General features: G+C 52.3%; 5 protein-coding genes and 1 non-coding gene across 9 annotated transcripts; 1 reads left to right on the plus strand and 5 right to left on the minus strand.

Annotated features, from left to right (window-relative positions):
• Window positions 1–7,485: 7,485 nt before the first annotated feature.
• Window positions 7,486–9,507, minus strand: LOC135269515 (heterogeneous nuclear ribonucleoprotein A3-like). Its single transcript, XM_064363738.1, has one exon. It carries the CDS (start codon window positions 9,505–9,507, stop codon window positions 8,371–8,373), a length of 1,137 nt encoding a protein of 378 aa, XP_064219808.1. The 3' UTR covers window positions 7,486–8,370.
• A 15,097-nt stretch (window positions 9,508–24,604) lies between these two features.
• PINK1 (PTEN induced kinase 1) lies at window positions 24,605–42,596 on the plus strand. The gene is made up of 8 exons (XM_064363383.1): window positions 24,605–24,991; window positions 28,735–29,022; window positions 30,732–30,832; window positions 35,842–36,024; window positions 37,036–37,199; window positions 39,815–39,942; window positions 40,606–40,842; window positions 42,294–42,596. Exons 1-8 carry the CDS (start codon window positions 24,605–24,607, stop codon window positions 42,549–42,551), a joined length of 1,746 nt encoding a protein of 581 aa, XP_064219453.1. The 3' UTR covers window positions 42,552–42,596.
• On the minus strand, window positions 38,295–38,402 carry LOC135269533 (U6 spliceosomal RNA). The gene has a single exon (XR_010337796.1). It is a non-coding gene; the product is annotated as a U6 spliceosomal RNA (small nuclear RNA).
• Window positions 42,597–44,210: 1,614 nt separating the features above from the next.
• On the minus strand, window positions 44,211–54,950 carry DDOST (dolichyl-diphosphooligosaccharide--protein glycosyltransferase non-catalytic subunit). Its single transcript, XM_012439909.3, has 11 exons — window positions 54,741–54,950; window positions 54,424–54,534; window positions 48,481–48,567; window positions 48,074–48,177; window positions 47,839–47,933; window positions 47,048–47,141; window positions 46,659–46,807; window positions 45,732–45,879; window positions 44,945–45,065; window positions 44,713–44,819; window positions 44,211–44,620 (listed from the first exon to the last, which is right to left on the minus strand). The coding sequence occupies exons 1-11, from the start codon at window positions 54,892–54,894 to the stop codon at window positions 44,471–44,473; spliced, it is 1,320 nt and encodes a 439-aa protein (XP_012295332.2). The 5' UTR covers window positions 54,895–54,950; the 3' UTR covers window positions 44,211–44,470.
• A 2,803-nt stretch (window positions 54,951–57,753) lies between these two features.
• On the minus strand, window positions 57,754–97,349 carry KIF17 (kinesin family member 17). Its single transcript, XM_064363704.1, is given in 16 exon segments — window positions 57,754–58,008; window positions 59,283–59,400; window positions 62,525–62,571; window positions 62,574–62,594; window positions 64,242–64,500; window positions 66,590–66,821; window positions 69,501–69,712; window positions 71,260–71,834; window positions 73,862–74,009; window positions 77,419–77,528; window positions 83,831–84,283; window positions 90,179–90,368; window positions 93,809–93,910; window positions 95,199–95,345; window positions 97,121–97,247; window positions 97,249–97,349. Coding segments are annotated over 16 exon segments (3,021 nt in total). The 3' UTR covers window positions 57,754–57,829.
• Window positions 97,350–99,402: 2,053 nt separating this feature from the next.
• SH2D5 (SH2 domain containing 5) lies at window positions 99,403–108,284 on the minus strand. Of its 4 annotated transcripts, none has more exons than XM_012439992.3 (9): window positions 107,490–108,284; window positions 107,068–107,148; window positions 106,532–106,606; window positions 105,469–105,615; window positions 103,952–104,203; window positions 103,640–103,808; window positions 103,211–103,319; window positions 102,359–102,518; window positions 99,403–101,601 (listed from the first exon to the last, which is right to left on the minus strand). In XM_012439992.3, exons 4-9 carry the CDS (start codon window positions 105,604–105,606, stop codon window positions 101,398–101,400), a joined length of 1,032 nt encoding a protein of 343 aa, XP_012295415.2. In that variant the 5' UTR covers window positions 105,607–105,615; window positions 106,532–106,606; window positions 107,068–107,148; window positions 107,490–108,284; the 3' UTR covers window positions 99,403–101,397. The 4 variants fall into 4 exon arrangements, with proteins under 4 accessions (XP_012295415.2, XP_012295412.2, XP_012295414.2 ...); XM_012439989.3 differs by having other exon boundaries at window positions 107,468–108,284; XM_012439991.2 differs by lacking the exon at window positions 107,068–107,148 and having other exon boundaries at window positions 107,468–108,284.
• Between the last annotated feature and the right edge of the window lie 3,908 nt (window positions 108,285–112,192).

Raw genomic sequence — 112,192 nt, forward strand, 5'->3', positions numbered from 1 at the left:
CAGAGTGAGACTGTAGGTCTGATTCCAAGCATTGTTTTCCCAATTCCCCCATAGCTGATATCTCAATTTACTGATTATCTTTTATATGTCAAATATGCTAAATACTACAGAGAAAAACAGCCTCTCCCCTTGAGGAACTCCCAGCCTGACAGAAAGAGAGAGGTGTACACAGGTCTAACTAACGCACAGGAGCGCACACTGTGATCCAGGAGAACCAAGTGTAAGGTGTCGGGAGTGTGAGGACAGGGAGGGACTGTTTCTTTCATTGGTGCACTGGTTATCTCTCTCTCTCTCTCTGACACACACACACACACACACACACACACACAGACACACACAATTCGGAAGGTCAGGACTGAATAAGGAAGGAGCCAGGGTGGGTCCTCCAGAGGGGATGACAGCTCCAGGAGTCCTCCCAGGAGGACTTGACCTTGGGGCTGGCTTATTGGGTGGGATAAGAATACAGCTTAGGTTTCCTTTTCCCAGGGCAAGTGAGTACTTGGGGCACCCAAGTGGACATCGCCCTTCCCTGGAAGTCCTTTCTACCCTGATCCAGTGTTGCCACCTGATGAGACTGGCTCTGCCACAGCACACTCAGACTTACCTGCTGCCATCTCGGGAGCATCCCAGCCATTCCAGCTTGGCTATATGACGCACAACTCCACACTGCCTTTATTTCTTTCGCACAACTCCACACTGCCTTTCTTTCTTTCGCATAACTCCACACTGCCTTTATTTCTTTCGTTTTTTCGTTTTGTTTTGTTTTGTTTTTTTGAGACGGAGTCTCACTCTGTCACCCAGGCTGAAGTGCAGTGGCACAATCTCTGCATACTGCAACCTTTGCCACCTGGGTTCGAGTGATTCTCCTGCCTCAGCCTCCCGAGTAGCTGAAATTACAGGTGCCTGCCACCACACCTGGCTAATTTTTGTAGTTTTAGTAGAGACGGGGTTTCACCATCTTGGCCAGTCTGGTCTTGAACTCTCGACCTCATGATGCACCTGCCTCGGCCTCCCAAAGAGGCGTGAACCACCACGCCTGGCCTGCGTTTCTTTAGAGATGGTTTTGGTGGCCAAGCACAGTGGCTCACACCTGTAATCCCAACACTGTAGGAGGCTGAGGTAGGAGGATCTCTTGAGGTCAGAAATTCAAGACCAGCCAAGTAAACGTAGCAAGATTCTGCCTCTACAAATAATAAAATAAAACAAAATAAATTAGCTTGGCCTTATGGTGCAAGCCTATGGTCCCAGCTACTCAGGAGGCTGAAACAGACAGATGTCTTGAGCCCAGGAGTTCGGGGCCACAGTGGGCCATGACTGCGCCACTGCATTCTAGTCGGAGCAACACAGTAAAATCTTATCTCTAAAACAACAACAGGTTGGGCACGGTGGCTCACACTTACAATCCTAACACTTTGGGAGGCTGAGGCAGGTGGATCACTCCTGACTTTAGGTCAGGAGTTCAAGACCAGCCTCTCCAACATGGCAAAAGCCTGTCTCTACTAATTCAGCCGGGCATGGTGGTGCATGCCTATAATTCCAACTACTTGGGAGGCTGAGGCAGGAGAATTGCTTGAACTCAGGAGGTGGAGGTTACGGTGAGCTGAGATTGCGCCACTGCACTTCAGCCTGGGTGACAGAGTGAGACTGTCTCAAAATAAACAAATAAATAAATAAAACCAAAAGAAATGGTTTTGGGGCCCGTCAGCATATTCCTCTGTTCTCAGCAAAGGCGGGTGGAGAAATGTAAAAAAAGAGGAAGCTGGAGGGAAATCTGGCCATCAGTTATTAATCTGCTTCTTGGAAATATGAATGATTGACATTTTCTTCTTTGTACATATCTTTTTAAATTTCCAAAACATTTTTAAAGAACTATTAACAATGATATATAAGAAAGAAAAAAGGGTATAACATAATGGTTAAACATTTGCACTTTGGGTTGAACAGCCTCCAAACTTTGTGACTTTGGGCAAGTTATTTCATTATTCTGAGACTCACTTTCCTCATCTGCAGAATGGGGATGATAGTATCCAGTCCCTAGGATTGTGGCAAGGATTGAATGAAATAATGCAATTTTAAAGGCCCAGTGTTGGCCAGGCACAGTGGTTCACCCCTGTTATCCCAGTACTTTTGGAGGCCAATGTAGGTGGATCACCTGAGGTCAGGAGTTCAAGACCAGCCTGGCCAACATGGTGAAGCCCTGTCTCTACTACAAATACAAAAAATTAGCTGGGTGTGGTGGCGGGTGCCTGTAATCCCAGCTTCTTAGAAGGCTGAGGCAGAAGAATCACTTCAACCCAGGAGGTGGAGGTTGCAGTGAGCTGGAGTGCCACTGCACTCCAGCCTAGGCAATAAGAGCGAAACTCCATCTCAAAAAAAAAAATAAAATAAAAGCCCAGTGTTTGACCCTCAGCAAATTCTCAGTAAATCTTCGCTGTTAACCTTCATCAAGGGTGACAAATTTTGGTCCTTTGAGGATGGATTTGATATTTGCAGACAAGCAGCAGAGTTTTACAGCCAATGTATTCTTTTCTTTTTTTTTAAATGGAGTCTCCCTCTGTTGCCCGGGCAGGAGTGCAGTGCCGCAATCTCGGCTGACTACAACCTCTGCCTCCAGGGTTCAAATGATTCTCCTGTCTCAGACTCCTGAGTAGCTGGGATTACAAGTGCCTGCCAGCATGCCCGTCTTCACCATGTTGGTCAGGCTGGTCTCGAACTCCTGACCTCAAGTGATCTTCCTGCCCCAGCCTCCCAAAGTGCTGGGATTACAGGCATGAGCCACCACGTCCAGCTCATTCTTTGCACAATTATTTATCTGTGCTTACTGCTGAGACCAGTTCCCAGGGACCCAGCAGTAAGTGAGGCAAGGTTCTTGCCCTCACAGAGTTCCTAATGTATCAGTGGGAAAAAGGGATCTGCATGATTATAGTTCTTTATGACAAGTGGCCCCCAAGGTGAAGAAAGAGCCCTGGCAGCAAGCAGCAGAAAGAATAGAACTTGGTCAGGTGCAGTGGCTCATGCCTGTAATTCCAGCACTTTAGGAGGCTGAAGCAGGCGGATCACTTGAGTCCAAGAGCTCAAGACCTGCCTGGGCAACATGATGAAACCCCATCTCTACAAAAAAAATTTCTTTAATTAGGCCAGGTGTGGTGCCTCACGCCTGTAATCCCAGCACTTTGGGAGGCTGAGGGGGACAGATCATGAGGTCAGGAGTTTGAGACCAGCCTGACCAACATGGTGATACTCCATCTCTACTAAAAATACAAAAATTAGCCGGGTGTGGTGGCACATGCCTGTAATACCAGCTTCTCAGGAGACTAACATGGGAAGATCACTTGAGCCTGTGAGGTGGAGGTTGCAGTGAGCCAAGATCACACCACTGTACTCCTATCTGGGCAACAGAGCCAGACCCTGTTGAGGAAGGAGACCCTTAATCACCCTTTATCCTCTTAAGCTTCTAAGACCACTTCCCCCAGCCTTCTGCACTGCATTCAATAGGAAAGGTAAAACCTAGCAGACTGGGTGTCACCCTTAATTGCACCCCTATAGATAGCAGGCATGGTATGGAGGAATCTTTCTGGAAGGCATTCTTTTTGCTTAAACATGATCAGATCTCCACCTAAGTCACGTACCACGCACCTACTTCATGGATCAAGACCTTTTCACATGTAATTTCTAAGATCATGAGCCTTTAAAAGGGGACAGGAGCTGGGCACGGTGGCGCGCACCTGTAGTCCCAGCTACTCGGGAGGCTGAGGTGGGAGGACTGCCTGAGCCCAGGAGTTCTGGGCTGTAGTGCGCTATGCCAATCGGGTGTCCTCACTAAGTTCGGCATCAATATGGTGACCTCCCAGGAGTAAGGGACCACCAGGTTGCCTAAGGAGGGGTGAACTGGCCAAGGTCGGAAACGGAGCAGGTCAAAACTCCCATGCTGATCAGCAGTGGGATTGCCCCTGTGAATAGCCACTGCACTCCAGCCTGGGCAACATAGCGAGACCCCGTCTCTAAAAAAAAAATAAAGGAGGGGCACAGGATTTTCTAGTTGGGGAGCTTGGCTGTCAAGGTATTTTCACCGGCCGTAGCTTCTGGCCGAATAAATCACCACTGCCTTCCCAGTTCAGTGTTCAAGAGGTTTGTTTGCAGTCTTTCCTACTTCACTATCTCAAAAAAAAAAAAAGAAAGAAAGAAAAAGAAAAGTAGAACTTGCCTTCCTGCAGGACCACCTGGAGGAGAGGATGTTTTAGTCAGAGCAGAGACGCATCATCCAGTAAGGGAAGGGGGTTTGAAGAAGGGTAAATATGAGATTGACCTGAGGACTAAGCTCAGTGTCCTTACACTTCATGGAAACAGTCTATGGGAGGAGATTCTCAAAGGAACCCAGAGATTCTTTGACAATGGCGTCTTGGAAGAACAATACCCATTTGCATGTAGAGAGACAATAAAAGCATTTTCACTTTGCAGTCCCATTGTGCAGAATGCAGTGCGGAGGACATGTGTTTTCGGAGTGGTGTGTATTCTATTCTCCAGCACTGTCTATGTTTTTTAGGACCCTAAAGCACAGTCCCAGATTCTCGTGGAAATTAATAGAAGAGTGTATATTTCTGCTGCTCTGGCCAGCTGCTGCTAATTGCTCTTGGAAACCACACGACTCTTTAGGGTTTCCTTTTGGCAGGGAGGAGAGCACAGCTATAACTGACAGACATTCGGGGTCCTTTGGGTCTCTGAGTATGAAATGAAGCCAGAGGACACCGTTCAAGAATAAACAGTGAATGGCCTAATAAGTCTCTCATCTGTTTAGCATTTTGTATATGGTGGTATGAGCATGGGAACAGATGTGGAAGGAACACCCAATCTGTAAACACAGTTTTTGATGGGTAAGAACACCCAATCTGTAAACACAGTTTCTGACGGGTACAGGAAAGAGGAGTTAAGAAGATTAAATGTTTAGGTTGGGCATGGTGGCTCATGCCTGTAATCCCAACACTGGGAAGCTGAGGCTGGCGGATCACCTAAGGTCAGGAGTTCAAGATCAGCCTGGCCAATATGGCAAAACCCTGCCTTTACTAAAAAATACAAAATTTAGCTGGGCATTGCGACATACACCTATAATCCCAGCTACTCAGGAGGCTGAGACTGGAGAATTACCTGAACCCAGGAGGTGGAGGTTGCAGTGAGCCAAAATCGTGCCACTGCACTCCAGCCTGGGCCACAGAGCAAGACTCCGTCTCAAAAAAATAAAAAGAAGAAGATTAAAATTTTAAAACTCTGTGACTAAATGGAAAACAATATGGCATAATAGTGACATTAGTTATCTATTGCTGTATAGCAAATTACTCAAGTATTTACTGGCTAAGAACAACAAATTTTATCATCTTGCAGTTTCTGCAGGGCAGAGTTCTGGGCTGAGCCAGGTCCTATGACTCAAGGTCTCTTACAAAGTGGCAATGAACGTATCAGGCAGGGCTGCAATCTCATCTGAAGACCTGACCGGGGCTGGATCCATTTAAAAGCTCACTCACACAGTTACTGGCAAGATTCAGTTCACTGTGGGCTGTTGCTGTTACTATCCAGTTCCTTGCTATATGGGCCTCTCCAAACAGCAGTTTACAACTTGGCAGTTTACTTCTCTTAGAACAGACAAGCCAGACAGAAACCAGAGTCATTGCAATGTCATGAAAGTAACATTCCATCACTTTTGACAAATTTAGTCCATAGAAGCAAGTCATTAACATCCAGCCCACAATCCAGAGGAGGGGATAATATATATGGCACAAGTGCCAGGAGGTGGGTATTCTAAAGGTGTAAAAATTCAAAATGTACATGAACAAAGAAAAGAAAATAAAACAATAAAGTAGATAAGCATGGTGGAAGGGTCAGAAGATGCAGGCCTGGTTAGCCCTGTTAAGGAGTTTGACCTTATTCCAAAGGGCAGCCATCAGTTTCAGGTGGGGGGTCACATAGTCAGCTGTGTACCTTAAATATCTCAGCTTGCTAAATCAAGAACTAGTAGAGGCTGGGTGCAGTGGCTCATACCTGTAATCCCAGCATTTTGGGAGGCTGAGGCAGGAGGATCACTTGAGGCCAGGAGTTCAAGATCATCCTGGGCAATGTGATGAGATGCTGTCTTACAAAAAATTTTAAAATTAGGTGGATGTGGTGGTATAACTACCAATGGGTTCTTCCTGCCCACTGCACAAACAAAGATCATGGCATTGCAGTGAAGAAAGAGTTTAATAGACATGAGGCCAGCCATGGCACTTGGGAGACAGAATCATTACTCAAGTCAATCTCATCAAAGGCTCCCAGGTTAGGAGTTTTTCAAAGGCAGTTTGGGGGAAGGAGTGGGGGTGGCTCGGTAATGGGTGCTTGCTGCTGATTGGTTAGGTCAGAGATAAATTCATAGGGAGTTGAAGCCTCTTCTTGAACTGGGTTGCTCCTGTGTGGTGTCACAGGAACAATGGAGCCATTGACTGGGGCGTCCAGGTGGAGCCACAGGTGTCAGACATGCAAAAAACTTGAAAAGGCATCTCAAAAGGTCAATCTACAATAGTGATGTTTTTGCAGGAGTAATCAGGGAAGTTGCATATCTGTGACCTCTAGAATAATGTCTGGCAATCCTTTATGTCTACACCTTAGCAAAGTTCAGGCTCCTCTTCCCCCAGCCTGGTGGCCTTTCATTAGCTTTACAAAGGCAGTTGCATTTTGGGGAAGGGCTACTATCATTTAAACTATAAATGAAATGACTTTCAGAGTTAGCTGGGCCTAAGCACAGGAATAATTAAGGCAACTTGAAAGCTAAAGGCAAGAGTAGGGAGGTTGGCTATAGCAGGTCTCTCCTACTGCTATAATTTTCTCACTGCTATAATTTTTGCAAAGGTGCTTTCAGTGGCTCACACCTGTAGTCCTAGCTACCTGGGAGGTTGAGGCAGGAGGCACGCTTGAACCCAGGAGTTGGAGGCTGTGAGCTGATCTCCCCATTGCACTCCAGACTGGGCAACAGAACAAGACCTTGTCTAGGAAGAAGAGGGAGGGAGGGAGGGAGAAGGAAAGGTAGAGATATGAAGAAAGCCATAAAAAAAAAAATAGCTAAAAGGGTAAAAAATCATTGTCTCTAGGCTGGAGCATTAGGTTTAGGGAGAGTTGAGACACAAGATTGTTGCTTTTCATTATAAGCCTATCTACACAAACTCTTTTTTTGTTTTTTTTTTAATAATGCACAATTTTTATTCTCTTACTCTGAAAACTTATATATATATTATATATATATATATATATATATATATATAAATTTAAACCAAGGAAAGTAACTGATGATTTATGGGCCTCTTGTGCTTTAAAAAAGAAAAAAAAAAAGTACCCACTAATTTGCTCAGATATAGCAGACTTAATGGTCCTATATTTTGAAAAGTTTTTAAGAATGGTTTCTAATGTAGGAGAGGGAAAACATCCACTGCCCCTTTTCTGAATTTAAATGGAGGGCAGTAAACATTCTTTACACCCAAAACCTATGGCAGCAGTTCAAATTTGACCAAGGTAAACGTAGAACGGAGATGTTCTAAACACAGCTAGGACTCAGCAAGTCTAACACACTAAAATCATATGATTACATTTTGAAAGAAAATGCACAAAAACCAAATAGAAATTTTGAGATTTTTTTCATTTGAAGGTAATCTTAATGCTATTAAATTCACAAATGCTAATTTAAATACCCAATCCTATTTACCTAAAACACACATTGCAAACACACATATATCTATTCTCTCCACTTGTCAGTGCCCATTCATATTATGGTTTGGAAATGGGGAGAATAGATTCCCCTTAAACTGCAAGTCAGCAGGTGTTTCTTTACAGTTAACTTTAGCAAAATTCATACAAAATAGTAATTAACAATGATCTTCTTTACTTGTTAACTCACAAGGAAACACCTTCAAAACTGCATTTTGTTAGTTTCTGTAATAAAATGTAGAAAAACTGAACTACACAAATATTGAAAAGTTAAAAATTCCTTAATTTTTTATTCCTGGTACCACTACCACAATTTACAGGGCAATATACCTGATGTAATGAAAAGAAAAAGAAAAAGAAAAAGCTACAACAGATAAAAGACCTCAGGAATGTACATCTAATTGACACTACACTGCATTAATCAATAGCTGCACTTTTTGCAAACTGTGGCTATGACAGTCCTGAACAAGAAGGGTTTCCTGTTTAAGCTGCAGTAACTTTTCGGACTATGGATCATCGCTCCTTCTGTGGCAGATTTTTACAGTTCCTCTAATGCATTTGGGATGACTGTCTCAAAGTAACCTGCAGCTTTCCTGACAGCTCCTCGCTCTCTCTCCTGCTAAGAACTGTAGCCCTTTTCTGCTGCTTTTAGAACCTTCTGCTACCATATCCACCACTTCCACCACCAGATCCATAACCACCACCATAGGGACTGCCCGAGCTTTTTCCACCAAAACTGCCCCCTTTCATGGGTCCATAATTTGATTGCTGTTGTCCACTATAATTTCCAAAATCATTATAGTTCCCACCACCAGCATAGTTACCACCGCCAAAATTTCCTCCTTCATTGTAACCATCATATCCTCCGCCACTGCCACCATATCCACCACCTTGGTTTCCATATCCTGGTCCACCACCACCATAGCCCCCTCTACTACTATAACCAGGACCACCGCCATAGTTGCCACCATCACCAAATCCGTTATATCCACCATCACCTCCTCCATAACTACCTCTGCTGCCACCACCTCCACCACCATAACCTCCTCTTCCACCAAAGTTTCCACCACGGCCAAAATCACCTCCACCACCTCCAAAGTTTCCTCCACGACCCATAAAATTGCCAGATCCACCTCCGCGACCTCTCTGTGATCCAGCAGACTGCATCTCTTGTTTAGAAAGGGCCTTTTTCACTTCACAATTATGCCCATTAATAGTATGGTATTTCTGAACAACAATTTTATCAACTGTATCATGATCATCGAAAGTTACAAAAGCAAATCCTCTCTTTTTTCCACTCTGCCTGTCTTCCATAACTTCTATGGTTTCAATCTTGCCATATTTTTCAAAGTAGTCTCTCAAATTATACTCTTCCGTATCTTCTTTAATACCACCAACAAAAATTTTCTTCACTGTTAGGTGGGCACCAGGCTTTACAGAATCCTCTCTAGAAACAGCTCTCTTTGGTTCCACTACACGCCCATCAACCTTGTGTGGTCGAGCACACATTGCTGCATCCACCTCTTCAACACAAGAGTAAGTCACAAAACCAAAGCCCCTGGAACGTTTGGTTTGGGGATCTCTCATTACCACACAATCTGTAAGTGTGCCCCACTTCTCAAAATGTTCTCTTAAACTATCATCTGTAGTTTCAAAGCTCAGACCACCAATAAACAGTTTTCTCAACTGCTCTGGTTCCTTTGGATCATGGCCCTCCTCCCCCCGGCAGCGACGGCGACGGCCGGAGTCGGGCTGGGGGCGACCGGGCGGCGGTTTTACCTCCATTTTAAGACCGGACTCGCCTCTTCCAACTCGAGTTCAATATCTGCATAAACTCTTAGTGAAGCAGGAGCAGCCACGAGAAACAGACTTCTTGAACACCGAACTGAGAAGGAAGGGGTGATTTATTCGGCTGGGAGCAAGGCAACATAGCTGCCTAACAGCCAAGCTCCTCTAACAAAGGAAATATCTGCCTTTATATAGGCTTACAACTCTAGATATTACACATGACATGGTCTTGGGTTTACAGCTTTCGAAATTACATGTGAAAGTCTTGGGCTTACAACTCTAGAATTTACATGTGAAAGGGTCTTGGGCCCTGGAGTAGGTGTGGGGTATAGTGACTTAGGTGGGGGTTTGATCCTATTTAAGTAAAAACAGTGCCTTCCAGAAAGATTCCTCCACACTGTGCCTGTGATCTACAGGAGGGTGATTAAGGTGGTGCCTGGTCTGCCAGCCTTTACTTCTCCTGTTGAAATGCAGTGTGGAAGTCAAGGCGGGGGTGGTCTTAGATGCTTAAGGTTGACTAAGGGTCTCCTCCCTCATTAGTATTTTTTAAACCATGTATTCATATTACTTTTATTTAAAATAATTCTTACTTTAAATAAAAACAACAACAACATTGGCAGAGCTCACACCTGTAATCCCAGCACTTTGGCCGATTGCTTGAGCCCAGGAGTTTGAGTCCAGCCTGAGCAACATAGTGAGACCCCATCTCTTTCTCCCCCGCTCCTAGAGAACTTGGAATTATTATTTTTTTTTTAAGACAGAGTCTCGCTCTGTCGCCTAGGCTGGAGTGCAGTGGCGTGATCTTGGCTCAACACAACCTCCACCTCCCAGGTTCAAGCAATTCTCCTGCCTCAGCCTCCCAAGTAGCTGGGACTACAGGTGTGCACCACCACGCCTGACTAACTTTTGTATTTTTAGTAGAGATAGGGTTTCACTATGTTGCCCCCATCTCCAAAAAAAAAGCAGAAAGTGGATAAAAAGGAAATTCATTTGGAAATGATGTGGTGCACATTCTACAGTATAAATGCAGTAGTTGATTCTGTTGGGGTTGTGAGTTCTTAATACTCCTGTTTCCTTCCAGCCTTTCTCTGCCCCTCCCCTCACTCCTGCTTGGAAGAAAGAGTGACTCATGATTGGTGAGTTTCAAAGTGTCACCCAGCCCCTTCCTCTCACCTTCCGCTTGGCCATGAGCCTCCCACTAAGAGCTTGAATTCCCAGATGGCTCTTAAACAAGGGCTGGGGACCCAACAGGCCCCATGCTAGGTGCTGGTGGATATGAGACTTAAACATCACGATCTCTGTTCTTACAGAACTCACATTTTAGTGGGAGAGACAAAGAAGGGACATCTAACCCAGTCCAGAGAAGATCAAAGAAGGCTTCCTGGAGGACATGATCTCAAGTATGAATGGGGACTCTTTCAGAACAGTAAATCAAGCCAGAGAAGTCACCATGATGGTGAGACAACTGGAAGTAATTGAGTGATGCTGGACCATAAAAGCCAGGCGGGGGACAGTAAGAATGATGCCAGAACTAAATAGTGAGGAATGTTGTGTGCCAGGCTGAGGAGCCAGGACTTTATCCCAAGGGCAGTGGGCAAGGGTACAGAGCCTATGAAGGTTTTATACACAGTAGGCAACATGGCCATATTTGTAATTTGAACACTCACTGCAGGACAGCAAATATATTGGATATATAAGGAACCACAGATTGCCTGGGTTTCTCAACAGTACAATCTCTCCCTGCTCCATCATCACTATGTTTTCATCCATCTTTCCCAGACGACATAGGGATGCTTCCTTCCAATGAAATCTCACTTTCTGCCCACTGTGGTCTTCTTCTAACCTCCAAAAACTACAGCCCAGGAGTTTCAAGTAGCAGGATTTTGATCTGGCTGCAGCTTTGCTCTGTCAACAGTTTTAGCAAAGCCTCCTTCCACCTCTGCAGGCAATTTAGAGATAGCATTTCTGAAATGGTCTGTGGATAAAGGATGTTGCTGCTCTGGGAAAATGTGTCTGCCTCCTGCCAGGAGGAGACAAAGAACACTGAAACCGTGCCAAAGGATGCTGTCCAGAAAGGGAAGGTCAAACAGCCCTTGACATTCTTTGTTGACATCGTGTCTCCATTTTTACACTCAAACCAGCTTCCCCACCCCCATGTTATTTGGCTGGGGGGAAAGTTAAATAATGCTTTTTAAGAATACTATGTGCTTTACCAAAACTCCACAGTCCTTGCCCACCAGGAGGGAAGGTGCACAGTGAAATATAAACCAAAAATAAAATTCTAAGCCTCACAACCATCTGAATAGACTCCCCCTCTCAACCAAGGGCATTCCAAAGTTAACCTGAAAAACTGATTCAGACCATGATAGGAAGGGGGATTAAGATATGCCTCATTATTCCCTCCTTCCTTTTAAAATTCAGGCCCAGCTGACCAGCATTAACATCAATACAGACCTTAAGACTGACAGACTCTAAGTCTGATAAGAAACATATACAACCTATTCTCTCTGAAGCCTGCTACCTGGAGGCTTCATCTACATGATAAAACCTTGGTCTCCAAAACCGCTTATCTAACCAGACACTTCTTTCTACTGATGCTGAAGCAGGAGGGGTTGCAAACAAACCTCTCGAACACTGAACTGGGAAGGAAGTGGTGATTTATTCAGCCAGGAGCTGCCGCAGGTGAAAATACCTTAACAGCCAAGCTCCTCGACAAAGAAAATCCTTGCCCTTTTAAAGGCTTGCAATTCTAGAAATCACATGTGAAAGGGTCTTGATCCATGAAGTAGGCATGGGGTATGTGACCAGGTGGGGGTCTGATTGTGTTTAAGCAAAAACAATGCCTTCTGGAAAGATTCCTCCATACCACACCTGCGATCTACAGGAATGTGATTAAGGGCGGTGCCTGGGTCTGCCAGCCTTTACGTCTCCTATTGAAATGCAATGTGGAAATCTAGGGGGAAGGGCTCTTAGAAGCTTAAGGGGATGAAGGGTCTCCTTCCTTGTTCCCCCTTTGAGAATCTCATCTATAACATTAGTGAGACTTCTCACTCTCATCCTCGTTTTCCTGATCCTCTATTTTAGCTATTAACTTAGTAGGGCTGTTCCATCGCCCTGTTAAGAGTTTAATTTCAAAAGCTGTACACATAGGGGGTTCTGATGGATCACAGCAGACATCGGGTTTTCTATTCCCTGGACTACACACCTTTTACTGAGTACCATTATATAAACAGGTTCCCTTCTGTGTCCCTGCACATTCATAATAACTGTAGAACAAAAGAATGGCAGTAACTTTCCATCCTACCTCAGTAACCTGGTGCACACACTGAGAACATTCTTCAAAATTAGTTAATGTCCCTATTGTATAAGTCCAAATTTTAAAAATAAGTCCCACAATGAGTCTCCTCATGCTTCGGCCATGCGTGGACCAGCCAGCTTCTGGGATGTGGCTGGAGCAAGGCTTGCTGCCCTTCTTAAGGTGACTCTGGGTCTGGTCTAGCTTCCCAAGTTGCTGCAGGTTTTGCACTACTGTGCTGGATCTAGGCTGGGATTCCCTCTACATTTATGGATTTCCTCTACATATCACGGTCTGGGGTCCTTTCCACTGTGACTTCAGAGGGACTAAATTCCAGTCCTTTAACCACACATGATCACCTGGTGAGAAAGGGTGAACTGGGGAGAATATAAGCTTACAGGGCCTCTTTCATTTACCCAGGTTGAAATGTCCTGAGTAATTTTTCCTAGAGCTTCTAGCTCTCGTCCTAGCTCAATTTCTCCCCATACCTGAGGAGTTCCCAGGAGAGCCCGCAGAATGGGGCGGGGCCTATGATATAAGACTTCATAGGGAGAATATCGGGAGTACATTTAACTTTGAACAACACCAAGGGAAGTGCCTGCACCCACTTTAATCCTGTTTCCTGACAAATTTTCCCTAAGCTATTCTTTTTTTTTTTGAGACGGAGTTTCGCTGTTGTTACCCAGGCTGGAGTGCAATGGCGCGATCTCGGCTCACCACAACCTCCGCCTCCTGGGTTCAGGCAATTCTCCTGCCTCAGCCTCCTGCCTAAGCTATTCTTAATAGTCCGGTTCATCCTCTCCCACTTTCCGGAACTCTGTGGTCGGTAGCGCTGTGCTTCCATCTGGTAGCTGGATCCAACCCTCTTTAATTATTTGCCCCCCTTCTGCCTGGAGAAAGTCTTTTGGTATTTATTAGAGTCACAGCTGCGTGGGGTGCTTTGGTATTTAAGTTTTGCTCCAGAGTTAGCTTATCAGCCTCTTGTGCTAGCAGAGCACTTGCTGCCAAGGCCCTTAAACATGGGGGGCCAACCCTTGGAAACTCTGTCCAGCTGCTTGGAGAGATAAGCTACAGGCCTGGGCCAAGGTCCCACTGTTTGCGTTAGAACTCCAACTGCCATTTTATTCTCTTTCTGACACATGCAACGTGAAGGGCTCTGTTAAATCAGGTAACCTCAGAGCCGGGGCTGACCTAAGTTTCTCTTTCAGTTCCTGAAAGGCCTGCTGCTGCTGAGATCCCAATTCAAAGGGTTCCTTGTCTCCCCCACTAGTGACTCCATAAAGGGGTTTGGCCAGTACCATGAAGTTTGGGATCCACAGTCTACAGAAACCCACAGCTCCCAGGAACTCTCTCACCTGCCTTCGAGTCTCGGGTCCTGGCACGTTGCAAATGACTTGTTTCCTCTCTGCTCCTAAGCTGCGCTCTCCCTACTGGGTGGTGAACCCCAGACATTGCACTTGCTGTCAGCAAATCTGGGCTTTCTTTTTAGACACTTTATACCCATAGTCCTCCAGGTGCCAAAGTAAGGCATCTGTTCCTTTAGCACACCCAACTGCTGTGGGGTGTCCCGGTAAAAGGCCAGCATATTGAAGCAACATGCAGCCTAAGTCCTTAGCAGGAAATTTCTGGAAGTCATGGGCTAGTGCCTCCCGAGAGATGGTAGGAGAGTTCTTGAACCCCTGGGGTAGCCGGGTCCAGGTGTACTGGGTGGTCACACCTGTTTCTGGATTTTCCCATTGAAAAGCAAACAGTCTCTGACCCTCCGAGGTCAGTCGAATGCTAAAGAAAGCATCCTTTAAGTCCAAGCGCATGAACCAGCTGTTCTCTGCTGGCAATAATCCCAACGGCATGTACAGGTTTGGTGCAGTTGGGTGCAAAGTCACTGTTGCCTGATTAACCAAATGCAAGTCCTGCACTGGCCTGTAGTCTTTGATCCCTGGTTTAGGAACAGGCAAGTGGCAGGGTGTTCCACGGAGACTGGCAAGGAACTATAATTCCATAGTCCTTTAAGTGTTTTAGGTGGGCCTGATGCTTTCTAGGGCCTTCTGGGGAACTGGCGATTACTTTTGCCTAACCAGCTGAACCCCAGACTTGACTTCAATGAGCACAGGGGCCTGGTTGATTGCCAGTCCTGGCAGATTGTCCTCTTCCCAGACCTTAGGCCATTGTTTTGCTAGTGCAGGTTCTGTCTCTTGGTCTGGTTCAGTTAAAAAGAGCCTCCACTCTTCTTCACAAGGAACCCTGAGGGCCATGATGACTCCAGTTTTAGGCAGTGCCAGCCATTAAGTGTCACTCTTGGTAAAGGTGATGGTTGCCCATAGCTTACTGAGCAGATCCCTTCCTAGCATGGTCAAAGGGCAATCAGGCATGTATAGGAACTGGTGAATCACCTCATACTCCCTGCACCTCACAAGTCCAAGGCAAACAGAAAAACTGTTTCTCTGACACCCCAGTAGCTCCAACAATATCAGTTGCTTCCTTTGATAGGAGGGTTACAAGGCTGTCATCCGGACCATGGGCTCTTTGGGGGGCAATTGAGCCCAACCGCCTTCAGTCCAGTGGCCCTTCCATTAGATTGAACACAGCTCTTTCACTTTCATCAGCAGCCTTGTGCTTAAGACTGCCTTGTTTTCCTGTCAGCTGGGGGCACCCGTCCTTCCAGTGTCTCACTTCCTTACAGTAAGCACACTGGTCACACTGCAGGCGCGGGTGATTAGACTGGGTAGCCTTCCAGGAGCCCCCGTTTCCAGGGGCGCTCCTCTAATAGTGGCAGCTGTCAAGTCGGTGCTTTGTCGAGCCTGACACTCATTTTCTCTATGACTTTCTCTACGGCTTATTTCGTCTCTGTTCACAAACACCTGGTTAGCTATTTCTAATAACTGTGAAGTATTCATGCCTGCAAATCCTGCCTGCTTCTGTAACTTTCTCCCAATGTCTTCTGTACACTGACTGACTAATGCCATATTTACCATGCACTGGTTTTCAGAGCTCTCAGGATTGAAATGAGTATGCATGCAATAGGCTTCATACAGCCTCTCATAGAACTGTGCCAGGCTTTCCTCTTTCCCTTGAATGACCTTAGAGACTTTATTAATGTTTGTAGCCCTTTGGGCTCCCTTCTTCAATCCTTCCAGTAAGGCCTCTCTGTACTGGACTAGCCTCTGCATGCCCCCAGGGGTGTTTGGATCCCACTGGGGGTCAGTCCTTGGTAACTGGACCCTGACATACCTTTGGGGGTTCTGGTAATCTGCTGGAACATGCTCCTTCAATCATTTGGAAGCAGCTTGGAGTACTCTCCGCCTTTCATCAGTGTTAAAATGATACATAAGTAGCTGGTGGCAGTCAGCCCAAGTGGGCTTATGAGTTTGGACAATAGTTTGCAGTAGGTCACTGAGACCTTGTGGCTTCTCGGTATAAGATGCATGTTACTTTCCCAGTTGATAAGATCAGCTGAGGTGAATGGCAGGTACGTGAAAACCTTTCCAACATGTAGCCATCCTCATCTATTCCTGTATATCTCTGCTGTCTCAAAGGCATCTGCACCCCTGCCTTGGGTCACAGATGGACTGCTATAGGAGGAGTTTCCCCTGGGAAGCAGGTGGCTATGGGAGGACTCCCTCTGCATTCTCTCTTGTCTACCCTGGGTGGTTTAGGGGTGTCCAATCGGGCGGGGGTGCTGAGGTTTCAGGCCCAGGGGCGAAGAGTCCTTCCTCCAGACCAGGGGGAGGGGGTATCATCTGCAAAAGCTCTTCTGCCACTGGATCTGCCAGGACCTTAGGAGTCTGCATCCCTCGGCGGGGGCAGCGGGGTTTCTCCCTAGCTGTCTGCCCCTTTCTATCAGTACAGTTGCTGCCTGTCCTCTTAACCACTGGGGAGGGTTTAGAACTAGCTGCAGCCACGAATCTATGTACAGAAATTGATCAGGGTGTCCTGGCTCGCATGTAATAAGCTTATGCCATACTTTGGAGACAAGACACCTGTCTAGGCTCCCCTGTGAGGGCCAATCCACCCCAAATGCTGGCCAGTCTACCTCACATAGAGTCCTCAGCTTTCCTGGTGTCATAGTTACTCTATAATCCCCACTAAATCCCTTCTTGAAATTTTTCAGCATATTCCCCAGAGTAGGCTTGCTGTGAGTGTGACTCATGTTTTTGCACAGAGAAACAGTACTCAAAAGCAGTGGAGTTTTACTCCACCCTCAGTTTCTCCCGTCCTGCACGACACGACACACTCTTTCATTTTTGCTTCAGGCCAGTAGGCTCGTCTCCCTTTTGGGGAGTGTTTCAGACACCACTTGGCTTTGGAAGTTCGTTACTCCCCGCACAATACCTCGATTGCGAGGGCACCTCCTTCCAGCCATATGTGGATCGTCCCTAATCACAGCCAGCCCCACAATTCGCTCAGAGCTTAGGGCCCTCTCTAACTCACCTGCCACTCCCACATTTCATGGCCGGTGAGTCCAACTGGACTCCTCCAATCACTCATACAATCGCATTCCTCCTTCCACCCAAATTGAAACCAAAAGCAAGACTTCCAAGGATAGTTACAGAGAGGGTAAGAGAGAGAGCCGAGTTCAGGAGTGCCAAATCCGGCACACGTGGGTGATCAGGCCACGCTTTCACCTAAAGGAGGTGGGCAAGTTTCTCAGGATCGATCTTACCATCTCTCTGTCATCCGGACACTCCAGGCACCCATTCCTTCTCTGTGTTCAGCCACTCGGGGGATCCACACTGCGGGGGCTTTCCTGCTTTGCTCTGGCAAGGCTTTCCACCAGTGCCAATACCTGCCCAGGAGCACTCTCAGGAATTGCGTCGCCCCAGCTGACTGGAGTCCCCTGAAGGGATACTCCGCAGGGCAAGGCAAAACTGCCTGAAAGGCTGTCTCCACTGTCCGCCAACCGAAACTCGCTTCCTGGTTCAGGGAACCAAATAATGAAGCAGGAGGGGTTGCAAACAAACCTCTCGAACACTGAACTGGGAAAGAAGTGGTGATTTATTCAGCCAGGAGCTGCCGCAGGTGAAAATACCTTAACAGCCAAGCTCCTCGACAAAGAAAATCCTTGCCCTTTTAAAGGCTTGCAATTCTAGAAATCACATGTGAAAGGGTCTTGATCCATGAAGTAGGCATCGGGTACGTGACTAGGTGGGGATTTGATCGTGTTTAAAAAAAAACAATGCCTTCTGGAAAGATTCCTCCATATCACGCCTGCGACCTACAGGAGCGCGACTAAGGGTGGTGCCCAGGTCTGCCAGCCTTTACTTCTCATATTGAAATGCAATGTAGATGTCTAAAGGGAAGGGTTCGTAGAAGTTTAAGAGGATTAAGGGTTGCCTTCCTCAATGCCAGGTCTTTGGATAATAACTCTTTCCACCAATTGCCAATCAGAAAATCTCTGAATCCACCTATGACCTGAAAGCCCCCATTTTCAGTTGTTCCACCTTTCTGGACCCATCCAATGTACATCTTACATATATTGATTGATGTCATGTCTCCCTAAAATGTATAAAACCAAGTTGTAGTCTGACCACCTTGGGCACATATGCTCAGAGTCTCCTGAGGGCTGTGTCACAGGCCATTGGTCACTCATATTTGGCTCAGAATAAACCTCTTCAAATACTTTACCAAGTTTGACTCTTTTCATTGACAGAAGATACAAGGATGCCCGTGGAACACAGTGTAGATCAGAAAAAAAAATCATGTAGCCTCTCCAACGAGTCCCCAACTCCATTGTCCTCTAATTCTGTGGCTGAGCATATCAAAGCCTACCTGGTACAGAGTTGATGTTCTGTAAATGAATGAGACTTTCACATAGAATATCAAATCTGCAGTATAAACAGATATGCAGCAGAAAACCATATACCATCATGTAACCCATAAATATATACACATACCATGTACCCATAAAGCATTTTTTAAAACCAACCAAACAAGAACCATATATAATTGTATTAGTCTGTTTTCACACTGCTGATAAAGACATAACTGAGACTGGGAAGAAAAAGAGGTTTAATTGGACTTACAGTTCCACATGGCTGGGGAGGCCTCAAAATCATGGTGGGAGATGGAAGGCACTTCTTACATCGTGGCAGCAAGAGAAAATGAGGAAGATGCAAAAGCAGAAACCCCTGATAAAACCATCAGATTGCCGGGCATGATGGCTCACACCTGTAATCCCAGAACTTTCGGAGGCTGAGGCAGGCGGATCACCTGAGGTCAGGAGTTCAAACCAGCCTGACCAACATGGAGAAACCCCATCTCTACTAAAAATACAAAATTAGCCAGGCATCGTGGCACATGCCTCTAATCCCAAATACTCGGGAGGCCGAGGCAGGAGAATCACGTGAACCTGGGAGTCGGAGGTTGTGGTGAGCTGAGATCGTGTTATTGTACTCCAGCCTGGGCAACAAGAGCAAAACTCTGTAAAAAAAAAAAAAAAAGTTAGATCTCGTGAGACTTATTAACTAAATGATCTCCCACTGAGTCCCTCCCACAACACGTGGGAATTATGGGGGTACAATTCAAGATGAGATTTGAATGGGGACACAAAGCCAAGCCATATCAATCATATATCCAATTTCAACTTTTTGGAATACCATAATCCCAAAGCTGTGCTGGGAGGATCACTTGAGGCCAGGAGTTTGAGACCAGCCTGGGCAACATAGCGAGACCCCCATCTCTACAAAAAAAATTTTTGAATTAGCTGGACAGGGTGATGTGAGCTGTAGTTCCAGCTGTTTGGGAAGCTGAGGCAGGAGGGTTGCTTGAGCCCAGGAGTTCAAGACTCCAATGAGCCATAATCATACCACTGCACTCTAGCCTGGATGACAGAGCAAGGCCTTGTCTCATAAATAAATAAATGGGAGATATTATGGGAGAATCTCAAGATAATTCCTTGAGGCCTGAGACCCATGGCACCAAAACAAAAAGAATTTTTCTTTCTCAGAATGATAGACAGCAATGAATGGAATCAGGACCATTGTCCCTGTGCCCCTACCACAGTAGGGCTGTACGCGGTATCTCTGTCTTGAGAGATGAGAATGTGGAACCCCTGCAATCTCTGCTGGAAGCCTCTCTCTTCCAAAATCCACTTGCTTGTCCATTCCACACAGATGTCTGCCAACGAATCAAGCTTCATGCTGTGCTTGATTCAGACCTGTCAGAAGCAACTTAGATTTTTCTACAGATGGAGAAGTGAAGAAGTCCAGCTTATGATGGAAGGTTAATTAACATCAGTCTGGAGATTTCATTTCCAGCTGATGGATTACATATCACAGGTCCAGTGAGTTCAACTGCAGCTCAGGGGAACAAATACAAAGACTTAAGACAAACGCACTCTTTAACTCAAGACGACCAATACAACGTCTTATAATCTGTGTAGTCATCATAAGCTTCATACTAAAAGGTTATGTTCCTGGGAAATTAAAGAAAATCCTTGTAGTTGAAACATTAAATATCTCAGAGAACCTCTTGTTCTTTCTCTATACACATTAAAAAAGGAGCTATAATGGTAATGTTGACCAAAAATGCCAAATTCTGCAAAATATTTTATTATTTATTTTTTTTTTTTTTGAGACAGAGTCTCGCCCTGTCACCAGGCTGGAGTGCTGTGGCGCGATCTCGGCTCACTGCAACCTCCACCTCCTGGGTTCAAGAAATTCTTCTGCCTCAGCCTCCTGAGTAGCTGGGATTATAGGCACCCACCACCACGACTGGCTAATCAAATTCTGTAAAATGTTTAAAGAGGTTTATTCTGAGCCAGTATGCCTGATCATGGCTCAGAGTACAGTCTCAAGATGTCCTGAGAAAGGACACCCAAGGTGGTTGGGTGACAGCTTGGTTTTCTACATTTTAGGGAGACAGAAGTTACAGGCAAAAATATAAATCAATACATGGAAGGTATACGTTGGTTCAGCCTGGAAAGGTGGACTGTCTTGAAGCAGTGGGTGCTCACAGGTTCTAGGTGGAGTCAAAGATTTTCTGACTGGCAGTTGGTTGAAAGAATTAAGCTTTGTCTGAAGAGTTGAAGTCAGTAGAAAGAAATGCTTGAGTTAACTTCTTGGTATATAGATGAAGCCTTTAAGTAGGAGGCTTCAGACAGCATAGATGGTAAATGTCTCTTAAAAGGTGTCAGATTCTTAGTTAACACTCTCCTAGATCCTGAAAAGACCTAGAAAGGGAAGGAGATTCTCTACAGATGCAAACTTCCCCCACAAAAGATGGTTTTGTAGGACCATTTCAAAATATGTCAAGGAAATTTATATTTTGGGGTAAAATATTTCTATTTCCTCCAGGGTATGCTGTCTGTCATATGATGCTATACTGAAACCACCTTTGCAAAAATTATAACTGAGAAAATTACAACAGTGAAAAGGATCTGACTTAACTGACCCCATCTGGCTTTTAACCTCCAAGATGTCCTTATTTAGTCCTGGGTGTAAGCTGAACTAACTTTGGGAAGAACTTACAGTTTAAAGTTTAAACAAAGACAGTAACAGTCCTTTCCCAAAACAAACACCCTTTCTTCCTGGGCATTAGACTGCCTTTGCAGGAGCAAAAAATTAGCCACATGATTGGAAATTATGGTTTAGGAGTCATGCAGCTGGAGGCTGCAAGATTTTGAACCTCCCCAAATTGCCCCTCAGGATAGTGTTACTATTGTAATACCTTATATCAGTACTTCAGATATTTTGCAGACCCTGTACTCAATGGATCCATCCGCTGGCACCACCCAGATCGATGAACTGGCTCATCTGATCTTGCAGCCCCTCCCCAGGTTCTAGGTGGAGTCAAAGATTTTCTGACTTGCAATTGGTTGAAAGAGTTAAGCTTTGTCTGAAGAATCGAAGTCAGTAGAAAGAAATGCTTCAGTGACGATAAAGGGGGTTGCAGAAGCCAAGATTCTTGTGCTGACTCAGCACAAGAGGACAGCTTCAATTCCCTATGATTTCATCTCTGACTCAGCCAATTAGCACTCCCCACTTTCTGACCCCCTACCCACCAAATTATCCATAAAAACCACCATTACTGAGTTTTCAGGGAGACTGATTTGAGTAATAATAAAAACTCTGGTTTTCTATACAGCTGGCTCTCCACGAATTAAACCTATTCTCTATTGCAGTTTCCTTGTCTTGATAAATCAGGTCTGTCTAGGCAATGAACAAGGAGAACCCCCCATTGGACAGTTACAAAAGCAGCGTCAGGTTGGAACTGACCAGCATTAATAGTCAATAGTGCACATAAGACTGACAAAACAGACTCTCTATTGTCCTGGGTGTAAGCTGAACTAACTCTCTAGCAACAGAGAATCTGTTTCATCAGTCTTATGTGCACTATTGACAATTAATGCTGGTCAGTTGTGCTTAAATTCCAAAAGGGAGGGAGCTTAAGGGGGCGTGTCCGACTTCCCTTCTTGTCATGGTCTGAAATTTAGTTTTTTAGGTTTTCTTTGGCCCAAAGGGGATCCATTTAGTCAGTTGGGGAGCTTAGGACCTTATTTTTGGTTAACAGTAATGAGACACAACAGATGAGTAGATTTCTTTTATTTTATTTTATTTTAAAGACAGAGTCTCACTCTGTCACCCAGGCTGGAGTGGAGTGGCACATTCACAGCCCACTGCAGCCTCAACCTCCTGGACTCAAGCAATCCTCCTGCCTCAGATTCCCAAGTAGCTGGGACCTCAGGTACATGCCACCATAACCAGCGGGGTCTTTTAAATTATTATCTGTAGAGATGGGGTCCCCCTATGTTGCCCAGGCTGGTCTTAAACTACTGGCCTCAAGAGATCCTCCTGCCTCAGCCTCCCCAAGTGCTGGAGTGAACCACTACAAACCTGGCTTCAGATGAGTAGATTTAAACTTTAAATCTACTCATCTGTGCCCCAACTAAGTTTCCATGAGTGAGGCTGTAGTCACTGGAGTGTAAGATTTCTCCAACTTTCTTTTCCTTATCATTCTTCAAATGACAACTTCAGTGGAGCATTTAAAATAGTAATTTAAAATTCCCTAAGGTCGATCCAAAAAAGTTAAAGAAAATATCTGATATTCATGTGCCTCTATATAAATGGGAAATTCATCTGTGTCTCTCCCAAATAAACATGATTGGATATCATAAGATCCATAAAATTCTTCCCTTAAGGAAGACTATAAGAGAAACCAGAACACACACACACACATGCACACATGCACACACACGCACTCATGCACACATGCACACACGTGCACATACACGCACACACACATGCATGCACAGATGCACTCGTGCACACACACACACACGTGTGCACACACATGCACGCACACACAAGCACGCACACACACACATATGCACACGCACACTGTGCAAGCTAAAGCAATCCCATCTTGGATGCTAATCCACCAAGTTGATGTGTTTCGTTGGTTTTTATTTTTTTTTTTTTGAGACTGTCTCACTCTGTCACCCAGGCTGGAGTGCAGTGGTGTCATCTTGGCTCACTACAATCTCCACTTCCTGGGTTCAAGAAATTCTCCTGACTCAGCCACCTGAGTAGCTGGGATTACAGGCATGTGCCACCATGTCCAGCTAATTTTTGTACTTTTAGTAATGATGGTGTTTTGCCACATTGGCCAGGCTGGTCATGAACTCATGGCCTCAAGTGATCCACCTGCCTCAGCCTCCCAAAGTGCTGGGATTACAAGCGTGAGCCACCACACCCAGCCAACCAAGCTGACTTCTGATTAAATAGCTTTCAGGGAAGGCCTCTAAGATTTTCAGTTTATCTATTGTTCCCTGTGTAAAAGCAGGTGCTTACCAGAAATCCTGCCCTTAGACAGATTCACATGGCATTCTTCCCTTTCCCTGGGGGACTGACTTCAGCTGTCCTTCACATTACTTTCCTATAATATATAGGTCTGGGGTCTTGGGGGTAATGGCAGGGGATTCGCCGTCTTGCCTCCCTGCCTCTGAAGCCAGAGACTATGGCTTCAGTTCATAAATCCCTTTCTCCTTAAATATGAAGCGAAAGTACATGCAGATAGGAGCTGTTGCTGAAGGAGGGATTATTTGTCTGAAGAGTTCTGTCCCCCAGGCTTACTTGGCTATGGGGTGGACCCCTGGCTAGAGGACAAGTGGACAACTGTGTGTGTGAGTGTGTGCGCATATGTTCTGTAGTTAGCAGCCATATGCCATTAAGAAATGGTGTGGCTTTGGGCAAGTTGCTTAGTATCTTGGGACCTCAGCTCACTCATTCACAAATTGTGTCCGTTGAGTGAGATTTCTCCTGGGGTCTTCAAAAGCCCAGGGACTGTGGACACAAACAGCAGCTTAAGGCCATTGAGAAGGACAAGCACTCACCAGTTAGGACAACGTGAACCTTAGCCTCAGCTCTGCTAGGTACCTGCACATGACCTCGAAAGCTGCCCCTTACTATACCTCGGTTTTCTCATCTATAAAAATGGTATTTTTATCTTGTTGGTGGGGCTGTTAAGTAAATTAAAAGACGTAAAGGGCCTAGCACGATGGTTGGCAATAAATATCAGTTTCTCTTTTCCACTTCTCCATTTCGCCCAGCACCAGTGATGTTCACATTTAGGACCTATCTGAAAAGGCCCTCCCAAAGCGCAAAGGGGAAAGTCACTGCTCGAGGAGCCGATGCGAGTATAGTGCCCTCGCGCGCCGAGTCGGGGAACTGTCGCGGGGGCCGGCCCTACCCACGAGCGCCCGCGCCTGCGCCTGCGCAGAGGCACTGCCCCAAGTTTGTTGTGACCGGCGGGCGGACGCCAGCGGTGGCGGTGGCGGCGGGGGCACCGGGCCGCGGCACCACCATGGCTGTGCGACAGGCCCTGGGCTGCGGCCTGCAGTTGGGTCGAGCGCTGCTGCTGCGCTTCACGGGCAAGCCGGGCCGGGCCTACGGCTGGGGGCGGCCGGGCCCGGCGGCGGGCTGGGTCCGCGGGGAGCGTCCGGGCTGGGCCGCGGGACCCGGCGCGGAGCCTCGCAGGGTCGGGCTCAGGCTCCCCAACCGCTTCCACTTCTTCCGTCAGTCTGTGGCCGGGCTGGCGGCCCGGCTGCAGCGGCAGTTCGTGGTGCGGGCCCGGGGCGGCGCGGGCCCTTGCGGCCGGGCAGTCTTTCTGGCCTTCGGGCTAGGGGTGGGCCTCATCGAGGAGAGGCAGGCGGAGAGCCGGCGGGCGGCCTCGGCCTGTCAGGAGATCCAGGTGAGCTGAGCCAGGTCCTAAAATCGGGCGGGGTACAGAGCTAAGCGCTGGGGGCGGGGCTCCGTGTGGAGGCGGGGCTCTGAGCCTGTCGTGGGCCGGGGCTTCGGCCGGAGCGGGGCGGGGCGAGGGTTATTAAAGCTCATATATTTATTTCGCCATTACTTATCGGCTGCTATAAAGCCAACACCTCCCATTTGTTTTATTTTTTTGTTTGTTTGTTTTTGAGATTGAGCCTTGCTCTGTCGCCCAGGCTAGAGTGCAGTGGCGCGATCTCGGCTCACTGCAACCTCCGCCTTCCAGGTTCAAGCAATTCTCTTGCCTCAGCCTCCCAAGTAGCTGGGATTGCAGGTGCCCGCCACCGCACCCGGCTAATTTTTGTGTTTTTAGTAGAGACAGGGTTTCACCATGTTGGCCAGGCTAGTCTGGAACTCCTGACCTCGTGATCCACCTGCCTCGGCCTCCCAAAGTGCTGGGATTACAGGCGTGAGCCACCGCGCCCTGCGTCCTCCCATTTGTTTTAATGTTTCCCTTCCTCAAATGGAGTAATGTGGCCGATTACAGCTCCAGTCGCAGCACAGCAAAAGGCTTTGTGTACATTTTCTAAAATTTACTGACAACTAAACCATAACATTCCAATCCCTTTGAGGTAGTTGTCGTCTCTAATTTTTGGAGGAGGAAAGTCCTCAGGTGAAGGGACTTGATCGAAGTCACATGGCTAATAAAAGGCAGTACCTTTAACCGCTGAGTCAGGCTGCCTCCACGGTTTAACCAAAGGATTAGTAGTGACAGAGCTGAAACTGCAGTAGGACGAGAAACATCAGACCTAACGTTTTAGTTACTTGTCTGTGTAGAGTTTTCCCTGCTGACTGGATACACAGGGGTTCTTACTTTTCTTTTCTTTTTTTTTTTTTTTTTTTTTTTTTTGCGACGAAGTCTTGCTCTATAACTCCAGCCAGGCTGGAGTGCAATGGCGCCATCTCAGCTCACCACAACCTCCTCCTCTGGTTTCAAGCAATTCTCCTGCCTCAGCCTCCCAAGTAGCTGGGATTACAGGTGTGCACTACCATGCCTGGCTAATTTTTGTATTATTAGTAGAGACGGGGTTTCACCATGTTGGCCAGGCTGGTCTTGGACTCCTGACCTCAAGTGATCCACCTGCCTCGGCCCAGATTACAGGCGTGAGCTACCATACCCAGCCTCTTAGGCTTTTTTAATGCTTAAAATAGCACAAGACTTCTGTTTCTGCCCAACCAAAGTCTGTATTAGTCAAGGTTCTCTAAACAGAACCAATAGGATGTGTCTGTTTAGAGAGGCAGATTTATTTTGAGGACATGGCTCCCTATGGAGACTGGCAAGTCTAAAAGCACAGAGTAGGCGGGCAGGCTGGAGAGCCAGGGAGGAGCCAGGGGTGCAGTTCAGGTCTGAAGCCTGGCAGCTACCAGAATTCCATCTTCTTCCAGGGAGGCCACTCTTTTTCCTGGGGGTGTAGAGCCACTCACTAAATTAGCACAGTACCTGCATTTTACAGGTTAGGACTGAGGTGGTGGAAGAGGGAGTGACTTGCCCAAGGACACAGTGATTGGGGTCAAGCACCGGCTCCTGGGTTTTCTGGTTGCCAGCCCAGTTCCTATTGCTCATCACCACTGTCTCATGTTTGAGCTCTGGCCAGTTTGGGGTGACAGGTGCTATCTGGCCTAGTCCCCAGCCCCTGACCTTGTCTTTTGCCACAGCTTAACTGGCAGAAGCTAAGGATGGGAAATTTGACTAATCCTGCTTAAAATTAAAGAGGCTTTTTTAACTGAGGAGATTGATTATCCTAAACTTAGAATTCACACACCCTCTTCGCACACTTCATCCTCCTATGCCTGCAGATGTTATTAGTTATCAATTAATTTCACATTAAAACACATTTTTTTCCACTGGCTGCTTTTACTGGAATTAGTTTCACATTTAAAAAATTCTGAAGCCAGGTATGGTGACTCATGCCTGTAATCCTACTGGCGCTTTGGGAGGCCAAGGTGAGAGAATCTCTCGAGCTCAGGAGCTGAAGACCAGCTGGGGCAACCTAGTGAGACCTTGTTCCTACAAAATGTTAAAAAATTAGCTGGGCATGGCGGCACATGCCTATAGCCCCAGCTACTTGGGAGGCCGAGGTGGGAGGATTGCTTGAGCCCAGGAGTTTGAGGCTGCAGTGAGCTATAGTTGCACCACTGTACTCCAGCCTGGGCAACTAGCAGGAGTGTGCTAGTAACAAGCTCTAAAAATTTGTATTATAAAAAATATATATAATGTGTGTATATTATACATAATGTGTATATATAATATGTATACTATATATAATATATAATATGGTATACATAATGTGTATGTATATATATACTACATATATATGTATACTAGATACAATATGTACACATTACGTATACCATATATATACACATACATTATGTATGCCATATTATATAGTATACATATTATACATATGTAATATACACACACACACATGTTGCTTCTGCTCCATGGAGTTTATAAACTAGTTGGCAAGGGAAGATGGACTTGCATTTTTTTTAAAAGTTCAAAGTTCTAGTGCAAGGTGAAATTACATACAGATACCAAGTGCTTTAGGAACCCTCTAGAAGGAAAGTCGCCATGGGCTGGGTCATCAGGGCTGGTTACAGAGGAAGAAGGAGCTTGAGTTGGGCTTGATGGCTGAGCAGGAATGAGCCAGACAGAGCAATACTATAGACACGGGCTGGAAGGATGGTGTGAGCAGCATTCAAAGAGAGGTGTCCAGAGGATGAGTGCAGGCAGTGTGCAGACCAGCCTGGCAGGCACTAGAACACAGATAATGTCCTGGGCAATCTGGTGAACAGCCGAGTGACACATGAAAGCAGTGCATTTTGATGTGGCTCAGAGCAGGGAAGGATGACACTGGCAGTGGGATGGTCTGGAGATGGTGCCTGGTAGGCCATGACCAAGGGGCGTTTGCAGAGCTGTGCCTGGCACCCACGGGTGACTAACCTTGGCAAGGAGAGCTCAGCAGATCAGACCATTTGAGAGGGAAAGTGGAGCCTGGGTGACTGGAGGAGTGACGTCACCACTGCCTGAAGCAGGAGAAGACCCAGATTTTTGTCACATGGCCTCTTTCCCAGTACAGCACCGCCCCCAGCACCTGCCCCTCCATCCATTTCTGTCTGAACTCTTGTACTCTTGATACCTTTCTGGACAGAGTAGCCCTATCGGCGCCCTGAGAGGCAGAGACAGGAAGACAGAACTGAATCCCTCTGCTCTGGGGATGTGCCTGATCTCACCCCCTTGTCTGCAAGGTCCTCTGAGATCCCTGTGGATCACACGCTCCTGCTAGCTGCCCAGGAGCCGTCAGCCAAGGTCTTTGCAGAGCGAGCTGTCTCCATAATCAGACACCTCCAGAACTCTGCTGGAGAGTGAAGGCAGCAAGGAGGCGTGCACCAGCTACAAAACTCAGGGTTCCTGACCTCTCAGATCATTGAGTGTTGTGATCACAGTGAAGCAGCAGAGTTTGAGGACAATCATTCTGAAGAATGAGAGAGAAGATGGCCTGGACCCAGGCTGAGCAGTGGACCCTGTTGGGTTGTGTTTTTCTGGTTTATTCATCTGGTTGATGCAGACCATGCCTCGCTGCACCCCTCTCTGCCTCCTCTTTTTCCCTTTCCTTGGGCCTTCCTAGGCTCCCTGGCTCACAGTGCCTTCTTTTTTCCTCACAGGCAATTTTTACCCAGAAAAGCAAGCTAGGGCCTGACCCGTTGGACACGAGACGCTGGCAGGGCTTTCGGCTGGAGGAGTATCTGATAGGGCAGTCCATTGGCAAGGGCTGCAGTGCCGCTGTGTATGAAGCCACCACGCCTACACTGTCCCAGAACTTGGAGGTGACCAAGAGCACCAGGCTGCTTCCAGGGAGAGGCCCAGGTACCAGTGCACCCAGAGAAGAGCAAGAGCGAGCTCCAGGGGCCCCTGCCTTCCCCTTGGCCATCAAGATGATGTGGAACATCTCGGTAAGCACCAGGCCTTTTGTCTGTAAAGGAGGCATTCTCAAAATGCCCATCTTAGTGGGCCTGGTGGGGATTTTTTCCAGGAAATAGATAGGAAAAGATAGATTCTCTACAGGAAAGGTGCCTGTATAGTCAGGCTGCCTCCCTCTGTTACACAGAATGTATCAAATTGTATTCTGCCCACAGATCACCCAGGGATCAAGTTCAAAGGTAGATTCTGGCCAGGCATGGTGGATCATGCCTGTAATCCCAGCACTTTGGGAGGCCGATTGCTTGAGCTCAGGAGTTCAAGACCAGCCTGGGCAACATGATAAAACCACCATCTCTATGAAAATTAGAAAACTTAGCCAGGTGTGATGGCTTGCACCTGTAGTCTTAGCTACTTGGGTGGCTGAAGTGGGAGGATCACTTGAGCCCAGGAGGCAGAGGCTGCAGTAAGCCGAGATTGTGGCACTGCACTCCAGCCTGGGTAACAGAGTGAGGCCCTGTCTCAAAAAAAACTCCAAAGGTAGATTCTGATTCAGCAGGTCAGGGGTGGGGCCTGAGATTCTGCCTTCCCAACAAGCTCCCAGGTGATACCAATGCCACTGCTCCGTCAGCCACACTTTGAGTACCAGGTGCCTACACCATTGGTTTCCACCCTGACTGGTTAGTTCGCCATCCCCTCCTTCCTGTGACCTGCCTCACTGGAGAGGGGAACTGGATCTCTTTCCTCTAAGTTCACCCTTCAAGCCCACCTCCAGCTCAGAGGCTTGCCTGTCAACTCCTTGCTGTCCACTCTTGGAGGGACTCAAGGCTTTGGGAAATTGGATATTTTTCCCCCATGAAAACACTTTCTGTCCACTTAAAGTAATTTATTTACCTTGCCATTGCTAGGTGGGTTTAGAAAATGTGTCAAGACCCGATGCTCTGTCTCCTGCCCATCCTTGGGCCCATGCATTCAAGGCTGAGGTGGGAAGTGGCCACAGCAGTTCATGCTGAACACTAGAGAATGCAGTTTCTTGTTCTGATTTGGGGAATGAAGCAGTCGCACTCCAAGCTGGGTTAATGGCTAACAAGTAGCCAAATCCTTTGCCTGTGAAGCATCCAGTCTTAGCATCAAAACATGCACTGGTTGGGGCATAACAGCTGTTGCATTCACAGAAGCTACAAGATTGCTGATTCTTACAGGATCTTCTTGATACAGGCTTCATACATCCTGGGAGCACTTCCTAATACAATGAGGATAGTAAGGTGCTTTCCGCACTCTTCGGTTTTCGTCTGTTTGTTTTGGGGGGCGGAGGAAGGCTGTTCATGATTCAGTACAAGTTCACCCAGGGTGGAGCATGCCAGGCTCTGGCCTGGCTGCTGAAGAGAGCCTGCAGAATGAGTTAGTGATCCAGTGGCCAATTTTGAGCTGGTAGGAACCAGAGGCACTGATGGCAGGAAACAGCACCCCATACCCTGATCACCTTGACATCTCCTCCAGCCCTGGCACCCAGCCTGCAAGAGTTTGAGGAGTGTGAAGTATCTTCTGAGTTGGCATGGATGGCACCTCTGTCTCCCAGGAGTAACTAGTCTCAGCCTGCCCCTGGGGAAAGGTCATCTTATCTCGAAGGTTAGAGCCAATTCTAGGCAGTAGCTGCCCTGCTCCAGGTTACAGGCAGGGCTTACAAGGAGCGTGCCGTTCTGCTCTGGCCTGTGTAACCCTGGGTTCCTGGTGGGTGTTCCAGGCAGGTTCCTCCAGTGAAGCCATCTTGAACACAATGAGCCAGGAGCTGGTCCCAGCGAGCCGAGTGGCCTTGGCCGGGGAGTATGGAGCAGTTGCTTACAGGTAAGTGCCTTCTGCCTGCCAGACTGACTGGGACTTCTTTGAGAGCAACTTCATCCATCACTTGTGTCCGCAGCACTTGGTACAGTGTCTGACATGACAGTAGATATTAAAGGCTTAATGTTGATGATGGATTTTCAGTTAGTGGATAATTTCACTTGGGAAAGATTGCAGGTAATCTGACCCCAAATGATGATGCACATGTGTAATTCACATTGGAGCAGGGGAGAGAAGTCCAACCAAAAATGCCCAATTCACAACGTTACGTGATTGATCAGGGTTCTCTGATTCCTCCTAAGAAATACACGAGCAAAGCGCCACCTATCGGAATAAACTGAACTCTGTCCCCACAGGAGGAACACTCATTTCACTAATAGTTATGTGCGCTGATGGTGCTAAGAGATTTTAAAAAAACAAAAAGTGACAACCGGGCATGGGGGCTCATGCCTGTGATCCCAGCACTTTGGGAGACTGAGACAGGCAGATCACCTGAGGTCAGGAGTTACAGACCAGCCTGACCAACATGGAGAAACCCCATCTCTACTAAAAATACAGAATTAGCCAGGCGTGGTGGCTCATGCCTGTAATCCCAGCTACTCAGGAGGCTGAAGCAGGAGAATCACTTGAACCTGGGAGGCAGAGGTTGCGGTGAGCCAAGATTGCACCACTACACTCCAGCCTGTGCAACAAGAGCAAAACTCCATCTCAAAGAAAAAAAACTGGTCTGTTGGCCCAGAGTTCTAACTGTGGCAGCAAAAGGCCCAGGGTTTAAGTGTTAGAATAGAGTATGCTCAGGGGCTGAGGGAGCCCAGGGGAGGTGTGTGCTGCAGAGGAGGGGGTACTTAGAAAGGCTTCTCAAAGGGATAGTTTGTGCTGCCTTGTGAAGGATGAATCGGCATTGCCTAGGCAGAGTAGGGAAGAGGCATTCCCAGCAGAGGGAAGAGCAAGTGAACAGCAGCTGCACTTCCAGGTCAGAAAAGCCTGTGTCCACAGGTGGTGAGGACTGATGTGCAGACTATGACAGAGGAGGTACTGTGCCCAGCTTAATATTTACAGCCTGGCTCCTGTAATCCCAGCACTTTGGGAGGCCGAGGCAGGCAAATCACTTGAGCCCAGGAGTTCAAGAGCAGCCTGGGCAATGTGATGAAACCCCACCTCTACAAAAAATATAAAAAATTTTAGCCGGCCATGGTGGCACGTGTCTGTGGTCCCAGCTACTCAGGAGGCTGAGGTGGGAGGATTGTTTGAGCCCAGGGAATTTGAGGCTGCAGTGAGCCAAGATCACGCCACTGCACTCCAGCCTGGGTGACAGAGTGAGACCCTGTCTCGGAAATATATGTATATATATTTGTAGCCTACCAAGAAGAGGTGAGTCTGCTGCATTTTTGGTGATTTACTGGAGGGCTGGTTTAGAGATCTTCATTCTGTCAGAAGCAAGAAGGCAGAAGTAGGAGCTTAAGGGAATGGATGTAGAAAACCCCTTCCATGGTTTGGACTCCAGTGTGGCTGGGAGTCCCTGCAGGCTGGTGGAGGCCACTGCTCAGGTGGCTTCCTCTTCTCCTGAAGCCTTTGTGGAGAAAGTGGACACCTGAATGTCACCTGCTTTGGGGCTGACGTGGTCCTCAACGCCTCCTTTTGAGGTGCGAGTGGCAGCCGGCTGACGTGGTGCTGTCCTGCGCTGGGAGGACCTTGATGTCTGCTGCATAGACCTCCCATCTGACATAGTCCCTGGCCCTCTCCAAGGACTCTGTTCCTTTAGTAGTTCTCGCTATCCAGCCTCAAATCACGGTTCGATTTTGTTCCAGTTGTACTGTAAATGCTCTTTGTTTACTGCCTACCCCCAGGGCTCAGTAAATACCTGTTGAATGACCGGATGGATGTGGCAGCAGGTACATGACCTTAACTGCTGGTGCACCTCGGGAGAAGCTTCCCCTAGAGCACCCTGGGTTCATTTCCTCCTAGCCTCTGCTGGCCTGGGGTCCAGAGACTCAGGCACTTTGCGACCTGCTCCTCTCACTGCATTTCGCATCTTATGTCTCACCCTTCCCATCAGCACCCTACATTCCACCATACTGGCTTCATAGCGCCTTCCCCAAACATGCCAGGCTCCTCTGTGACCATCTCCTGGGCGTACAGCTGGCTACACCTGGGCTGCCCTCCTCCCACATTTCAGGTCTCAGTTCAGACACCTCCTGTCTGTCATGTGTCTCCCCAGCACAGCATACTCCCTGCCCCTGAGCTCCCATGACACCTGCTGGGGCCCCGACAGCCTGGGGCTGTGATCATGACTTGGCCAGGAGCCGGAGAGTGGAAACGATACCCTGGCTCCTTTGATTGCATAGAACAGGGGCCACTCAGGTTGACCCAAGAGCAGGAGCAGTGCAAGGGCACACGTGGACTGCAGCCATGCAGCCTGGGGACCACACAGCCTGGGGACCACGCAGCGCTGGGAGAGCCTGGCTCTGCCCCATTCACTTCCCTCTACCATTGTTACAGAACAAAGGGGGCTCTAGCCTGAGGTGCTATAAGCAATGACACTGGATTTTTGAGAAAAGTCAGGCTTTCTATTGCAAGTCAACTCACATGGAGACAGGAGTCGAATTCAACACTGTCTCCCTGTGCTCAATTTTAGGCAGTAATTTTATTAGAAAAGGTTTAAGGGGTGGATTCTAAAATTAGCAGGTGATTGGTGGAAGGAAAGCAGTCTGGACAGTCATTGGACATGTGCAGTTATCTCTTCATGCCACCTCATGGGTCCCCTGTGCAGATTTGGGAGGAGTGAGTATGAAACGGGCAGCGGCAGTTCAGGCCGTGACATCAGCAAACTTGTTCTGTGCAAGCTGCAGTTGGCCTTTTTGCTTCCGACCGATTTCAGCCAGTTCTTTTATCTCACAAGCAGAGGGAGTTCAGCCTTTCAGAAAGTGGTTTCTGCAAACTCAAATTTTCTTTTCTTTTTTTCTGAGACAGGGTCTCACTCTGTTGCCCAGGCTGGAGTGCAGTGGCATGATCTTGGCTCACTGCAGCCTCAAACTCCCTGGGCTCAAGTGATCCTCCCTCCTCAGCCTCCTGAGTAGCTGGGTCTGCAGGCACATGCCACCATGCCCAGCTAATTTTTGATTTTGTTTGTTTTTGAAACGGATTTTTCACATGTCGCCCAGGCTGGAGTGTGATCTCAGCTCACTGCAACCTCTGCCTCCCAGGTTCAAGCAATTCCTGCCTCAGCCTCCTGAGTAGCTGAGATTGCAGGCATGTGCCACCACGCCTAGCTAATTTTTTTGTATTATTAGTAGAGATGGGGTTTCACCATGTTGGCCAGGCTGGTCTTGAACTCCTGACCTCAGGTGATCCACCCACCTTGGCCTCCCAGAGTACTGGGATTATAGGCATGAGCCACAGAGCCCAGCCTAGTTTTTATATTTTTTGTAGAGACAGGTTTTCTCTGTGTTGCCCAGGCTGGCCTCGAACTCCTGGGCTCAAGTGATCACCTGCCTCAGCCTCTCAAAGTGCTGAGATTACAGGAATGAGCCACAAGAATTTCCGTTAGTTACTGATTTCTTGAACTCATGGGAACACAGTTCCACCGTCTGCATCCTGTTTCTTCCTCGCGTCTCCTGTTCCTGCATCCCTTTGGCCTGCTCACCTCTGGCTCCTCATGGCCCCAGTGAAGTCTCATGGCTTCCTCTCCACTGCAGACTGGCAGATTTCTTCACTCACACTCTCAAATAGAGAATCTACCTTCTCCCCTTCCCTTTGTCCAGCCATCTGGGTCTCGAGTGTCACTGTAGGCTCACTGCCCTTGGGGCAGGTGACCCCTTGGCCCAGGCAGCTTTGGCTGAAGGGCAGGGCTGGCACACAGCTGGCAGAGCCACCCCATCCAAAATCCAGCCACTGTGCCTCAGCAGGGCTGTGTGTGTTAGGGGAGGGGGCTTCCCAGAGGAGGAGGAGCGGGCAGGGTAGGCAGGTGACACCACCACTACCAACTGCATCTGGATCTACTCACTCATTCAACAAAACCCATATTCCATGCCAACTATACTAGACTTGGAATTAAAATTCAGGCATGGTCTTGCTCTTAGGGAGCTCACATGATTACTTACTGATGAATGTCTCCCTCCCCTCTTAGATTGCAAATCCGTGAGAACAGGGACTCTGTCTTGTTCTGTGCCATAGTTCCACAGCATACCAGCATGACATCTGGTACTTAGCGTGAAAACAATACATTCTGGTTAAATGAATAATAGTACAGCTGTTATCAGCTGAGAGCTTCCTCTGTGCTAGACAGGATTTTAGGTGCCTTCCACACATTGACAACCTTATGCAGCGTGTTAACACCTCGTTCCCCTTGCATCGTGGAGATTGAGCCCAGAGAAGATAAGGACAGAGGAGATACGTTCCAAGACAGACCCCAGTGGATGCCTGAAGCCACAGATAGTAACAAAGCTTATATATACTGAGTGTTTTTTCCTATATATACATACCTATGGTAAAGTTTAATTTATAAATCAGGTACAATAAAAAGGTGATAACTAATAAAATAGGACATACTATAATAAAAGTTATGTGAATGTGGTCGGTCTCTCTCTCCTCTCTCTAAATATCTTCTTGTACTGTACTCACCTATTCTCAGACTGCAGGTAACTGAAATTGCAGAAAGCAAAACTGTGGATAAGATTGGGGCTACTGTAACTCAGCCAAGCACTTACAGTGGCAGGCCTGGAATTCAGACCCAGGCAGTCTGATTCCAGGGTTTCTGTTTCTCCACCTGTGTTCTACCACATGGGATGGATAGGAGGGATGGGTGGACAGATGGATTGAAGGATGGGTAGGGGAGTCATCAGATGTGTTCCCCAACACCATGTACAGTACCTGGCACATAGCAAATCTATGCTAAACATTTGATAGTAAGTGAATAATGAATGTCAGTGCCAATGGTGGTGTGGCCTTAGGTTATTGTCTTTCCAGGTGTTATATCTGATGCTGGCCTTATATGTTTGTCTCACTTGACTGAATAGAAAATCCAAGAGAGGTCCCAAGCAACTAGCCCCTCACCCTAACATCATCCGGGTTCTCCGCGCCTTCACCTCTTCTGTGCCGCTGCTGCCAGGGGCCCTAGTCGACTACCCTGATGTGCTGCCCCCACGTCTCCACCCTGAAGGCCTGGGCCATGGCCGGACGCTGTTCCTCGTCATGAAGAAGTAAGTGGCAGCTGTGCGGCAGGGCCCTGGAGCTGCTAAATCTCCTGGGGGAGCTGGTCCCTGCCCTCCAAATGCACCTTGAGCAGGGGGTTTCAGAGAAGAGGGTCATCACCCTTCAGGAGAATAAAGCCATGCAGAGAGAGCATATCTAACCTGGAGAGCATTTTCCCTTTGGGACGATTTTTCATGAAAACAAAATCTCATCTTTATCCAGAACATACTTAACACCTAGTCCTTTTGGTCCATTCAACTGTTACCCTTTTCTGTGGCTGACCTTATCTGTTTTTAACATAAAAACAGTTCTGGGCCGGGCGCGGTGGCTCAAGCCTGTAATCCCAGCACTTTGGGAGGCCGAGGCGGGTGGATCACGAGGTCAAGAGATCGAGACCATCCTGGTCAACATGGTGAAACCCCGTCTCTACTAATACAAAAAATTAGCTGGGCACGGTGGCGCGTGCCTGTAATCCCAGCTACTCAGGAGGCTGAGGCAGGAGAATTGCCTGAACCCAGGAGGCGGAGATTGCGGTGAGCCGAGATCGCGCCATTGCGCTCCAGCCTGGGTATCAAGAGCGAAACTCCGTCTCAAAAAAAAAAAAAAAAAAAAAAAAAAAAAAAAAAAAAAAAAAAAAAAAAAAAAAAAACAGTTCTGGCTGGATGCAGTGGCTCATGCCTGTAATCCCAGCACTTTGGGAGGCCGAGGTGGGTGGATCACCTGAGGTCAGGAGTTCAAGACCAGCCTGGCCAACATGATGAAACCCCATCTCTACTAAAAATACAAAAATTATGTGGGTGTGGTGGTACATGGCTCTAATCCCAGCTACTTGGGAGACTGAGGCAGGAGAATTGCTTGAACCTGGGAGGTGGAGATTGCAGTGAGCCAAGATTGCACCACTGCTCTCCAGCCTGGGTGACAGAGTGAGACTCCATCTCAGAAAAAAAAAAAAAAAAAAAAAAAAGCTATTAGGAGTTGTCGGCGTTTGGTAGCCAGCGGCCCTGTACCCTCTCCACCAGCTATCCCTGTACCCTGCGCCAGTACCTTCGCATGAACACACCCAGCCCCCGCCTCGCCACCATGATGCTGCTGCAGCTACTGGAAGGCGTGGACCATCTGGTTCAACAGGGCATCGCGCACAGAGACTTGAAATCTGACAACATCCTCGTGGAGCTGGACCTAGGTAGGAACCTGCTGCACCATTAGCGCTCTCCAGGGGTACTAGAGGGTAGGTCGGGAGCATTTAGGACCAACTCTTCAGGTCCTCTCTGGTTTTGTGTTCTAAGTCGTGTCTTCATTTAGCTCTGTACGTGAGAGGTGAGCAATCTCTCCCTCAGAATGGGGGTTTTTGTTCTCTCTTTGCAGAGAGACAGCAGTTCCCAAGTTCCTTTCTGTTGCCCACTTACAGAACAAGAACTTCAGTGCTGCAAGTTTTCATAGTTAAATAAAGAGGGCAGGCACAGTGGCTCACACCTTTAATCCCAATAATTTGGGAGGCTGAGGTGGAAGGACTGCTTGAGACCAGGAGTTTGAGACCAGCCTGGGAAACATAGTGAGATCCCTTCTCTACAAAAAAAAATAATAATTTAATTAGCCAAAAAAAAAAGTTAGCCAGGCATGGTGGCATGCACCTGTAGCACCAGCTACTTGGAAGGCTGAGGTAGGAGGATCACTTGCGCCTAGGACTTCAGAGTCTGCAGTGAGCTATGAATGTGCCACTGTACTCCAGCCTGGGCAGCAGAGTAACACCCTGTCTCAAAAAAAATAATAAAAAATAATAAAGTAAAAGAGAAGTAGACTTTAGCTTATTATAAAAAATAATTTTTGGCCAGGTGCAGTTGCTCACACCTGTAATCCCAGCACTTTGGGAGGGCGAAGCGGGCGGATCACGGGGTCAAGAGATCAGGACCATCCTGGCCAACATGGTGAAACCCTGTCTCTACTAAAAATACAAAACTTAGCTGGGCATGGTGGCACGTGCCTGTAGTCCCAGCTACTCAGGAGGCTGCGGCAGGAGAATCACTTGAATCCAGGAGGCAGAGGTTGCGGTGAGCTGAGATTGTGCGACGGCACTGTAGCCTGACAACAGAGCGAGACTCTGTCTCAAAAATATTAATAAATTTTCAAACAGTGAAAGCTGTCCAAATGTAAACCCAGTTGCCTCTGGAAATGAGTTGCCCACCACTGGAAGCATTCAAGTAGAAGCTGAATGGCCACTTGCCTAGGAAACCTGTAAAGGAGGTTCATACATCTGATAAATTTTTGAACTAGAAGATTTAAATTTTTACTACATTCCTTTTTTCAAACAAATTTTAAAGATTCAGGGGCCATGCTAATCTTCTCTGTATCTTTCCAATTTTAGTATATGTGCTGCCGAAGCGAGCACTGAACTAGAAGATTTAAAATAATTAAATGATTAGATGAACTGGCTTTTATTTAATTTCATTTATTTATTTATTGAGACAGAGTCTTTGTCACCCAGGCTGGAGAGCAGTGAGCTCACTGCAACCTCCGCCTCCCAGGTTCAAGCAATTCTTGTGCCTTAGCCTCCCAAGTAGCTGGGATTACAGGCATGTGCCACCACACCCAGCTAACTTTTGTATTTTTAGTACAGATGGGGTTTCACCACTGGCCAGGCTGGTCTCAAACACCTGGCCTCAAGTGATTTACCCCCCTCAGTCTCCAAAGTGTTGGGATTACAGGCGTGAGCCACTGTGCTCGGCTGGGAACTGGCTTTTTAAAGGAACTTTGTATGGACTGTTTTACAAATAACTAAATAACTGATTCTTTTTTTTTTTTTAATTTATTGAGACATAGTTTCGCTCTTGTTGCCCAGGCTGGCAATGGCACAGTCTTGGCTCACCACAACCTCCGCCTCCCAGGTTCAAGAGATTCTCCTGCCTCAGCCTCCCGAGTAGCTGGGATTACAGGCATGTACCACCAGCCCCGGCTAATTTTGTATTTTTAGTAGAGATGGGGTTTCTCCATGTTGGTCAGGCTGGTCTCAAACTCCTGATCTCCAGTGATCCAACCACCGTGGCCTCCCAAAGTGCTGGAATTACAAGTGTGAGCCACCATGCCTGGCCTTTTTTTTTTTTTTTTTTTTTTTTTGAGATGGAGTCTCACTCTTGCCCAAGCTGGAGGGCAGTGGTGCCATCTCAGCTTACTATAACCTCCACCTCCCAGGTGTAAGTGATTCTCCTGTCTCAGCCTCCCGAGTAGCTGGGATTACAGGCACACACCAACATGGCTAGCTAGTTTTTTTATAGTAGAGATGGAGTTTCACCATGTTGACCAGGCTGGTCTTGAACTCCTGACCTCAGGTGATCCACTGCCTCAGCCTACCAAAGTGCTGAGATTACAGGTGTGAGCCACCACACCCAGCAATAACTGATTCTTAATGCACCTGGTTCTTAGGTTTGGATTTGGGGTTTCAAATTCAAATCAAAGACTCTTGGGATATAAGGGCCTTTGGAGATCATTTGAGCCAAGCTCTAGCTCCTTTGGTCTTGGGGACAGCTCCAGTTACTAGAACATGATTTCAATTGAGCCATGCTCTTACACAGTCCTTTGCCTGGGGATTTTGCAGCCCATGCTTCCTGGAGGCATTTCCATGATCACACAGCAGACCTTTCTGATTTGCTCTCAGGCCTTGCTAGCCTGCGCTCTGAGGCCAACACTGAGCTGTTAGCCCATCAGCCATGTCTTGCTGGTGGCTTTAGTAGGGACATACTAGGGCCTCTCAGAGGGAAGGAGGGGAGGAGAATTGGTCACTTAGCTCTGCTTGCTCCTTCCCAGATGGCTGCCCCTGGCTGGTGATCACAGATTTTGGCTGCTGCCTGGCTGATGAGAACATTGGCCTGCGTTTGCCCTTCAGCAGCTGGTATGTGGATCGGGGCGGAAACGGCTGCCTGATGGCCCCGGAGGTGAGTCCCGAACATGTCATGTGCCATTGGCAGCCCTTCACCCATGCTTCCACTGAGTACAGAATGAGACTTGATGCCTTATGATCACCCAGCACCTGCATCTTTTCTGACCCATAATTTGGTACAAGTTCCTTCCCTGCCACTTTGCTTTCCTTCAGCCTTCCTTCATATTCCAGGCAAAGCAAGTCCTGTCACATAAACCAGGCAGTCTAAGTAGACCCTTCTGGGTCTGAGCCGCAGCTCACTCAAGCTCCGGGTTCCTTGGGACAGAGTTCAGATTAGCCCATGAATCAGGTGACGTGCAGGACATGAAAAGGTTAGACACGTGGCCAGGTGTGGTGGCTCATGCCTGTAATCCCAGCACTTTGGGAGGCTGAGGCGGGCAGATCACAAGGTCAGGAGTTTGAGGCCAGCGTGGCCAACATGGTGAAACCCTGATTATTAAAAATACAAAAGTGGGTGTGGTTGCACACGCCTGTAATCCCAGCTACTCAGGAGGCTGAGGTAGGAGAATGGTTTGAACCCAGGAGGCAGAGGCTGCAGTGAGCCGAGATTGCGCCATTGCACTCTAGCCTGAGCAACATAGCAAGACTCCTCAAGAACAACAACAGAAAAGGTTAGACACGCAACCAGCATGACGTCTCACCCATTGCTTCTGAGCAGGTGTCCACAGCCCGTCCTGGCCCCAGGGCAGTGATTGACTACAGCAAGGCTGATGCCTGGGCAGTGGGAGCCATTGCCTATGAAATCTTCGGGTTTGTCAATCCCTTCTACGGCCAGGGTAAGGCCCACCTTGAAAGCCGCAGCTACCAAGAGGCTCAGCTACCTGCACTGCCCGAGCTGGTGCCTCCAGACACTAGACAACTGGTGAGGGCACTGCTCCAGCGAGAGGCCAGCAAGGTGAGATTGTCCCCGGCTTCAAGAGGACAGTGTGGGTGGAAACCTCAGTTCTTGTTCCAAAGTGAAGATTAGGTTTGGGCCAGCACCATGGTGACAGAGCCTCTGTGTTAGGAAGGTGGAAGGTAAAGCCTAGTTATAGGAGAATAAAAAACAGATTTTAATGTAGATAGAAGTAGGAGTGCTAGCCACCACATCATAGAGTCCTGTTCAACTCCTGTGGCTTTTTCAGTTGCTTAAAAAGTTGTTCAGAGGCCAGGTATGGTGGCCTATAATCCCAGCACTTTGGGAGGCCGAGGTGGGCAAATCACTTGAGACCAAGAGTTCCAGACTAGCCTGGCCAATGTGGTAAAACCCCGTCTCTACTAAAAATACAAAAATTAGCCAGGTGTTATGGCGCACGCCTATAATCCCAGCTACTTGGGAGGCTGAGGCAGGAGAATCTCTTGAACCTGGGAAGCAGAGGTTGCAGTGAACCAGGATCACACCACTGCACTCCTGGGTGACAGAGCAAGACTCCGTCTCAAAAAAAGGATGTATTTTTGAGAAATTTTGTTTTTTGTTTTTTGTTTTTTTTGAGATGGAGTCTTGCTCTGTCATCCAGGCTGGAGTGCAATGGCACAATCTTGGCTCACTGCAGCCTCCACCTCCTGGGTTCAAGCAATTCTCCTGCCTCAGCCTCCCAAGTAGCTGGGGTTACAGGTGCCCACGACCATGCCCGGCTAATTTTTGTATTTTTTTAGTAGAGACGGGGTTTCACCATGATGGCCAGGCTGGTCTCAAACTCCTAACCTCAGGCGATCCACCCGCCTGGGCCTCCCCAAGTGCTGGGATTACAGGCGTGAGCCACCGCACCCAGCCAAGAAATGTTTAATGGAGATGTAGTTCATGGAAACAGCTGAGAACTGATCAGAGAGATGAGAAACATCTTCCGAGAGCAGATGTGGACATTGTGAAATTAATATAAAGGAATGCAAAGGCAGACCTATCTGAAGCCATAATTGGAGTGGCAGCTGGCTCAGGGCTAGGCTTAGTGCAAAGAGCTAAGCCATACCTGCATCCCAGCACTGTTCTGCCACTCCGTTAACCACTCCCTGTACGTGGCCTGCTTATCTCGGTCACAGTAGGTGCGCAGGGAAGGTTAGAAACTGCAACCAGTTATGAAATGATGAGAGACAACTTAAAGGGACCAGACAGCACAAGAGGCACTGGGCTTTCCACTGGGAGGAAAGGCTATTCCAACAAGCATGCTGTCCCATGCAAAGGTGGAAAAGCTTGGAGCATGGGTAGCGGGCAGCAGTATTTGTCACCTGAGTAAAGGACATCAGTAGGAGATAGGGTAGAGGAAGAATTGGATTGGGGCCAGAGAAAGGAAGACCCTCGCTAACAAAGCAGGCTTTGGGTTGAGACCGTGTTAACAGATGTTGTAGCTTCAGCTTCTCTTCCTGTTGCAGAGACCATCTGCCCGAGTAGCCGCAAATGTGCTTCATCTAAGCCTCTGGGGTGAACGTATTCTACCCCTGAAGAATCTGAAGTTAGACAAGATGGTTGGCTGGCTCCTCCAACAATCGGCCGCCACTTTGTTGGCCAACAGGCTCACAGCGAAGTGTTGCGTGGAAACAAAAATGAAGATGCTCTTTCTGGCTAACCTGGAGTGTGAAGCACTCTGCCAGGCAGCCCTCCTCCTCTGCTCGTGGAGGGCAGCCCTGTGATGTCCCTGCATGGAGCTGGTGAATTACTAAAAGAAGAACTTGGTAGCCTCTGTGTCGTGATGGTCTGTGAGTAGTGAGGGTGGGAGTCAAGAGATAAGATGGCGCAGAGAGGGTTGGTTAGCCAAAGAGAAGGCCTCAGGCTTGGCAAATGGAAGAACCTGAGTCAGAGTTCAGTCTGCAGCTGCTAACTCTACCTGTGCAATTTGGGATGAATCTTATAACCCGTGTGGACTTAAGTTCTCTTGCCTGTAAAACGAAGAAATTGGTATAAACCAGGAGTTGGCCACCTTTCAGGTTGTGACAACTAGTCTTCCTTGTGGCACAAAAGCAACCCTGAGCACATAATAAGTGTGGCTGGGTGCCAGGAGAACTTTATTGATGGACACTATGTTTTATTTCCATGTGTCACTAGTCTTTTCAATCATTTAAAAATGTAAGGACCATTTTCAGCTCACAAGTCATATACAGGTTGCAGGCTAGATTGGCCCACACACCAGTTTGCCAGCCTCTGGTCTAGATGAATTTGAGGAACCTAACTTTACAAAAAAAAAATTTTTTTTTAAAGTGAACTGATCACTAGGTCTGTTTGTGTGTCCATGCTGGAAAAAAAAAAAAATGTGGTAAGCTTATCCCTGTGTAGGAAGCCAAAGGAATGCATTCTCTTCACCGGTCAGGAAGGTAACTCAGGCTTGATTGCAGACTTCAAAGCCCTGTCTTCAACCCTTGCCCTGTCCTCAGACGTCTGAAAAGTTAGTGGCCAAGCTGATGTATTATTAGAGGAGGCTGAACTGAGGAGGGGTAGGCCTGCATCCACAGCAGAGAGGATCCAGGCCAAGGCACTGGGAGTTTGGCTGTGACCTTTGCCCCTAACACAAAGAACTTGTTTGAAGGCGGCAGCGTAGCATGTCTGCATTTGCCACCTGGACGAAGGCAGCCATCAGCATGGGTCAGCACATTCAGTTACGGGAGTGGGAAACGTCCACTCGAGGCTTGGGAGGTGGGGGCCTCTGTGTTCCCAAGCTGTGCATCCTGGACCAGCTACTGACTTAATCCCGCATAGCGAAGGTGACTGATGATGAGCAGTAAATAAGTGTGGGGATTTAAACTTGAGGGTTTCCCTTCCGACTAGCATCTCTTACAGGAATTGTGAAATATTAAATGCAAATTTACAACTGCAGACGATGTATGTGCCTTGAACTGAATATTTAGTTTTAAGAATGATTCTTATATGCTGAAGGTGAGAACATTTTGTGGGCAGGTATCAACATTGGGGAAAAGATTTCACATATAACTAACAACTTCTTTATACATGATTTTTAGAACATGGCTATTGCCGAAACAAAGCAAGGTGGACATATGCAGTTAAGGTTCCCTTCCACCAAGCCGTTCTAGCCTCTTCTCTTACCCGGCTCTAGCTATCATCTTTCTAGATTTCCCATGTCAGTGAGTGAGTCCCACCCCTCGGTCTACTAGCAGCTTTCTTGTATCCTTTGAGGAGACCTTAGGAAGCACCACCATCATCATTTCACAGTTGTTAAAGACAGGCCAGTCTTAGGCAAAATTTCACAAAGCCACTTTTAGGATTTTTTTGTATCCAGTCAGTCATCACCAAACAGCATCCCCATCCCCAACCGTAAGCAAAGCAGGACAGGGGCCAGGTGAAGTTTGAGGGCAACGTCTCTATTTCAGAAACAAGAGTGACTTCACATATGAAAAATGCCACTTTTAGCAATTCAAAGTGGAAAACCTTACTTACATAAAAATTATCCCCTGACTCCCACCCCTTGGCTCTGAGTGTCGCATCTCCCACAGAGGTAAAGTTGTGCCATTTTCCCATGGCTTTAAACAAAGCAAAACAAAAAACACCAACCCCCGCTCCCCGTTCCCACACCGTACGGAGTCCCAGGCCTCTGGGCCCCTCAGTCGGATTTCTCCTTCTCCTTCATGTGCAAGAAGACGATGCTGAAGATGAAGAGCCCCAGCATCATAGAGAAGGCGCTGGCGTAGTAGGGGTAGGCCGAGGGGATGAAGCGCTCGTACTGTGTGTGCTGGAGTGGCCGCACAGATACCTGCAGGAGGACAGAGGTGGCAGGTCCTGGCCGCTGCACAGCCTGGGCAGGGCACATGCTAGCTGAAAACAGGGACTGTGACCTGTGCATACCTGAGTGGAAGAGTACAGGTGTGTATAGCCTAGCCGATTGTAATCCACTTTAAACTGGAATACACCGTACACATCAGGCAACTTGAACTGAACGCTGTATTTGCCACCTGTGGAAGAACCAACACGAATAACCGGGAGGGGTTTCCCAGAGCCTTTCCCGGTTGGGCCTCTGGAGAGCAAGTGAGGCCCGGGGCGGTTTCCGGCAGCATCCTCGTGTAGGAGCTGCACTCACCTTTCTTCTTCAGGAAGGTCCTCACAAAAGGATCGATGCGGACGAATTCCAGCTGAATGTCATCACCGTCAAAGGGGACCCATTTGCCATTTGAGAGCTGCTGGATCACGATGCTGTACTCCTGCGATAAAAGGCCAGGTTAGCCAGGGCTGGCCGTGACTGGAGGTGTGCCACCACCTGCAGGCAGAGCTGCACTTAATTCCCCCCCAGTGCACATGGCAGGAGCGCCCAGGAGTTCAGAAGACCTGCAGATGCCCCTGCCACCCAGCCCTGATCGGTAACCAGTCTTTCTCCTCAGCAAGGTTAATGCCCCCGACACAGCAGCTCTGCTTCTTCTTTGCAGGCCCAGATTCCTTCGCACAGTATTCATGGCCCATCGAAGTCTGGACCCAACCACCTTCCTGACTCAGAATGTGCCAGACACTTTCAAGCATTCATGCTTCCATATTCCCTTTCTCTCCCCTAACAAACTCATCCTAATGATCTAACTGAAACGTTGTTTCTCTTGTAAATCCAACTTTCTGGGCAGAGTTAATCAGTGAAGCCCCTCCCACTGCTGCCCCCTATAGCAAATACACACACCTCTTCAGAAGAAGTGCTCCCATTAGGACATCAGTTTTCGTACCAGGCTCTGCATCTCACCTGGCCTGCTTAGGTGTAGGGATTAACTTATTTATCTTTATTTATGCCCTTTAGGTCAACACAGAAATATTCGATAAGTACTTCTGAGCTGAGCTCAGTCAGCTTGGCAGAACCCTGGGGCCCTCACACCCCAAGCACCTCTTACCACTAGGTCAGTGACAGTGTAGGCATTGGGTGGGGCTGTCTCGCCCACCCGATGATGGGACACAGGCCCCACACGTAGGACACCCTCCTCCTTGAACACCCAGCGGGAGAGGGCCACAGCTAGCTCATAGTTGCCTGTCTGGGAATACCTGCAGGAGGGAAACAGGAGAAGTCTGAGCACCAGAGCCACCTTTTTTCCAGTGGTGCCTGACGGGCAGGACACTAACGTCCACCATGACAGTGCCCTAACGAAGTTCTGCCTGTAGGCCTTGGGCACCAAGGGACCCATGATTAAAGGGAACACAGAAACGAATGAAAAGATATGGGGGGTGGTGCGCTGGGTGTCATTTGCACAACAAACACACAACTTTCTAAAAGCAACAGTGGAGGTCAGGGGTTAGGGACCTCAAGATAAGGCACTACTACTATAGAAAATTGTAAGTGCCGACCGGGCATGGTGGCTCATGCCTGTAATCCCAGCACTCTGGGAGGCCGGGGCGGGAGGATCACAAGGTCAGGAGTTTGAGACCCGCCTCGCCCATATGATGAAACCCCGTCTCCACTAAAAATACAAAAAAATTAGCCGGGCATGGTGGTGGATACCTGTAATCCCAGCTACTTGGGAGGCTGAGGCAGAATTACCTGAACCCAGGAGGCGGAGGTTGCAGTGAGCCGAGATCATGTCACTGCACTCCAGCCTGGGCAACAGAGCAAGACTCCGTCTCAAAAAAAAAGAAAAAGAAAAAGAAAATTGGAAGTGTCAATACCAGCAATATAGCAATAAAGTCCTGAAATAATCTGACAGCACCTGAAACACTCAGCCTCTGACACTTTTAGCTAAAAGCCCCCTCCTCTCCCTTCTGAGTCCTCCCCATATACAAAGACTGAACCACCTAAATACCGGGCCCCTAAGTCTCCCGGCAGTTACCTCTGGGAGCCGGGCGTGGCCTTCTGCACTGCTGAGTTGAAGAAGGTGTCGCTGAAAAAGTCGAGGGAGCCGCTGAAGATGACTCGGGCATTGTTCCTGGCTTGGAGCCCAGCAATGAGGAGGGTGTTCTTCCCCACCGCATGCGGATACTGGGAACAGAACGAGGTTGTTACCCAGGCGGTTCCAAGTCAGGGAAGGTTGCCATGCCTCCCGAGCAAGAGGACAGCGAGCCAGACCAAAATGACCCTGGCCCTACCTGAAGGGGAGCCTGAGACCACAGGGCTTTTGCCCATGCCACACCCCATCAACCAGTCATTTCCTCCGCCTCAGCCAAATGTGCTGTTCTGCTTCATTCTTATTTCGAAGCCTCAAGGCTGTGAGGCCCTCACCTGGGTGATAGGCTTGTCTGGGAAGAAGGAGTAAGAGGTGGAAGAGCCCGTGAGGATGTCCAACACCAAAGGGTTATCAGGATCGGCCACCATCCTGCAGCAGGACGAGAGCAGCCCAGCACTGGCCCCAGGAACTGAGCCCCAGGACACGGGATCCCCAAGCCAGTTCTTCCCAGGAATGAATCCTTTTTTCTTAACTGCCAACCACTTAGCTCTTGTCTTGCTATAAAAATGGAGTTTGACTTTTTTTTTTTGAGACAGATCTCGCTCTGTCCCCCAGGCTGGACTGCAGTGGCACAATCTTGACTCACTGCAACCTCTGCCTTCTGGGTTCAAGGAATTCTCCTGCCTTGGCCTCCCTAGTAGCTCGAACTACAGGCACGTACCACCACGCCTGGCTAATTTTTATTTTTAGTAGAGACAGGGTTTCACCATATTGGCAAGGCTGGTCTTGAACTCCTGACCTCAGGTGATCTGCCCACCTCAGCCTCCCAAACTGCTGGGATTACAGGTGTGAGCCACCATGCCCGGCCAACTTTTTTTTTTAAGAGAGAAGGTCTCACTACGTTGCCCAGGCTGGTCTCAAACTCCTGGCCTCAAGCAATCCTCCTGCCTAGGCCTCCCAAAGTGCTGGGATTACAGGAGTGAGTCACTGCACTCGGCCTTGGCTTAATATAATAAATCTCATTTATATACCCCCAAATAATTACAATTCTGGCTTGATTTCCCAAAAAAAATTAAGTGACCCCTTCTTCCCCCAGGTTTCTGCTAGCCTCTCCCTACTCACGCACCCAACACCTCGAAAGAGGATGGGATTTAGAGATGATTTCCCAACGATGGTTGGGGCCTTCAGCAGGTTCTCAGTGTCAGCCACGATGAGCGTATGCTGCAAAGAGCAGGCAGAAAGCAGGGTGGTGAGGAAAAAGTTCCCCAAGTCAGGGCGTACCTCCTCACTCCCTCTCGGTTTTTGGCTAAGCCGAGTTTTGCCATATGTGCCTGAAACCTGGAAGGTGACAGCCTGATTACCTGGCCGAGGTCTGAGATGTCATAGTTGTGATGGTCAATGACAGCCGTTTTCTCCTCGTCAAACTCGATCCCGCACTCACTGCCCAGCTCTCGAAGAGGGTCACCTGCACAGACCCAAAAGACACCTGGCTAAGCCCTTACCGGGGACCTTGGGCCAAGTGTCCTGGCTTCCTTGTGACTCCCTCTCTGCCAGTCAGCCCCAGTGCCCAGCAGCCCCAAATGGAGCCCTGGACAGCAGCATGTTATTCTGCCTCCAGGAGTCAGAATCTGAACTAATAAAACAGTTCCCTCACCGACTCCCAAGCTAAGGCCCACCCAGTCAATGCTAATTTGGCAGCTTCTGTTTGAAAATCTCTCCAACTCCCTGGAAGAGTAGAAAGCACCAGAACCTCCCAGGTCGGACTCACCAATGTCTGAGCTGGCAGCTACCAGCACACTGCCTCCACCGTCAATAAAGGCACTGATGGTCTCCACGTTGATGTTGCCTCCAAAATCTGAAAGCAGGCACCAGACACAGTGACCCAGAGGTCTCCTCTCTCTGCTCCTCTGACACTGGCAGGGAGGGGACAGGAAGGGCAGAGCGGCCATGATCACTGGCAGAGAAGCACCCTTTGGAGGCCACAATAAGGGAGAGGCTTCCCACACCACATCCCAGAAAGGGTCATCCTCCCAGCGTGAAGACTCAAAATGATGGCTTGGACTTAGAAACTTCTGGAGGTTTGGAGGAAATGGTCAAACATCTACTAATAACACTGGTCAAACAAGCTGTGTGTATTTCAAGTCACACAGGAAATATGCATTTAGGCATGTCGCACTGCCCATATTTCATGAAACAGCTTGGGTCAGGCTCATCACCTGCACCTTTCATGCTAGTGACATTGATGACTGGAGCCAGTTTCCAGAGCCTGTCAATTCCACTCCGTCCAAATGGTTTGAGGAAGAGCACTTCTGCATCTCGGGGTGATGCCATCACTTGATACCAGTACTCCCTGGTCTGGCATGAGTCAATTTTTCCCCTATGAATCCTACAGATTCTATCCTGACATCCCCAACAGAGCCACCCAGTGCACTGCTTTATAAAAAGTGATCACCAAAAGGGCTCATTAATTTGTAACATTTGTAACTGTGAGATCCTATCCTTTTTTGGTCAATTAATTGGGTCATGTGACTACTGCCATAAGCTTCTAAAACTAGCACTGGGTGGGGCTACTGAGGCTCCAGAGTCTCCCCGAAGTATACTCTGATGTTGAACCTAAGGTCATGAAGGGAGTCTCAGTAATCCATTTTCTCATTAAACAAGGAATTCCTGTGAGCCGAGAAGAAAAACAAAGTGGACAATGTGGGAGGGGAGCTCTTAGGCCAAGGTTGTTCAGGGAAGACCTGACAAGTGACATCTGAGATGTAAGAGTGAGCCAGGCAGTCTGTGGGGTAAGAGGATTCCCAGCATAGCGAACACCAGGTGCAAAGTCCCCAAGGTGGGTGGACATGGTCACCAGCAAGGGGCCCAGTGCAGCTTAGCTAGAGAGAAAGGAGTGAGCAGCAGGAGGCATGGCCGGGTGAAGTGAGGGCACGGGCTGCACAGGGCTCTGCACCCCACACGAGGCTCTACCGTGGGGAGCCACCAGAGGATTCCCAGCAGGATCCTTGCAGGATCTCATTCCTATTTTTCAAGGACGATCCCGGCGGCGGGGTAGAGACTAGGGTTTGAGGGTAAGAGTGGCTATGGTGATGGGTGAGAAGGCCACTGTGAAAATCTAGGCAGTGAAGAGCGCTGAGTCAACCTTGGAGCAGAAACGGAGGGAGGAGTGGCAGGCTTCCATGCCTTCTGATGGCACAGCCGCAGGGCCTGCTGATGGTTCTACAGGGGCATTAGAACAGTGCCAAGGGGCCTGGCTGAACAAGCGGAAGGATGGATGTGCCAATTTACTGAGACTGGACACAGAAGTGTGTCATTAGACCCCCAGTAGCAGGTGGAAATGAGTCCATCAAACGACTTTGTAAAGATCTAAATATGAGAAGAGCCCTGTTTTTGAGGGGTAATCCTCAACAGAAAATAAAAAGCGCCTTAACTGACCTTCAGGCATACTCAGAGACTCCTCTTTTTTCTACCTCTACCTCTCATGCTACATTCAAAAATCCATCTCTCCACTCTCCTTCGGAGAGGCCAGGCAGTCCTAGACATTCCAAAAGTAGCCTACGGCACAGTGCAGTGGTTTGCAATCTTGGGCGATTCTGCCCCTCAGAGCAATGTCGGGAGACATTTCTTCACTGTCACAGTAACAGGGAGGTGGCTACTGGCATTAGTGGGCCGAGGCCTGGGGCACTGCTAAACACGCTACAGTACGCAGGACAGCCTCACTGTAAAAAATTATCCAGTCTGAAACGTCAAGAGTGCACATGTTGAGAAACTTTTATAGAGTAGACAGAACACGGGCTTTGAAACTGAGACCACCTGGGGTTAAAACTAGGCAAATCCCGCCAGGTACAGTGGCTCACGCCTGTAATCCCAACACTTTGGGAGGCTGAGGTGGGCGGATCACCTGAGGTCGGGAGTTTGAGACCAAGCCTGACCAACATGGAGAAACCCCATCTCTACTAAAAATACAAAAAAAAAAAAAAAAAAAGCCAAGCGTGGTGGCACATGCCTGTAATCCCAGCTACTTGGAGGCTGAGGCAAGAGAATCACTTGAACCTGGGAAGCAGAGATTGCAGTGAGCTGAGATCACGCATGGCACTCCAGCCTGGGCAACAACAGCAAAACTCAATCTCGGAAAAAAAAAAACTAGGCAAATCCCTTCACTCTTCTGAACCTATTTCCCCATCTACAACAAGGATCTAGTTTCTCCCAGGTACAGAAGATGCGCTGAAAATTTATTCCCTTGTAGCCATGACTGCCAGTGACCTGGGAGCCTTCCGATGCCAGAGAGGGCAAAGAAGTCACTGGGGCATGGAGAGGGCAGCCAGCCAGCACTCACACACCTGAGAGGGTGATGGTGACGGCGGTCACGGGACCAAAGCAGGGCCCTGGGAGCAGGCACCAAACCCCCACCGTGAACCGTACCCCACAGCCTTTCCCCAGGAATGCCTGAGAGGATTTCGCAGCAGCACCTTCCAAAGTGTGGAACCCACTCCACCAGAGGCAGAAAAAGTGGCAACAGTAATGCGGGAACCGGGCTTTAAATAACCTTGAATCTCAAAGAGAGAGAGTTACTCTCCTTCCTTATTTTTCAAGCTTTCTCCATCAAAGAGAATGTCTTAGTTTGATACTAGATGTTAGAACTTCTAATGCTTGCTTATCTCCTTTTTCAAGAGGGAATCTCAGGTTCAAAGCCTTCAGCAGGCAGCAGTATCTGGCTAGAACTTAAGGGGGTTGTTTTTATTCTATTTATAGTTACCTTCTACGTACATCGAGTGACGACACTGGATTTCCATTTTCAGTAGTGATTCTGGGTTCACTATTGGTTCCCTTTTAAAACGACATTTTTAGTTTTTCTTTTCTATTTTTTTTGAGACAGGGTCTTGCTCTGCCGCCCAGGCTGGAGTGCAGTTGGCATGATCTCAGCTCACTGCAGCCTTGACCACCAGGGCTCAGCAATCCTCCTACCTCAGCTTCCCCAGAAGCTGGGACTACAGGCATGCGCCACCACACCTGGCTAATTTTGTTCACTTTTTGTAGAGACGAGGTTTCACTATGTTGCCCAGGCTGGTCTGAAACTCCTGGACTCAAGCAATCCTTCTGCCTTGGCCTCCCAAAGTGATGGGATTACAGGGATAAGCTATCATACCTGGCCTTTTTTTTTTTTTTTTTTCCAAAGCAGGTCAATTTGAAGACAAATATTAGGTATTTATTAGCACAGAAGATATATAATATGGTAAAAATCATGAAGGACGTGTGCAAATGACTAAAGTTTGGGAAACACTGTTTTACCCTCTCTGCCGTTTCTCACACCAACAGTATCCTCTGTCAGCCCTCTCCCGATCGGTCTCATTCACTGCTTCTTTCCTTCCAACCTATACGAGCCGACAGTGCCTCCACTTCATCTTACACCCTGACACAGGGTTTGGTAACTCATTTCAAGCCTTTATTTTTATTTCCTCAAAAACAGACTGAAAGAGTTCTGTAAGGCCAGTTGCCTTGCCGGGAGCTCGGACGCACACAACCCCCCCCCACTTTTTTTTCCGAAAGCTCGGACATGCTCGGACATATTCCCTTCTCCCCTTCTCACACAGCCTGGCCTTCCCTTAAAGAACCCAGTATGCAAGCGGGGTCTTGTGATTCTAGCCAATAGCAGCCAAGTCTTTCTAGCCAATAGCAGCCGAGTCTTTCTAGCCAATAGCAGCTGAGTAATTCTAATCAATAGCAGCCAAGTCCTGTATGCAAACAAAGGCTTGTAACCTTACCCAATAGTAGTCCTGCTCTCCCACAACCAATCGAGCTCCTTCACTCCCTATAAAACCCCACATCTGAGAGGAGTCCGCACGACTTCTCCAGCCCCTCCTGTCCGACCGCAGAACCTCACCCGGGAGCCTGAATAAACACTTCATATTGGATCTTCTTGTGCTGACCTCAGTTTCTTCTTTTTAAACTCAGCAAGAACCCAAGAACAAACCTTACAAATTCCTCAAGGGCAGACTCCCTGTCCTTAAGATCTCACCCAGTCCACTGTATGGTACCTATTTCAAAGTTTCAAACACAATAAAAACTTGGCGAACACCAGTTACTGCACTGAAGGCTCCATTCACCTGCCCAGTCATCTGAAGCTTTCAACTTGTACCAATTTAGGGTGACATCTACCTAACTACTCCTGCCTTCAAAAAGCCAATTCCAAAAGCACATGTTGTTGCAAGGGAGTTGGGAGTAACACAGTTAAGTGACAGAAGCCTAGGAAAATACTTCAGGGATTTGGCGAACCGAATCTCACGTGAACTACGGAGAATAAAGAAGCCGCATCCCAGTTATTCAGTCCCAGTTATTCAGGAGGCTGAGGAGGGAGGACTGGAGCCTGGGAGATCGAGGCTGCAGTGAGCCATGATCGCACCACTGCACTCGGCCTGGAGGACAGAGCAAGACGCTGTCTCAAAAAAAAAAAAAAAATGCTGGACGTAGTGGCTCACGCCTGTAATCCGTAATCCCAACGCTTTGGGAGGCCGAGGCGGGTGGATCACGAGGTCAGGAGTTCAAGACCAGCCTGGCCAAGATGGTAAAACCTCGTCTCTAATGAAAATACAAAAAAAATTAGCCAGGCGTGGTGGCAGGCACCTGTAATCCCAGCTACTCAGGAGGCTGAGGCAGAGAATTGCTTGAACCCAGGAGGTGGAGGTTGCAGTGAGCCAAGATCGTGCCATCGCACTCCAGCCTGGGCAACAGAGCGAGACTCAGTCTCAAAAAAGAAAAAAAAAAGGGCACCAATGAAGAACTTCCTAAGCTTCATCAACTGAAAGGAGGAAGGCGGTCCTGTCTTACCCAGACAAGGAAAACTTGTGTCTTCTGAGAAAAAGATAAACTGAAGCAAATAAAGAAGAGAATGACTAATATGCTCATCAAAAAAGTATGGCCAAAGAGAAATGGCCAAAGAAGCTGGGGATGTTCAGTCTGGAGGAGAAACAACCAAACAAGCTATGATTTTTTGAAGGCTATGCCTCCAAGCCAGACAAGCATTAGATTTTTTATCTAAGATGCTGGAGAGCATAAGAATAAAATAAAGCAAGAGACAATATTTGTTTAATATAAGAACTTCTTAACAGAATTGTCCAGTGGTGGATTGGATTGCCTCATAAAACAGGAATACTCAAGTATAAACTGGATAATCTGGCCAAGATACTCATTCTGTTGAATAACTAGCCCTCTGCTAGGCTGCTGGATGTATCTATCCAGCCTCAAATGGGAGGAGGGATGGGGTGGTAGATAATTGCTAAGCCTCTTTTTTCAGCCTGAGACTATGAATCTATCTGAATTTTTAAGATCAACTGCCACAATGCACAATGCCTCTTTATAGCAATCCATATGAATAACAGGCCATTTCCTTTTTCCACCCAGGCAAACCCAACCCAGGAGCTTTCCATGTTTCTATCAGGCCCTTTACAGAGTAAACTCCCTTCTCAGTAGAGCAGCAGGGCCCTGGGTTCCATGGTCTACAGCAACACTTAACCCCACAATCCTTAGCTGTGTCTTTTAGAAAGATGTCCCCTCCTGGGCTCAGGTCAGAAATTAACATTTTCCTCTTCTCTGGTAGCAGCGCCCAGGACTGGCAACCCATCCTGTGACCCAGGACATGGCAAGAACCAAAAGAAAGCAACCCATCAGTCCCGGGTCTCGAATCCCAGTGCTAGGGGCGAGGTGGAGCCCTTACCTTCTACCGAGGGGGAGAAAATGATGAGATTGTCATAGAGGAACTCCCCATACTTAATGAGAGACAGGCTGGGGTCATCAGCGGTCTTGAATGTGAGCTCAAAGCCCCGGTCTGGACAAGAAAAACACAGGTAGTTGAGGAAGAATGGACGCGAAGGGAAACCCCTGCTGCAGACATCGCGGACCCGCACTCCAAGCGGCAAACCAGACCCGGGCGGCCTGCTCCAGGAAAGGGAGTGGGAAGGAGAATGGTCAATGCCCTCGATGCCGTTCCAACCCCAGGCCCCTACACGCCGCCCCCTCGGACCCCGCTCTCACCCTTCAGGCTCCGGAAGAAAAGCGAATGAGTCTCCCGCAGGTTGAGGTTGTCCAGCAGCACTAAGGTGCGGGGTCCGCTGGCGCAAACCGCGCCAAGCAACGGCAGCAGCAGCCAAAAGTGGGCCCAAGCCCGGGCGGCGGTGCTGGGCTCCATCTTCCTCCGCCTGCCAAAGAACCGAGCACCTGGACACCGGAAGTACCCCGTCTACGGTAGCCCAATCGCGGCTAGTGGCCGTGGAGCATCACCCGGAAGTGATAGGCATACGCCGGAGCTGGGCTTCCGGAGTCGGAGCTTTGGCGGTAAGGAGCAGAGAGCACCACCGGAAGTGTCCTGTGGGTGGCGAATTCCTTGAACCCTATTGGTGGAAGTGGATCAAGGCCCCGCCTCCCTAAAGAAAAGACTCAATCCTAGAGAGACAACTCTGCAGCCTCGGCCAATCAACGAGGCGGGGCGCCCAAGCCGGCCTCCCGCCCCTAGTCGGGAGCCCGCTTCCCGCTGAAGTGTGTCTTCCCTAGACTTGACAGTCGCGTCCTGGACAGGGTGTGGAGCCATCTTCTCGCTGGCGGGATCTTCGCTGGGCCTGGAAAGGCTCGGGGCCAGGAACTGGGCTCACCCCCACCATCTCTAGGGAGGAGGGGTTGGAAGAATAAGATCAGGGCCAGGGCACTTGGAGCCTCGTCCCTGCCGCTCGCGGCTCCAGGGGCCATGGCACGTACGGGCCTGTCCTGTCCTGCCCAGCTCGGTGGCCCACGCTGGAGACTGTGGATGGGCAGTGGACTAGCCTAGCGATGGTTCAATTTCCAAGCTGCATCCCTCACTAGCCATTACTCGGGCATTGCACTTCTCTTCAGGACGGTTTCCCTGGCTGTAAATAAGGCTAAGGACGAGGTCCAGCTCCGCTGCATATCTGTGTGCCTTAGGAACAGCCATCTAATTATCTCATCTCTGTGCTCTTGGGAGGAACCAGGCAGATTCTGAAGCTCTTAGCGCCGGGCCAGACTGAACATCCATCCAGTAACGTGGGCTCCGAGCTCTTCTAGGTTAATACAGAAGCCACCCCGGTCACCTCAGAGCTGCCTTTGTCTACCAAGGATCTAAGTAAAAACTACCACAAGCAGCTCCAAGGCGTCCACTGTCCTCTGGGTCCCAACCACAATCCTTAGGCCAATGGTGACAGCAATTGGAGAGAGAGAAGGTAGCAGTTCCTTTCTGACACTTGTCCACCAACCCAAGAATGGGGCAAAAATCAAAACCTCCCTCCCTGCATCTTCTTAACAGACTCGACTTGCTCTCCATTCCCACTGGCTCCACCCCAAGTTGAGCCTCTGGCCCCTGGCTCCTGCACCCTAATTCTTGCTCCCAAGCCCAGCCCTTCCACCCTCGACACAGTACCACATCCACCCACCTCCAATTCAGAGCCAATGGTGTTAAACTTTTTAGGAGTCTGTCACAGCTCAGGGACACCCCAAGACTCTTCGCTCTCAGGTCTCCACCTACACTCATCTCAGCAGCCTCCTCCCCTCTCAGTCCTTGCTCAGGGCTTCCATGGAACAGGAATGGCCCAGCCTTTAACACTCTGAGTTCCACACCTCCTGCCTTTTGCTATGCAGTGCTCTCCACCAGAAGCACCCTCCTTACACCCCCATCTTAAACCTCTGAACAGCTGCGCTCCAGCCTGGGCAACAGAGCTAGGCTCTGTCTCAAAAAAATAATTTTTTAAAGTCCTGATCTCATCTGCTCTGACTCAGGAGGCACTGCCACCTGCCTCTGGCTGGACATCTCTGTGGTTGTCTAAGCACCCCCACCCCAGCTTCTCAAGAGTGTGAGCTCCTTGGCCCAGGCATATGGCTTGTGGAAACTGATCCGAAATAGGCAGGAGGAGGACTAACACAGAGCACCTGCTATGCCCCAGGAGCTTTACATTCTATCTCATTTAATCTTCACGTTAACCCTATGAGGTACGCTTTAAGTACTATCTCATTTAATCTTCACATTAACCCTATGAGGCGGGTGTTATCCCCATTTCACAGATGAGGCTCAGAGTGAAATGAGGTTCCAGGACTGTGGCAAAGTCCAAGCCTTTTCCCTTAGATAGTGGGGCTCCCCCACAGGACAGGCCTGGGATACTGTGGGCAAGGGGAGGGCTGTGTCCTAGGTAGCCCCCTATGTGGGCACAAACAGGGTGGCCTGGTTTCATTTCTGGCTATGTCAGGACACCCAGTCCCAGCACAGCCCCCAGGACTGTCAAAACCTGGGCCCTTTTCTGGCCTCAGGGAGACATGGCCCTATTTTCCACAGCAATGGGTCTGCTTTCCTGGGTCACAGATCCTTCGAGAATCTAATGAAAATCCAGACGCTCTTCCCAGAAGAATGTACTCACGATTGTAGGGAGCTGCAGCAACTCTGGAGGTCCCAGGCAAAGAACCCTTGTTCCAGAAAGAGCTTCCCTGGGGCAGCCAGGCCACAATGGCAGGGAGGGGCCCCAAGTGACACTGTCAGAGGGTCAGAGAAGGGGAGCTTGTCTTAAAAGCAGTTTATTGGTCAGTTTAATGTGGAGTTGCCTTCCCTGGGCCGCAGTCCAGCCAGGGGTGGGCAGTGCAGGAAGAGCTGCTGTGGGACCCCTGTGCCACCCCATGGAGCAGGGCAGTTCTCAGGAAGTGGGCCGGTCAGACAGAGGCACAGTTCCTTCCCAGCTGATATTGAGCTTCCTTCACCTGGCAGTTGCTGCCCACTCCACCAGGGCTGGTGAAGGCCGTGAAGCAGCTCCGAGGCTTTGAGGCAAAGGCCAACACTGGTGGGCATGGGTGGTGGGCATGGGTGGTGGGCACAGTGGCAGGTGAGCAGACAGAAACACTGACGTGGTGCAGGCCTCTCCAAAGAGGACAGTCCAGCCTCTGAGGGGCTCCTGTCCCAGGCACAGGTGGGCTCTCTGGGGAACAGGGAAGGCAATGTGTCTTCCCAGGGCTAAGGGAGCCCTCCGGCCCCAGAGCACTGTGTGGAGGTCGGGGGGAGGCCTGGCTGGGGCTGCCCTGGGAGGGCCTGGTAGTCTCTAGAAGCCCATAAGGCAGGCAACGGCGGGCAGCTGTGCTCACAGAGGCTCACTGCCAAAGTTGTTTTTGCTTTTCTTACGCTTGGCCTTGGTGAAAGGGATGTTGAGGGACTCAAGGCGGAAGGGCCGGGGCTGGGGTATTTCAGGGGCCTGGGTAGGGGGGATGGCAGGGTTGTTGCTGAGTGGGCAGCTGAGGCCTGGTGGCGAGTTGTGATATGCTGTGGAGAAGAGGGGCAGAGGTGCTGGAAGTCAGGAGAGCAGGGATGGAGAGAAAACGCCCCAGTGGGGAGGGTGGGGAGCCTGGCCCGCCCCGCTCCCTCCCTCCTGCCCAGCCAGAGGCCCTGGCCTTGCAGCTGGGACCCCAGGCTCTGTGAGGCTGCTCTGGCTGAGGTCTGAGACCCAGCAACTATGTCAGCATCCAAAGGGGCTGGGCTGGGAGTTGGGGCTTCCCAAAGCCTGATCTCAAGCCAGACGAGCCTGGGTTCAAAGCCCAGCTCCACTGCTTCCTGTCACCTCAGAGAAGCTGCTTCATCTCTGAGCCTCAGTTTCCTCATCTGCTACATGGGCACAATGCCAGGCACTCAATTAATCCTATTTCCACGCCCCACCCCCCCATTCCTCAACTCTACCCATGCTATCTCCTAAATAACTTCAATATATGGAACTAAAATTTACTCTTTTTTTGAGACAAAGTCTCACTCTGTCATCCAGGCTGGAGTGCAGTGGCACAGTCTCGGGTCACTGCAACCTCTGCCTCCTGGGTGTGATTCTCCTGCCTCAGCCTCCTGAGTAGCTGGGACTACAGGCACGTGCCACTACAGCCTGGCTAATTTTGTATTTTTAGTAGAGACAGGGTTTCACCATGTTGGCCAGGCTGGTCTTGAACTCCTGGCCTCAAGTGATCCACCCGCCTCAGCCTGTCAAAGTGCTGGGATTATAGCCATGAACTACCTTGCCTGACTAAGATTTGCTTTGTATTGCTATTTTATTGGAAGCTCTGTGGGCTTTGCTTTCAGTTTAAAAGCACAGAAAATGAAGTGATGCTTAATTTTTAAAAGCGTGTTTTGCATTTATGGCCCTTGATAAGTGAAGTCAATCTTCATTTGGAGGAAGTCACAATGCTGGTGTGTGACTTGCCAGGAAGCTGGCGCATAACTAGTGAGACCTAAACCCAGGCATCCCCAGCCAGGCCTCTGAGCCATGCGCTGAGTGCCAGAGGAGACAGGGGTGGAGCAAAGAAGAGACTCTGTATTGAACACCAGGGCCCGGTCTGGGTGTTTCTGCACCTTATCTCACCTAATCCTGAGAAGTTGGTGTTACCCTCCTCATTTTGTAGCTAAGGAAACTGAGGCTCCGAGAGGGAAAGGAATTTCTGAACCCAGGTCCAACTTCAAAACTACCCCCTTCATGCCTCTCCCAGCTATGTGGAGAGGGTGGGGGCAGGGGAGGGGCTGTCCCCTCACTGTCCCTTCAGTGAATGAGGGACACTCACTGAGGCTCTTCCTGGCATCCGTGCTGAGGATCTGGCTGGCCCGCTTAGACCGGAAGTAGTTGCTGGCGATGTTTTCACTGTTGCTCCGACTGAGCATGAGCCTGTAGCGGTCCTCCTCCTGCTGAGATGCAGATGCCCATGGTCACCCCCTTCGTTTGTGCCCCTGGCACAGGGCTCAGCAGCCTCTGGCATCCTGGGGCAGTAGGGGCCACCCCAAGCCTCCCCCAGGTTGTCACAGGGCTGGAGCAGGCTCTGCCTACTCTGGTGTATCCTACACCGTAGACCCTGGACTCATGGGTGGGATCCCAGGCGGCTTGGGCTGGGAAGTCACAGTCTCCAGCCAAGCCTGCACCTGACCTCCCCTTCCTTGAGATGGGAAGGGCCTTATTCCATCCTACAAAGCTCAAAACAGGGTGTCCTGCCAGCTCCCACAGGGGCCAGGGTGATGCACAAACCCCAAATCTATCATGACTTGTTCACAAAACAGGCAATACGATACTATCCTTGGCTCACAGGTGCATTTGTGATCATTAGAACTGGAATACTAATCTTTTTATCACCAAGGGCTATTATTTTTCACCACTATCATGGAACTTGTTTTCTTCAGTCTAAATCTCCTTTTTCAGGGAATTGTCCTTCTCCCACTTGATGGTTCCAGTGGAGTGAGCATTCATAGTGCCCAATACTACGTGTGACTCCCAGCCGCTTGCTACACAGCTGGACATATGACCCAGACTGCACCAATCACAGAACCACATCTTCCTAAACACAGTAATTGGTCCAACAGTAGGCCCATGACCCAGGCAGAGCCAATCAGAATCTCTCCACAAGCTGTAGTTTAGGGATTCTTTAAGACAATGGTCTCCAACCCCAGGCCATGGACTGGTAGCAGTCCATGGCCTGTTAGGAACTGGGCTGCACAGCAGGAAGTGAGCGACAGGTGAGCAAGTGAAGCTTCGTCTGTATTTACAGCTGCTCCCCATCACTCCGGTTATTGCCTGAGCTCCGCCTCCTGTCAGATCAGCAGCGGCATCAGATTCTCAGAGGAGCAGGAACCCTATTATGAACGTGCGTGTGAGGGACCTAGGCTGCCCGCTCCTTATGAGAATCTAGTGCCTGATGATCTGTCACTGCCTCCCATCACCCCTAGATGGGGCCATCTAGTTGCAGAAAAACAAGCTCAGGGCTCCCACTGATTCTACATTATGGTGAGTTGTATCATTATTTCATTACATATTACAATATAATACTAACAGAAATGAAGTCCACATTAAATGTAATGCACTTGAATCATCCTGAAACTATCCGACCCCCTAGCTGTCCCAGTCTGTGGGAGAATTATCTTCCACAGAACTGGTCCCTGGTGCCAAAACGACTGGGGACAGTTGCTTTAACAAACCAGGCCTCTCTTCCTTTTGGATCACCAATGGCCAGCAGCCATCCTTCTGGCCATATGGAGAAAGCCTGCAGCTAGCATACCAAGGGAAGAAGGAACAAGAGGTGAAGACAGACACAGACCCCGACTGTTTCAATCCCTAGATCCAGCCATGCCTGAAACTGCTCCATTTACATGAACTAAAAAATTCCCTATTTTTCTCATGATTGTTTGCTTTGGCATCTCCCTATCACTTGGAGCTGAAAGCATTCTGACATAACCTCTCTGTGGTCCCAGATTAAGAATGTCTTTTTTCCTGGCAGCAACTTGCCCTTTTTTGAGAAGCTGCCAGTCAAGCTTTAGACCAGCATGAGTGGCCCCTTGCAGCCTGAGTTGCTCAGCCAGAGATGTTTGGTTGGAATTCATTAGCCTAGGAGTGGCCTTATCATAACTATAAAGGTATATTCTACGTGGGTTTTCTGAAATATTTGTAATGGCTTAAGGTAGAATCAGCTAATTATGGCAAACAGACCAAATCTGGCCTGCAGACTGTTTTTGTAAATAAAGTTTTATTGAAACACCATTCATTCGTGTATTACCTGTGGCTGTTTTGTGCTATAGTGGCAGAGTTGAGTGGTTGTGACAGAAACCATGTGATTCACAAAGCCCAAGATATTTATGATCAGGTCCTTTACAGAAAAAGTTTGCTGACCCCTTATTTTGAACAAACTCTGAGTTTCTCTATTAACTTAGCTTGCAGCTACTGTCCCCAGCAGCTGCCAGAGGCCCAGACACAAGGACACCAGCAGGGGGTCCAGCTGCCTGGGTCTCTCTCTGGTGGCTCTGCCTAGCCTGAGGCTCTGTAAACAACAACAACTTTCACATCGTTGTTCATGGACTTGTGTCATGGAAGCTGTGCCTGCAATCCAACCCTTGATGACCAGGCCATGCCAAGGGACCTGTGGACCCCTGCTGGTGCCCTTCTGTCTAAGCCTTTGGTGGCTGCTGGGGACAGCAGCTCCTAGCTAAGTTAACAAACTTGAAGAGTTTCACTGAAAATACCTCTGCTTGGCCGGGCACAGTGGCTCATGCCTACAATCCCAATACTTTGGGAGTCCGAGGCAGGCAGATCATGAGGCCAGGAGTTTGAGACCAGCCTGGCCAATGTAGCAAAACCCTGTTTCTACTAAAAATACAGAAATTAGCCAGGCATGGAGGCGGGTGCCTGTAATCTCAGCTACTCAGAAGGCTGAGGCACGAGAACCACTTAAACCCAGGAGGTGAAGGTTGCAGTGAGCCAAGATCATGCCACTGTACTCCAGACTGGGTGATGAAGTGAAACCCTGTCTCCAGAAATAAAAAAGAAAACACCCCTGCTTTAATAACATGCATTTCTGTTGCACTACGAAATATAGGAGACAGGTTCTTGCCACTGAGCTTAGAAAAAGAAAAAAAAAAAAAAGACAGAATATGAGAGAGAGGAAAATAAAGTGACAGGAATCTCAATTACTGCTTCATGAACCCTCTGAGGACGCTTTTGGTCTAAGGATACCAGCTGGGGCCCAGGAAACCGGAATTTGCTGCTTGTCCTCTGGGTTTGAGGCTGAAGCCTCTGTCCTTCACCGGCAAGATGCGCCACCGGGAACTTGGTCTTTATGACTGTGAGTGCCTTTGAATGAGGGCCAGAGGGGGTTGAGGGTCTAGGTGCCAATGGAGGGACGTGAAAAGGATCCAGCCTTGGCCCCTTCTTTAATCCTTAGGCGGGAGGAAAGTAGAAGACCAGCTCTCTGCAGTAGTGCTGACCCATGGCACTGCGGGCAAAGCCCTCCCATCCCCAACGCCCCACTCCCTCTCCCACGGTCCTCACCATGTTCGGCTCGCCGTTATCTGCTGCAGAGGTTTTGTGGGCTGGTTGTTCTGTGGCCCAGTTGAAACTGCTGTGAGAAAACAAAAGCTGAAGTCGCTGCTGCCTGGTGCGAGGCCCAGAGGAGGGCGCGGGTGGAGGTGGGGGTCAGGCCTGGCTCAGGCTTCAACAGGGAGGACACTTCCCAGCCCAAGCCAAGGGAGGATTTTAAGAAACAGCAAGAGGGGCTCAGATACTGGAGAAGCCCCTTGCCTGCTTCCAGGCAAGACAGCAGGCGAGGGACTTGGAAGCCCGTGGCAAGGGTGGAGACTGACAGGAAGCCTGCTACATCCCAGAGCATGTGGGAAATGGAGCAGGCTGGGGTCTCAGCAGGGAGGGTGTCAATGCCATCTATAAACATCCAAGATTTCGGACCTGGATGAACACTCTGACCAAGAGGGAGGACTCCTGGCAGGCACTGTGGGCTCCCCACATGGGCAGAGCCAGCTCTGTGGCTGGAGAAAGCCACAGCATGCCTGGCTTTACTCTGAGACTCATCAGAAGCGAGAAGGCCTTCAAGGTCATCTTATCAAACCCATTCTTTGTAAAGAAGCCCAGAGAGAGACAGTGATCTTTGTAAGGTCAACAGGAGGTCAGCAGCAAGAGTGGAAGTAGAACCAGGCCTGAAACTCTGAACTGTAGGTTTCGACCAATGGTCCTCCCACTCACTGCTGCGACTGTGACTCTGGACCCTCTGAGATTGTGTCCTCATATGTGAAATGGGTAGAAAACCTTACAACAGTCCTTCTCAGGGCTGTTGTAAGGATGAAGCAGCGACCATGCTGATTAGGGTAATGCCAACATAGCAAGCACTCGCTATGTGCCAGGGACTGCTCTAAGGGTTTTATGTGTATTAATCCATTTCTGGTTTTTTGGGGGGTGGTTATTTGTCTTGAGACAGGGTCTCACTTTGTCACCCAAGCTGGAGTGCAGGGGCACGATCTTTGCTCACTGCAGCCTTGACTTCCTGAGCTCAAGCGATCCTCCTGCCTCAGTCCCCCAAGTAGCTGGGACTACAGGTATGCACCACCAAACCTGTCTAATTTTTGAGACAAAGTCTCATTCTGTTGCCCAAGCTGGAATGCAATGGCACGATCTTGGCTCACTGTAACCTCCGCCTCCCGGCTTCAAGCGATTCTTCTGCCTCAGCTTCCCAGGTGATTGGGATTCCAGGCGCCCATCACCACGCCTGGCTGATTGTTGTATTTTTAGTAGAGACCAGGTTTCACCACATTAGATGCCTGGCTAATTTTTGTATTCTTTTTTAAAAACAGGGTTTCACCATGTTGGCCAGGCTGGTCTCAAACTCCTGGATTCAAGCAATCCACCAGCTCCAGCCTCCCAAAGTGATTACAGGCATGAGCCACTGCACCTGGCCTATTAACACATTTCAAGCCTTACAGCAACTTTAAGAAAGGTGCTGTTATTCACCCCAATTTCACAGATGAGGACACCGAGTCCCAAAAAGGTCACACAGGAAATGGTGCTGCCAGAATCCCAACCCACATCCGTCTGCCTCCAGAACACACTGCTTTCTCAGAGTCCCGATGTGTCAGCTACCCAGGGTCACGTGTCTGCTACACCCACAGTCTGCAAGGAGAGGCCCACGCTCCCTGCCAGTCTGCAGGATAGTGAACCGTGAAGGAGGGAGGGAAGGGCAAGGGCCAGCCAAGCTCCTGACCTACTGGGAGGCTGGTTTTGATGATGGCGGGCTGTGGGATCTTCCAGAAGCCGTTATGTTCATCCCAGCAGGACTCACGCCGAATCTTCTCAAGGTTGCTGTAGTTACAGTCCCTGCGAATCAGGGGCTGCACCTGCTCCAGGAGCTGCTGCAAGAGCATGGAGTCGCGCTCCTGCCGGCGAATGGTGGCCAAGTAATCGATCTTCTCCAGCTGAAACTCGGACTGCAGGTCCTTGATCTCCACCTCTGCAGCCCGAAGCTGAAAGCAAAGGACGACAAGCAGTGAGCAGGGAAAGATACGTCCCCTTCCGTCTAACCACCCTGTCCACTCACTGTCCTGCCGACAGCCAAGCATCGCCTGTTCATTGGCCTGATCAGCCATCCATTCTCATCCCCACCATCCATCCAGCCATCCTTCTCTCCATCCATCCACCTTCTCTCACACCCACCCATCCTTCCAGCCGTGCAATCACCCTGCTGCCTCTCCACCCAGCATTTAAATGAGCACCTAATTGTGTCCCCCCAGCCCTGCAAAATGTAGGGGAAAAGTCGATCAGCAACTCCAACAGGCAGCCCTGTCACTACCCTCATTGTACATTTTATTCTGGAGCCTTTGAGAAGTCCCCACATCCAACATCACAGTTCTCCCATCCAAGTACTAACCAGGCCCGACCCTGCTTAGCTTCCGAGATCAGACGAGATTGGTTGCGTTCAGGGTGGTATGGCCGTAGACCCAACATCACAGTTCTAAAGGAACTCACAGAATTGCACAAGTGACTTCTCCAAGGAGGGCAACAGGCCCAAACTCTCTGACCTGATGATCCTCACTCTCCCACTGCCACAGCCCTGTGTTACGGTGTGACAAACACTGGACCTAAGAGTAAGACCCACCTTGATCTGATCAAGGGTTCCGATTCCTTTGGTCTCCTGCTCAAGTCTGCCAGACTGGTCCCCTGGTCCCTCCTGAGCACAGGTGACTGCCAGCCCCAGCTGGAACCACTCTGAGCCCCACCAAGACACCCAGGTGCACAGTCTGTTTCCACAAACAGCAGGTACAGTTTGGTTAGTAAAGAAGGATGTAGGGCCGGGCCCGGTGGCTCACGCCTGTAATCCCACCATTTTGGGAGGCAGAGACGGGAGGATCTCTTGAGGTCAGGAAACCAGCCTGGCCAACATGGTGAAACTCCATCTCTACTAAACATATAAAAAATAGCTGGGCGTGGTGGTGCACGCCTGTAATCCCAGCTAATCGGGAGGCTGTAGCAGGACAATCGCTTGGACTCGGGAGGTGGAGGTTGCAGTGAGTCAAGACAGCACTACTGCACTCCAGCCTGAGTGACAGAGCGAGACTCTGTCTCAAAAAAATAAAGAAGAAATGAATCAAGTTGTGCATTTGTAATTTGTGCACTTAATCATTAACAAAAATGAAAACACAAAAACAGAGTTGTCTTGCCCTGGCATTCTCTTCACAGTACTGACCACTCCTTCATATTCTCTTGCTTACTTCTCCACTGTGTTATTTCTTACACAACACATACACACATGCATGCACACACGCAACATACACACATGCCTACACACACACACATAACACACACACTAGGAGGCAAGCTCCATGACGACAGGGACATAATCCATCGCTGTGACTGCTCTGCCTGCCAGCATCGGAACAGGGTGTGTCACACAGTAGGCACTTAATAAACGCGTTCCAGCCTGGGCAATATGGTGAGACCCTGTCTCTGCAAAAAATTAAAAACATTAGCCAGGCGTGGTGGCACACACCTGTAGTCTCAGCTACTTAGGAGGCTGAGGCAGGAAGATGGCTTGAGTCTGGGAGGTGGAGGCTGCAGTGAGCTGATTGTACACTGCACTCCAGCCTGGGTGACAGAGAGAGATCCTGTCCCTAAAAGTAAATAATAAATGCTGGCCAGGTGTGGTGGCTCATGCTTGAAATCTCAGCACTCTGGGAGGCCAAGGAGGGTGGATCATGAGGTCAGGAGTTCAAGACCAGCCTGATCAACATGGTGAAACCTTGTCTCTACTAAAAATACAAAAATTAGCCAGGCGTGGTGGTGTGTGCCTGTAGTCCCAGCTACTTGGGAGGCTGTGGCAGGAGAATCACTTGAATCCGGGAGTCAGAGGTTGCAGTGAGCCAAGATCGAGCCACTGCACTCCAGCCCGGGCGACAGAGGGAGACTCTGTCTCAAAAATAATAATAATAATAATAAATGCCTGCGTGCTGTGTAAAAAGTAGAGGGCTGCCAGGCTTCCCACAGGTGTAGTGATGCCTGGATCCGAGGGTCTCGCCCACCTCTAGGAGCCCGGCTGGGGGCTGCCCCAGGCCTCACCTTCCTCTGCATCTTCTCCAGCAGCTTGTGCTTGGCCCACACTTCCTCCTGGATGGAGTCGTATACATTGAGCAGCACCCAGTCCCTGCTGTCCTCATCCGCGTTCTGCAGCGTGGCCACCAGCTGCTTCCTGCGCTCGTCTGCGTACCGCTTGCGCCGCTTGTGCTTCTCCTTCAGGTCCTTGTTCTTGGCCTGCTCTCCACCCACCACCTGCCGCTCCAGCAGCTGCAGACTGCCGGCGCCGCGGAGGAAGCCAATGAGACAATCTCCGCCTGCCGTCCAGCAGGCTCCAGGCTATGTGTGGGACCACCAAATCCTTCCAACAGCCCCACTTCACAGGGAGGGAACCAAGGCTCGGCCACAGGACACTGGTTGCTCAGGGTCACAACCAGATTCCTGCCCAACAGCAGTGGTGGGTCAGGGCGGGAATCTTCCTGTGGGCTCAGCTAACCCATCCCTCACCTGCTAACCTCCCAGGCTGGGGGTCCCCGAAGCTGAGTGGGCTTGTTCTGTGTCTGAGGTCACTGGCATGATTTGAAGAACCCTGGGCTGTGAAAAATGCTCAATATACTCAGTGCACAATATTTAATCAGGCAGGAACATGTACAATACATGGTTAAGACTATTTATGTCCAAAATGCTCAAAAATGGTTAGAGTTTTGTCCTTTAAAGGTACAAATTTGGCCAGGCACAGTGGCTCACTCCTGTAATCCCAGCACTTTGGGAGGCTTAGGCGGGCAGATCACCTGAAGTCAAGAGTTTGAGACCAGCCTGGCCAACATGGTGAAACCCAGTCTCTACTAAAAAATATAAAAATTAGCTGGGCGCCTGTGGCAGGTGCCTGTAAGTCCAACTACTCAGGTGGCTGAGGCAGGAGAATCACTTGAACTCAGGAGGCGGAGGTTGCAGTGAGCCAAGATCACGTCATTGCACTCCGGCCTGGCGGACAAGAGTGAGACTTCATCTCAAAAAAAAAAATGGTACAAATTTTAGGCTGGGTGCGGTGGCTCACACCTACAATCCCAACACGGGGAGGCTGAGGCAGGCGGACTGCTTGAGACCAGCCTGGGCAACATAGAGAGATTCCGTCTCTACCAAAAAAAATAAAAATCAATAAAAATGCACTAATGCCAAAAAAAAGGTACAAATTTTAAATACAGAGAAAGACTTATGGGAACTCCCACCTCACTGGCTAATGAAGCGCCACAAACATGTTTCAAACCCCACCTTTTTCCAAAGGGAGTGGGTAGGTTAGACCCAAAGGCTCGCTAAGGATTTACAGGAGGAGAGGATCATGCTCAGGAGAAGATGGAGCTTTGCAACCCGAGCAGCCAGGCTCTGGCAGCTTCAGGCTTGGCTCCATGCTCCACGGCAGCCGGCACAGGAAGGAGTCACGTCTACATCACCGTTCTGTTTAAAATCCTGCTGTGGGGCTGGGTGCGGTGGCTCATGCCTGTAATCCCAGCACTTTGGGAGGCTGAGGCGGGTGGATCATGAGGTCAAGAGTTCGAGACACGCCTGACCAACATGGTGAAACCCCGTCTCTTCTAAAAATACAAAAATTAGCCCGGTGTGGTGGTGCACACCTGTAATCCCAGCTACTTGGGTGGCTGAGGCAGAAGAATCGTTTGAACCCGGGAGGCAGACATTGCAGTGAGCTGAGATTGCGCCACTGCACTCCAGCCTGGGTGACAGAGCGAGACTCTCGTCTCAAAAAAAAAAAAAATCCTGCTGTGGGCCTCCATCAGGATGAAGCCCAAGCACTCGAGGAGGGCACACAGAGTCCTCCCTCCATCTCCCCTGCACCCCACCCGCTCACTCCAGCTTCACTCACTGCTCGCATGTCTCTAAAAGCCCCCGCCAGGTCCCACCTCCACCCCTTTGCAGGTGCTTCGCTCTGTCTCTAGGATGCCGCCCCTGCAGCAAACCTTATTCGTGTTTCCTCTTCTGTGAAGGCTCCCAGCCTTCCCTCCACACCACACTGGAAACAACCAGGACACGTGCCAAGTGTGTGCTATGTGCCCGGCACAGGGCTGCCACGCTACAGGTAATGCCTCATTTTCACCCTCACTGCAAGCTTCTCACTCTGGGACTGGTATCACCCATTCTGAAGATGGGCAGCGAAGGCACAGAGGTTTCAAGTAGGCCCGAGGTGGCAGAGCTCGTGGAGGAGGCAGGCTGGCAAGTGCCGGAGAGCAGGGCTCTCCTGGCCAGGCCTGTCTTCTGCCGTGGCCTGGGGGCCCTTGCGGGTGAGGCAGCAGCTCACTCATCCTTGGGTCCTGTGCCCCGCACTCAGGAGTTGCTCAGTGAAGTGTTTGAACTGTGGTCTCTGGGACTGGGTCTCCCCCTGCTGAACCCCTGGATGACCGTGGCATGGAGGTCAGACTGACATCATCATTAACAGAAGTGAGAACAAAGGCTCAGAAAAGTTAAGTAACCTGACAAAGCCACACAGCAAGTGAGGAAAGCCCAGCTCCGCACATGGTCCCAGAAAGGGCCTGCGGATGGCTTGTCCTGTGGGTGAGTGGGTCTCACATCAGGGAGGGCACTGGAGGCCAGGGGGCTGGGGGCTCAGCTGGGACAGGAGAAAAGCCTGCGACACCCTGCCCTGGGATTCCTGAAACCTGAAGGTGGGGCCCTGCCAAGGCCAGGAGGGTGAGACGCCCTCACTTTCTCCCTAGAGTGGCTGCTCCCCAGTAGGCCTGACAAGGGATGCTGGTGGCAGCCTGTGGAGCTTCCGGAGCAGAGCCCTGCCCACCCAGTCCCCACTGCACCTGGAGAGGGGATCAGGGCTGCCCCACCCCATTAGAAGGGAGAGCTGGGAGGAGCTATGGCGCCCCCACTCAGTCCTGGAAGGCAGCCCCTTCCCACCCCCCGCCGGCTCCTGCCAGCCCCATGCTCTGCTGCTTACCGGGCCAGCACCTGCTGTTGGTCCACAACAGGCAGCAGGTCGCCGGCCAGCACTGCCACCTCCATGCCCACGCTTTCCCTCCTCACGTCGGCCATGGCTGGCGGGGGCTGAGGCTGAGCCCCCGGGGCCACTGGGGCCTCAGCCTCTAACCCCACGCCAGGCTCTGCTGTCGGCACCACCTCCAAGGCCACTTCCGAGACCAGATCCACCTCCTGAGTGTGAAGAGAAACCCAGGTGGAGGTGGGAAGGCCGCCCCCGCGATGGCTCCCAGGCGAATCTGTCTCAGAACACGGCCGTTCCACTGGCTGCAGCCGGGACAGATCACCTCTGGCTCGGGGACATCAGTGACACAAAAACACGCCCTATTGAGTTCTTTTTGTTGTTATTTCTGAGGCATGGTCTCACTCTGTCACCCAGGCTGGAGTGCAATGCTATGGTCTCGGCTCACTCCAACTTCCGCCTCCCAGGTTCAAGCGATTCTCCTGCCTCAGCCTCCTGAGTAACTGGGATTACAGGCGCCCGCCACCATGCCCGGCTAATTTTTGCATTTTTAGTAGAGACAGGGTTTCACCATGTTGGCCAGGCTGGTCTTGAAATCCTGATCTTGTGATCCGCCTGCCTCGGCCTCCCAAAGTGTTGGGATTACAGGCATGAGCCACTGCATCTAGCCCCCTGTTGAGTTTCTTACTGCCGCCATTCCCACTGACACCCCCAAGCTGGGACCTCCCACAATCCAGTCTCGACAGGCAGCCAGTGCCATCTTAAAATAGAAAGCAATGGCATCCCGTTCCCGGTGAGAGCCCTGCACGACTTCCCGTCATGTTTGCAGAAAAGTCCAGTTTCCTCCTACTGGCTCCCTGCCTCCACAGCCTCCCCTGCCACCCTGGCCTCCATTTCCATTGCTGAGAAAGTCAAGGTCCTTCCAGTCATAGGACCTCGGCACTTGCTGTCCCCTCTGCTTGCTGCTTCCCCTGCCCCTCCTTCATGCCTGGGTCCCACTCAGAGTCACTTCTAGCCCCAGCTGCCCTGGCCGCACCATCCGTGCCATGCCCTGTCGAAAGCCCGCCCCAGGCCCCATGCACAGCCTGCACTCAAGTCCAGATTCCCTTCTTCTTCTATAAATGTGGGGAGATTGAAAGCCTTCTCTCGCTCCCCTGGGGTGTTCAAACAGGGCTCCCTGATGGTGTCTTAGGGGCCACCAGCCCTGACCTGCAGCCCTCATCCTCTGCACACACTGGGCCTCAATTCCTTTACACAAAGGCCACCAAGGCTAAGGAAGCTTTGAAAGTCACCATCTAGAACAACATGGGCAGCATCCCAGGGGCCTCATGGTCACTGAAAGGTGGCTGGATCCCCACAGACCCCCTACCTAGTCGCTATGGAGCTCACGAGCCAGTAAGGGTTGCCCAAGGCTCCTGCAGGCCAGGAAGCTCAGTGTAACCATGGCAACTGGGCAAATGCCCTGTACAGCTGTCCCTCCATCAGCAGAACAGGTGTCCACCTGGCATCACCTTGCATCTTGACCCCAATTTTCTTATTGAATTACAGAGCACGAGACAGAGCTTCTCCTCCCCAGACCCCTGGACCCCAGTGCTCCGAACCAGCCACCAGTGCCAGAGCCACAGCGGACACAGTGGAACGACAGCCACTGTGCAGAGCAGCAGAGGCCAAGCGTGTGGACAGTGTGTGGACAGTGCACTCCGGGCCCTCGGCAAGCTCTGGCTGCTCTGTGTTCACATCCACGCATGACATCAGCTACCTGCACGGGGACATTGGGGACGTCTGCCTGGGGTGCGTCTGTCCTGGCTGTGGTGGAGGAGAGTCTGGCCAGCTTGGCTTCCACCCCAGCAAACGGGTCCCACAGGCCTAGTAACCCCTGCAGGGGCTCCTCCTGCGGCTCCTCTTCCTGGAGGTGGTTCCGCTCCCCTAGCGGATGCCCAGCGGACTCCTGCCCGAGGCACTCATCCAGGAAGTATCTGCTCCCGGACTGCACAATGGGCATGCAGACCTCCACATTGGAGGGCTCCTCGGGCCCAGGGAAAGCCTCAGACACAGAGGTTTCTTCCAGCGTGGATGACTCGCTGGAGCCCAGAGAAACCTCAGACTTGGAGGGCTCTACCTTGGGCAGCTCCGCAAACCTGGAGGAAAGCTCAGTCTTGGAGACATCGTCACTGGGCAGAGGGTCAGCTGTGGAGAAGACCTCGGGCTTTGCCACCATCTCATACTGGAAAGCAGGCGGGTACTCAGACCTGCTAGCAAACTCAGCCCTAGGTATGACCTCAGCCTTGGACATGACCTCAGCCTTGTAGAGGACTCCCACCTGCAGGACAGCCCCTGCAAAATGGAGAACTTCCTTGAGGCTTTTAAAGGGTCAGAAGGAGAGACCCTTCCCTAGAAGGTGGCCCAAGCCCACTGTTTCTAAAAGACCAGCTTAAGAGTCAGAGCCTCCTAGGTGCCCCCAGAGGCTGGCTACAGCCTGCCTGCTTTCCCATCTCTGCCCCATCAGAACCCAAACCCTGCCTCCTTCCACCTCTTCCAGGAAGTCTTCCCTGACCAACACTGATTTCTCCGATTTTTGACCTCCACAACCACTAAGTGCTGGGCTCTCACATCACACCCTGCCTTGGGACCACTCTTTACACACTGGCAGGCTTCCTGGGGCCTCATTGCCTTCCAAGGCTGAGAGCTCAGCAGATTTCATGCCCAGGTGCCCTAGGGGCCCCCGCTGGAGCGCCCAGCACAGGGCTCTTGTCCAGTGGATATGCTTGGTCCACGGGAGCTAAGTGAATGAATGCTGCGGATGAACGTCAGAGCTCCAGAAACCAGACGATCAGCTGGAGGCCTCATATTCAATCCGGACTAGAGGGAGCACTCCGAAAAACAGAAAATTCTAGAATCTGCCCCCTCCTCTTCCCCTGGGTCTCCTCCAGGAGTGGGTCTCCCTCCCAGCTGAGGCAGGGCTGCATTCACATGGGCCCCTTACTGCTCCCGCTCAGGGGCTCCCGGCGCCTCTCTTACCTCCCACCCATTTCTTTATCGCTGTGTCAGGCCCCCCTAAGAGGGTCTTGATTTCCCCTTTGCTGAAATATGGTATCCACTCCCCAGCTAAACGGCCTGGATCTCTCTCCGCCTTGTTTTCCACATGGTTATGGGTGGATTCAGGGAGTCCTAACCCGCTGGACTGGGGAGAGGCTCAATGAGGGGGTGCAGGTAAAGCACCCACACAGTACCCAGCATGCAGTAACGCATGACGAGCAGTCCCGACGGTGCGATCAGTACCGTCACCTTACAGGCCTGGATTCTACACTGTCCATGAGTGCCAGGAAGTCTGGGCTTCTGGGCAGCATGGGTTGAATGACACTGGTGTGAGAGAACATCCTAGGATGGCAAAAAGAAGACCAAAACTAACGGCCGGGCGCGGCGGCTCATGCCTGTCATCCCAGCACTTTGGGAGGCCGAGGCAGGTGGATCGCTTGAGCCCAGGAGTTCAAGACCAGCCTGGCCAACATGACAAAACCCCGTCTCTACCGAAAACACAAAAATTAGCCGGGTGTGGTAGTAGGCACCTGTAATCCCAGCTACTCAGGAGGCTGAGGCATGAGAACTGCTTAAACCTGGGAGGTGGAGGTTGCAGTGAGCCGAGATTGTGCCAGTGCACTCCAGCCTGGGCGACACAGCAAGACTTCATCTCAGAAAAAAATATTTTTTTTTTTTTTAAAAAAGAAGACAGCCGGGCGCAGTGGCTCATGCCTGTAATCCTAGCATTTTGGGAGGCCAAGGTGGGTGGATCACCTGAGGTCAGGAGTTCAAGACTAGTCTGACCATCATGGTGAAACCCCATCTTTAAAAAAAAAAAAAAAAAAGACAAAAACTTCCAGACAGGTAAAAAGTTGTTGCTAAGGATTAAATCCTTATTATGGGATGTGGTTGCTTTGGTAACAGAGAGGCTCAAAAGTAAGAGAGACTATGGAAAGCACAGAAATGTGGGGTTCGCCTCTAAAGAAAGGGTGGCACTCCATCGCTCACAGTCCACCTTGAGCTGGGGCCCAGCCTGCGGCTAACCCATCCCAGTGCAGTGTTGTGGGTGAGAACACTAGCTCTGGGGCCAGACTGCCTGGGTTCAGATCCTGACTCTCCTTTAGCAGCTGTGTGACCATGGGCAAGTTACTTAGCCTCTCTGTGCCTCAGTTTCCTCATCTATATAATGAGCATAATTGTGGTACCTACCTTGCTGGACCCTTGTGAGGACAAAACAGACCTGAGCCTGGGGTGTGGAAAATGTTCTGTGACGTAGTTACTACAGTGAGGTGGAAAGAGGCCGCCTTCCCTCGAGACAGCCCCAGGGGACAAAGAGGACCCACCTGTCTCCTTCCGCAGGTTCTCCTCCAGCATGGACAGCCTGACATCATATGAGTTGCGCATGGCAGTGATGTCTTCCTCCAGCCTGGCCCGAGACTCCTGCTCAGCCTTATAGTCAGCTGTCAGGCAGGCCAGGCGCTCTTCATACTCCTGGGAGAGTGAGGGGGTGGGCCAGAGGGCAGGCAGCATTTTATCATCATTTTGAAACCCACCTTTCAGTATTGTTTTTTGTTATTCAAACAATACAGAACATGTAAGTAAGCCAGAAGAATCCAGTTGTACAACACTGTGATAATTACCTGCCGGTGAAGACTTTTCTAAACTGTTCTTGATGCTTTTTGGTTTGGTTTTGGTTTTGAGACAGGGTCTCACTCTGTCCCCCAGGCCGGAGTGCAATGGCATAATCATGGCTCATTCCAGCCTCAAACCCCCCGGGCTCAAGCAATCCTCCTGCCTCAGCCTCCCAAATAGCTGGGGCTATGGGCATGCCACCGTCAGCTAATTTTTTTAAAAAAACTTATAGGCTGGGCCCAGTGGCTCACACCTCAGCACTTCGGGAAGCTGAGGCAGATCACTTGAGGCCAGGAGTTTAAGACCAGCCTGGCCAACATGGTGAAACCTCGTCTCTACTAAAAATACAAAAATTAGCCAAGCATGGTGGCGCACCTATAATCTCAGCTACTCGGGAGTCTGAGGCACGAAACCACTTGAACCTGGGAGGTGGAGGTTGCAGTAAGCTGAGATCACTCAAGCCTAGGTGACAGAGTGAGACTCTGTCTCAAAAATAAAAATAAAATAAAAATTAAAAAATGAAAAATTTATAGAGTAGGAGGGTCTCACTCTGTTGCCCGGGTTGGTCTCAAACTCCTGGCCTCAAGTGATCCTTCCACCTTGGCCTCCCAAAGTATTGGGATTACAGGCTCTTTCTTGGCCCCACATCCCCCTCCAGCTAGCATGTCCAGCACCCAGCACACACGCACAATATGCCTGTTAAGGACTGAACAATGGAGCTGACCCCCAGCTCCTACTTGGTACATGACACACAGCCCACCAAGGAGAAGATGCCCCTTTGTTTCATCCTCTTACATCCTCAGAAAGCAGCAGGAAAGCCGCTAGCAGATGAGACAGAGGCTCAGAGAGCTCAAACAACCTGCCCAAGGCCACAGAGCCCATAAGGATGGACTCACAGAAAGTGAAAGCTGGGCGGACCCTAGGAATCTTCTGGTCCAAAACTCTGGCTCAGACTGGGGAACCCAAGCACGTGCCATCTTCCCTACAAAGATGGGCCTCCTCCCTTTTCCCAAATGAAAGGGAAACACGGTTCCAGGCACATAGTAGGTGCTCAATAAATATGAGAGTTGTGAAAAAGAGCACATGGAAGGTAGGAGGGAAGCAGGGATAGCAGAGGGGCAGGGGGCACAGACACCTTCAACCCTTCCTCCAAGCATGGCTCACAGAAGACACCTCAGGGTTTCTTGGAATCCTGGTGGCAGTGGCATCAGGCAGTAGCACTCTGACGCAGTGGCCACTGGGCCACCCCATGAGGAGGAGGAGGCAGGCGACCCCTTCCCCAGGGCAGAAAGCACTCCCATCAGTGGCACTTCTGGGGGCCTGCCAGGAATAGCGTCGCTTCTCCCTGGTGACCACCAGGGGGCGGCAGTGCCCTACTTACTGGACAGCGGGGACCGCTGGCCCCACCGGGTTCTGGGAAAGGAAGCCTCCGTCCTGCGCAGCCCGCCCCACCCCTGCATCTGTGACCAAAGGCCCCTGGGCTGCTCTGTGACTCCACGCCCACTCCGAACTCCAGCAGGCTCACTTCTCTGGTTTCTGTGGGCTTCCCTGCGTTCAACCAGAGTAGGCAGTGCCCGCCGCGGAGCTCCCAGAGCCTGCAGGCGCGGGCGGCATCCACTGGGGGCACCAACGAGCCTCTTCCCAAACAGCACAAGTCCCACCCGTCACGTGCAGCCCCCGAGGCTCTAGAGTGAATTTCTCCCAGGCCTCCAGCCCGCAGAACTGAGTCCCTCCAGTTCTTCCCGTCTGCCCCAGAGGCTGGGCCTCAGGTCCCCAAAGGGTCCCCAACAGGGGCTTCCGGGGCCTGAGGGTGCACCCCAATGGGAGGTTGTAGTTGAGTGGCCGGGGTCCAGCTGTGGACACATCCAGGCCCAGTCCCTGGAGAGCGTGTTCTGCCTGGCATTAGGTTCCAAATCGGGAAAAGCCCTGGCCTTTCTAAAGGGACTATCATGCCCGGTGCGATGATGGTTCACACCTGTAATTCCAACACTTTGGGAAGCCGAGGTAGGAGGATCGCTTGAGCCCAGGAGTTCAAGACCAGCCTGGTCAACATAGACAGACCCCATCTCTACAAAAAACTTTAAAATTAGTCAAGTGTAATGACACGCACCTGTGGTCCCAGCTACTTGGGAAGCTGAGGTGGGAGGAGCACCTGAGCCAGGGAGTTAGGCTGCAGTGAGTTGAGATTGCACCATTGCACTCCAGCCTGGGCGACAAGATGCTGTCTCAAAAATAAATAAATAGGGCTGGGCGCAGTGGCTCATGCCGGTAGCCCAGCACTTTGGGAGGTTGAGGCGGGTGGATCACAAGGTTGAGATCAAGACGATTCTGGCCAACATGGTGAAACTCCGTCTCTACTAAAATAACAAAAATTAGCTGGGAGTGGTGGCACGCGCCTGTGGTCCCAGCTACTCGGGATGCTGAGGCCAGAATCACTTGAACACAGAAGGCAGAGGTTGCAGTGAGCCGAGATGGTGCCACTGCACTCCAGGCTGGGCGACAGAGCAAGACTCCATCTCATAAATAAATAAATGAATAAAAAAGGGGACTGCCACATGTCAAACTCCACAGCATGCTCAGGTCTCAGGATGCAGCATTTAGGCAGGAATCTCTGGAAACCAACAGAGCAGGGAGTCAGAGATGGAGCCAAAGGCAGGAGTTGGGAGACCCCCCCATGCCTGGCAATGGAAATCCAGCTCTGGGGATCCACTCTGTCTCTGGAAATCAGGGGCATCACCTGACCCGCTGCTTCCGAGGAATGTTGGGAGGCACCCACATGAGAGGAGCCAGGTGCCCCAGGTGGCAGCTTTTTCCAGGAGGCCAACACCACACACCCGCTGGTCAAACAGGCTGCCTGGCTCAGACCCCGGTTTGTTGGCGGCTGCTGGGGGACAGACTCCTCCCCACCTGACTGCCTCGCCTCTGCACAGGCCATTCCACAGCCACCTGTCCTTCAAAACCAAGGGGAGACCATACCCCGGAGATGCCCCCGCACCCTCTATTATCACCACGCAGGCCCTGAGGCGGCATTGACTGCAGTCTGGAGTCAGGAACCCAAGTTCAAATCCTGCCTCAGACTGCCGTGCGACCTTGGGCAAGTCCTGGCATCTCCTTGAGCCTCAGCTTTCTTAGGATCAACCCCAGGGTGAAGGTGGGGTGATATCACACTGGAGCCGTGCCCTCCTTGGACCCCTGGGGCAGCCCTGCCCTTCCTGCTGGGCCCCACCTGCCTGCCCCTTCTCCGTGTTCCCACCCACGTGGGTCTTACCTCCCAGATCAGCTGCTTCTCAGCCTCCGTGTCATACTGGATCACAGGCGGGGGCAACAGCTTCTCTTCCGCCTGCACAGGGTCTGGGGGTGCCTGACTGGACAGCAGGGCTGGGGGAGACAGAGAAATCAGCAGCCAGAATGAGGAATTAGCACATGATATGCAGGAAGTAAGCAATAATCTGTAAAAAGACGACCTCATGGTAGGCCAGGCATGGTGGCTTACGCCTATAATCCCGGCACTTTGGGAGGCCAAGGCAGGCAGATCACAAGGTCAGGAGATCGAGACCATCCTGGCCAACACGGTGAAACCCTGTATCTACTAAAATACAAAAAAATAAGAAAAAAAGAAATTAGCCAGGCGTAGTGGCCCGCACCTGTAGTCCCAGTTACTCAGGAGGCTGAGGCAGGGGAATCACTTGAACCCGGGAGGCAGAGATTGCAGTGAGCTGAGATCACGCCACTGCACTCTAGTCTGGTGACAGAGCAAGATTCTGTCTAAAAAAAAAAAAAAGACTTTAAAGTATTGAGCTTATTTCAAACACATCTCCATGTAAAAGGCTAAGTTAGTCATCCGACAAATATTTGTGGAGTGCCTTGATGTTCTACACGCTGAGGATGCAGCACTGAACAGACAAAACTCCACACCCACGCTGAGTTTTCCACTGGGAGGAAGAGGAGGAAGGCAGATGGCCAAGGTGAAATGCCTCATCATGGAGTTCAAGGCCCTTTCCACTCCAGCCCTGCCTGCCCACCTCCCCTCAAGATAAATAAGCAAAATGGGTAACATATTATAAGATCATGTGTACTGAGAAGAAAAAGCAAGCAGAGAGGGTGCCTGGGAGTTAGAAGCAATGAATTATTTATTTCTCGAGACCAGGTCTTGCTCTGCCACACAAGCTGGAGTGCAGTGGTAGGATTATAATTCACTGAAGCCTCGAACTCCTGGGCTCAAATGATCCTCCCACCTGAGCCTCCTGAGTAGCTGGGACTACAGGCACACACCATCATGCCCAGCTAATCTTATTTTATTTTTTTGTAGAGATGGGGTCTCACCATGTTGTCCAGGCTGGTCTCAAACTCCTGGGCTCAAGCCATCCTCTTGCCTCGGCCTCCCAAAGTGCTGGAATTACAGGTGTGAGCTACACTGCCCGGCCCAAGTTGCCACTTAAACAGTGTATTAGGCTGGCTGCAGTGTCTCATGTCTGTAATCCCAGCACTCTGGGAGGCTGGGGCAGGCGGATCACTTGAGGTCAGGAGTTCAAGACCAGCCCGGCCAACATAGCGAAACCCCGTATCTACCAAAAAATAGTAGCCAGGCTTGGTGGCAGGAGCCTGTAATCCCAGCTACTAGGGAGGCTGAGGCAGGAGAATTGCTTGAACTGGATAGGCAGAGGTTGCAGTTAGCCAAGATCGCGCCACTGCACTCCAGCCTGGGCTAGAGAGCGAGACTCCACCTCAAAAATAAATAAACCAATAGCTTATTTATTGAAGGCCTTTTAGTCAAGGCATGAAGGAAGCAGCGAGGAGACGGCGGGCACAGGAGGGGCTTGCTGGACAGGGTCGTGGTGATTGCGAAGGCCCGAAGCGGTTGTGGGCCTGCGCTGTTCTGGCCCAGCCAGGAGGCCACTGTGGCTGAAGGGGAGGGAGTGATGGGCAGGACAGACAAAGAGGTCCACGAGGGGTGATGCCAGATCATGAGGGCTGTGGAGGCCAGGCGAGGGCTTTGGCTGTGACTCCAGGTTGAACAGGGCAGGTGTGTGCAGGGCAGTCACAGGCCTTGCATCTGAACAGGCTCTCCCTGGCTGCCGTGTGGAGAGGACAGAGGGGAACCGGGGCAGGCGCTGGAGACCTGTGGGGGGGCGGGGAGGGTGCGAGGGGTGCAGAAACGGGCTGGAGGGCAGCAGTGAACAGGCTGTAGCCAGTTTTTTGTTTTTTGGGGCTTTTTGAGACGGAGTTTCGCTCTTGTTGCCCAGGCTGGAGTACAGCGGCACGATCTTGGATCACCACAACCTCCCTCTCCTGAGTTCAAGTGATTCTCCTGCCTCAGCCTCCTGAGTAGCTGGGATTACAGGCGTGTACCACCACGTCCAGCTAATTTTTTCTATTTTAGTAAAGAAGGGGTTTCACAATGTTACCCAGGCTGGTCTCGAACTCTCAACCTCAAGTGATCTGCCCGCCTCAGCCTCCCAAAGTGCTGGGATTACAGGCGTGAGCCACCACGCCTAGCCAGGCTGTAGCCAGTTTTGAAGGTGGAGACGGCAGGATCTGCTGACTGACTGGACATGGATTTGAGAGAAAGCAAGAAGCCAGGGGTCACCCCAAGGTGCCTGGTTTGAACACCTGAGGTCAGCTGGAGTGGGGAGCTGCACACCTAGCAGATCTGGGGCCCGTCGAGTTGAGAGTGGGGTGTGTTGGGTTTGAAATGCTTATTACATGCCTGCATGTTTAAGTCTGGAATTCAGAGGACATGGTATAGTATGTCTGAATTCTTTTCTATACTGAATGAAGTTTTATTATCTTGAGGGACTTGCTGGGCATTGGACTGCACTTCAGAGCTAATTCCTAGAGACCATAAACCACAGTCAGTGAGTCCATCTTTGATATACAAACCAACGAAGCCCAAGTCCACCCCCCAAGCCACCTGCTGTATGTAACTCTCGCACCAAGCCAAGATTCCCCTTGCCCTGAACAGAGCCAGGGCCAGGCACCAGACAACGAGGATTGGGCCCTCGGCCCCAAAGCCCACCAGAATTATTCCAACCAGCTGGTCCCAACCTGCCTCCCAGGCCCTGCCATGCCTTTCCCATAGGAACTCCAATAAAGGCTGTGCCCTGGGCCCCCAGCTCTTCTCCAGACCAATGCTGGTGCTTCCCCAGGGCCCTGTGGGGCATGCCCGCCCTTGGGTCTCCAGGAGCACTGTGAGTCAGGGTGAACTTGCCTTTCAGTAGCTCTGACCTCTCTGTGCTGTCACTCAGTCACCTTTATAAATTAGGATACGAACATAAATTGCACAGCCAAGCTGTGGGGCACACATGTCAGGAATGCAGAGGTGGTGGTAACACCAGCGACCCGGGTGAAGCTACCTTAGCAGCGAGTGCAGAGAAAGGACAGCAGAGGACCAGCCTGGGGACAGCCCAGGGTTAGGAGGCTGGGGAGCAGGGAGGACTCACCCCCGGGAGCTGAGGAGAGGCGGCTGGGGAGGCAGGAGGGGACCCAGGGCAGAGGGCATCTGGGGAGCCAGGGCGGAGTGCCTCTAGGAAGCAAGGGTCTCACGAAGGGAGGGGGTCTGGTCTGCTGAGCCAATCAGTGCTGAGACGGCAAGGTAAGGCTTGCCCCAGGACAGTCACTGGGTTCCACAACAGGACACCATTGGTGACAAGGATAGCTTCAGTGGACGGGACAGGGCCTGCCTGGGTAGGGGCAAGAGAGAGCAGAAGGGGAGAAACTGGGACCCGTAAAAGTAGACAGATGTTTCAAGTTTTGTTGAAAGGGAAAGGGGGATATGCCAGAGGGAGAAGCAGGGCGAAGTGGGGAATGTCTAACAGTGAATCCTGGGCAGGGCAAACACAGGGAGCTTTGGGTCAGGCATGCCTGGTCTCAAGGCGCGGCTGAAGTGAAAGCAGCACGCGTTGTCTCTGGAGCCCACCGTGCCAGGCCTGTGCTAGGCCCACACGTGCTGGATCTCAGGCAGTTTTCCCAGCTGCCTCACAGAACACACAAGGCAGGTTTCGCTAGGATGTCCCCTTTACAGATGAAGAGACTGAGGTTCTTAGGAGCTGAGTTGCTTGTCTAAGGAGCTGGGAGGTGAGCTGGCGATAACTGCCAGCTCTCAGCTACCACTTGGCACCACCCCAGTCACTCTGCTGGCTGGGCTCCTTGCTCCTCATCCAGGGAGAGGGGTGCTAGCAGCCTCTACCCTGGGGGCTGCCTCCGTCACCCCTAGAAGGCTGCACAGATGTTAGCTGCTGGGTGTCGGGGCAGAGCCTCCCCCACTCCCTCCTGGTACACTCACCATTCTTGTCTTCCCGCAATCTTGGGGGTGAGTAGGGTTGAGGTGAGGAGTAGGGAAAGAGGAGGAAGGCAGATGGCTGAGGCGGAATGCCTTGTCATGGTGTTCAAGGCCCTCTCCACTCCAGCCCTGCCTGACCACCTCCCATCACCCCTATGCCCGAGGCAGCCAGCAGGGGGCTCTGTAGTTCCCCAAATGCACCTTAGAGTTTTGTGCATCTCTGCACACACTGGACACTCATCCTAACAGGGAAAGTCTCCTCTTCCAAGACTCTGCTCAATTACTGCCTCCTCTGGGGAGCCTTCCTTGACTGACTACATCTCACCCACAGATAGACTTGGCTGACCATGCACTCCTTTCTGCCCTGTACAACTGTCTGGCCTAGAGTGGGTCTCACTGCATGTGATGGTCCATTAGAGTCTCCTTCTCTCTCAGGAGATTAGGTACCCCACGAGGCACAGCCTGTATCTGATTCATCTCTGTTTATCCAGTACCCAGCACAGCTCCACACACAGAGGAGGAGCTCAGGGAACCTTGAATCAATGGATGGGTAGGTGAGTGGAAAAATAGATGAAAGAATGGATGATAGATAAAAGAATAGTAAGGAGTGAATGAATGGGTGTGTATGTGGATGGTAGGGTGGATAGGGTGAGTGATTAGAATGCGTGAATGGATAGGTAGATTAAATGAATGGAAGATGGGTAGGTGAGTAGACAGAAGGATGGATGGATGGATGGATGGACAGATGGAAGGATGGAAAGAAGACAGGAAGAAAGGATCTATAGATGAGTAGATGGGTGGATAGAAGGAAGATCGATGAATGGATGGATACATGGACAAATGGAAGGAAAGAAGGGTCAGTGGATGATGGATGCATGGATGGATGACAGATGAATGGATGGAAGAAAGGAAGGATCAATGAATGGATTGATGGATGAATGGATAGATGGATGGATGGATAGGTGGCTGCGTGGATGGATGGATAGGTGGCTGCATAGATGGATGGATGGAAGAAAGAAATGGATTGATTGATGGAATGGAGAGAGGGATGGGTAGATGAAAGGATGGAAGGAAGAATCAATGGATGGATGGATGGATAGGTGAGTGAGTGAGTGGGTGGATGGATGGATGTGGGTGAATGGGTGGGTGGATGGATGGATGGGTGAGTGGGTGGATGGATGGGTGAGTATGCAGATGGATAAATAGTGGGGTGGGTGGGAAGGTGGGTAGGTGGATAAGGTGGGTAGATGGATGGGTAAATGGAAGGATGGGCAGATGGGTGGATGAGGGGGTAGGTGAATGGGTGTGTGTGTAGAATAGATAGATGGAGAGGAAGGTGGGTGGGAGGGGGATGAATGAACAGATAAACCCAGGCTTTTTCGTGTTCCCTTCCCCAAGAGCTTCTGAGATAAGAAAATCTTAGAGTCCTTCAGTTCCAAAGCCCCTTCAGGCAATATTCCAGGTGTGGGTTTCCACCTGCCAGGTGACAGCCAAATGCCGAGGTGCAAAAGCTGCAGTAACAAAGTACCTGCGAGGAGCAGATGCAGCCGTGGAGAGTGAGTTACCAGCTGCTGAGCAGCGAACACGCATTGCAACAATGTCACACACAGCAGCAGACAGGGGTGTGGTGGGGGGTGTGGTGGGGGCGTGGTGGAGGGGTGTGGTGGGGGGTGTGGTGGGGTGCGGTGGGGGGTATGGTGGAGGTTGTGGTGGGGGCGTGGTGGAAGGGCGTGATGGGGGGCGTGGTAGAGGGGCGTGGTGGGGGTGTGGTGGGGGGTTGTGCTGGGGGGTGTGCTGGGGGTGTGGTGGGGGGGTGTGGTGGGGGGATGTGGTGGGGAGTGTGGTGGGGGTGTGTGGTAAGGGTGTGGTGGGGGGTGTGGCGGGGGTGTGGTGGTGTGGTGGGGGATGTGGTAGGGGGTATGGTGGGGGGTGTGGTGGGGGTGTGGTGGGGGTATGGTGGGGGGTGTGGTGGGGGTATGGTGGGGGGTGTGGTGGGGCGTGTGGTGGGGGGTGGGAGGTATGGTGGGGGGTGTGGTGGGGGTGTGGTGGGGGTGTGATGGGGTGCGGTGGTGTGGTGCAGGGTGTGGTGGGGGTGTGGTGGGGGTGTGGTGGGGGGGTGTGGTAGGGGTGGAGGGGATGATGGATGAGCAGATCAGAGGCAGGAGTGGACTACAGCCTGCAGCAGATGGGACAGGCCAAACAACTGCCCTCCTCCCAGGGCACTGACAAGCACATGCCGTCTGGACTGCCACCACCCAGGGCCCTGCACTCACACTGGGCTGAGGGCCAGGAGGATGCTCCCACCGTCTTTCAGATGGGAAGTCAGAGGCAAAAAGACAGAGGGGAGGAAGTTTTCTGCTGGAGACCCGGCCCTCCCGCCACTCCCCCAACGCGGTCCCACCTGACAGGCTGCTGGGACTCATCTGCTGCGTCAGGATGGCCTTGAGCTTCTTGATCTCCTCCTGGTACTCGCGAAGCAGCGCATCCTTGGGGTCCTCGTTGATGCGCGGCTTGTTCCTGATGTTCTTGGCCCGGTTGGCGTAGCGCAGCGTGCTGAGTGTCTCATCATAGTTGTTGTCCGCAGGCGACAGGCAGGCCACCATCAGCGTCTTGGTGTTGCCACCCAGTGAGTCCTGCAGCAGCCGTGTCAGCTTCGAGTCCCGGTAGGGGATGTGCTTACAGCTCCCGTCCACCAGCGCCGAGATGACGTTGCCCAGCGCCGACAGCGACAGGTTGATCTTGGTGGCCTCCTTGAGCCGCTCGCCCGTGGCCCCGGTCTTGGACTGCCGCTCGCTGCCCGCCAGGTCCACCAGGTTCAGCTTGCCCGCCCGGAGGTGGTCCTTGCCCCACTCATCTGCGGACAGACCGAGCAGAGGGGTGATGGCCTTGGTAAGCCCCATGTATCAAGGGCAATCAGCGTCAGGCACGGGGTGCTCACCGCCACCCACCGAGGGTTTCCCCTCAGCTGCAAGGGAGCCCCAGGAAGCGGGTGCTATTGTTTTCTTATTATGTTTTGAGACAGAGTCTTGCTCTGTCACCCAGGCCGGAGTGTGATGGCGCAATCTCCTGCCTCAGCCACCCAAGTAGCTGGGATTACAGGCACCCGCCAGTACGCCCGGCTAATGTTTGTATTTTTAATAGAGACAGGTTTCACCATATTACTCAGGCTGGTCTTGAACTCCTGACTTCAGGAGATCCGCCCACCTCAGCCTCCCTAAGTGCTGAGATTACAGGTGTGAGCCACTGCGCCCAGCCTGCAAGTGCTATCATTATGCTCATCTTACAGATGGGTAGACTGAGGCTCAGAGAGGGCATGGAACTTGCCCAAGGTCACACAGCTGCTAAGAGCTGTAGCCACCATCAGAACCCAGGGCAGGCTGCCTCCAGGAGCAGGGGCTGGAGCTGTAGACCATTCTGAGTGTGACAGGGCTCCTTCTGGCTGCCACAGCCACTCTCAAAGGCTTCCTGCAAGGTCAAAGGTGGAGAAGGCAGGGGTGCGGCTGGGTCACCAGGGAGTTATGTCCTTCAACGCAGAAAACATCTGCTTTGGAGACTCCCTGGCCCGGTTCCCAACCCAGTCCTGTCTTCTCCCTGCTGTGTGGCACTAGCAGGGCCACCTACCTCCCGGAGTCTCAATTCCCCACATCAACAAAATCCGACTAACAATGGCTCCCCATTAGAGTCTGTGCGACAAAGCGGCAGATGTGAGAAGCCACGTTTGCTCTTTTCCACTTGCCAGCATCATCAGCTCACAAAGCCGCTGCCTCTGTGCTGACGTGCAGGGCTGTGCAGAGCTCCGCAGAGATGCTTTGAAGACAAAACAGGATGGAGCCGACGGTCTCCCCCACCCATCTCTCGCCTGAGTCACTGCATTGCTGAAAGACAGATCGAGGCCTTGCCTTTTCCTACACATGAGCTAATGTCGGCTGGGGCTGGTGAGGAAGCCTCTGAGTCTATCACTGGATGTGCTCTTGCACAAACCCTGATGTGACTCTTCTGTGTAACTTCTGAGCATGTCAGGTGTGATTCTGCAGGTGCTGACTCTTCACCACCTGTATACAAACTGTGAACTGAAACACGGACAGAACCGCTCCTGGGTGTAGACCTCAGTCTACGATCCTTAGTAAGACTTCTCTTTTTTTCCTTTGAGACAGGGTCTCACTCTGTCGCCCAGGCTGGAGTGCAGTGGCGCCAACCTAGCTCACTAGAGCCTCGAACTCCCAGGCTCAAGCAATCCTCCCGCTTCAGTCTCCTGAGTAGCTGGGACCACAGGCGTACATCACCATGCCCAGCTAATATTTTTCTTTTTAGAGATGGGGTGGCCCTATTTGCCCAGGCTGGTCTCGAACTCCTGGCCTCAAGTGATCCTCCTGACTTGGCCTCCCAAAGTGCTGGGATTACAGGCCTGAGCCACTGTGCCCAGCGCAGTTGATTTTTCTTTAGTTGACAGGTTGCTGCTCTGGAGAAGTAAAGCAAACGGACGGTGCATTCGCACAGGGGCTGTGCTGAGCTGGCACGCGGCGGGTGTTCACTTCCCCTGAGAACAAACCCCGCTCTGCAGCGACTGCAGCCGTCCTGGCTGGGCAGCCCTGGGTATCAAGGATGGCAGGGGAGCCAGGCACGGGTTGGTAGCATTGGCTCAGAAGACCAGGTTTTTTGTTTTGGTTTGTTTTTGAGATGGAGTCTCACTCTGTCGCCCAGACTGGAATGGCGCCATCTCGGCTCACTGCAACCTCTGCCTCTGGGGTTCAAGTGATTCTCCTGCCTGAGCCTTCTGAGTGGCTGGGATTACAGGCGGCTGCCACCACAACCAGCTGGTTCTTTACGCTATTAAAAAACAACAGGCTGGGCAAGGTGGCTCATACCTGTAATCCCAGCATTTTGGGAGGCCAAGGTGGGTGGATCACCTGAGGTCAGGAGTTCAAGACCAGCCTGGCCAACATGGTGAAACCCCATCTTTACTAAAAATACAAAAATTAGCCGGGCGTGGTGGCACATGCCTGTAATCCCAGCTACTCGAGAGACTGAGGCACGAGAATTGCTTGAACCCAGGAGGCAGAGGTTGCAGTGAGCCAAGATTACACTACTGCACTTCAGCCTGGGTGACAGAGCGAGACTCTGTCTCAAAAACAACAAAAACAAAAGGCCAGGGGCAGTGGCTCACACCTGTAATCCCAGCACTTTGGGAGACAGGCGAATTGCTTAATCCCAGGAGTTCAAGACCAGCCTGGGCAACATGGCGAAACCTTATTTCTACAAAAGAACACGAAAATTAGCCAGGTGTGGTGGTGCATGCCTGTGGTCTCAGCTACTTCAAAGGCTGAGGTGGGAGAATCACCCAAGCCTGCAGTGGAGGTTAAGGCTGCAGTGAGCTGTGATCATGCCACTGCACTCTAGCCTGGGCAACAGAATAAAACCCTTTCTCAAAAAAAAAAAAAAACGCCAAAAACAGCTGGGTGTGTGGTGTCGTGTGCCTGTGGTCCCAGCTACTCAGGCAGCTGAGGCAGGAGGGATGCTTGAGCCAGAAGTTCAAGGCTGCAGTGAGCTGTGACTGCACCACTGCACTCCAGCCTAGGTGGCAGAGTGAGACCCTGTCTCTAAGAAAAGGACTGGAAGGAACTTGGAGTTGCCCCTTTGGGAAGCTCTGTGCAGCATGGACCAGGAGCCTTAACCGCATTTGTCATCTTTGCTCTAGGACCCATTCCAGGGAACCGAGTCTGAGGAGATGACTCTCAGACGAGAAAAAGGTTTGTGCACACGGATGTCCATCATGGCATGACTTCCAGCACTGGGAAACTGGGAACCACTGGTTGCGGACTGGTTGGAAATGGGCAAGATCCAACCCACCACACATGGCCATGAAGACACGGTGACAGTAACACAGAAATGCTCGGTGACGGCAAGGGACATGAAACCGGGGGAAACCTACATGGCATAAGATTTCAGTTGTGTTTGAAATTTTCAGAGGAAAAAAAAGGATCAAAAGAAAATATGGGCTGGGTACAGTGGCTCACGCCTGTAATCCCAGCAGTTTGGAGGCTGAGGTGGATTGCTTGAGTCCAGGAGTTCGAGACCAGCCTGGGCAACAAGGCAAAGCCCTGTCTTTACAAAACATAAAAATTACCTGGGTGTGGTGGTGCGTGACTGTAGTTCCAAGCTACTCGGGAGGTTGAGGTGAAAGGGTTGGTTGAGCCTGGGAGACCGAGGTTGCAGTGATCTGAGATTGTACCACTGCACTCCAGCCTGGGCAATAGAGCAAGGCAGTGCCTTAAAAATAAATAAATAAATACGAATTATTTATATTACATATGTACACACATTGGTTTGTTTTTTTTTTTTTTTTTAAAGGCCAGGCACAGTGGCTCACACTTGTAATCCCAGCACTTTGGGAGGCCGAGGCAGATGGATCACTTGAAGCCAAGAGTTTGAGACCAGCCTGGCCAACATTTTTAGCAGAGACCAAACCCCGTCTCTACTAAAAATACAAAAATTAGCTTAGTGTGGTGGTGAATGTCTGTGATCCCAGCTGCTCACAAAGCTAAGGAAAGAGAATCACTTGAATCTGGGAGGCAGAGGTTGTAATGAGCCGAGATTGTGCCACTGCACTCCAGCCTGGGCAACACAGCTGTCTCAAAAAAAAAAAAAATGTGTGTACATATGTAATATAAAAACCTATATTATAAATATGAATAATTATTATATAAATATAATGCTTAAATGTTAGTGCTGTTTAGATGTCAGAACTATGAGCCACTGTGCCCTACCATTCTCTACTTTCTTACCGTCGTTATCGAGCTTGCATTATTATTATTATTATTATTTTGAGATGGAGTCTCCCTCTGTAGCCCAGGCTGGAGTGCAGTGGCACAATCTTGGCTCACTGCAACCTGCGCCTCCTGGGTCCCAGTTCAAGCAGTTCTCCTACCTCAGCTTCCCAAGTAGCTGGGATTACAGGCACGAGCCACCATGCCCAGCTAATTTTTGTGTTTTTTAGTAGAGCTGGGGTTTCACCATGTTGGCCAGTCTGGTCTTGAACTCCTGACTTCGTGATCTGCTCGCCTCGGCCTCCCAAAGTGCTGGGATTATAGGCGTGAGCCACCGCGCCCAGCCAAGCTTGCGTTATTTTATAAAGTGAATGTACAGCCAGCCTGCCTCATTCTTCAAACCCTCTTGCAAAGACCAAGAGGTGCCCCCAAACCCACTCCCTCCTCCTCCCTCCTGATCTGTCCTCAGTTGCCCTGGTCTCTGCCCCCCCGCCAAGCTGCAGCACTGAGGCTGTGACCACACTATCCCACCCCTCCCCTATCAGTACGCCCAGGACACTCAGACTGATGGCCTCATATACCCAAGCAAGCATTAGGGCTTGGCCCAAAGCCAGGTCACCACACCAGCTGGGCAGTGTGTCTAAGAGGTTCCATCTACCCAGGCCTTGACCCTGGGTGGTGCAGTGGTGTGATCTCAGATCGCTGCAACCTCGGTCTCCCGGGCTCAAACAATCCTCTCACCTCAGCCCCCTGAGTAGCTGGGACTACAGGCATGCGCCATCACACCCAGCTAATTCCTGACCCTGATCCCTGGGTCAGGGATCTCTCCGGAATTCTGTTCCCAGTTGGGCTGAAGCCACCTCCTGCTCCACTGCTCTCTGGCATTCTAGTCATGATGGACCACAACTTGGAGGCAGCTGCAGTATTCATGGGAAAACCCAGATATCAGGAAGACCTGGGTTCAAATCCCAGCTCCACCAATTAGCGGTGGTGAGACCTCGAACAAGCAATCACTTTGCCTCTCAGAGCCTCTGTTTCCTCATCTATAAAATGAGGATTCTAGTGCCTGTCTCTAAGACTGTCATGGGATTTAAATGGAATAAAGGGTACAAAGGGTTTGGCATTGTAGATGGCCAATAGAGGCCCCAAAATAAACATGGGTTTCTTTCCTTCTTCTCTTTCTCAGCAGCTCTTCCAGAAAAAAATAATATCGAGATGACTGAGGAGCAGAGAATGTTACAGAGAGAGAGGAGAATCCACAAGGTCTGTGTGATACACACTCTGGAGGAAGAACCCAGGATGGAAGCCAGGCTCTGACACTAGTTCCTAGGTGGGTGACCTCGATTTCTTCATCTGTAAGATGGGGATGATTCAGTATCCACCTCAAGGGAGTGCTGTAGGAGTAAGTATTGCAGGAATAACGCATTGTCGGGCACACTGGCCGGGCGCACTGGCTCACACCTGTAATCCTAGCACTTTGGGAGGCCAAGGTGGGAGGATCGCTTGAGCTCAGTTCAAGATGAACCTGGGCAACATAGCAAGACCCTATTTCTACAAAAAATTAGCCGGGCATGGTGATGTGCCTGTAGTCCCAGCTGCTCAGGAGGCTGAAGTGGGAGGATCACCCAATCCTGGGAGGCAGAGGTCGCAGTGAGCCAAGATCACCACTGCACTCCAGCCTGGGTGACAGAGCGAGACCTTGTCTCAAAAATAAATAAATAAATAAATAAAAATGGTCTGGCACACAGTAGGCACTCAGTGTCGGCTACCAGTGTTCCACTGTTGCTGCTGTGTATCCTGGGAGCACGGGTCCCAGAATCCCAAGGCCCCTCTTGGGTTTCCTCCAGGCAGTTAAGAGCATCTCTTCCCACTTTCCAGGGGGCTCTGGTGGTCCTGAGAGGTGGCGTGCCTTGGCTAGTGGGAGCGAAAGTGTGGCTGGGTCATCTGTCCATGCCCTACCCGCCCTCCGCAGCGGCCTCACGTACCCGCAGCAGAGATCTCGATGCTGATGGTGAAGATGGAGTGGGAGCGTGAGGAATCCTTGTTCATCAGCGTGTAGCCGACAGAGCGGTTCTTCCAGCCGGCCTCCATGATGCGCTCGCACTGGGCCACACTGTGCACCGTGTGCATGGACAGCCCCTTCACGTACACGCCCTTCTCCGGGTGCTCCTTCAGCTGAGGGAAGAGCAATGGGTCAGGGGTGGAACCTCCAGCCTCCAAGGGTTAGGGCTAGGGATGGTCAAGAAACCAGAGAGAAAGGCCCCATCCAGACCGCCCTCGCCCTCCAGCAGTGCAGGCTGGCACCTCACGCGCCTGTCACAGGGAGGGGTGCGTTCCAGGCCCCACCAGCCTCAAACCTACCCCTGCCTCCTACTTGCTGTGGGACCTTCAGCCAGTGACAACCTAAGCCTCAGTTTCCACATCTCCAAAATGGGCATGAGACAGCTACCTCATAGGGATATGGTGAGGAATCCGTAAAATAAGGCACATACAATGCTTAGCATGGTGCCCAGCACCTAAGCGCCCCATAGATGCCAGCCACTGTCTGTGCTGTTGTCATGAGTGCTATGATTACAAAGGCAGTTTTCCGTTTGGGAGCTTCAGGTCTCAGGGGCTGACCCTGTCATCGCCCACGGGCCCTGAGCACCGTCTCCCTTCATCCTGTTGATAGGGCTCCAGATCCCCTCTGCCTCGGCTCTAGAACCACAGGAATGTCCCCAAACCCTCAGATCACAGGTGGACGTGTTGCCCAGAACCCATGCAGGCTCACAGCTCAGAGGCCCCCAGCCCTCAGGGCAATGGCAGCAGTAAATTAATTTATCTGATGGCTCCCTGATGGCTTTCCAGCCAGCCAAGTCATTTAGTTGCTGACACAGAGCTGTGAAACACAGTATTTTTCAAGTGTGAGAGGAAATAAAACCACTCTGCCACAAGAGCAGAATGAATGAGGACAAAGGAATTTGTCTGCCAAGTGGCCCTGCAGGTTGGAGCCACCCAAGGTTCAGCTGTGGGCAGCTTTGGGGGGGTCCCAGGTGGGCTCAGGCCCCTGCTGTGGGAGGGGCATGGGTGGGGGTCAGGGGACAGGCACGGGCTGGTCCTATCTGCTCAAGCGTGGAGAAACAACCAAGCCCCACCAACGGACTGGGCTTCATGAAATAGATGAGCAACTGATGCCCAGAAAGGGGAGGCGACTTGCTGAAGGTCACAGCTGTTAGTGGGGTCACAGTTGATGGAAGGCTCCAGGGCTAGGCCAGAGGGGAGCATCCTGCAGTGACTGAAGCTTGAGATGACAGAGGGCAGGTCTTGGCCCAGGCTAGAGGTAAGGAGGGAGCCCAGAGGATGGAGGGCGTGTGGCTTGGGGGCACCCTGCATGCCTGCTCCAAGCAGAAACCCATTCTCAGGCTTGCTGGTTGGGGAGGTTCATTTGCCTCTCTAGGCCTCGATTTTCTTTTCTGTAAAATGGGGATAACTCCTATTTCTACAAGATTATTATGACGATTAGGAAGAGAACAGATCTAAAGAAAAGTTCTTCGGGTACTTAGTGGGGGCTCAGTGAACGCAGGTCACAAAGAGGACGAGGTCACTGTCTCAGGCCTGAGCAATCCAGGAGACAAAACCCGACCCAAGGGGTCTCCCGCCACGATATTTTCAGGCCCAGGAAGGCTCCCTGCTCCCAACCTTGTGATGGCCTCAGGGATCCTCCCCCCACCTCACTCCCAACCCCACTCCACCCCCGATGCCTGGGGAGGTGCTGAGTGACAGCCCCAGCTGCGCACCAGGCTCCTTGGTAACTGCTCATCTCTGCTGCGGAGGCCAGAACCAGGTCACCATGGCAACCAGCTGGGATGCGGCAAGGATGAGAGAGGGGCACACGGCAGGAACATGTCCATGGCTGCCATGGGGAGGGGAGCCTTGGACACTTTGCCTGGACATGGGTAGGGAGAACCCACTGGAGAGACCCCCTCAGGCCCCACCAGATCAGGATGACGGTAGTTTACAGTGGCTGGGGGAAGGGTGGAACTCTGCTTCTCCAAACCGCTTGCTGCCCTTAGGTGATGTAATAACCTCTGATTATAACCACCATCGGGCCCTGTATTAAACACGGGTTAACAGCGTGTGTTGTGGAGTCCTCGGGTTCAAATCCCATCTTCACTCTTTTTTTTTTTTTTGAGATGAAGACTCACTCTGTCGCCCAGGCTGGAGTTCAGTGGCGTGATCTTGGCTCACTGCAACCTCTGCCTCCCGGGTTCAAGCAATTCCCTGCCTCAGCCTCCTGAGTAGCTGGGATTACAGGAGCCTGCCACCACGCCCAGCTAATTCTTGTATTTTAGTAGAGATGGGGTTTCACCATGTTAGCCAGGCTGCTCTTGAATTCCTGACCTCGTGATCCTCCCACCTCAGCCTCCCAAAGTGCTGGGATTATAGGCGTGGGCTACTGCGCCTGGCCCATCTTCACTCTTTACTGACTGTGTGTCCTTGGGCTGGTCTTACTTAAGCACACAGAGCCTTGGTTTCCTCATCTGTGATAAAGGATAAAAACGGTGCCTCCTCCTGGGGCGGCCAGGGGGTTTACATGAGAGCCATCTGCACATCCTCCACGAGGGAGCGTGTCAAAAGCCCAGTGACCCCAGAGTGTGTTTCAGGGAGCGCATCTGTCACTGCAGCCCCCGAGGCAGCTGGCTCAATAGGCCTGAGGCCCGTGGCTCAGCTGCAGCAAGTGCCCATGGCTGTCGGTCTTCGGCCCCTCTAGGCCTGGGTAACGGTAACTGAGGCCTTTCTAGAGTCCAGGGCAGTGAGGAAGGGGAGGAGGGCTCCCTGCTGCTCCAGTGCGGGTTAGCGGAAGGCTCGCAGGGGGCCAGGGGGCCCTAACCCCACAGCCTGGCCTTCTGGGGCTGTCATGTGGGAGCAACACCCTCTGCTGCCTCCTGTCTCTGCTTCCCTGTCTGGGGGCTGAGCTATGATTCAGCTGCACTAGGAGAGAGAAGGCAATAGAAAAACTCCAGGTGGGAGGCTGGAGGATCCTGCATGAAAAACACCAAGCGGCTGGGTGCCTGTGGTCGTGCGTGCCTGTAGTCCCAGCTACTGGAGCGGGAAGGGGGCTGAGGTGGAAGACTCAAGGCCAGGAGTTTGAGGCCAGCCAGGGCAACAAAGTGAGACCTTGTCTCCAAAAAATATATATATTGTTTTAAGATGGAGTCTCATTGCATTGCCCAGGCTGGAGTGCACTGGCACAATCTCAGCTCAGTGCAACCTCTACCTCCTGGGTTCAAGTGATTCTCCTGCCTCAGCCTCCCCAAGGGACTACAGGCGTGCACCACCACGCCCAGATAGTTTTTGTATTTTTAGTAGAGATGGAGTTTCACCATGTTGGCCAGGCTAGTCTCAAACTCCTGACCTCAAGTGATCCACCCGCCTCAGCCTCCCAAAATGTAGGATTACAGTGTGAGCCACCATGCCCGGCCTTAAAAAATTCTTTTTCATTAAAAAAAAAGTCCCGACTCTAGTCTCCCAGTGCCAGCACCCTCAGGACACCTTCCCGTATTTCTGAGGGAGCAGCACCCAATGCCAACCTCCCCGCTTCCAGCCCCACCTGCCCACACTGGGTCTGCACTCACCTCCAGCCTCTGCTTGGTGTCAGCCCCCAGGAGGTCCCGGACATCTTCACTGTAGATCTCCAGGTAGGAGGCCTGGACCAGGAACTTGGTGTTCTCTGCACACTGCAGGGAGTACACAGAAACTCAGACATCAGAGCTCCGAGGCAACCTGCTGCCAGGCCTGATGCTGGGACCTGTCCCTCTGCCGCCAGGACATCATGGGAGAAGGGAAATCGGGGCCAGAGGAGTCCCCAGTCCCACCTGCCCTGCTGGCCCTGCTGGCAAGCTCACTCCTCGTCTCCAGCTTGGTGGGTGCTCAGGCCTCTTTGAGTTGCATAATCCTCATACTGCTCGCTAATGCTCTGTCTAGAAGCCTCATGGGAAAGGAAACAGAGGCCTCCCCGTTATTCAGGTAAAGAGGAAAAAAAAAAAAACCCTGGTCGGCGTGGTGGCTCACACCTGTAATCCCAGAACTTTGGGAGGCCGAGGTGGGCGAATCACTTGAGGCCCGGAGTTCAAGACCAGTCTGGCCAACATGGTGAAACTGTCTCTACTAAAAGTACAGAAATTAGCTGGGTATGGTACTGGGCACCTGTAATTTCAGCTACTTGGGAGGCTGGGGCAGGAGAATCGCTTGAATCTGGGAGGCAGAGGTTGTAGTGAGCCAAGATCACACCATTATACTCCAGCCTGGGTGACAGAACAAGACTCTGTCTCTAAAAACCTGAGGCCACAGGGAAGGCCTGGGGTAAGCACGGGCTCTGGGCTGGTCCCTGGCAGCTCTCCGAGGCCTTACATGTTGCTGTGGCCACCACAATGAGTCCTGGGAGTGGCACAGTGGGCTCTGCAGCTGACCAGGGTCACTTTCCCCATTCCGCTATTCCCTGTGCACTGCCGCAAATGGTCGACAGGCAACTCTTACCTGCAGCCTGGATGCTGGGATGAATTCAGAGTCCAGTCTCATCTTGGCCCATAAAGGCTCAGAGTCTCAACCTCCCTCTCTCAAAAATGGGGCTACCAGCTACCTACTGGGTCAGGCTAGAGATTCAGTGAGGTAAGGATGCCAAGGGCTTTGCACACGGCTTGGTCCATAACAATTGCTCAACAAAGAGGGGAAGCTGTGATTGTTACAACCCCTTCTGGCACAGTGCATAGGGTCAGCAGATCCACAGGAAATGCTCAACCAAGGGTCAGAACCCAACGATGATGGAAGAAAAGCATGGACAGAATTTTCTCGGTTTTAAGTGTTTTCCCCCCACCTTTTCAGAACCCGGAGCCTTCTCTGCTGATGTGCGTGGGGTCAGGCCAGGCTCCGATCACTTCCCATGTCCCTGCCACCCGTCAGAAGTGCTCTGGGGCCCAGCTGCAGCTCTGGCCCTGCCCCTGCCCCTGCCCTCTGTGAAGCCCACACCTGGATGCTCTCAAACACATGCTCGAAGGCCCTGGGGATGATGCCCCGCTGGGAGGGCGGCTCCGGCAGGCCTTGCATGGTGAAGGACTTCCCGCTGCCCGTCTGGCCGTAGGCAAAGATGGTGCCATTGTAGCCTTCAGTGACGCCCTGCATGGGAGGAAGCCAGGACCCCGTGCTCAGCAGACCAGGCACAGCAGGGCTTGGGCAGGGCCCCCTAACTCACAGACTCAGGGCCCTCCCTGGTCCCCCCACCAACGATGGCACTGGAGTGTGGAGATAAACAAGGCCCAGCTCTGTCTCAAGGAGTTGACTGTCTGGTGGGGTAGGAGCTGTCCTTGTCCCCTGCGCTGTGGGCATGGCCCCCTGGGCCCACATCCATCTCCACCTTTACCGACCGTGCGCCCTTGGGGTGGCCTCGCTGAGGCACATTGATAAAATGATAAGAACAACACCTTAGGCCGAGCATGGTGGCTCGTGCCTGTAATCCCAGCACTTTGGGAGGGCTGAGCTGAGGAGTTCGAGACCAACCTGGACAACATGGTAAAACCCTGTCTCTACGAAATACAAAAAATTAGCATGGTGATGTGCACCTGTAGTCCCAGCTACTCAGGGGGCTGAGGCAGCAGAATTGCTTGAACCCAGGAGTTGGAGGTTGCAGTGAGCCGAGATCACGCCATTGCACTCCAGCCTGGGTGAGAGTGAAGCTCTGTCTCAAAAAACCCCGACACCTTTAAGGGTAAGAGTGGCACCTCCTATGAGGCTCCTGCAGGGTACGAATGGGGTTATTTTGTGCATTGGCACAGGAAGTGCCGTCACACACAGATGCTCCATCTGCCTACAGTGCAGGGAGCCGGACTGCACAGGTGACTCTCATGGCAGGCTATGGGGCAAAGCACACAGGCACAGGAGTCCAGGCAGCAGGCAGGGAGGGGAAGTGCAAAGAAGGGAAAACACAACAGTGTTGAAAGAATGAAGCACAGCTTTCCAGGTGGCAAAGAGAGGGAGAACTGGGGGAGCTGGGAGTGGGGCTCATACTTTGCCAGGTGACAGAAGAGGGAGGCATTCCAGGCTGAGAGGACAGCTTAAATAAAGCCACACAGGTGAGGTGTGCAGAGCAGGAGGGATGGGGGAGGGGTGGAAGATGAGGCCTGGAAGGAAGAAAAGAGGCAAACCCGGTGCCGTTTCCAAAGTCATTCTTCATTCATCGCTGTTTCTACTCATTGGACAGGGCCTGACCATGCTTGGCCTAGGGACAAAGTGGTGAACGAGGCGGACACAGTCCCTGCCCTTGCAGAGCTCATGAGCTCCCAAATTCTAGAACTTAGTATGGGCTTAGGTGGGTCCTGTGTGGGCAGATCGGCCTAGAGAACTGAGACACCCAAAGGCCCACATGGCGTCTATGCCCAGTTTCGCTGCAAAGACCCATGCTGTAACCAAAACAGGGCTGGGTGTGCCCCAACCTGCCAGAGAGGGAAGATGAAAAGTCACCATTCGGCAGGACGTGGTGGTTCACGCCTGTAATCCCAGCACTTTGGGAGGCCAAGACGGGTGGATCACTTGAGGTTAGGAGTTTGAGACCAGACTGGCCAACATGGTGAAACGCCGTCTCTACTAAAAATACAAAAATTAGCCGGGCGTGGTGTCACACGTCTGCAATCCCAGCTACTTGGGAGGCTGAGGCACGAGAATCGCTTGAACCTAGGAGGCGGAGGCGCTGGGGACAGTGCAGACCCGGAGGCGACACTAGATGCAGGCTCGGGTGTGTCCCGCCTGGACAAAAGCCTCCAGACCCACCTGTTGCCGCCCGCCCGCGCCCCTCGAGGGCCTTTCTGCCCAGCCGGGGAGGCAGCACCGCCCCCTAGGGACCCTCGGGGCGGCCCGATGCCCTGCCGTCTGGAGGGCGGTCTGCCGGGCGCCCTCACCTCCACCAGCGGGTAGGCGATTTCGTTGTAGATCTGCTCGGTGACGTGGTCCACGTGGTAGGCGCCGTCGAAGCTGAACTGCTTGGGCGGCTCGTCGGTGGCGCCCGGGTTCTGGATGCAGCACTGGCCGCGCTCAGTCCACAGTCACCGCCGGCTGGCAGCGCAGCTCCCGCTCCCGCTGGTTCATGGGGCGGCAGCGCACGACCACCTTCACCGCCTCGGAGGCCATGGCGCCGCGCCCGGAACCCCCGGGGCCAGAGCCGACACCAGCCCCGTCGGGGACCCCAGGCCGCCCGGGCCAAGGGGCGGGGCCAGCGCCGGCCACGGGGGCCGGAGCCTTGCGGCGGGGGCGGGGCCGCGGCGGGGGGCGGGGACTCCTCGGGGGGTCGCCCTGAGGGGAGCTGGGAGTCGCAGGACCCGAGCCGAGGCCGCCGCCTCCTCCCGCGCCCGGGCTCGCCCGTCCCTGAGGCCCGGCCCTGCCCTTCCCTGAGGCCCGGCCCCGCCTGTCTCTGAGGCCCGGCACGGGCGGGGAATTGGGGAATCCGCGCTGCAGGCGCCGCCGCAGGACCCGAGCCGGAGCCGCCCTACCCGCCAGCCCGCGCGCTTAACGCCGCGGCGTTCGTGGTTGCTGGGCAACGCCCGTGGCGTCACCGGTGCGGCCCTGCTAACGCCCGGTCCGGCAGCGAACTTCGCCCAAGTGATCCCTGGGCAGCCATGCGCGGCCACCTGCGGGAAGGGCTAGCCTTGGCTGGGTTCCTTTCGCGTCCGCTGTCTTCTAGAAAAAGCCCCAGTTCAGAGACGTTTTGCAGCTTGCCGGAGGCTGCGGCTAAGACTAGGAGCCCAGGCTTGACTCCACCTCAGGGCTAAAGAAATCCCAGGCCTCACGCGCGGTCCAGAAAAGCTGCAAGGACCTGTTACCCATTATCCACGTCCCCGTACTGGCTCAGGGGAAGGCTGCCCACAATCCACAGCCCCTGGACAGCTTCCTCTCATTATTCCTAAGCTCCCCCTTGTTATTTCTAAGACCCGTGACTGTAAAACAAACACTTTAGAAACCAAGTATTTTGGGCCGGGCTTGGTGGTCACGCCTGGGAGGCCGAGGCGGGTGGATCACCTGTCGTCAGGAGTTCGAGACCAGCCTGGCCAATATGGTGAAACCCCGTCTCTACTAAAAAAATAAAAAATTAGCCGGGGATGGTGGTATATGCCTGTAATCCTAGCTACTTGGAAGTCTGAGGCGGGAGAATCACTTGAACCCGGGAGGCGGAGGTTGCAGTGAGCGGATATCGCACCATTGCACTCCAGCCTGGGCAAAAAGAGCGAAATTCCATCTAAAAAAAAAAAAGCCAAGTCTTTTGGATGGAAAGCTACCTGGCCTATCCCTCCTAGCCCAGTGCAAGTTCCCAGCCAAAAGAGCACCTCTGTCACACCTCTGGGCTCTTCCTTGCACTAATACTGAGTGCCAGCTACATGACAGGCACCATGACAGATGCTGGGGAGACAGCCCTCCTGGCCCATGATCTCGCTGGAGAGACAGACACAAGAAACAAAATCCCGCAAATGAAAGTGTAATTACAAACTGAAGAATCCGTTCCATGCAACTTTTTTTTTTTTTTTTTTTTTTTTTTTTTTGAGACAGGGCCTTGCCCTGTCACCCAGGCTGGAGTGCAGTGGCACAATCAGCTCACTGCTGCCTCAACCTCACTGTCTCAAGCAATCCTCCTGCCTCAGCCTCCGAGTGGCTACTTTTTTGAAGAGATGGGATCTCACTTTGTTCCCCAGCTGGTCTCCAACTTCTAGGCTCAACTGATCCTCTCACCTCAGCCTCCCAAAACGCTTGGATTACAGGCACTGTGCCTGACCCACAGAACATTTAAGAAAAAGGAACCTCACTCAGCCCAGAGGATAGGGCAGGCATCCTGAGATTGACTGGAGCTGAAATCTGATGGCTGAGGAGTAAACAAGGTGAAGGGAGGGGAGGAGGAGGGGGCCACCAGTCTGGGCTGTGCAGAGGTCCAGGGGCACGCGCAGAGGCAGAAAGCAAGCCCAGGCTGCCAGTGCAGAAGGACTTGAGTCTTTTTCCTATAGACATACCCACTGAAGGTTACAGCAGAAGAGGAACGTCATTTGCTTGAGTCTTCCTGGCCAATTCCTTCTGAGCCTTGAGGACAGGACCTCTGGTTCACCATTCAGCACCAGCTGAAGGTATATTTGGCAAAAACGAAACAGGGAAACTGGACAAAGACCTCACCCTTCGAAGGAAAAAAAAAGTCTGTACCAGACTGAAGCAACACATTTTATTTGTTTCAAGTCCACACAGCAAGGAAAGCGGGGCTACCGAGGTGGTGCTGATTTGAACAGGGGAAACTGGTCTCTGATGAAGACATGAAAGAGTCTGCAAACAGGGGCCGAAAGCCCTGCCCTCCCTGTAACATGAGATCCATCATGCTGGCTGAAGCGATGCTGAAGTGCTTGGTGGACACTGGTCCCTTCAGTGTGGCAAACACGCCCCTGGTAGCTTCTCCACACAGGTAATTCACCAGGAAAACCCATCCCTCACCGAGTGATGGCCCGAGTCTGGACCAATGACCAGGTCTCCTTAAGTGCCCATCTGTGGGCTATAATCCTACGCCCAGGACATCGCTAAAGCCCTCTCTCCTTGCCAGGGGAATGTGAGGCTGGGGCCAGCGGTTTGTCTAGTACAGATGGCTGTCAAATAGAGTCCCAGCTTCCCACACAGTCAGCATAAAACCAGGGACAAGAAACCCCAAAGGGCAGTTTCCTTCTATCTTTTGTGACAGGATAGTTCACTTGACTTGCAAGGAAATGACAAGGTACCAAGCCAAGACCCTGTCCTTGCTGGAGAGTTGGAGGTGGGGAACACGAGGCCTGGGCCTCTGGTCTCACCCCCAAGTTTGCCTCCCTTCTTTCTGCTCTGGTGGCGCTGCCCACTTCCTTCTAGGCGTCAGAAATCTGTTACTTTCAAGGCACTGAACAGTTCTGCAGCACTCCTACGTGGGGAGAGGGCAGCCCCCAGGCTCAGGATGCGGCTTCTGCTTCAAGCAGAGAAGTTCATCCAAAATGAAACTGTTCTATCACTTAGTTCAGTAGATTCACATTTGTCAAGTTTGCTTACAAAGAGGGATACCTGGGTTTGTCGGTCACTGGCGGGACCACTGTCTCACCCTAGAGTCGTTTCCCTGGGTCTCCCGTGGCCTGCTGAGGCCAAGCGCCCCTGGCAGGGCCCACATCAGGTCCACCCTTGGATGGTTCTGTCGTGACTGACCCCATTTCCAGTGGAGCTGACAGGTGAGGCAGGGTGGCCCCTGGCAGCCATGGTCAGCACCATGTTAAGGGGAATGCCAGCATCAGACAGCCTCCCTCCCAAGGCAGACCACGGGCGGGTGAGTTGGGAAGGGCCCTGGCCACTCCTCTAAGCCTGCAGCTCACTGCTGGCCCCTGCCTGTCGAATGGCTAAAGGAGGTGAGCTGGGGTGGGGGTGTCCTGGTGATTCCTGGGGGAAGCGTGAGCCTGGGCATCCCTTCTGAGAGAGAAGGAAGCACAGCCCGGAGGTTTGGGTGGAGCCGGCATGGAGAGCCTCGGCCTGTCTGCTGGTGTGTGTTGCTTTCTGCACACAGGCGCCCCCCGCCCCCGGCGTAAGCGCCGGGCACCGCTCTGTCCCTCCTGCCCTCTCTGCAGCTCCCACCCCTCCTTTGCTCTCAGACACAGCCCTGCTCTGTCAGCCCAGATGGGGCTTGGCCCCAGCCTCCTGGCCACAAGCTCCACGGAGCGGTCTCTGCTCAGAGATGGGGCGGCTCCCCCAGGTCTTTGCCCAGAGTGAGAACTCACTGCTGCCTCCCCAAGCCCCCCACTCTCACTCGTCTCATGAGCTTTCTGGAGACTTCCAGTCAAGGCCCCAAGGCCTGGCCTCCTTAGGGGAGGGCCGCACCTCTGCCATGAACAGGCTCCTGGCCCAGGACAAAGTGGAAGCCCAGAAGTCCCAGCATCCGAAGCCACCCGACAGCTTATCTGGCTCATCCGAAGCCTGGGACTCCACCTGCCCTCCTGGAATCTCAGCGGGCCCCATGTTCTGGGAGAAGCCAGTGGCGATACCCAACCTCAGGGCACCCCTCCCACGGACAGTGAAGCGATGGAGACTGCTCCAAGGGCAGGGTGACTGGATGGAACTGGCGACCAGATGGTGCAAGACGGGCAGAGAGGCTGGTGGGGCCTTGGAGCCAGGGAGCGGCGGGAACTGTGGGACAGGGCCCTACCTCTTAGCCCAAGCCCTGCAGCTCTGCCTCGGACTTGGCATGGCTGAGGGGCCGGAGAGTCCGGGGCGGCCTGCCTGGGGGCCCACAGTCCTGCTCCTCGTAGGTGGGGTTCCGGCGACCCATGTCGAGGGGGCAGAAGAGGCTGCGCTCGGTAACCGCGTGGTTCTCCACCAGAGCCTCCAGACTGGGGAACTCCGCTGGCAGGTGCTGGGGAGGAAGAGGCTTCAGCTCCAGTCCCCTTCCCCAGGGCTCACGCCAGGCACCAGCCACCTGCTCCCACAGGAGCCTGCCCACTTTAGACAGCAGCAAACGGAGCCCAGAGACTTCACATGGGCTGCCGGGGCAGAACCAGGCACCATTCCCTCTCTCTCTTACCAGCCTGGGAGGGACTGAGAGGTTTAGCTTGGAAGTAAGGGCGCACATGTGAAAAGCCTCGCCACCCCCTCGCATTCCTAGAAACCAGGGCGGCTGGGGCAGGACAAGACATCACATGAGACTCAGAGGCTGTGTGAGCTTAGGCAACTCCTGCCCTCTCTGAGTCAGTTTCCTCCTCTGCTAAGATGGGCTAGGGTATGGGAAAGCCAGGATTCCTGCAGAAATGTTAGACATGACCCCAGCTCAAGACTCTATTATAGGTACCTTTTGAAGCCCCTTCTGGAGAGAGGGACCCTCAGTGACCAGGGACCTCCCTAGCCCTTCAAGAGCCTTTAGGTGAGAGCGGAGCCAGCAGAGGTGGGGCCAAGTGGGCCAGCTGGGGGCGAGGCCAGCAGGGCCAATGAGGAAGGAGCAGGACGGTAGAGGCAGGATGGAATTGGATGAGGGGCGAGGCCAGAGAGCCAATGGGAGACAGGGATAGGGGTGAGGCGTTCAGGACCTCCGCAGTGAGAAAAAGGCAGGGCAGGAAGGGGCAGGGATGGAGCAGTGACGGGGCGGGGCCCAGACCCTCTGGCCGCTGCACTCTTACCTCCACACAGTAGCGGCCCAGATGGTTCCGGAAGACCTGGTGGGGCACCACACCGCACTGTGTGCGCACGGACAGGCACCACTGGCCGCTGGCACCCAGCTCAGGCCACAGCAAGAAGGACCCAAGCACGTCTCTCCGCAACAGGGCCAGGGCACAGGGCCTAGGGGCACAGAGGGGACAGGGTGAAGGCAGCACTGCTCTCCTGGGCAACGATCACAACGACTCCTACACATCCAGGCGGCCTGCGGATTAAATGCCCTTAAACACACGGTGCGTTGGTCAGGCACAGTGGCTCACGCCTGTAATCCCAGCACTTTGGGAGGCCCATGAAGGAGGATCACTTGAGCCCAGGAGTTCAAGGCTGAGGTGAGCCACGACGGTGCTACTGCACTTCAGCCTGGGTGACAGAATGAGACCCTATCTCTAAAATAAAATTTAAAAAAAACAACAACAACAAAACCCAATATGGGGCCTGACTCAGAGTCAGGCTCAACAGAAGCTTTTAGAAGCTTAAAAGATTTCTCCACGGTCTGTAATTGTTGGCAATGTCAAGACAGCCTCAGGAGAGAGGCTTAAAGCGTGGATGCTTAGGGGGCTGCCCTGTGCAAGTGAGGTGCTGAGGGCTCCACCCGGATGACCTCACTGACCCTCTCCACAGCCTTGAGATGAAGCTCTTTTCATTAACCCCATTTTACATTTGAGAAAACAGAGGCCCAGGGTGGTGAAGTCCCAGGCCTGAGGTCACAGAGGCTGGGAGCGCTCTGCCCGGGCACAGGAGTGTGTGCCTCAGGGTCTGGGAAGCCCACATTGCTCTAAGGAACTGGGCATTGGACCAGGCCAGGCCCTTCCTACCTGGAGATGCCAGCGAAGGCCCAGATATTCTCTGTCAGGCTGCCCTCGCTCTCCACCAGGCACGCATGGCCCCCAGGACCCCGTGGCCAGGCCTCCCATGCGGCAGGAACTGTGGAGACCATCAGGAGTCAGGAGAGTGGCCGAGTCCTCCTGTTCCCTTGGCCAAAGGCCTCATCACACACAGTGGTGTCCTCCCCAACCCTCTCTGCCCTGCTCAGCAGACACATCCGCACACAGGCCTTCTGCCCGCCAGTTCTCCATTCACAACAGTCTGCAGTCCCCTGTGCACAGACCTGGATGCCCGTGCGCGCGCACGCGCGCGCACACACACACACATGCACATGAGCGCTCAGGCCCACTTCTGGCTGGCCCAGGAGCACACAGGCACGGTCCCGGTGCACACAGGGCAGGTGCACTCCCACAACTCACAGGCCTCCCGAGCCGACAGCTGCAGCTGGGTTTCGTAGGTGCAGCCGCGGTAGGCCCCCGAGCGGATCACCTTGCTGCGAATGGCCTTCTTGCGCACTAGCGTGGGTGAGCAGTAGGGATTCCCCAGGCGGGCATGGCGGGCACGGCCTTCCGACTCTGGCAGCTCCTTCTAAGGCACCAAGAGGGGCCCACGGGCAGGCAGACTCAGGTCCAGCCATGTCAGGCCAAGTGAAGCCCCTGCCCCGACATGCCCCCAAACCCATACCCAGTTCCCTTGTCCAGTGCCCACTCCTTGGCTGGGGTGCTGCGTACCCCACTGCCCACCAGCCCCTCTGCTGGCAGCCGCCGGAAGGAGACCAGTGCGTGGACATTCTGAGAGAGCTGATCACGACCAAAGGGCTCCCGCACCAAGCCCCCAGAGGGACCTCCAGAACTGGACAGTGGCTTGAGGGACACCTCCCCTGTGGGCCCTGGACAGGGATCGGGCTGGGCCCGCTCCTCAGGGTGCTGCAAGAGGTAAGCCAGCTGGAAAGAGCGGCACAGGAGCAGGTGCAGGATCTGGACCTGGGGGAGGGAGAGAGGTGGACTCAGTGGGAGGAGGTCTCCATCTCCCAGGGAACTCACTGGGCCTCAACCCACCCACCATGGGTGCACACAGCCCCTTGGCTTTGGATGCTCTTCACATTCTTCCTGGGAAAACTCCTACTTCTCCTTCAAAACCTCACCACCATGCAGGCTCCCCCACCAGCTTCCTTGATTTATTTAACAAACACTGAGGGCCTGCTGTGGTGCAGCAGAATGGACGCATGAGCTCAGGCGCTCCTGCCCCCAGGTCCCCCCAGCCCTGCACATCGAGTCAGCACCCTCTTCCAGGAATAGCCCAGAGCCCATGCCTGAAGTCAGAACCTGGATTCCAATCCTGGCTCTGTCATGTAGGAGCCACTGTGTGACCCTGGGCAGAGCATGGCACCTCTCTGTGCCTTGGTTTCCTCATCCCCACCTCCCTGTGCCCCTTTGAGGAGTCAGTGAAATGGAGCACAGGAAACTCCCAGCGCAGGCCCAGTGCTGTTGGGAGCAGCGCATCCCACGTGCCACACACACCAGGCCCAATGTGTTAGAACCCTGAGTGTCAGAAGATCAGGGACCATGTCTCAGCTACCTGTCACCCCAGTATCCAGCACAGGGCTGGATATACAGGATGACAGCAAATGCCTGCTGGACAGAACCAAACCCAGTGTCTGCCTGCCATGCCTGGCCGCCGAGGCTCTGTCGTTCACCGTTCACGACAGCCAGGCTGGCTCTGACTTTCTGATCTACCTGCCCACCCCGACTGCTCTGGGCCAAGTGCTGTCTCAAGACCTGGTCCAGACTGTCCTCAAAGAACTCAATTAGGGCACACGATGGTAGCGCGCAGTTCATGTCACAGGGCCCCAGAGAGAGGGGTCATCCAGAGGGGCCAAGGAGGGGTTCAGACACGTGGGTTGAGCCCTGAAGAGTGAGTGGAATGCATCAGGATGCAGGCAATCCCCAGGAGAAGGGGAGGGGGATGTAAGGCAGAACGGCATGAGCAAAGGCCTGGCTGTGTGAATTTCCACTCTCCAGGCGCGTGGCCAGGTTCCCACCCCCAGGCCCCGGGAAATGCTGAGGCCACTGACTTGCTTTGTGGTGTCCTCAGTGGGCAGAGCCACAGAAAAAGCCAATGTGGCGAGGGGTGTGTGCCTGGAGGGGGATCAGGCCGCCCTGGCAAAGCCCTCAAGGAACCTGCTCTGATGCCCAGCATACAGCTCCTCCGGCCTCCATGGCAGTCCCCTGCCTCGGGCCCCAGATACCTCTCCTGGCTGGCTGCCCACGAAGAGGTGGCAGAAGAGCTTGCTGGCTGGGCTTCGTGGGTTTCGGGCCATGAAGGCAAACTGGCAGTCGGTGGGGCACCAGGTGGAGTAGAGGATGCGCCTCAGGGCGTGCGCCATCAGCAGCACCTGGCAAGGCAGCAGCGTGAGGCCCCCAGCAGACCCACCAGGTGGCCCCACCCCTGCTCACCAGTCTGCAGGAGTGAAGAGACCTCCCTCCTTCCAGGCCCCCCAGTCTCAAGCCCTTGTCCTTCATGTGGCCCCTGGGCTCAAGATCACCACCCCAATGCTATGTTCAGTCTGCTGGTGGCACAGAGAACGGGAGTGGTGGCAGGCACTGGGGTGACACGCCTGGTTCCTGGAGGCAGGTGACTGGGGTTCGAATCCTGGCTCTGCCACTCAATTGTGACTTGGGCAGGTGAGGGCAGTCCTCTGAGTGCCTGTTGTGATGTGTCAGGTAGGGAGGTACCAGGACCTCTCGATAGGGCTGCTGGTGGGGATCAGTGGGACCTCATATTAGTGGCACAGGACCTGACCCCAGGGCCCTGCAATGCCCAGCTCTGGGGACACCAGGTGTGCCTCAGTGGTAAGTGACTGATGCCCGCGGCTGTGGGGTGCAGTCTGGTGCACAGTTAGTGTCTGCCCCACGCTGGCTCAGCAGGAGGATGAGGCTGCAGCAGGCGGGGAGGAGGGGCAGTGGCCAGCCAGCAGCCCTACCGCACCTGGGTGAAGCTGCGCACGCCCGCCAGGCAGGGCGGGGAGGGGCAGCTGCCAGAGCCTCAGTGGCTGGATATTCCTGATGCTCAGGTGGGGTGGTGGCCCCCGGAGGGATTCTGGAGGCCCAGGGTGGGAAACTGCTGCCTAAGCTGGCCCTGGGAGAAAGTCCAAAGGCCCAGAGCTGTTAGGCAGGCACACCAGGGGGACCCAGGGGAAGCACGGGGGCTGAGCTAAGGCTAGAGGCCATGACCTGGGTGGAGGAGAGCGCGTCTGAGGGTGGAGACGCCTGTACCCGTTCTGTCCTCACCCGCACCCCAGGGGCTCCTACCTCACCCTCCCCGCTGTAGATCTTGAGACCCTGCAGGCTGAATTTCAGGATGACGGCGCGGCGTCGGGGATAGTCCTGAGTGGAGAAGAGTAGTGGGGACAGGCACCACCTCCCAGGCCCTGCTGGCCACTCAGCCTCAGTGCCATCCGCCAAAGGCTGTCAGCCCATTCCACCACCCCTGCTCAGAGGGTGGGGTCCTGGCTGGTGGAACCCTTGGTGCTGGGGAAGTGTGGAAGGCTCCAGGCAGACCACCCCTAGCCACAGCCACCGCTGGCCAGGCTATGACTATCACCCACATCTTCATCTGTGGCTTCCAGCTGTGGGGCCTAGGTCTTAGCAGCCCAGGGCATAAGGGATGGGGCCCCAGAGCCTGGGTGTGTGTCCTGAGCAGCCCACCACCAACAGGGCCTGTGTCCTGCCCGTTTCTGGGCTTCTCTGCCCATCTCTAATGTGGAGAGGGTGGATCTGATCTCGGAGCTGATCTGGTCTTCAAGGCTGTGACTTTCACTAGGGAAGTGCCCTCCCAGGCCACCCACCTTCAGTGCCCATAGCTGCTGCTGCACCAGCCACACGCTCTCCTGGGTGTCCAGGTCGTCCACGGGGAAGGAGCCCACGTACTGCTCGGCAGTGGGGCAGAGGGAGCGAGGTGGGAGTCAGGCCCGTGGCTTCTGACCCCATCCTCCAAATGCCCCCCAAACACACATCTGCTCTGCTGGGCAGGCCGCGGACAGACAGAGCTCGATCCTCGGAGCCCAGGTTCTGCTGCTTTCCCAGCAGGTGACCTTGGTCAGGTCACTGAGGCTGTCTGAAGTCCCAGCCCCTCATCGGGACACACACGCACTCCCCAGCCCGGGTCAGGGAAGGAAGATGTGGAAATAGGTCCTTGACCCCCAGCACTTCCCACCACCAGCACCTGGACAGGGCAGCCCCACCCACCTGGGCAAACTTGGTGATGCACCTGGGCCGGTGAGGGGCCAGCCCGCAGTCAGAGGCCCTTCGGCCCCCAGCTCCCGACTTCTGCATGGCCCCCAGGGTGCCTGGCTTCCAGCTCCACAGGAGGGGAGGCTGCAAAGGGCAGGGAAGGGCTGCTTTTGAGGCAGGCAAGCCAAAGAGTGCCCCCCACAGGCCATCCATCCATCGGCTTCCCGCACAGCTGCTCTGTGTGCAGCAGTGCTGAGCAATGCCCTGGCCGCGGAGGAGCCAAGCCCGAAGAAAAGTATGACATCTCTTAGTATGGGGAGAAATGCCAGATATAGGTGAAGGGGAGGAAGGCAGCAAATCACACTGACACGTGTGCACCTATGCAACAACCTTGCATGTTTTTCACATGTACTGCAAAACCTAAAATGCAATAAAAAAAAAAAAAGAAAAGAAAAGAAAAGCAAAAGATGACATCTCTGACTGCCCTCAGGGAGCTTCCATTGTTGCTGGGGAGAAAGACGTTGAACTAAATAGTAAGATCGATCATACATGAGACGGGGATGGAGCAGGGAGGAGACTGTAAACCGTCAGCTTTGGGGCTGACTGTTGCTGGGAAGCCCTCACTGAGGAGGGGAGGTTTGGGTCAAGATCTGAAGGGTATGGCAGTACATGCCCAGGGTCACTCACTCATTGACTCAGCAAGCACTGAGGATCCTGGTGCTCTGGGCTGGGGCCTGTCCCCAGGGGGTGGAAGTCAGGGGATGGACCTGTAACCAGCTTGCACAAAGTGCCAGAGGGAAGGGAGGGCCACCTGAGAGGGCACCGTTGAAAAGAGAAGAAGAGAAGGGCAGTGACAGCCGCAGAAACAAGAGTCTGCAAAGGCACAAAGGAAGGGGGGCAGCGGGACCCGCAGGCCAAACTCAGATCTTCCAGAACAACAGGCTGGATCCAGTTTGGGATCAGCCTTAGATGCCAGACTAGGGAATTCGGACCCCGCCCTGTGGGTAGTGGGGAGCCATAGCAGGTTCTAGGGCAGGAGCTCCGTAGTTCATGAAGATGGCCAGAGCTGATGAGGCTAGGGACCTGCTGCAGGGGCCCCTGCCTCACTCAGCCCAAGCCAGACTCCAGCCCCTTCCTGAGCCCCCCAGCCCCTTGCAGATCATGAAAACCAGAACTCAGGCAGACAGTGCACTGATGCAGACACTGAGTCCCATCCTGGCTGGCTCTCACCAGACTGCTTGTCATCACTGACTTGGGATCAGAGTCCTGGGTCCAAATCCTGTGGGACTTTAGACAAGCTGCCTCAACCCTCTAAGCCTCCCTTTCCTCATCTGCAAACCTGGGTCACGTGACGGGTAGATGAGGACTGAATGGAGGAGGAGAAGCCCAGCCCGACGGCAGCCAGGCTTGGACCTGAACTCAACAGAGCCTGCTGCTCAGGAGGGAGCCTGGGAGGACACCGGGGTCTGACCACTTCTGCTCCCCTCCTTGTCCTTGGCCACACCGACAGGCGCCCACCCAGGGTGGGAGGGCCAGGCAGGGGAGGCCTGCCTGGAGGCTCTGATTCCCACAACAGAGAGCAGGTATCCATCAGGGCCCTGGGCAGCAAGGACGGGTCCCTGGTGTGCTCCCCCTCAAGGAGGCAGGCTAGGGGGCTTTGGAACTGACTCTTAGCACCAAGAGCCTGGGAAGGGCCCGTCTCTGCCTGCCCGTGACCTTTAGCCTCAGGCTCAGGCCAGGGTGGAGGTGCCTGCAGTGGTCCACTTTCAGCGAGCAGCCAGGAGCCAGAAAAACAACGCTGCACCTGCGCCATCCCCTTGAGGCTTCCTGGTGCCTGCTCCTATCCTGGCTGCCCTCTTGCTTTTCTGGGCCATTGCATCCTGATCATTTTCACATCATATTCTTTACCTACTGTACCTTTTATGTTCAAATAAAGCAAAGTTAGATGTGCAACCGGCGCTAAAGCCGCATGACATTGCTTCCAGGTAAGGAGGGGATGGGAGGGGGCTTCCAGTGAAGCCACCTTTCAACTTCACAGTCACATCCTGGGGCCAGGATGGTGGCCAGTGGGGAGGGAGGAGGCAGACCACACAATGCGGAGAAAAGGAGAGGGAAGATACGGAGGATGGAGGGGTTGTCGGGGACAGAGGAAGGAGCAGAGAAGGGCAAGAAAGACAAAGCAAAGGAGAGAAAGGAGAGCTGCGGGGAGGAGAGGGGAAGGGCACATTTCCCATTCTGCCGGGCGGATGCAGCCCCTCCGGCACCGAGTGTGAGATGAGGAGGAGCGGTGCGGGCATCTCACACTCACATGTGCACACAGCTGTGTTCTGGGCTGCAGCAGCCCCTCCCTCCACACCCAGAGCTGCAGCTTTAGGCATCCTCAGCGTCTCAGGTGTGGGGGTGCGGAGGCCAGACCACTGGCCCTCTTAGGGGCCCCACCCCACCCACTATCACCTGATCCTTCCCCATCTCCCGGGGTCCTTTTGGAAACTGGAAGTTCCTACCTCCTTCCTAAGCCTGAGGGGCACTGTGCATTTGGCTGAGGCCTGGAGTTGGGGTGGGGGTTCCCGGGGGACCAGGGAGGGCATGGGGCTCTCTCTAACCTGAAACAGACACCCATTCCAGGCATAAAACACCCACTGATCTCTTTGGGGCAGACCTGTTTTTCTGAGGTTTTACACTGGAGTCTGGCTGGGCCAGCACCTTCAGAAGGGGACACATTTGGGGTGAGGATGGGGCTCTCCTCTGAGGTCTTCCAGGTGGTGCTGCTCAGAGACAGGAGATAGGATGGGATGGCCTGCCTCGTGGGTCTGGCGCAGAAGCCACCTGGGGCACTGCACCATAGCTTAGTTGTGTCATAGGAAAACCACCAGCCCGCAGACCCTGGGTCAGCAACGGGTGGCTCAGAGGAGGGAAGTCACTTGCCCATGGTTACACAGCTTAAGTGGGAGAGCAGGGAATCAAACTCATGTCTCTGGGGCTGCTTCCTCAGGCCATGGCGGGACTCCTCTCCCACAGATAAGCAGGGTGTCTACTGTTGGAGTTTGTGGGGGCCCCCCGCCAGTCCACAAGGAGGTGAGCTGGAAGCCACCTGCTGGGGAACTTGGGTGCTGCCTCCTGGCCGGAGGGTCTGGGGCTGCCCAACACCCACTGCCCAACACATGCCCACCTGCCCTGGGCAACAGCGTCGGGGAAACCCAAGGATACCAAGCCAGGGGTCAAGAACTTGGACTGTGGGGTCTAACGAGGTTGGCTGGTGTGACCGTGGGCAAGTCACTTAAGCTCTCAGCCTCCAGGTCATCAGGTGTAGGGTGGGGATCTCCTGAAAGAAGGACCTCTGGTCCTTCTTGGAATGTTTCCGCGGCTGTGTGTCAGGCCCCGCCGCTGGTGGACGAAGGTCCTCGTCCTCTATGGCACCCAGCTGGGGTGGTGGGGGCGACATGGGGGAGCGAAAGTCACGACAGCGGGATGAGGAGAAGGCGAGGTGCGTGCGTGTGCTGGGGGTGCTGCTTCACGGCCTCTCGAAACAGGCGACACCGGAGGCGAAGTGCTGTTCCTGGGGCTGAAAAGCCGAGGCCCCTGAGGGGAGGGCGCGGGGGTGAGGGGCGCTCCTGTGTGGGCTGCGGGTCCCGCCGCGCTACCTTGCTCGGGGAGCTGAGGGGGATGGCCAGGGACGGCCAGGCAGAGTCCCCGGACCCAGGAGCGGGCTGAGCGCCGCTGCAGGGGACGGAGGAGGCTACGGTGGCAGAGACGGCATATGACGACGGAGCGGGTGACGGGCGCCCCTTACTCCCGAGACCCTCCCCCGCCCACGCCCGCGGACCGAGCTCCCGCCCCTGCCCCGCTCCCGGCGCTCACTTACCGCCTCTCGAGTCCGGTCCCAGCCGCTCAGGCCCGCGACCTCCGCGTCTCCCGCCGCCGCCCCGCGCCCAGGTGCCCGCCCCCCGCCGTCCCCGCCCCCCGTCCGCGCGCCCCCCACGTGGCCGCGGGAACAGACCCCCGGATCACCTGGCGGCGGCGACCCGCCTCACCCACCAATCGGCTCCCGCGGAGCCGCTCCGCTCGGCCGCGCTATCCAATCACCGGTCGCGAGGGCCCTGGCACCGCCCACGCCCGGTGCTGCGCCTGGAAGGGCGGGAGCGACTGGCCCAGAGCTTAGAGGGCGCCTCCTCCCGAGCTGGGGGCGCTGAATCCCCTGCGCCTCACTCACGGGTCCCTCCTCCTGGAGAGCCTCTGCCCCTCCCGTCCCTGGCTGGCTCCTCTGCGTCATCCCAGCGGCGGCTTCCGCACCGCCTCCTCCGGGAAGCCTTCCATGACCACCACTCACGCCTCACTCTCTGCAGAGCCTTTGCGACTCCCTCGCTCGCCTGTCATCTCTCCTCTTACTCGAGGACAAGTGACACTGGTCCGGAGTGTCTACGTCTTCAGAGTGTAGGACCGAGCCTGGCTCGGAGGAGGCGCACAGGGAGGGTGGTTTGGGCCCAGCCTTTGTGGGTTGGAGGTTCGTCGCGCATCCTCCTCCTCACTTTCTCACTAACAAATCCTGCCTAGCCCAGGGCCCGGCACCGAGAAGTCTGGGAACGAACGTTGCTCACCGCACACGGGCCGTGGCACCGTCCTTCGGGCCCTTTAGGCTCCAGCCAAGGCGCTGGGGACGGGGAGCGCTTCCGTCCCATGAGACTGGGCGATGAGCCAAGGCTGCTGTGTATCAAACCTGACATCTGCAGAAAACTACCCCGG

The sequence above is a fragment of the Aotus nancymaae genome, unplaced genomic scaffold (genome assembly GCF_030222135.1).
Source record: "Aotus nancymaae isolate 86718 unplaced genomic scaffold, 86718_ANA_hifiasm-v0.15.2.pri h1tg000053l, whole genome shotgun sequence".
Lineage (NCBI taxonomy): Eukaryota > Metazoa > Chordata > Mammalia > Primates > Aotidae > Aotus > Aotus nancymaae.

Excerpts from the sequence above, each read along its gene's own strand:
- DDOST (XM_012439909.3), bottom strand. The coding sequence starts at position 54,894 with ATGGAGCCCAGCACCGCCGCCCGGGCTTGGGCCCACTTTTGGCTGCTG. Across the intron at positions 47,934-48,073 it reads ACATCTCAGACCTCGGCCAG|CATACGCTCATCGTGGCTGA; the intron begins GTAATCAGGCTG and ends TGCTCTTTGCAG. Across the intron at positions 44,820-44,944 it reads GACCTTCCTGAAGAAGAAAG|GTGGCAAATACAGCGTTCAG; the intron begins GTGAGTGCAGCT and ends GTTCTTCCACAG.
- SH2D5 (XM_012439989.3), bottom strand. The coding sequence starts at position 107,665 with ATGGATGGCCTGTGGGGGGCACTCTTTGGCTTGCCTGCCTCAAAAGCA. Across the intron at positions 104,204-105,468 it reads TGGGCAGCCAGCCAGGAGAG|GTCCAGATCCTGCACCTGCT; the intron begins GTATCTGGGGCC and ends TCCCTCCCCCAG. Across the intron at positions 102,519-103,210 it reads GCCTTCGCTGGCATCTCCAG|GCCCTGTGCCCTGGCCCTGT; the intron begins GTAGGAAGGGCC and ends CTGTGCCCCTAG.
- LOC135269515 (XM_064363738.1), bottom strand. The coding sequence starts at position 9,507 with ATGGAGGTAAAACCGCCGCCCGGTCGCCCCCAGCCCGACTCCGGCCGT.
- PINK1 (XM_064363383.1), top strand. The coding sequence starts at position 24,605 with ATGGCTGTGCGACAGGCCCTGGGCTGCGGCCTGCAGTTGGGTCGAGCG. Across the intron at positions 37,200-39,814 it reads CCTCGTGGAGCTGGACCTAG|ATGGCTGCCCCTGGCTGGTG; the intron begins GTAGGAACCTGC and ends GCTCCTTCCCAG. Across the intron at positions 40,843-42,293 it reads TCCAGCGAGAGGCCAGCAAG|AGACCATCTGCCCGAGTAGC; the intron begins GTGAGATTGTCC and ends TTCCTGTTGCAG.